The following is a 144179-nucleotide window of genomic DNA, read 5'->3' as shown; positions in this document are numbered from 1 at the left end:
GGTTTCCTCTATCGGAACCATGACATTTTATTTTTATTTTTTTGCATTTAGAAAGGTGAGTGCTTCCTCCTCCTTTTCTATTGTATTGATTATAAACCTGATGTTTTTGATATTTTTCTTCAGAACATAACCTTTTTGATTGATATGTATTATATCTAAAACACATTTTGTTAGTCGTTCAACTAATATTGCTGTGAGAAATTGGTCTGCAACTGGCTTCTCCAGATCATTACTTTCTTTGTAAATTAAAGTTATCTAGGCTTCTTCCCATGTTGGTCGTGTTTCCATAGATTGGCTCTTTAATAGCATTCATTGCATTTGCCAATCGCTCCAACTATTCCCCCTCAAGCTTTTTTAATATTGAACTGTCAGAACACCTGGGCCTGTGGCTTCCAACTTTAGTTTATCGCCTTTTTTGTTTCTTATGTACTTATAAGTTTACATAATATCTGTCTAAGTTGATCATTCCTTAAGGACAGACTTTTCAATATTTTTATTTGTGGCCTTTTCATCAACTTTACTGGTGGAATATAATTTATGTAAAAAGCTGCCAATTGTTATATAATTTCCTATCTTGTATATAACTATTAAGTACTTCTTTATTGCTGATATTATTGAAAAGTCTCTGGAAATGATGAAGAAAAACCAACCTGGAATATATATAGAAAAACACCCCAAAAATGAACTTGCCAAAGCAAAGGTAAGAGATCTTATATGAACCTGCACCACAGCAACAATGATAGCATTATTAGTGTAAGAGGTGCTTCTGCTTTTCTATCAGCCATTGTTATCCAGATGTCCTGTTTAAGATTACTCAGACTCCTCCTGGGAAGGACAAGCAGAATCAGCTACAACCCTGGCCTCTAATGTTTTTGCATAATACTTTGCTTCTCAAATTCATGAGATTTAGATGCCTTGTGGACAGGTTCTGAAGTGATGACTGGGGCAGTATGTCATCTGGGATTCCTTTTGATTTGTGAACTCTCCAGCATGAGTTCTGCTATCTGCAGTCACACAACCTCAGGGTGAATGGGAGATGCAGCAGAGATCCAACAGTGTCTGGGAAGTATCACAATCTAGATGAGGGAAAAAAAGCTTAATTTCAACCTAAATAATAATAAGAAACCTACTTACTTCAAGATTGCAATTTCTGTGATGCTGGCTGTGTGTCTCCCCCCCACCTCCCGGCCGCAAAGAGCAGGCCAAAATCTGGGCATACTCCAGGTTTTACCAACTTGAGCTTGAGAACTGTGTAAAAACTGTTGCTAGGAGAAATTCTACCCAAATTGTGGTTTTATTTGAATCATAATGCACAGATGGTGCTTGCTCATGCCCTTGTCATCTTATGATTAGATTACTGTAAATTACTCGACCAAATACGGTACTCTCTTGAAGATAACCCAGAAATGTCAGCTGGTCCAGAATGCAATAGACTAGATTTTTGCTGGTCAGTGACAGTACTGCATAAATAAATAAATAAATTCATGGGGCCACCTTTGAAGATTTTGATGCAAAAGGCAACTGACTGGGGAGATTTGGTTTAGCCATACTAAAGTAGTGCTGCTCTGCACCAGTTATCACTAAATTTCCAAGTAGAATTCAAGGAATTGTTTATGACCTACATGGCTAAAAAATCTTATGATTTGAATTCCAAGTACCTTTAGGACCACCAGCTCCAGATAGAGCCATTCAGCATAGGAAACATACTAAAAATGAGAGATGTGAGATCAGTGGACCCACAGAGAGACCTTCTTGGTTATGACCTCCACTTCATCAAATAGCTTTTTCCTCGGGGTTCAACTGATGCACTTTAAAATCATTCTGCAAAACAGTAAAAACAAAGCTGTTCTATGTGACCTTTGGCACTTGGGGCTACTAAAGTTGTATATTTAGGCACTATACTGTTTTAACTGATTTTTTTTATGGATGATCACAGTATTGCACACACACACACCCCAAAACTGTTATGATTCTAGCAGTATAGAAATCCAATAAATAAGCAAATAAATAAATAGGACTCCTACCCCCACCCCTTGGCATACCAATTAGACAATGAGTTACCCTCTATGTGAAGGTTGCAGACTTAATGCTCCAGGTAGACAGACTGTTAAGTAGTGCTTGGGAAGAGCCAGCATAAATGAAGGAAGGAAAGTAGTAGTGGCCCCAGAAACCAAATTTTACTTGTGGAGTAGGAGGTTAAAATCTAGAGTCATAAAGGTAACTTTCTAAGACTACCACTTCTACATGCAGCTCCATTTAGACAGGCAAAGCAGAATAACCAGACCAATGTGCCTGAAGGTCTCCTCAAAGCCCTCAGAATTTATGCAACTTTGCTCCACTTTTTGCCTTGATGTACCAGCTTGGTATTTTCTCTGCTACTATCTGTCTTCAGTGGACCATCTCATTTAGGGATCCTTCCCTAAAGTCTGTATGAAAAAGAAATAGTGAGCCCATAATCTATGTGCCATAGTGTCAAGTAAGAAGAAGAAAAATAAAATGAGAAAAAAGAATATATTTTGTAGTATCATGTCTTGGCTCTGTAGTATCAACTGTAGAGAATAGGGAGGATGACCTTGATAACCTCCAGTATGCAGACTACAACTGTTCATTTAATGATGGTTTGAAGCTATGATAACCTCAAAAATGTGATTTATGGCCCATCCTCAAAGTTACGATTAACACAATACACCTCAGTCATATGATCACAATTTGAGTGCCTGGCAACTGGCCCATACTTATGATGGCTGTAGTGTCTTGTGATCACATGATCACTATATTCAACCTTTCTGGCCAGATAGATGGTGTAGTTTCAATTATATAAGTTAATTACAAGAGATTTTTGTACCATTTGTTCTTATAATAAAAGTCCTTCAAACAGGAATACCCTGCAACTTTAAACCTACTTTAAACCTTTAAACCTTTTAACTTTAAACCAACTTTAAACCTTTAAACCTTTTTCCAGGGGAATTCTTTCTGATAGTCAAAATAACTTGAAAAGATTATCATCAGTACCTCATGCTGACCTTCCTTACTATTTCCTAACATTTTGTTTAGGCCAGAGAAAAGCTTCTGTGATCAATTTAAGCTCCAAGATTCCCCCCTCCCCCTTCATGCACTGCTCAAACCCAACCAGTGTGACCCTCTGGTCAGTCTGCCTAGTTTCCTTTTAAAATAATCCATGTTGGCTGTGCTTACTGCAACTACTGGTAGCAAATTCCAGTTTAACTGTCCACCATGTAAAAAATGTTTCCTTCTGTTGGTTCTGATTCTGCCTGCATTTAATTAAAACAGACATCAATATTTGAACACTATTTCTGCATTACATCACATGTGATTTTATATACCTCGATCATGTCTTTTCTGTGTCAGTTCTATTAAAACTTTAAATTGTATTAGTTATTAATTCTATTCATTGAATTAATAATTGATTGCTTTGGAGAAAACCTTAACTGTGCATTCAGTAAGAATTGATATTGACTTGATGACAAATAATCATCAATCATCAGCTAATCATTACAACAATATTGTAGTGTTTTATAAGGCAGTCTGATAATATGCAAGATAATGGGATATTTAGAATAAATCATTAATAATTCCTAATTCTGAAGTCAGTTTTCTGCTTCCTGAATCATAGGCAGTGTGCTATAAATACTGGATAATGGAAGGTGACAGTAGAAGATGTACACTGCTGTGTAAACTGAGCCACTATGGTTAATGTATGGTTCTGTGTGTAGTGCAAACAAATTCAATTGGGTTACAACAGTAATTCATGTTTTTAAAGTATGGCTTGACATGCTGTAAGAATATAGCCTACAAAGAAATTGAGGAGTAAGGATCAGTTTATTATCTTGATATGATTTACTGGGCCAGAAATTTCTGTTTTGCTTCTAAAAGCTTCTTGAAATTTCACATCAAACTAATACCTTTTCATTGTGTAAGATGTAATTGTTTAAGGGCTGTCACAGAGAAGAAAGAGGCAATTTATTCACCATAGTACCTGAGGGCAGGACTAAAAGCAATGGGTGGCAATCCATCAAAGGGAGATCCAGCCCAGAACTAAGGAAAAACTTTCTGACAGTGAGAACAATTTATCAATGGAACAGCTTGCCTTCCAGAGTTATGGGTGCTCCATTGCTGGAGGTTCAAATAAAGGTTGAGCAGCCATTTGCCCAGAATGGTATAAGATTCCTGCCTTGGACAGTAGGATGGACTAGAAGACCTCCAAGGTCCCAGCTCTATGACTCTAAGGTTTATGTTTTAGTTAGATATTGGAGATTCTTATCCAGAAGACCATACCTTAAAATGAAAAGAGTTTGTCCCAGGTTCATTACACTTGTAAGAAAGGTTTTTTATTTTATTTTTTTATTTAACCTTAAAATAGAGAAGCAGCCATGATAACCACAGAAGGGAAGGGAAAATCAGAAATCCACATTAAGATAATACACTGCCTTCAACTCAGTGTTGACTCCTGGCAACTGCCAGAACATATCTGTTATGTATTGGGCATGTGGTGTTACACCACGTGCATTGCTGGAGCAGCTAATGGCTCTCCAGCAACCTAGACTAGCTGTCTCCGGTCCTGCAATTGGTTAGCCCCAGGTGGCAAGAGTGGGTTCAAATCTATTGGCTGCCGCCTAGGGGCTGGACTATATATTGTGGCTGGTTGCAGCCCAAGTTCCAATACAGTTCTAGCAAGAATAAAGAATGTGTTATCTTGTACTCAGCCTCGTGTCTTCCTTCCTGTACCCAAAAGCCCAAGACTTAACAGTGGCGACAAGGATGGGATCCTGCTTCACTGATTAACAGATGAAGTCAACGAGGGGTCGACAGCACACTCCGGAGGGAAGAGGCATTTCCCCCCCTTCTCTAGGCCAGCTAGTAAGCCACACTAGCAGCCTCGTGCTCAGCGGACACATTCCCTGAGCCTAGAAGCAGGATCCAAAGATCGCAGGAATCTGAAGGAAGAATGCCGAAGGTCGGCAAATTAAGAGAGTTTGACGTGAAGCATCCAGAAGAATGGCCATCTTACCTTTCGCAAGTAGAAAACTATCTGAGAGCAAATCAAATTGTGGAGGAAGGCCTGAAGGCCACCACGTTGCTTTGCGTGTGCGGCCCAGCAACTTTCGACCTAGCAGAGAATCTTTTCGCGCCGATGCCCATCGAAGCAGTCTCATACGTAGACCTTAAGAAGAAGCTAACCGGGCACTTCCAGCCCAAGATGTCGGAGATGGCGTGGCGATTCAAATTCGACCAAAGAGTGCAGCTACCCAGGGAGACAGCTTCGGAGTTCATTGTGGGCCTAAGACAGGCTGCATGCCTTTGCAAGTTCTCAAACTTAGAAGAACAACTAAGAGACCGGCTTGTCTGTGGCCTTTGGGACAGAACGCTTCAGCAAAGACTGTTTGCTAGACCCAACTTAATGTTTTCCAAGGCACAGGATGAGGTGATGGCTGACGAAGCCGCCGGGGGCACAGTGCAGACTGTTCAGCCTACCAAACCTTCAAAAGTCAAAGAATCAGTCCATCTAGAGGTTGCCAAATGTGCCGGAGAATCGTCAGAAGAAGAAGAACCCAAGATCAACAGACTTCAAAGGCAATCCAATGCACAAAACCGCAACAACCAACAGTGAGAGGATGTTTACAAGGCAGTTCTCTTACCAAGATGTAAGGGGTGCGGAGGCAACCATCTTCGCACCAATTGCAGATTTCGTTCAGCCACGTGTAGAGCTTGCGGAAGAACAGGCCACATCGTTTGCAGAGCCCACCAGAGAGACCGGCCACCCAAACACCAGTCAGAAGAACCGAGTAGGAGAGGTACTGGGGCCCAGGATCCAGTTAGTGTGAGATTCTGCATAAGCCGTAGAAGCGTATGCCACACCGGGGCTCGACGCCCCCTCAAACCCAAACTTAAGCTCTTGGTAGAGCTACAAGGAGTTCCATGTAAGATGGAATTGGACTCCAGCTCTGCAGTCTCAATCATTTTGCAAGACACATTTGACTTCATGTGTAGGCACAGTAACAATTGGGCTAAACTAAGACCCTCAGATATCATTTTAATGGATTTTAAGAACGCTCACATTAAAGTTAAGGGTGAAGCCACATTATTGGTAAAATTTAAAGGGTTTTTGGGGCACCTGGATGTAATAGTAGTAGGGGGCCGAAGAACAAGTCTTATTGGACTTGATTGGTTTGATGCCTTAGGTATTCAGATTACTGGCATAAACCGGACACAAACTACAGACCTCATGTCAGTATGTGAAGAATACGTGGATGTTTTTGATTCAACCCTAGGGACATACACTGGCCCGCCTATTTCTTTTAAGTTAGATCCTAATGTTGTTCCAATTAGGGTTAAACCTCACAGGGTCCCCTTTGCCTTAAAGCACAAAATTGATTCCAAAATCGATAAGCTTGTAGGACAGGGCATGTTACAGCCTGTTGATGGGGGGGGGAGTGGGAAACTCCTATTGTCACCCCACTGAAGTCCAACGGGGAAGTTCTCATTTGCACTGATTATAAATGCACATTAAATAAGGCCCTCAAGCAACATGCTTACCCGGTTCCTATAGTCAACCATATTTTAGCCTCTTTGCAAGGGGGAACCATTTTTGCTAAACTCGATTTAGCACAGGCCTATCAGCAATTGCCAGTTGATGAGGCCACAGCCGTGGCTCAAATGATTGTGACTCACAAAGGAACGTTCAAAGTTAAACGCTTACAGTTCGGAGTCAGTGTTGCACTGGGTATTTTCCAAGGAATTATGGAATGTACACTTAAGGGCATCCAGGGCATCTGCCCTTATTTTGATGATGTTCTTATTGCAGGGGAATCCCCAGAAGTGTTGGCCAGAAGGCTCAGGGCTGTTTTGCAGAGGCTTCGCAAAGCAGGCCTCAAATTAAAAAAGAACAAGTGTAGTATTGGGGTTTCATCAACAGAATTCTTGGGGTTCTGAATTGATGCTAACGGCATTCACCCCGCTGATTCTAAAGTGAAAGCCATTAAGATGGCTCCTAGGCTAAAATCTAAAGGAGAGCTTCAAGCATTTTTGGGTCTCCTAAATTTTTATCACACATTCCTACCGCATAAGAACAATAGCAGAGCCCCTCCACAGGCTACTTGACAAAAAAGCTCCTTGGAAAACATGAAAAATGTTTCCAGGACTTGAAAGCACTACTGTCTGAAAAGTCCATGGTAACTCATTACATAGAGTCTAAACCTGTATGTCTTGTATGTCTTGCATGTGATGCATCTTCTTATGGGGTGGGGGCAGTCTTAAGCCACTTAGAGAAAAATGGGAAACAGGTTCCTATAGCATTTTACTCAAGGACTTTGTCCTCTGCTGAATGCAACTATGCCCAGATTGACAAAGAGGCCCTGGCCATAGTTGCTGGAATTTAAAAAATTCATGATTACTTATATGGCAGAGATTTCACTGTCTACACTGACCACAAACCTCTGTTGAGACTGTTCACAACAGACAAACAAACCCCCCACATACTATCTCCAAGAATGTTGAGATGGTCTATTTTTCTGTCTGCATATAATTTTAAACTAATTCACAAACCAGGGAAGGAAATGGGCCATGCTGATGGCCTCAGCAGACTACCATTGCCACTAATGGATCCAGATCCAGCTCCTGCTGCTAGAATACTGTCCATACAGGACATACCTGAGTTTCCCCTCCATGCAGGGGACATTGCTGCTGAAACTGCCACAGATAAAATACTTAGTAGAGTGTTGTCATGGGTATACACAGGCTGGTTGGAAAAAAGTCCAGGCTCTGAGTTTCAAAGTTTTTTTGTCAGGAGACATGAGTTGTCTGCACATAAAGGGTGCATTTTATGGGGGGGACAGAGTCATAATTACCAGTTCCCTAAGAGACAGGGTCTTACACTCCTTACATGAAGGCCATCCAGGCATTGTCAGAATGAAAGCCTTAGCTAGAAGCTATCTTTGGTGGCCTGGCCTTGATAAGGCCATCGAGGGTCAGGTCCATGGTTGTTATACATGCCAGCAATCAAGGCCTGAAATGCCACAGGCCCCAGTTCACAGGTGGGAGGAAACGCACACTCTCTGGTCTAGGATTCACATAGACCAGGGGTGTCAAACTCAATTTCATTGAGGGCCACATCAGCGTTATGGTTGCCCTCGGGGGGGTGGGGGGCGTGACCAGGTGGGCGTGACCAAGTGGGCGTGACCGGGTGGGCGTGGCCAGCTCAATGCTGCTCACTCAGCGCAGCTTACTCGAAATGAGGGGGTCAGGAGAGAACAAGTTGCATCAGCTAATTTGATGTGGGGACATCTCATTGCCCCACAAGCTCTTCACCTCCCCAAACATCTGCAGCCAAGCATGTGCAGAGGATGGAAAGGGCCTTCTTCCCAAGCCCAAGCATGATTGGTAGTTTGTTAGCTCAGATGTAGATAGCCTTCTAGTCTCCAAGCTTGGAGTGTGTGTGTGTGTGTGTGTGTGTGTGTGTGTGTGTGTGTGTGTTCCTTCTTCTGCCTTGACAGATCTCTGGAGAGCAAGAGGAGGCAGGGAGCAGCACTTCCCAGTCCTGCATGAGGGAGGCTGGCCCTTCTTGAAAGGGAATCCCCATTTCCACTTATGCGTGGTAAGGATGCTGGCTTGTTGGAGCAGCCTTCCCTCATGCAGCTTCCCTGCCACCTTATGCTCCTCTCCAGAGATCTTCCCTCAGCAGCAGCCGGCCAAGTAGCTCGCACGCGAAACAAGCCCGGCAGAGGAGCCGGAGCGGCGAGCAAAGGTGCCCGGCCTGGATCCTTCAAGGCCCCAGCCGAGACGCGCCCCCAGCAGCGGAGCCGCTCCGGTTCCTCTGCCGGGCTTGTTTCGCGTGTGAGCTACTTTGCCGGGTGCTGCTGAGGGTGAGCAGAAGCGCCCGGCCCGGATCCTGCAAGGCCCGGCCGAGACGCGCCCCCAGCAGCGGAGCTGCTCCAGCTCCTCTGCCGGGATTGTTTTGCATGCGAGCTACTTTACCTGACGCGGCTGGGGGTGCGTCTCAGCTGGGGCCTTGCAGGATCTGGGCCGGGCGCCTCTGCTTGCCCTCAGCAGCGGCCAGCAAAGTAGCTCACACGCGAAAGAAGCTCGGCAGAGGAGCCGGAGCAGCTCCGCTGCTGGGGGCGCGTCTCTGCCGGGCCTTGCAGGATCCGGGCAGGGCGCCTCTTCTCGCCCTCAGCAGCGCCCAGCAAAGCAGCTCACATGCGAAACAAGCCCGGCAGAGGAACCGGAGCGGCTCCACTGCTGGGGGCACGTCTCGGCCGGGGCCTTGCAGGATCCGGGCCGGGCGCCTCTGCTCGCCGCTCCGGCTCCTCTGCCGGGCTTGTTTCATGTGCGAGCTACTTTGCCGGGCACTGCTGAGGGCGAGCAGAGGCGCCCGGCCTGGATCCTGGAACGCCCCGGCCGAGACGCGCCCCTAGCAGCATCAGGCAAAGTAGCTCGCACATGAAACAGGCCCGGCAGAGGAGCCCGTGCATGAAAGACGCCCGGCAGAGGAGCTGGAGCAGCTCCGCTGCTGGGGGCGCGTCTCGGCCGGGCCTTGCAGGATCTGGGCTGGGCGCCTCTGCTTGCCCTCAGCAGCACTCAGCAAAGGAGCCATCTGTGGCTCTTTCTCTGGCCGCCTCAAGTCTGCCTTCCTGCCTGGGTACCTCTCCCCCTCACCGGCTGGGTGTTGCTCGTCCTCCCCCCAGCGTCCCACCTCACTCCCTCCTACCTCCTCCTCCTCCACTTTTTTTTTGAGCCACAGGAGACTAATGAGCTGCAAATGGTGCTGGGCTCCACCAGCCCACGTGCACTTGCCTCCTACTGAGCAAGTGCTCACCCGGGCCGGTGCCAAGGTGGTTGGGGCCGGACCTTTGTAATTTCTGGGAGAGTTGTGCGGGCCGGATTCAATCATGTGGCGGGCCGTTTGTGGCCCGCAGGCCTTGTGTTTGACATGTCTGACATAGACTATGCTGGGCCTTTTCAGGGGCTTTTCCTGATAGTAGTGGATAGCCACTCAAAATGGCTGGAAGTAATTCCAGTTCCTAACATGACTACTGCTAGGACCAACCAGGTGCTGAGAAAACTCTTTGTAACACATTTATTTATTTATTTATTTATTTATTTATTTATTTATTTATTTATTTATTTATTTAATTCGATTTATATACCGCCCTTTTCCCGAAGGACTCAGGGCACTTTACAGGGCAGATAAAAACAATACAATATATACAAGTTAAAATAAAATTTAAATTAGATAGCCCCCAAAACTAAAAAATAAAACCTTAAAAACCTTAAAAACCCTCAGTCCAGGCTGGCAAGCTCGAATAGCCAAGTCTTTAGGTCCCGGCGAAACGAGCAAAGGTCGGGGGCCATCCGGAGTTCCACCGGCAGCTGATTCCAAAGGGCAGGCACGCCCACTGAGAATGTTCTCCCCCTGGGTGCAGCCTGATGTCTTAGTTTCTGACAATGGGGCCCAATTCACTGCTACTGAATTTCAGGGTTTCTTTAGAGCTAATCTCATCAGACATGCAACGTCTGCACCCTTTCATCTACCCTCTAATAGTCAAGCTGAACGCATGGTGATGACAATGAAGGAGGCACTCAAGCTCATTGTCACAGGTGACTGGCATCACAGATCGGCAGATTTTTTACTCTGCCAGCATTCTACACCCTGCACGGCCACAGGTAAAAGTCCTGCAGAACTACGTTGGGGGAGGCGTTTAATTACTAAACTGGACAGGTTGCATCCAGACAGAGTGGCAGCAGAAGCCTCTTGACCAAAGCCTCCAAGGGGGCTGCACATGGGTGATTGGGTTTGGGCCAGGAACTATGGTCAAGGGAATTTATGGGTTCCTGGTCAAATAACCAAGGCATCCAGATCCCTATCTTATGAAGTGGGGTTGTAGGGAGGGCGAGTTGTCAGAAGGCATATTGATCAACTTAGGAAAAGGTTTCCAGAATGGCCACTTAGTGAGGACTGCATCATAAGTCCCTCCCAAGGTCCTCAAACGTGCGGCAAAGCCAGCCCTCACTGGAACCACCAGGGTTTTTCCTTCTCAGCGAAGATGGAATCTGAGGAAGAACCGGGGAGCACGGTAGTGCAACTTGGAACCCCTGACCAAGCGAGCCAGCTGAACCTCAGCAACCGCTGTGCCTACTGTGCAGAACAGACTGACTCTGGGGTGGGCCAACCTGGTGAGGCCAGCCAGAGTGTTTCGATTTCCCTTGACACTGGAGCACAAAGGAACATGGGTCTACCCAGCCCACTGGGTAAGCTGGTAGACCACAAAGTGATGGGAACTCCAAGATGTTCCTCTACACCACACAAGCCTCCTGCGTACCTCACAGATTACATTGTAAAATAAAGTGATGTATAGTGTTGTAAAACTTGTACCACTAACTACAGAAACTTGTGCATTGTGAAACTGCCATTACTGCAATGTAAGCCTGTTCATTAGACGTTGTTTAATCTCATTGTAGCCACAGTGAATTTATTATTATTATTTATTATTTTTATTATTATCACTACAGTTGTATGTGAGTTGATTAATAAGTCTTGACAGCTGTCAAGACTAAATCGCGGTTGTCATAGTCTGAACTAAGGGGGGAGGGGTGTTATGTATTGGGCTTGTGGTGTTATACCATGTGTGTTGCTGGAGCAGCTAACGGCTCTCCAGCAACCTAGACTAGCTGTCTCCAGTCCTGCAATTGGTTAGCCCCAGGCGGCAAGAGTCGGTTCAAACCTACTGGCTGCCGCCTAGGGGCTGGACTATATATTATGGCTGGTTGCAGCCCAAGTTCCAGTACAGTTCTAGCAAGAATAAAGAATGTGTTATCTTGTACTCAGCCTCGTGTCTTCCTTCCTGCACCCAAGAGCCCACGACTTAACAATATCCTTGCAGGTTTTCTGTCCTGGGTCCAGGTGGGCCCCTCTAGGAATCTTGCTGTTTGTCGGTATGTCCCAACCCCCGCTTCCCTGGGGTTGGGGTGTCTTTGTCTTTCCTAAGCTCACATTTGCATGTCTATAGAACTGGTTTTCTGCTTCGGGGTGGGGGGAAGGAGACCTGAGACTATTAAGAAACCTGGGCATGCTTTCCTGGTTCAATTTCTTTTTAGGAAATATATTTTCCTGCCCTTTTAATATTTCCTTCTCTGGGGAGCTGACTTCCCTCAATAGGAATGCTGCCAGATCCAAATAGACCAATGGCACCTTATAGAATAACCGTTAAAGTATTCACAGGGTAATATAAAACATAAACCTCCATCACATAACTTAAAATACAAAATACTATATATTTGTTCATACCTCCCTTACTTTTGCTGTTTAAGAGGCTCCATCCCACATTATATTAATATTGTTTTTAAAAGAAACACATTGGAATCTGGCATTTGTAAAGCAACCTATCAAAAAATACATGTAATTGAATATGTTTCATTGATATTTAAGAGAATAAAAATGACGTATGCCTCTGCCTCTAAGCTTGATTTGGAACAGTCCCATCTGTTCCCAACGAAGACCGATAAAGGGATAGCAAGGATCTGAGCTGCAACCTCACCAATTTATCATACAGAAAATGGTGTTGTGTGAATGTTGTGCCCCATGGTATACTTTTTGTAAGGATGCCCTCAGTGTGTTCTCAAAAGTCCAAATGTGCCCATTAATCCTATCCACTTCTCAAAATTCCCTGTTTCTGGTTCAGAAGCACCCACTTCCCTGTAATTTTTGATTTACACGATACAAATATGCATATTTGTTTTACTCTTTCAGTTAGTTATAACAGGAATAAATCCTAAGCTATTTTCTTAAATAGAATCCATATGATCCATAATTTATACAGGTGAAACTAAAAAAATTAGAATATCGTGCAAAAGTTCATTTATTTCAGTAATGCAACTTAAAAGGGGAAACTAATATATGAGATAGACTCATTACATGCAAAGCAAGATAGTTTAAGCCGTGATTTGTCATAATTGTGATGATTATGGCTTACAGCTCATGAAAACCCCAAATCCACAATCTCAGAAAATTAGAATATTACATGCAATCAATAAAACAAGGAGTGTACATAGAATAATATCGGACCTCTGAAAAGTATAAGCATGCATATGTACTCAGTACTTGGTTTGGGCCCCTTTTGCAGCAATTAATGCGGTGTGCCATGGAAGCTATCAGCCTGTGGCACTGCTGAGGTGTTATGGAAGACCAGGATGCTTCAATAGCGGCCTTCAGCTCTTCTGCATTGTTCGGTCTCATGTCTCATCTTTCTCTTGGCAATGCCCCATAGATTCTCTTTGGGGTTCAGGTCAGGCGAGTTTGCTGGCCAATCAAGCACAGTAATCCCACGGTCATTGAACCAGGTTTTGGTGCTTTTGACAGTGTGGGCAGGTGCCAAGTCCTGCTGGAAAATGAAGTCAGCATCCCCATAAAGCTCGTCTGTGGAAGGAAGCATGAAGTGCTCCAAAATCTCCTGGTAGACGGCTGCGTTGACCCTGGACTTAATGAAGCACAGTGGACCAACACCAGCAGATGACATGGCTTCCCAAATCAACACAGACTGTGGAAACTTCACACTGGACTTCAAGCATCTTGCAGTGTGTGCTTCTCCATTCTTCCTCCAGACTCTGGGTCCTTGGTTTCCAAATGAGATGCAAAAGTTTCTCTCATCAGAAAAGAGGACTTTGGACCACTGAGCAACAGACCAGGTCTGTTTTTCTTTAGCCCAGGTAAGACGCTTCTGACATTGTTTGTTGTACAGGAGCGGCTTGACAAGAGGAATACGACATTTGAATCCCATGTCCAGGATCCGTCTGTGTGTGGTGGCTCTTGATGCACTGACTCCAGCCTCGGTCCATTCCTTGTGAAAGTCCCCAACACTTTTGAATGGCCTTTTCCTGACAATCCTCTCCAGGCTGCGGTCATCCCTGCTGCTTGTGCACCTTTTTCTTCCACACTTTTCCCTTCCACATAACTTTCTGTTAATGTGCTTTGATACAGCACTTTGGGAACATCCAACTTCTTTTGCAATTATCTTTTGAGGCTTTCCCTACTTATGGAGCGTGTCAATGATGGTTTTCTGCACAACTGTCAGGTCAGCAGTCTTCCCCATGATTGTGATTCCTACTGAACCAGACAGAGAGACCATTTAAAGGCTCAGGAACCCTTTGCAGGTGTTATGGCTTAATTAGCTGATTAGAGTGGGACACTTTGAGCCTAGAATATTGCACCTTTTCACAATATTCTAATTCACTAAGATTGTGGATTTGGGGTTTTCATGAGCTGTAAGCCATAATCATCACAATTATGACAAATCACAGCTTGAAATACCTTGCTTTGCATGTAATGAGTCTATCTCATATATTAGTTTCCCCTTTTAAGTTGCATTACTGAAATAAATGAACTTTTGCACGATATTCTAATTTTTCGAGTTTCACCTGTATATATAAAAGATTTTTGAGCTGTTTAATACAGGGTTTCTCCAACCCATTCGGAACCAGGCCACAGAAACAGTGGGGGAACATGGGCTCAGAGCTGCACTTTCACGAGCACTTGTGTGAGCAGGGGGCAAGCATGTATGCGCATGAAGCTTCATTTGTGTGAGCAGTGGGTGCATGTGCTCGTCACTTGTACAAATGGAGCTGCATGCATGGACATGCTCGCCTACTGCTTGTGTGGAACCATCCCCTCCCGCCCCAGACCCCAAAGCCGAAAGGTTTGGGGAAAGCTAGTTTAATAGCATGATCAAGAATTCAAAATGATAAAACTAGGCAGCTACCATTTAGAATAGATAGATCTTTTCATAGAAATCATTTGTTATAACCAAAAATACAATTAAAGCTCAAAATTAGAGGCCAAGGAAGATTCAATATTCAAAATTTCCTTTCATTTTTAAAGCATCCTGAAAGTTCCATAGGAGGACAAAACAGCGTGAACAGCAGACCTCTCTACCTTAGCTCAAGAAAGCAAAATCATTTTTTAAACAAACTTTTCTGTATTATTTTATGTTGGTTGGTCAAGCTTTGATTCTTTGCCTGCTGATGCAAAGTTTTCAGACTGGGCTTAAAAATGCAAAGTAAACTTTTGGTTATGTTGATTGGCAAATTGTTGGTATGAATGTGTTTTTTTTGCCATGTTGATGTTCAGGTCAAGGTACATTTTAGAAACTACAAATGATTATATGCATTGGTTTGGCTGTTGATTGGTGCTTAGGGCATTGGTTCTAGGAATCCTGTTGGGTAAATGCATTACACATTGGGTTCAGTGCTTCAGGGTAAAGACAGAGTTTGTGACCTGCTCCCTCCCCCCCCCCTTGCAACAGAATGCAGAGCTAATGTGAGGTTTGTTCTGTAGTCTCTCTCTATGTGTCTCTAGTAGAACATTCTAAATGGAGCTGATCTATTTTGAGGTAGAAACAGAATACACATCCCTACACATTGTGCACATCCCTAAGAATTAGTACCATTTCAGAATAACCTTTCAGAAGGTGGCGACAAGGAAAATGTGTCATTGTTCTAGATACCCCACAAATACCTAAGGATTTTTTTTCTCTTTGGCCTACAGGAAAATGGGGGAACAAGTAACAAAATGTGCATTTTCAACATTGTGACACAATCTCTATTTTCTACATTACTATAAGTGACATCATAAAATAAGTTTTAAAAAGCTGGAGTTTCTTTCATGACATTACAACACACATCTCATTGTTTTGACACTATAGTAGACAGAAAGAAATGTTTGTGTTTCAGAAGGTGTGGTGGCTTAGAGGTATAGATGCCTGCCTCCCACACAGAAGATTAAGAGTTCAATCCTCAGGGCACAAAGAGAAAATATCTGCTGCAAATTCCATATAGGCAATAAACGGCTCCATTCAGACACCCCCCCAACACTCTACCCCAATTAAGGGATTAGAGGGTCATAAAAAGAAAAAAAAGTAGATAGAAAGAAATGTTTGTGTTTCAGAAGGTCTGTAGAAGAATGAACTGATACTAGTGACAAAATTCACTGTGCTTTATATATGAAGACGAACAATGGTTTTTGCTACACATAACAAGCAGTTGTTTGCTGCTTGTTTATTCCATTCCATCCTCTTACTTAGTATTGAAACTTAATTAATAAATAATTTGATAAGATGCAAAACTCAATCCAAAAACTTCTTAGAGGATATATGATGAAATCCAGTCTTTAACTGGGTTCCTGAAACAGTGGAGATGCTGTTAAAAATCCATGTTTACCTCAGCTTTAAGATGGTACCTGTCTGTAGTAACAGTTCTGGTCTTTGTAGGGAAATTTTTGCAGGCTGGAGCCATTAGAATAAGCGCAGCTGAAACAATTGTTTTTCAGTCTCCTGAAGATGAGCCATAATGAAACCACCTGTTCACCACAAGGTCAATCAGTTAATTGTTAGCTATTAAAATGCAGCTGACATAACCAAGCCAGGTGAATATCATGCAGGTTCAGAGCCAATGGAAAAGTAGGATTTTTTGTTGTACACGAGCTCAATCCAATGAGTGAATTTCCTTGTAAATAAAAGGGAGCTTTGGACATTGCTCTGGGCTCTCATCCCAAGGAAGGAAAGACTCTGTCTTATTTTCATGGGAGACCACCACATGTGGTGACCCCGCCGTGATTCTTTGAGACCCTCAGACTTACGCCTGGCATAGGCACAGTGCACTTCATCGGATCTTGCAGGATGGGACCGAATATTCGTAAGTATGGAGAATGATTTTTTCAGCGTCACAAAGACTCCATGCGAAGGAGTTACGCCAGATCTTAAAGAATACATTTTCTGCTTCTTGTCAAGTAGGTTTAGGAGACATAGAAAACTTACTCAGAGTTATTACAGCTCAATGTCCCTGGTATCCTGAACAAGGTACTTTAGAAGTTCAGGATTGGAAAAGGATAGGGAAAATTTTACATGAGGAACCAAGAGCCTCAATTAATCATTTACTTCTTTGGGAAAAAATTTTGGAAGTTTTAATGGCACATTCTAATCCTTTGTTTCTTTCACCGGAACTTTCCGCTCCGCCACCTTATGTGTTAACTCCGATGCCTCGTTTAGTAACCCCAAAGGCTCCGGAGGAGATTAAGTTAATATCCAAGTCGTATACATCATTACCTGAAATTAACAATTTGGAGGGTTCCAAAAAAGTTGATGAAGCAAGTACAAAAATTTTAAAGTGTCAAGGGGCAGTTGGGGTAGTTAGAGCAGGATTTGACAAAGCTCAAGGGAAAGGGTTATTGTCACCGGAGGAATTGGTAGAAGGTTTGGAGGCTTTTCCCGTAACAGTGGATATAGATGGTCAAGGAAATAGGCAATATCGTTGGCAGCCGTTGCCTTTTTCTATTTTGAGAGATATTAGGAAAAGTATAACTGAGACAGGATTGCATTCCTCCTTTGTGCAAGGAACCATAGAAGGGATATTTACAGGATATAATATGGTACCACAAGATTGGAAGGATTTGTGGAGAATGCTTTTAACACCAGCACAGTATGTAGTTTGGGATTCTGAATATCAGCGTAATGCTATTGTAGCTGGAAACAACTCTGGAGGAGCTTACACTCCAGATCAAGTTTATGGTTCTGGTCGATTTGCCACTGTTCTACAACAAGTAGAAGGAATTCCTGATGCCGCTTATCCTGTACTTGGCCGTTGTGTGATAAGTGCGTATAAAAAGGTACCTCAGTCAGGCAAACCCACTAAGTCTTTTACTAATGTCCGACAGGGGCCAACTGAGCCTTATCCAGAATTCATTGATAAATTGAAAGAGGCTATTGAGAAACAAATTGATAATGCAGAAGCAGTTCAAGAACTTTTGATGAAATTGGCTTATGAAGCTGCAAACGCAGACTGTAAAAAAGCTCTAACTAATATAGTGAGTCAACCAACTTATGGAATAGCAGATATGTTAAAAGCATGTTCCTCTGTAGGAACAGGGGTGTGGAATATGGGTGCTTTAGCTAACACTTTGCAAAAAGGAAAATTTGGTCAACAAACGGGTAATTGTTTCAACTGTGGGAAACCTGGTCATTTTAAGGCACAATGTCAAGCTCCAGGAGGAGGGAATAGTGTTGGAAGTAGACAGGGAAATAATAAATCTGGAGTTCGCCCGAAACAGCCTTGTCCAAAATGCAAGAAGGGATTTCATTGGGCAAACCAATGTAGAAATGTTAAGACTTCGGGAAACTGGAATGCGGGCTAGCAGGCTAGCCCAGGAAGTAAAGCTGCTTGTTGCCAAAAGGAACAAAGTTATAAGGGCAACATTGCACCTATTTGTGAAAAATTGTCTGTTCAGAACGTTCCCACAGCCACCAAGGGTAGTGCAGGTATAAATTTGATTAATCAGCAAGATATTATTTGGATTTTCCTGACGTTGTGACTTGTATGCCAACTCAACTTTGGGGACCATTGCCTAAAGGAACAGTAGGTTTAATCCTTCCTCGTTCCTCAGCAGCGAAAAAAGGGTTTCACATAATTCCTGGAGTAATTGATTTGGACTATTTAGGACAGATTATGATTCAAATAATGGTGAAAGTTCCTCAATTGGCAAGTAAAGGGGACTCCGTGGCTCAATTAATACTGCTTTCTTATGTAACACCTGGAGGGAATTCTGATCGGATTCGAGGAACTGGAGGGTTTGGCTCTACAGATACTGTGGATCCTCAAATCTTAGCTATTATAAAAAAATTACAAAAGGAGAAACCTAGGCAAATTTGTTTTATTAACAGGAGGCCTTTTTCTGGAATTTTAGATTCTGGAGCTGATGTGTCAGTCATAGCTTCATCTGACTGGCCCCCGGAGTGGCCAACCATTTCTGCACCGTCTGTGTGGGGTATGGGTGGCTCTCAAGTTGCTCGCCAAAGTCAACATTGGTTGCAAGTGACAACGGAAAGAGGAAACAGAACAGCTAAATTAAGACCAGTGATTTTGCCAATTCATGTTAATTTATGGGGAAGAGATTTGTTAGAACAGTTTGATGCAGTTATAAAATTACAAGATTAAAATGATTTGGGTTGACCGATGTCAAGATAATATTCCTTTGTCTTTAATTATTTTAAATACCTGTAAATTGCCTACTGGGATTTTATGCCAAGTTTCAGACTTCAATGACAAATTGTTTATTATAGAATGGATTCATTTGAGCAATTCTCAGCCAAAAACGATCAGTTCAATTAACACTTTATATGCTCAACTTATTGTTAGAGGAAGACATCGCAGTATGCAAATGTTAGGCTTAGACTTGGTGGTAATAGTAGTTCCTCATTCTTTGAAAGTTCCTCATTCTTTGAAAGTAGTTCCTCATTGTTTGGGGAAATAGTCTATCTTTTTCATCTGAATTACAATTAGCGCTGGCAGATTTTGTGGGTAAGTATCAATATCACATTCCAAAATATCTTTGTTACAACAAGAGCATTTTTCTCTTCTTTCCTTAATTTCAGTGTGGCCTCTTTCTGATGCTCTTACGGTATTTACTGATGGAGGTAAACAGTGGGGTGCTGTAGCCTGGCAGGAAAAAGGCCAATGGAAAACGAAAATTACCCCTCCTCAGAAGTCTGCGCAAAGGGCAGAGTTAGCCGCAGTAATTTTGACTTTGCAATTGTTTAAAGATCAAGCATTTAATTTAATTACTGATAGTTTGTATGTTGCTAATGTTATTCAGAATCTTTCTCATGCTTATGTTTCTCCCAGTGTGGAGGACAATTTATTTCCTCTTTTTCTTACACTGCAGCAGTTATTAGCTAGCCGAAGATATTATTTACATGTGTCTCATATTAGAAGTCATCAACCATTTCCTGGATGGCTTTCAGAATGCAATGCAGTGGCAGATGCGGCTACAGCAGGGGTTGTTTTGGCGGCCACGATTACACCATGGGAGAGTCATTCTTATTTTCATCAAAATGCGAAAGCCTTGTGTAAGCAATTTGGAATCTCTATGTCAGAAGCCACAGCCATCATTAAGCAGTGTACATCCTGTGGTCAGAATGTTTTCGGTCCTTCTATGGGTGTCAATCCCAGAGGATTGAAAACCAATTAAATTTGGCAAATGGATGTTACTCAATATCCTCCTTTTGCTCCTTGGAAATATTTACATGTTTCTATTGATACATGTTCTGGGTATATTTTTGTTTCTCCTCAAAGAGGAGAAAACGTGAAACATGTGATCAATCATTGTATTAGAAGTTTTTCAATAATGGGAAAATCTGTACAAATTAAAACGGACAATGGATCTGCATATTGCAGTGCGGCTTTTGCGGAATTTTGTGATAAATGGGATATTTTGCATAAATTTGGTATTCCTTACAATTCTCAAGGTCAAGCAATAGTAGAAAGAGCAAATAGGACATTAAAGGAGGCTCTTGACAAACATAAAAACAAAAAAGGAGGAACTGTGACTAATTTACCAGTGTTGCAGGAATGGTTATCTTTAACTTTATTTACTTTAAATCATTTAAATATATAGAAAATTAGATTCAGTTTTGGACTCCACAGCTGTGGAACGACATTTTGGTCAACAGTTAGAGGTGCAAAAGGCTAAAGTTTGGTATAGAACTCCACCTGATCCCATTTGGCATGGTCCTGTGCCTTTGTTAACATGGGGGCGAGGATATGCTGCTGTGCTTGCTCCAACAGGTCCAGTCTGGATTCCAGCCAGGTGTGTGAGACCATATCATGAACCCATGGCATCAAGGGTTATACGATCCTATTCCGGATTTCCAAAAGAATCAAAGGATAACAATCAAAATGCCAAAGGAAATTCCACCTCAGGATGAACAATCTGTATCGCATAAGGAGAAAACTCTTGGAAACGATGTGGAGAAGGAAATTATACATTCAGCTAAAATTGAAATGTTTGTTAATTTTATATGTATAATATTTGGGATTTGTTTAGGTATGTTGTGTAATGAAGTCAATGTCTATTCAGTTCAATTGGGGAAAAGGGAAACCGGAGCAAGGAGCCTGGGGAAATAATGTATATGTGTTGCACCTTCAATCTACATAACGAATGAGTTGCCATTTGGTTGTTTAAGAAACAGAAGAAACATGAACTTTGGTCAAAGTCCAATAAGCTGAAGGATTGAAACGCAAATGGCGAGAGGACTTATACCACCATTGGGAGTTGCCATGAATTATAGAGATTTGCATATATTTGAATCATTGGATTGTAGCTATGTTTAATCAAACTATCAAGACTTTAAATTGTTAGAACAAGAAGTTTCAGACATTAGAGACGTTGTATTGCGGAATCGCATGGCTTTAGATATTATGTTAGCCGCAAAAGGAGGGGTGTGTGCTTTAATTCATAGTCACTGTTGTGTTTATATTTCTGATTTTCATGCTAATATTACTCATACAATTGATGTTATGGAAAAGATGGTTAAAGAAAAATTCCTTAGTTTATACTGGCTCTGCAGTGACAAATCCATGGGATTGGTTATGGTCTTAGCTACCTGACTTTGGATGGGTGCGACAAATTGTCCCCATCATAATTGGAGTTATATGTTTGCTGATTGGTTTATGCTGTTGTGTGCAATGCTTACCAAACTTATGGTTTATGTTTAGGCAGTTATACGCCTACAAACTATTGAAACAACATAAAGATCTGTATGGCAGTTAAACAAAAAAGGAGGAGATGTAGGGAAATTATTGCAGGCTGCAGCCATTAGAATAAGCGCAGCTGAAACAATTGTTTTTCAGTCTCCTGAAGATGAGCCATAATGAAACCACCTGTTCAGCACAAGGTCAATCAGTTAATTGTTAGCTATTAAAATGCAGCTGACATAACCAAGCCAGGGGAATATCATGCAGGTTCAGAGCCAATGGAAAAGTAGGATTTTTTGTTGTACACGAGCTCAATCCAATGAGTGAATTTCCTTGTAAATAAAAGGGAGCTTTGGACATTGCTCTGGGCTCTCATCCCGAGTAAGGAAAGACTCTGTCTTATTTTCATGAGAGACCACCACAGTCTTGAAAAGATCCACCTTGCGGGAAGAAAAAAAACCTAATTAGTGTTATATGAACATTTTTCTCAGTTCTATTCAGGTTTTCATAATTAAATAGAATTTTTAATAACGAAAGCTGGATTTTAACTGTGGAATATTTATGTTCACATATGCCATCTCATATTATAAAAGCATAAAAAACAACAAGCTGATCAGTTCTCATAAAAGATGGAGGCCAGCTATCATGAGATGTATAGGAGAAAATGAATACAAAAGGCTAAGAAACATCAATAGTGAAGAGTTCTCTTTAAGGAAAGTAGATCTGGTTCCACAGTTCTGTTATAAATTAGCATTCCTCCATGTAATCAGTTGTTCCTTCTCATTTCACAAGATGTGCAAAACTCTCTTTCAAGCTATTGTGAGATGTGTGCAGTGGGGAATCAGAAGAAAGGCAGTAGCAAAAAGAGGAAAGTGAGGAAAGGAGTGGATGCCAGTGTTGAAACATATGATGAATGAATGAAAGTGGAAGCAATTCCATTCTTTATTAATGTGTAATAAGTACCAAAATAAAATCATTGCATATTTACTGATAGTGATATCTTCAATATTTCCCATTATCTATGTTGGCTAAGGGACACGGTGGCTCAGTGGGTTAGGACGCTGAGCTTGTCGATCAGAAGGTCGGCAGTTTGGCAGGTCGAATCCCGAGTGCCGTGTAACAGAGTGAGTGCCTGTTACTTGTCCCAGCTTCTGCCAACCTAGCAGTTTGAAAGCACGTAAAAATGCAAGTAGAAAAATAGGGACCACTACGGTGGGAAGGTAACAGCGTTCCATGCACCTTTGGCGTCTAGTCATGCCGGCCACATGACCACAGAGTCGTCCTCGGACAAGTGCTGGCTCTTCGGCTTTGAAATGGAGATGAGCACTGGCCCCTAGAGTCAGAAACGACTAGCACGCATGTGTGGGGGAACCTTTACCTTTACCTTTTTATGTTGGCTAAATGTAATTTCTACTATAAATATTTGTAAATCAAAGGAGAGAAGAAAATATTTTAGATGGTGATTAGAATATTATAGATTTTCTAATTATCTACCTATCATTTTTAACAGAAATGTGATCAAGAAAAACATTTCAGTGACCTGTTTAATTTATCTAGATTTTTATCCATAACTAGGTGAAATGTTGTGTTGAAGGAAAAGTCTTCATCAGGGTCCAGTTCAAGTTGGGAATAAACAACATGGCAACTGCTTTAGAAAGAAGGTTGTAGTTTATTGAAGATAAGATCCAGGCAGAAAGATGGCACTGGAAGAAAAGAGAGAGAGCATATGTAGGGAGTGGGTTTTATACCTTCTTGAGCTTTTGTTTGGAGTTGTTCCTTTGACCTGCGTCTGAGTGTGCCTTTCTGGTATTCTGATGGTGGTGGGTTAATCCTATTATGTCCCAAAGATCATATCCTGCTTCTCTGGGGCTGTCGCTGATGACTGTTGGATTTTTGTTGTGAGAGATTGTTGATTCTGGGGATCTTCCTTTCTAATCTCAGCTTCCTGACTCCAGTCTTTCTGACAAGATTATGACATCTGCATTTCTGCAGACCTGGTTTCTGTTTGGGACAGAGAAACTTGGGGTGGGTGGAGGTTGGTTTCTGCCTTTAAAATCCTTTGGGAAAATATATTCTGCCTTTTTAATATTTCCCAAAATATTTCTTTCTCTGGATTCTTCCCACAGTTGCAAATGGAATCTCTATTAAAAATATATAAAATTGCCAGATTTTATAAATATAAAGGATAATTGTGTTAAAGCAGTTTAAATTATTTGATTATATTTGTCGCTTTTAAGGTCTCATCTTAATATACTGTATCTATACTTCCACTTTCCTCATTTGAAGGCTTAAATTCTATGAAAGCGCCAGAGAAATTCAGTTCTTCATGAATACAGTAAATTTAAGAAACTATAAAATCCCAATTTTTATTTAATATGCATAATGTACAGTAATGATTAAGTCAAAAAGTAACTTTTTAAAAATTGTGCTATTTAATGTTATATTAAAAGAAATTCTCTATTTTTTTCTGAAGTAATTTCTTTTGCAAGTTCTTCAAGAGCTGAACTTTTCAATGAAACATTCCATGGGAACATTTTGTTAATCATTATGTGAAATAATACCAATTCAAATTAAATCATTTTAAGGATAAAGGCCTCAGGGGATATTTTATAAGCACTAATTTCCCAAAGTGTCATTTAGATACAAAATATCTTTCTCATATTGTTAAAAAACAAGAAAGTATTAAAATTACTGCTAGTTGCTTTTTTCTTTTTCCTTAACAATATTTGAGAATATTGCCCTTTTAAAATGTATTATTTAAATTTTTAATAGCTGACTCCCCTAATTAATTACCACATGCCATGAATTTGCTCTTTTGAAGAAACAGACCTTTCAATTTTCCCCATATCTCACCTGTTTCATTTTTAATCTCTTTATACCTTAATAATAACATATTGCAACATAAAAATATAGCTGTGGTGGTGAACCTATGGCACGCAGAGCCCTCTCTGTGGGCACGCACACCATCGCCCCAGTCCTAGGCCTTCAGCTGGGTTTTATAAAACCTTTTCACTTTTGGCCTCCGCCACCATGTGCAAAAAAAAAAAAGGTTCAACCAATCACTTTCAACTTTTTGCGGGGGAAAAAAAATCTCGCAAAGTTGGAATTGATTGAACTTTTTAGTTCCACCCAGTCTGCTGTTACCACCACAGCCAGGCCCACCCAATGGGCCACACCCACCCAATGAGGCACACTCACCTGGCACCTAAGTGGGTTTGGGGTTGCAGTTTGGGCACTCGGTCTCTAAAAGGTTCACCATCACTGTATTACAGCATCCAATTTGCTTTGCCAAAATCTGACTATCAGCATAGTGACCTCTAGTGGCTGCAGTAATATAATGGAGTGGAGCACCAACAGTCGTAAGCGGAGATGGGAATAAAATTACTAGTGAAAATGAATTTAATGTAAAAATTAAGATATATAAGACATTGAAAATACAATGGGTTTGGGAAAGTGACTATGTGACTACAGGAGTGTTTGTCAACTTTAGCAACTTTAAGATGTGTGGGCTTCAATTCCCATGCTGGCTGGGGAATTCTGAGAATTTTAGTCCATTCTTCTTAAAATTACCAAGTTTGAGAAACATTGAACTAGACACATCTTCATAAAATATGTACTAAAAACATGTGTGTGAATGCTAGAAAATTATGTATTCTATTTCCTGCCCTTATTTTGTTGCCTCTGTAGCCAATCAGTGCCAGTTACCTCCAAGATTATAAGAGGACTAGTCGACTTTGGTATAGTCCACTTTGGAAAACAGACTCAAGATTCAGGGGGCTTGACAAACTTGAGCATTGGGCCCTATCCAAGAAGATAGAGTTCAATGGAAAGAAAAGTAAGTCCTGCATTTAGGCAGGAAAATCAGCTATACAGGGATTTGATAGGCAATAACTAATTCAACAGTACTGCTTATGAGCAGGATCTAGTTATCCCAGTGGACCAGCAATAAGTCAGCAGTGTGTTGCAGGTGCCAAAAAAGCCAATGCAGTCCCAGGCTATATCAACAAAAGGACAGCATCAAGACCAAGAGAAATGATAGAGTACTGTTCTACACTACACTGGTGAGACCACATTTGGAATACAGCATCCAGTTCTGGTCACCATAATACAAGCATGATGCTGAAGCTTTAGGAAGAATGCAGAGAACAGCAAATCTGATGATTAGGAGATTGGAGACTAAATCATACGATGAACAGCTAAAGCAATTGGGTATGTTTAGGTTAATGAACAGAAGATTCACGGGAGGTATGATAGCAGTCTTCCAATACTTGAATGGCTGACACAAGGAAGTTACATTGATTTATTCACCATTGTGTCTGAGGGTAGGTGTCAGACCCCTCTATTTTACCTGCTGGCATTTTATTACTGCTTTGATTGCTTGTTTCATCATTTTCTTGTTTAATCATTTTCGAGGTTTGCCATTCTGGTGGGAGTGGGGCTGCTTGCTGGGGGATGTATTCACTTTGATTGCTTTTTGAGTCGCCCTCCCTCCATGAGAAAGGAATGTGGCCTAAAGACATCTGCCTTATTTCCAGATAGCGGAGCCTGGGACCGTTGGGAAACAAAACTGAGAGAGACCTTGAGATGTGTGTTAAATTGCTAGGTTCTCAAAACTTCTTAGCACCTATGGATTGGCTGGAATTCAAGCTTACTGTTGGAAACCGGGGGGGGGGAGGAGTTTTCAATGGGCATTATGATATAACCTTTCACACATAAAATCTTTAGACCTTGCTTTGCTCTACTGCTATCACTAATTCTCAATAAAAGTTCCTTTGGAAACAATGCCTGTTTCAAGAGTTCTGCTTTCTTGGGAGACCTAGCTGAGGCAGATCCTTACACAAGAGGAAATGGGTGGAAGCTTATCAAAGGGAGATCCAATCTGGAAATAAGAAAAAAATTCCTGACACCGAGAATTATCAAGCAATAGAACAGCTTGTTTCCCGGAGTTGTGAATGCTCCATCATTGGAGGTTTTCACAAAAAGATTTGTCCAAGATGGTATGAAATCTCCTATCTTGTGCAAATGGTTTGAACTAGAGGTCCCTTATAATCCTCTGATTCTATATTATTGTTGGATAAATATTTCTGTCTGAGTTTTAATTGTTTTATGATTTACAGAATTTAGAAGATGGATGCATAGTGCATAGGAATGAGTTGGAACTATAACTTTATGAATGCCCAGATGGGAGACACCACTCAAGACTTATATAGGCCATCACACTGAAGAAGGATGGGAAACTGGAAATGCTTTGGGAGCCTCAGTTCATAATCATTTAAAACTCTTGAGTTCAGATTTCTTATATCTATCAAATGAACTAAATAGAGATAAACAGCAAATCCTTCTGTTAGGTAATGAAGCAAGTCTACTCTCTCAAATCTTTCTGCAGAAAAATATTCTGCATCCTGAAGAGATATCTGGAGTTGGATTCACCATTACAAAATCTGCCCCTTTTATTTCTGCTTTCTGATTTTCAAATAGTAAATACAGTAGCAGTGACAGTTCAGTTCATGTCAGTATAGAATGGACTATCAAACTTTTTATGTAGTGCCATTTTTCTGATAGCAGTCTCTTTTCTTCCCTATTTTCTTCCCACAGGCTGTGTTCACACAACATACTCCTCCACAGTTAACTTAATCTTAGCTTGCTAACTCAGTCCAAATGCTTGAATAGAATAGAGCTGGAAGGGACCTTGGATGTCTTCTATTCCAGCCCTCTGCTCAAGCAGGTGAACCTACACCATCTCAGATAAGTGACTGTCCAGTTTCTTCTTAAAAATCTCCAGTGATGGAATGCGCAAAATTTCTGAATGCAAACTGTTCCACTGATTAATTTTCCTCGCTGTTAGGAAGTTTCTCCTTAATTCCAGGTTGCTCCTCTCTTTGATCAATTTCCAACCATTGTTTCTTGTCCCACTCTCTGGTGCTTTGGAGAATAATTTGACCCCCTCTTCTTTGTGGCAGCCCCTCAAATACTGGAATACTGCTATCATGTCACCCCTATTTCTTATTTTCTTTAGACTAGCCAAAACCAAGTCCTGCAGCTGTTCTTCGTGTTTTAGTCTAAGGCCTTTGATCATCTTAATTACACATCTTAAACTAATGTGTCTGCCTACCATGCTGTCCCAAAGCCAACAATGGCCACCCCACTCGCCTGGAGAAAGCTATTTGGTCCCTTGCATTAACACATACAGGCATTGGTCAACATGGTCTTTGAAGCAAAGAATTGAAAAAAAATATGGAGGGAAAGGATTAAAATTACTACCAAAATTATGATGCCACTTCTGTATCATCTATAGACTCCTAAGGCTATATAGTTTCCTCCAATCAGATGGAGCTGTCTTACCTTCTCCAAACTCTGATGACTGGCTTTCAAAGCACTAATTGATCTCTTTACTGTTGGTGCCATTTAGGAAAAAGCAGCAATAATCATACACCATTAACCAACAATATGCCTAAAATGGAATCATCAGCTATCAGCATAATGCTAATTATTTCCTGCAATTAGCAAAGATTCACAAGATGTATTCTTCACATGAAAGCTGTTGATTTGTAAAATTATATCTAGATGCAGTCACCTTGTAATTGTAATTGTTCATATTTCTTCTTCATAGTTATAAATTATTCTGAAGTATTTATTAACAATGCATTTTCACTGGAGTTGTTACTGCTGTTTTTACTAATGAAAGAATATACCTATAAACTACCCTGCCAAGTAGCTGGTAATTAAAACTTGATGTCCAGGATTTTAGAATATTACTCTATAGAATCCATAAGAAGTCTTACATATTTAATATTTCAAGATTTCCCATGTTCATACGTTTACAGTTACACAATGTACTTTACTAGATATGTTTCATACTGCTCCACTTTTAAGACAGGTCTGCACATCTGTTTGAAAAGAAGGCAAAGGGGACGATATGCAGAAAAGGATTTCTTAACTGGTTTATACCTGACAGTCCAGCAGCTTAAGCTTGCAGCAAAGGATAGCCCAGAGTCATAGTTTCCTCAAGGTAGTGTTGCCTTGCATAGTGATGATCTGGGGTTCTCCTGAATGCGCAGAATTATTACTGAGTGAGCAGTAATGAGAAAGCTAAGAAGTTGACAAATAGATGTATGAATAGAGCACAGGTCCTCATGGGAACAAAAACAGAGAGTGTTTTTAATACAAAGCTGTCCATTTATTGCTTCCTATCTATTATGTTTACCTGGACAACACACATATGGCATCCCCTGAAAGAAAAAAAAGAGCATAAGGAGACTAGTTTACAGTGCTGGTCAAACATCTAAATAATATCCCTAGCATTTGTCTGAAGTAAACCACATTTAAATTTCTTAATTCAATATTCTTTCACTGACAAGAAGTCATCTTGGCAGCATCCTTCTGGAAGTTTGTGAGGAAGAAATTCAATTGTAACATTTTGTTTTGGAAAAGATAGATTGTATAGCTTTCAGCAACATACCCAAACTTGTGCACTTTGTATTATACTTTGCACTTTGCATGCTTAACGTATCTGTTCCTGTTTTAGCTTTAGTGGGGACGTAGTACCATTTGGGTTTTAAATTGTTTTGCAGAGTCTACTTTCTCCCTTCCTGACAAAAAAATCTGTTCATTCAGATAACATTTTGGGACACATCTATAACCATTTCCCCACTATGAACCAGGCTTTTATTTGATTAAGAGCAGGGATCATTGGTGGCATCTAAATCAGGCCATCTCACAACTGCCAAAGATAGCTGGTGGCTTAGTGGGAAGGCATTGACATCACTTGCAGAAAGTCCCACTTTTAGTTTAGCATGTTCATCTGAAACACCCTGAAACCTGATGAATTAATTATGCAGCATAGTGTTGTTCCAGGAACCATTGCAGCACGGAGAAAAATCAAGATGAGAATTGAGAGATGGAGAAAATAGAGAACAGCATGAAAAGTTTTAGGTAATTAAGGATTATAGGTTACAACTTAATCTGGAATCTGTCTTTAAAAAATCATCTAAGAAAAAGACACAGGTTAGCTAATTCTACATTTTGTTTTATTTTAAAAGCAAGGGACTTCTTAGTGGCTGAATAGACAGCTGTTTCAGTTTTTTTTAGTTTTTTTGTTTTGCCTTCCTGAGGATGAGCTTGCTTACTCAGTAAAAATCCATGTGGATACGGATTTTTAAGATTTTTCTTTGTAAAGCTTTAAAAAAGTACTGCATTTTTTTATACCGAAATCTGTTATAATCAGATTCCTGCATTTTCTTGTTGGTCATACAGGCAGTAGCAGCAGTACCTCTGAAAAGTGTAGCAAACATCCTGCAAATACTTTGTTTAGTGTTGACCCTAGTTTTTAATTTGATAGTCTTTTTAGAAAGTTTAGATTTTTAAAATATTTTTGTGTATTTTTGTAAGCAATTTAAATACATATAGACACAAATCGTACTAAAAAGGTTAATATAGTTGTCAATAGGGAAAATGATACTGTATGCTGGAAATTCACTCAAGGCCAAATTTTGGAATTCTTGTTTTATTCTCCACTACACCACTAGGGGGCAATACTATTCCAGTTACTATTCAGATATCACAAGACACGTTTAATTGTTGAGGCAGATAGCTTTGTACAACAAGAAAAATGTGTAGAAACAAAGTTATGAGTATTATATTCGTAGAAACCTCTGGAGAAAAAATGTTTTGGAAGTAACATTGGGATAAGAAAGCCTAAGTTATCTAGCCAACCTGTAGGTTAAAGGTAGCAAGACGTATCTGCAAAGAAAGTGGGCAGAGTGTATCAAGAAGAACCAGGGGCTGTAATTGGTGAGAATGTGAGATATCAATTGGAGGCATATTATATAAAAAAAATGTAAAGTAAGCATTCCTAGACAAAGAACAGATTCCCTTTTCTAATAATCTCTCCATCAATTGACCTAGATGGCCCATGAATCTGTGAATACAAGCTTGAATCTTGTAAGAGCCTTCTCTCGTTATAGCCACGTCACTGTTATCACTCAATATCTGGAAGTAGCTATGGCTTTTAAAGTTCCACATGGTTTGGAACTAGACAATTTTAAAATGTCTGTTCTCCCATACGAGCCTGTTTTAAGATCTTGGGGAAATCCCTTCTTGTCTTGCCACACCTTCAGAGGAAATGCAAGAGAGGCTTTCCAGACACAGGTCTCGGGCCCTGGAATGCCTTATGGTCAGGCTCTCAATTATCTTTCTGTTGTCAAAATCATTTTATCTGATGCTCTTGTTGCTTTGATATCTAGAATTAAGTTTTATGCTGGAGCACTGCTTGCAATATATAAATATTTTAGTAAGAAATAGATGAACCATTGCACTGAACAATATTTTTAATGGAAGTAATGCTGAGCTGTATTTCAATGTGGACATTGTCTTCATTGTCTCCTCTGGGAATCTATGCATTATATAATGCATAGCATATTAGATGCAAAAACAAAAGATAATTGAATACATCATACCAGCTATTTAAGAGCTCTTGATATACAGGCATCTTTTCTTCAACTATAGTTTGATTAAAGCAGTTTCACAAGCTTTTGAACTGGTACATTTTTCTGAAAAACCTGTTTGTTCAAAATGGATGACCAGTCTGGAGGGGGAAAAGATTTGATCATCAGAGGCAGTGGTTATTCTTAATAAGTTCCTGGAAAAAATCTTCCAGTCATCTTAAAAAAATTCTCTCCAATAAGTTTGAAACACATTTTCTGCAGTATTATTTTTTCTCCTGGACACAAAGCAGAGAACATTGAATGTTGCAAGAATCTATAACCAAAGCTTGACTGAATCCCATGTCCACTAAACACTACACAAAATAATTAAACAAACAATCCAGTCACTTTCTTTGTGGTTACTCGTTATCAGCAGTAATAGCCAGAATGTTTGTAGTAAAACAGTACCTATTTCTGCTATCAGAAATTCGTCTTTCAGAAAATCCACTCATGCTTTTCAATGTATTTAGCAAAGCTTAGTGCTGGTTGATGTCAATATTAAAACACAGCCAGAAAGGTAGATACTCGGCATTCCTGAAGCATAATTACAGAGTAAGACTTTGCCTCCCCTTGTCTTCCTGTTGGAACAGTCACATTTTTCTCCCTTCTAATAAAAGATTCTGTAATTACAGTCTGGAAATGTTTCCCTGTAAACTCACAAACAATTTATTTTTAAAGTCTAGAAAAACACTCTGTTAATTGACATGCCTTGCATCACAGAAGCTTCAGAATTTTATTCTATAAACCTGTACTTGAATATGCCTTTTGTTCGTGCACAAAATATCCAGTTGTTTCAAATTATTACATTTAAAATGAAAATATTCAAAGGAAAGCTTTAGAAGAAAAATGACTTTCAATGAAGATTTATTTATCACTATTTTAATTTAGAGGGGACGCAGTGGCTCAGTGGGTTAGGACGCTGAGCTTGTCGATCAGAAGGTTGGCAATTTGGCGGGTCGAATCCCGAGTGCCGCGTAACAGAGTGAGCGCCTGTTACTTGTCCCAGCTTCTGCCAACCTAGCAGTCCGAAAGCATGTAAAAATGCAAGTAGAAAAATAGGGACCACTACGGTGGGAAGGTAACAGCGTTCCGTGCATCTTTGGCATCTAGTCATGCCAGCCACATGACCATGGAGACATCTTCGGACAAGCGCTGGCTCTTCGGCTTTGAAACGGAGATGAGCACCGGCCCCTAGAGTTGGAAACGACTAGCACACATGTGTGGGGGAACCTTTACCTTTATTTTAATTCATGGTGGTGAACAGGAGACTAGAAACTTTAGGGGGAAAAATGGCATCACAAATGTGGGTGGGAAATATTTCGTAGGTAATAACTTCATTGAACATTTGCCTGATCTGTGACTTTAGAGCAATAGTCTCATGGCACTATAACATAACTGGTGCACTAAGTAATGCGCCAGAATTTCCTTCTCTTTCATTTTTGTAACTAGAATTCTCTAAATGAGCATCTCTTGAGATAAGAGTGCAGTGTTATCATCAAATTTCACAAAAAGAATTCCAGTGTCTCCCACAATACCGGTATTCCTCAACTTATGACCAGTTGCTTAACACCATTCAAAGTTATGGTATATCTCCCCCCAAAAAACTACTTATGACATAGTACCAAAGGTACAACCAATGCAGCACATTATGAAGGATTGCAGGGACACTAGTCTATCTCACCCCCATCTCCCCCCCACTAGGTTCCTGCAGGCCTTTCACTCCCTCATTGGGTTCCCCGCAGGTCTTTCCCACTCACACTGAGTCCCAATAGACCCTTCTTTCCCCCCCTCCCACTATGCCCACACAGGCATTAGGCCTGATTCTCACCCCACCAGGGCCCATACCTTCCTCACTTTTTGAAGAGCGGGCCTGCACTAGGCCTCCCAGGGTCTCTGCCATCCAAGGCATCCCTTGTTCCACTTAATGGCCCACACATTCATCTAATGGCCACATCAAGGAGAGCAGAAAGTAGAGATAGTTAAGCTAGGCCATTTCATTTAACAGCTGTCATGACACGTGACCGTAATGGTCAGGCTCCATTATGGTCATATGTCAAAAATTACCTGTATGGCTTGGTTGGTAATATTCTAGGGAGATGATCTGCCATTTGGTTAGTTAGCCATATGATGTCAGACAGGAAATGTTTAATGTACCTTTTTAACCTGCTCTCTCATACAAGGGTCAGCAGTACAAAGGACTGCCCAATCTCCCTGGATACCACCAGACATCTCTATTTCCCCTAGGTACAGAGATAAATGACCATTGGTCAAAAGACCACATATCTGAAAGTTTGTGATTACAACTGCCAGTGGCCATCTGCACCTGTTGAATTAAGTTTGAGCTGAGATGAATCTCACAACAAAAACCAGTGAGTAATGGAGTTTTAAATGGAATAGCCATTGCATAATCCCACTCTCTTGGCAGAAGAGACCTTAATTCAGTGGCATGAACAGATGTTACGGCTAGAGACCTCTTCTCCTGCAGTAGGTGTAGATGTCTAAGCATCTTGTGTTTTTAGCACTTCACAAAATCTGCTCAGCTTGCCTTCTTGATTATTGGACTGTGGACTGGTCTCTTCTGCTCAATCTATCAGGATAAATTTCACATTCTGGGATAGACAACCCCCCTACCTCACTAAGGGTGAAAGTCCTGTCAGCTGTCCTCACCTGGTTTGGCCTGTCTGCTGAGATGGTTTACTGGGGTGTGGCCACAGGTAAGAGCTGAACGGCAGATGTTGAAGAAGCAATACTAAAGATAGCAGTTGGAGATGGCAGGCCACTCCACCAGAGGCACTATCTTTCCCTGGACACACCATACACTCCAATATTCTACGAAACTATTATAAATAATGATTGTACTCCCAAAATATCAAATATAGTACAAGGAACCCCCAGGCCTTATACTGTATATTTAAATATTTAGCCATGAGGATTTCCCCCCCAAGAAAAGTCTTCAGAGTATCCATCCATCCACCCACATATAATATAGTACACATTTTTAAAGTATAATGAGTATTTTTTTAAAAAAAATGTACAATACAGTAATGAGGGAAGCATTAATAACATTAAAGCAAGGGCCAACTAATTAAGCTTATTAATCAAGAAAAACCTACAGCATGGATCTGTAAAGGTTCCCAGAGAAAGGGAACATCTCAATTGCTGCTTCTCAGAAGGACCTACTTTTGGCCAGGTACATGTTTGACAATGGCAGGACAACACAGACAAAGCTGGGGATGTCCTTACTGTTTCCTTTGTACCTGAGCTCCAGCCTTTTCATTTAGCTTGAAAAGCGAGCAAGGGAGAGATTATCTATTCATTTGGGGAAAATAAATGGTTCTTAATTTGTATTTAACAGACATAAAATCACTGGAGAATAAACATCTTATCCTCTCCTGATTCCAAACCAAACATGCTTCATTCAGTTGGTTTGGGGAGACCTCAGAAAAAGCTAGGACTGCCCTAGAACCAGTGAAACTGGTTTTTGCGGCCTTTATCTGCTAATCAAGTCATTATTTGATTTACTGATTGCTTTTCCTATGGCTGTATCCTCATGCTGGCATGGCTTTTCTACTGGTCTCATGATGAAATGGTTGTTTTTTCTTCACTGAAAGAGCTAGTCAACCGTGTGATGTTGCTGGTAAGATCTTGCTCAAGGCATCACGAGTTGCTCTGCATCTGCAACTTCATGACCACCTGAAGACTGTGAAGAGAAACACCTGGAGAGCCACGAGCTGGACCTACTGCTTCTCTGCTTATTCCTTGAGAAGTATATGGGAGAGAGAACAGTTTCATAGCTGCAAATATGGGTGGAAGGATAGGTGGATAAAGCCAAGAGAGTGAATTAGTGACGAAGAGAGCATGGCTGCCCTCTCTCTGCCCACCCCACAGCTCTCTTGATCCTTTGCAAATTGGAGAGTTCACCACTTGGGGGAAGAGTGCAATGACCAAGCTCATTTATGCATATTTAAATACCTAAATAATTGCCAATTTAACTGTAGAGAGAAATAGTGGGATCAGTGATACTCAGCAAACAAGGTGAGGATTAGAACAAAGACACCTTTTGCTAATTAAAAGGAAATAACTTTGCTAAAGGCACTCCAGAGATTTGGTTTAACCAGCATCCCTGTATATTTAGCCAGTGCCATGGTTTGTGCACCATGCTAAAGATGGTTTATGGATAGGATTTTCACACTAAACTGTAAATCATAGTTTACAATCCAAAATGACTGTCACAAAATATCTCTTTATGGCATGAACAAGGGTTCTGTATGTAATACATACTGGAGCATAAAAGAGTTAAATTTCACATTTTGAAAACTTACAGAAAATTTTTTTGATCTCTCACTTTCATCCAAATAAATATTATATGCAAATCCAACTTTTATTAAGTGAAAATGTGGGGGACATCAGAAATTATTCAGCTTGGCTTCCGGTTTGTGCGCACGGTGCTTCCGGATGTGCAGGAACAGTCCGCTTCCTGCCATCCTTCCTTTCTTTTTTGGAGGACCCTGAAAAGGGTCAAAAATTGCCCTGGAGGGGTGACTACCATGAGGAGGCCTTCCCTGTGATTGCAGAAGGGTGGCAGCCCTCCACTTGAATCCAGGACAGCTCCTTTGGCCCGAAGAAAAAGAGACCAGCCATAAAGATGGTCGATCATTAAGCCGCTCCCTGCCGAAAGCACTACCTAGCACTAAGAAGCAATCTGGAGGACCTGGGTGAGACTTTATCTTTCTTACTCCCTTAACTATTTTCCTGTGGGACTTTCCTGAAAATTTCTTTCCCCACTTTTTGAAAAAACGGTGAATATTTACTCTGGGAACAAATCTTAAAGCCTTAAAGAAAATCAAGTAATTCAGCAAAGAAATTAAGTAATGTTATCTGTATTTACTAAAAAGCTCCTATTTTTTGATGGGGATCTACTACCCTATTTCTTCTCTAAGCTGTGAATTAAGGAAAAAATTGGACTAAATAGCCTCCATGGAAGATTTAGCTACAAACAATGAAATGGATGAATATATCCCACCACTTGATTATAAACTGATACTGGACACGATTTTGGCAATGACAGAGCAAATTAAAGCCAAACTGCAAGAAAAATCTGACAACTTAAAGCCACCAAATCAAATTCTGACTTTAAATGAAATGATAATTCAAGAGCAAATAGAAGAAGTGGAAACTAACACTAAAATAGGAGATTTCAAAGAACAACAAATGCAACCTACAGAGAATCTTAAAGTCCAAATTTCAATGTCAACTACAAAACTTACAACTCAAAAAACAATAGCACCTGAAGAAAGCAATATTAAGAGTGAAGATACTAAAAGCCTTCAAATATACTATATCGAGAATTCAACTAATCAAATGACAACCATAACACCAGCTACTACTTTCTACCTAATCCTGATGGAATTGGAAGTAGAAAAAGACGTGACTGATCTAATGACAACTATATTATATCAATCATCAAAAACTGAATTATTAAAGCAAAACTTCAAAGGTTACAAAGGGGACATTTTCTTTGCAAAGCTGTTATTTGGATACTTCCCCTGGATTCATATAAGGGGTATAGGAAGAAAGGGAGAGACATTTGAGAATTGAAAGACGTCAAAAGGGAAGCCTGATTGGCACAAAAGGAAGGCAAGAGTTAGATTTAAAAAACTGAACTTATTTCTTTTTTGGGATTCCTAAAGATAGAGTATAAAAATATCTTTCAATGGATTAAGGGGAATCTCTAAAAATATATAACTGATTTTACATTTAGGTTTTAGATCTGTAAGGGAAAACAAAAGTAAGCTTTTAGAATATAATTCTGAACTATATTATAGAATGTGGAATGATATATCAAAGGATAATATTTTAACAATTGATGTACGGTTAAGACGACTTATAGAATATATTAGTTGTTACTTTTGTTAAACATTTATCTTTCTAATAATTGGTGATTTGTTAAGATGAAAACTAGACTTTAATGGTAAAACATAAGAATGTTTTGTAATGAACAATGTAAGTTTTGTAGACAAGAGAATTATTCTTTATTGAAATAGGGAATTGCGGGTAACCCAAAAATTAAGCTTTCTTTCGTATATTATAGGCTATTCTAGAATATTCTATTGCAATTAGATAAAATTTAAAAATAGGATATTGATATGTATTAGTGAAAATATATTGAAAATTTTGTTAATTGACTAGGTTACAACTAGAAGTGTATTAACTTGCCTATTTTGACTATGTGATAACTAAGGGAATCAGAGAGGGAATCCCTTTTGATGCAACCTGAACTATTCACTACTTGTTATTTGTTATTTTGACTACCCAACCACCGTACTGCTTCACAAAATCATGTTTATGTAAATATTAAAAAATCAATAAAACTTGTATATAAAAAAGAAATCATTCAGCTTGTTTCTTTGTAAAGAAGCCATCATTTGATGGCAATTCTGTAATATAAACCGTATGTATGTAATCATATAGCTCAAACAGTCTGAGCACAAGGATCGTCAATTTTAATATTCCAATAGTTTCTGGATCTGCATCTCCTTTTTAAAATCATTAACCTCATAAGATTTGCTGTAAAGGCAGCTCGCTGTCTGCTTTTCAGTCTCAGTTCCTCTATAGGTTGTTTTTAAAATTACAGAAAAGTCTGGCCTAATGCTTGGTTCTAGGATTATTAGAAAATAATTGGATCTCCTGAGCAAAATGAATGAAATCACCGTATCAATTTACAGTTTGGATTTAGTAAATATTCCTGTTCAGAATTTTCATTTGGGGGCAAATGGGGGGAGTCACAGTCCTAGGACGTTTTGGTCCCTACAGCAAAGGCCAAAGACTTCCTTATATTCAATTTAGAAAAGGTGCCTGGATTGGCAGATGCATTTCAGTTCAGCAGTAGGCCAAGCTTCTTTATTCCTCTTAGCTATCTTGAAGGGTTTAGAATAGAAGATCTGGTGTGCAGTTATACACTTTCTTCTTGAACGGCTGTCTGTCACTTCCTGCTGTAAGCTTGCTCCTGCCTCACTTTGTGTAATGATAGGCCCTACCTACTCTCCTTGTTAAGTCCTAAAATGGATGGCCTCGAAAATCACAAGCTGAAGAATGACAGAGTAGGCAGGGATCCTGTTATTTACCGTGCCTGCCCAAAACATTAACTTCCTGCGTCTATCCATCCACACACACTAAAGGCCCTCAGAAGAGGGTTATCCCATTTTGTCTACTAAGCAAGCTTAAGTGCTGTTTTCTAAGCAAGTAGGAGACAGCTGATAACAGGTCGGGAGTTTTAGTTCCAACCAGCCCACCCGGGTCTCCAGAGACACACTTCTTTCCCCTCGTGGGCTACATCTTCCCTTTTAACAGGAAGCCTCCCACGCACGTGGGGCTGTCTCATAAAACCCGTACGGGAGCTCCACGCTCTTTCCCCATGCGGACCGTTTCACCGGAGGACGCCTGTAGCCTCTCAAAAACATCCCTCGCACCAGGCTCCTTCTGCCCGATAGGGCTCCTCTTTATAAAGTTACGTTGAGCCTTAACGTGCTGAAAGGCCGGGTACAAAGTTGACCCCGGGCCCCCAGGATTAGCGGCGCTTCACCCTTGGGCGTCCGCTTCCCCGTCTTGTTTTCCCTGGAATACTGAAGAGATTCCAATGGAAAGGCCGGGACACGCGAAGCGCGCCAAGAACGGCCTCCCGTTGTCCCTCCTCGCGGAGGCGGCGCGGCTTCCCCAGTGCGGGAGGAGCAGCCGGCACCGCCCGCACCTGGCAACCGCAGGCAGCTGGCAGCGCTGCCCGGCGCTACGGGAGGGAAGGGAAGCGGGCCCGCCGAGGTCTCGCGGGATTTGTCGCCCCCAGGCCGGCCCCTATACCCGTGTCTGGCGGGCGGGCGGGACGCAAGGAAGAGGAAGCACGAGCAGACCCGGACCAGACCGCACGCGAGCGCTGAGGACGGCGCAGATTTGGCGGGCTGCTCCCGCCGCCGCCGCCGCCGCCACGGAGCGAGCCCGACTTCTCCTTTTCCCGAGTCGCGTGGTGGGAGCGCCGATGGGGAGCTGCGGAGTCCGGCCTGAGTTTGGCGGCTGCTAGAGCGTCAGGCCCGGAAGGCTAAGGAAGCAGCGGCGGCGGCGGCGGGGCTGCAGCCCAGCTGGGCTCGCACAGCATGGGTAAGGCGGGAGAGGAGGGAGCCTTCACCCCAATTGCTCCGATGGAATGACCTTTCCTTCCTGGCTTTTGGGGCGGGGGCCGCCCCAGGAGTCTGCTTCGTTTCCTGCTGGGAGCGGAGAACAAACGCCTCGCAAGACGGTTCGTCCCTCCGCAGCCCTCACTCGGGACTGGCGGCGGAGTGGGGGGGGGCAGGAACCCCTCCCGGCGCTCCCTAAAAATCTTAGGCTGGTCTCCCCCCCCTTCCTCCCCCGGTTGGGCATTCTTGGCTGGTTTCGCTCTTTTCCCCCGAGCCAGACCCAAATAAGATGGGGGAAAGTAGCTTTTTTTGCGGTTCACCCCTCCTCCGGCATCAAAGGTTGCAACTAGTCCTTGGGCGCTAACGCTGGCTCAGTCGCATATTTTCTCATCCTGGAAGACTCCAGAGCAGGGGTCTTCAAACTTGGCCCTTTTATGACTTGTGGACTTCAACTCCCAGAATTCCTCAGCCAGCTTTGCTGGCTGAGGAATTCTGGGAGTTGAAGTCCACAAGTCATAAAAGGGCCAAGTTTGAAGACCCCTGCTCCAGAGTATCCAATTAGTCAGAATTACGCGAACAGGTAGGATACCGGACAGGAAGCTTGAATGGGCTTCCTGCCAATTTAAGGCTGGAAAACGTCGCTGACTTACTGGTTCTTCTAAACTTTTTCCTGTATTTAGAAAATAGGTAGGAACTTTTGTATCCTACTGACTGCTGTCGACTTTTTTCTTTTTTTTTTTTTTACCTTGGAAAGTGATGGGAAAGGAAACTCATTTATTCAGGTGAAGGTGCAGTTAATGTTATGGCCTGCTTTTTTGTTTCATGTGGAAGCGTGTTTGGACTAGTGAAAATCTGCTGCTGTTTTGCAAGGCGCTATGATTGATTTTTGTTGGATTACATTTGAGACATTATGTACATTTGCCTTACTTCTGTGCTACGCGGATAAGTGTTATGATAGGTTGTATGGCTGATGTGCTTTTATGTATTGGTTTTTTGTGTCAGTTTCTTTAAAATAAAGTGAAAAGGGATTGCTATTTTTTTTCTGCAAGGCATATACAGCCTGAAAATATATATGCTTCTTTAGAAATACTGTACAATAAATCCAGTTTATCTAGTGTGACTATTCCTGAGTATTTGGTGTATTAGTTGTGGAGATAAATAAATCCATTGCCAGAAATATAGCACCTCCCCTCTCCATGCTGAGGAATATACACTATAGTTGCTAAGTAGTGCATGCATTTCACAGTTGATAAAAACAAAAATGATACATGTCTGAAACAAGAATATTGGATCTCTAGGAAGATCTGTAACGGATCAGATGGATTTGTAACTTGATTTTTATTTGTGGCAAGTAAAATTCTATGTAGATATTTTTACTTAATGAAGAATGGAAGATACAGTATATTTAAAGGAGAATCTGGATATTTTTTGAAAACAAAAGTACTTGATTTATTGCTATATAAAAAAACTGACAGTTGTAATTGAAGGAAGTGGTAGTGGTTGCTAAAACCTAAAACCTGCTTTTGTTATTAATTAGTAATTGCTTCAGGTCTACTTCAACAGTTGTTTTCTCTGGAAAAATTATGTAATGTTGCTTGATAATATTTCCTGAAGGGTTGTTTTATTCCCAGTTAGGAATGACATGTGGTTGCCTACAAATTTCACTTTAAATGTGACTGTTTATAAATTGGTATTGGTGAAGCAAAACCAATTTTTTAATGATAAATGCTATAAATATTTGTTTAGTGCAACAAATATAGTGTTAAATGTGTAAATGCTTAGTTATATGCTGTTTCTTGAAATTTTTTCTTTGCATGCAAATATATTCTCTAATAATGCACACATATTTTAGCTAGTTTCTCATATAATATTCAGTGTACTTCTTGATGCCTATTGTATGTATTACTTGCGAAGACAAGAGAAGTTCTAATCCAAAAGTATTCCCACATAGGGAATAGGCTGCCTGGTGTTACAGTCCGTTTATGGCTAAGATACCTGGTTCAGACAAGCCAAATCCTCCATCGTGATCATTCTTGTGATAATATTCTGTATAATTAGATGGAGTTCAATATATATGCTTGCCTACATGCAAAGGAAAACATTCTGTAAATATATACTGATGTGGAAATGCTTTCAAAAGGCATGTAAGCTTGTTTGGTCTGAAAATTAACTTATCCTGTCTTATTTGAAACTAAGTAACATCTTGCTATTACACTTTCTTCAGTATCTTAAACATGATCATTATTTTGATAGAACATAAAATGAAAAACACTGTTCATTTTACATAGACTATAATATTTTGAAAAGGCTCCTGCTTATTCTTAATAGCATGAATTGATAAATTTGATAAGAAAGTTATCAGTATACTTAACATAAAAGTTGAGGAAATAACTAGGTAAATCCTTTGCCCTCTGGGACAAAAGCTAGGATAGGTGGTGTGGGATAGTGGTGATCTTTCATCTTTCAAGTGTTATGTGAGTATACATTTTACAATTCTCTTGTTACTGGTTTTAAGGAAGCAAGATACATTTGCTCTATGTCACAGATCTTATGCAAAACCACTCCTAGAATATTAACCCTGGTGGGATACAGGGCTACTATTTTCATGAATTTTCACTGGAACCTTTCAGATGGCCATTTAGAATTTTTGATGAATGTGTTGGGCTTTTTAATGCCATGCCAATCCAATGGGCCCCCACCCAATGGGCCACGCCCACACAGCAGATGAGGATACATAAGTGTGTTTTGGGTTGCAGTTTGGGCACTTGGTCTCTAAAAGGCTCACCATCACTGACTTAGAACATTAAGAGAAAAAACACTGGATTTGCAAAATAGGTTAACCTCCTCTGTAAATATGCCAAAAGGAATGCCTGAAGGAAGGTATACAGGAGAATGTTCAAGAACTGTGGTATCACCACCAGTGTTTAGACTTGTTTCTTGCTATCTACACAGAGAATATCAAAATGGGTTCTGATCCCCAAAATACAGACAAGTGTATATAGACATTGGCTTAATAGGACATTATAGGCAATCCCAATGCAGTGTAGTCACTAAAATGTTAACTGCAGTTCCTGAACTATTTCTGTAATCAGTTTCATGTACAGGTAGTCCTTGACTTACAACCACAATTGAAGCCCAAATTTCTGTTAAGCGAGATAGTTCTTAAGTGACTTTTGCCCCATTCTACCAGTTTTTTTTGCCACAGTTGTTAAGTGAATCATTACAGTTGTTCAGTTAGTAACCTGGTTGTTCAGTGAATCTGCTTTTCCCATTTATTTTGCTTGTAAGAAGGTTGCAGAAGGTGATCACATGACCCCAGGACACTGCAAATGTCATAAATATGAATGCTAGGCATTTAAATTTTGATCATGTGACCATGGGGGTGCTGCAATAGTCATAAGTGTGAAAAGTGGTCATAAGTCACTTTTTCCAGTGCCATTGTCACTTCGGTCACTAAATGAACTGTTGTAAGTCAAGGACTACTTGTATCATCATTAGCATTGAACAATTCCAGTCCTTAAATATGAGTAATCATCAAGAGTTCTGGGATTATTTTTTTTAATCTAGCAAGTTCTGCAGCCATGTTGGCCATGTTTATATAAAGTTCTGGTGATAGAAAATTGTTTACATTTTAATTATTTATTTTGTTCCTAATTTTTCAGGTTCTCATGGAATCTTAGTATGTCATAGATAGAACACAGTGTGGGGAAAAATGTGTAAGGCCGTGCCAGTTTTAGATTTCAGAGATGCGCTTCTATTGGGTAACATCAGTCACCCGTTTCATATTCATTGGCAGTGAAATTTGAAACTTAACTTTATTATATCCAAATATAGTGTAAAACATATTTTAAAAAACTTCACATAATGAAGAATCCAGGGGGGAATCACGACCATAGCCAAAATTGCCATAATAGTTACTACAAACCAGAATAATAAAAAGTCTGTACTAGAAGAATATAAAATTCATATTGCTACTGTGCAGTTATTTTCCTTTCCTGTCTGGACAATATTTGATGTGGGGCATAAGTGAGATCCAGTTTCCACTGCCTCCATCAAGAGTGTGAACTATATTGCAGCTCAGAAACAGCAAAAGGATCAGAAGTAGATTTAAGAGCTTCAATATTTGGCCAATAATCAGATATCAGGATTTTTCCTATAGTCTAGGCTTGTTGTATCCCTGCCATCTTACAGTTGAGAGGGAAGTTTTTAAAACTGTTTTACATCTCTTCCCTATCTACATTTCATTTCCTGCTTTTCCTGTTTCTGTGCATGCTTTTATCTAATATGTTCCCTTGTTTCTTTAGCAGGGTTGAGAGCTCCTTTGCATTCAGCGGTGTGCTATCTTCATCAGGAAATGCAAAATATACATTAGTAACAGTCAGTGCTTTTTTTGTAAAAGAAAAAGGTGCCGGAACTCACACATGTCATACAACCCGCCTTGCCTACCCTACAATGTTCCATTCAAAAAAGGTGCCAGAACTCCATTCTGAGCATTCTATGACAAAAAAGCCCTGGTAATAGTGAAAATAAGACTAGAATAGTCAGATGCCAGAATTTTAGAACCTTATTTTAAATATTCTCTTTCAAAGTTTGAAGGTTTTAATTTAAAAAAAATAGTATCCCAAAAATAATATGAGAAATTATTCTTTATTTAGTTTCTGGAGTTTTAGACAGTTGACACAAAACCTTTAGGCGGTTGGTAATATTAACTGGTTTTAATAGAAATACATTTGCAAGTACTTAACTGTATTTTGTGCGGAGGAAATTAGTATAAAAATGAATGGATTCATTGATTTCAATAGAATAACAGAGGAAAGAGCAAAGTGTGTGAGTTGGATTTGGCCATATTTAGTATTAAAACCAGGCTTATCAAGGAGCTATCCTAATGGAAAATGATTGATTTGAAATGAGAACCTTTCTTAGCTTTATTAGAAAATCAGGGAAAAAATATTTCTGTTCCCACTCTTCATAGATGCTTAGATGTTTGTTATACAGGTAGTTCTTGACTTGTGGCCACAATTGAGCCTAAAATTTCTGTTGTTAAGTAAGACATTTGTTGTGAGTTTTGCCCCATTTTACGACCTTTCTTGCCATAGTTGTTAAGTGAATCACTGCAGTTGATAAGTTAGTAACCTGGTTGTTAAGTGAATCTGGCTTCCTCATTGACTTTGCTTGTCAGAAGGTTGCAAAAGGGGATCACGTGACCTTAGAGTACAGCAACAGTCATAAATATGAACCAGTTACCAAGCATCTGAATTTTGATCCCATGTTCATGGGGATGCTGCTAAGGTCGTAACTGTGAAAAATGGTCATAAGTCACTTTTTTCAGTGCTGTTGTAACTTTGAACGATCACTAAATGAATTATTGTATGTCAAGGACTACCTATATAAAAGTATAAAAATTCCATAAAATGGATGTAAATAAAGTCTGGACAATTTGTTTCTGGAAACATTAATATGGGCTGTGTCAGTCTTAGTCCTTGATACTTTCAAACAAATCAATAGAATATTAGGGTTAGATTGTCCAGGAATTACTACCACAATTATTCCTGTCTCTTTATGTGATGTAGCATAAAATAGATAGCATTTTTTTTTCAAGTCTAGATGTGGGTTTTATTTTAGGACAACTGTTGGATGCTAATGGTACCATTTTCTTTGTTAATGGAAAAATAACTTTCGTTGCAACCCAATGATAATACTCTACTGTATTTTAACATTGTATTGTAACATTTCAGTTTGGACCAGTGGCATTTAAAATTTTAAAGACATCTAATTTATTAGAAGTGATCACTAGATTCTCTTGACATAAAAAAGAGCAGAATTAATATTTGTTGTTTTTATTTATTGTTGTACACTGCCCAAAATAGTTTTTTAACTGACTGACTGACAGGCAATATACATAAATTTGATAAGCAAATTTTAAAGAATGGAATAGAATAGGAGATGCCATTTATTTTACACAGTAGGAGACTTAATATCATAACAAAACTTTCACATTTATTGGGCCATTATATTTATATAAAAGAAGAATGAGTAAATCATGTCTTTGGAGATGCAATGAGAATAATACTTTATTAAAACATAAGTTCTTGCTGTGCTCTAAAGTAATTTTGTTCTAAGGATATATATGCACAATAATATATGATATTGACAAGGTTAAATACTTACAGATGTCCAGATTTTTTTAACTATGTACCTGTTACATGACTGGATAATGGAAATGGATTCTGTGTTCTCTTCTTATTGTTAAGAAACTAGCTCTTCAAAATAGAAAATGTAGGGCTTTAATTAATGAATAGAATATAACAAGTTACTTGCCATTTATGTTACTTGCAAGGGTCAGCAATATAAAATCCTAGCTGGTATCCATGGCATTCCAACATTAAATATATGAACATTAATTTTTTTTAATGGCAGAAATCTCAGAAGAAGGCTATAGTTTTATATATAAGGATGAAGAAACCACAATATTTTCATACTCTTGCACAAGATCTCATGCTATTTCATTTTATTATTTATTTGCATACCTAAGAGGAGTGATTATGATGCACTGAAGTCCTCCTAGATTCTGTTGTATTTGAAGCATTGGGTGCACATTTTCAAGCACATCTTTGCTTCCCCAAGAGGTAGAATATTACAGTTCTCACATAAATTTTTGTACCCAAACAGAACAAATCATATACAGTCCTGTCTACAGTCAACTGACCATTGTTTCAAACTATAAACTACCGTATATTTGCTTTTCCAATACACTGCTAGGTCTTATATATTACTAAATCTCTTATTTATAATATTGATGTTTTTATGCAGTGATAAATCTTAAAAATGAAAAATTTGAAGCTGTGTTTTTTGAAATTACTAGTTTACTCCAGGAAAACTAAGTACAGTTTTGTACACTGGATGTAGCAGAAGTCATTTCCTCATCCTCCTAATATTGATATTTGAATTCATTCTTTTTCTGGAGAAATCTGACATGTTATATTGTAGGTAAGTTTTTGAAAAATTGGTGATAATTCTTCTTATAATGAATGCTGTTGTCATTCTAAGCAGGGACAGTCTCTCTGGCCAAAGATAGCCAAATTGTGTTATTGTCTGTCTGGGTGCTATAAATGTTGTCGTGTTGAAGTAGCAGGGAGCCTGGCATCATTTTGGGAGTAGTAGGTAAGCAAGCACATTCCAACCAGCAGTGTTACTTGGTTATCTTACAATGCGTATTTCAGGCTATTACCGGTAATACTTTCAACAAGCAAATTATATATACTTCAATTCATATTGTGGAAATTTACTAGCTAATTCAAAATTAAATAAACGTTTCAGCCTTGGGATACACATTAGAAATGTAAAAGGCTCACTTATTTTCTACAGGGCAGTTCGCGTAGGGAACAGTGGAAATTGCTTCTGACTAAATACAGATAGCATGCAGTGCAGTATTAACAGTAATTTTGGAATAGGGTGGAGGAGCTTGAAAAAAAATTACAGATTGTCAGGCACTTTGTCAAGTTTCTTGGGCAATATTATTTCATGTAATCTCAAGATGTGGCACTAACTCTATGGCAGAAATACTTTACATTACTGCCAGTGAATAAATAATTACTTCAATTAATGTAAGGGAGGAATTTTCATCCATCAAACTTTGTATACTATTTGTATATTTTTCTTTCTTTCAAGGATCGTGGATTGGTTCTGGCTCTTGGTTTTAAATGATTATTAATGTTATCACTTCACTTCTATACCCATGCTGCTGCTTCCTACCCATGATTTCCCAAACTTTGGTTTAATTCTAGATTGTTCCAATGGCATACTTTTATGAATAATTCAAATTCAGTGTAGAGGGATTTTAGCTCTGTTGATGGCTTTTCTATTAGATAACTCAAGTAGAGTTAGTTTTATTTTGACAACATTTTGCAAAATAGTATAACATAGTGCATATTAAATAAGCAGGAACACGTGAATACCAGTATTTCTGCTTGATCATCCTTATGCCAGATGTTGACTACTATAGGATTAGCATTCTGTATTACCATGCAAGTTTTAGGAATAAACTTTGGTTGTATTTTAAAATTGTGTTTCTGTTTTTTAAGTAGGAAAAATCCATATTTATATAAAATTCTTGGACACTTCCTTTTTTTCTTTTTAAACATTGCTTGTTACTTGAACAGGAAGCAGTGGCCTATGCATAAATGTTTGTGGCCTTTTATGTGGTAGAAAAAATGGCAGATGCTCAAAGACAACTAAAATTAACTCGTTGATTATTGACTTCCATAGACAGGAAATGTCTAGGGATATTCACAGTCATCAGTCATCCAGGTCATGGTGTCCCAAAGGTGATTTTTCAAGAGGCAACTGGACTTTCTTGTTTTTTTTAAAGACATTTTGCTTCTCATCCAAGAAGCTTCTTCAGCTCGGATGTGAAACATCTTTAAAGAAAAACAAGAAAGTCTAGTTGCCTCTTGAAAAAGCACCTTTGGAACATAGACAGGATAGTTCTAAGGATATGATTTGGAACAGAAGTAGCTACCAATGATAACTTTTATTTTACTGATATACAAATCTGTAGAATTGAGTAGTGAAGTCTCATGTTTATATGATAAGGAGTTGTAGCTTTCTTCTTAGGCGTTCTCTGCAAGCACTGTGATGGGCTCCAAACTTACACAGGGCAATATTTTCCTAGTGGCAAAAGTTATATCAGTCAATAAGCTTACACCAGTGCTGTGGTTTCTTCATTTCCTAAGAAATTATATCCAGTATAACTCATAACTGAAAAAGCAGTTTTTTTATGCACTGATCAATTTTGAGCACAATAGAAAAGCAGTACTAGAAACACGGAGATCAGCGGCTAGAATAGATAACTTTTAAGATCATTTGGATGTGTTAACAGCACAGGAGTTAACATAAAAGATGTTTTGTGATGTGATATTCAGCACCAGTATCATATAAAGGAAGTAGTCATAGCGTGACTCTCAGAACCTTTCCAACATTCAATATATGTCTTTTAAAATAATTTGGTAAATTCCATCTAGACATATTTTTAATGCAATTAAATATATTACGGTAGTACACGTAATATGAAGGAGAAGAAGGGATCAGTTTTGTACAATAATTTACACTTAACAGATTTCCATAAAGGTAGGAATGTGCAAAAATTATTAAGAACTAATTCTTCTTTTCCCTTGCGTGTTTTCTTCAATAGCAGATAGTGAGTGAGTGGAGAGTAGAGAGAGACGCTTGACTTTTCAAGTACTTGTTAATACTTGAGGGATTTTAGCAGGGATTAGCAAGCTTTTCAAACAGGTGACTTTGATAATTTTGAATAGGAGAAATAGCCCAAAATACTTTGTCTAAAATACTATTTTTTAAAAAATATTTTAGACAAAGAACTAATTTGGCTGAAATCTTAGAAGAATTCACACAACAGAAATATTGCAAAAATTTGGTACTTAAGAATCTGTTTTCAAAAATTAGGTTAAATGAGTATGTTGAAGGAAAAGTCTTCATCACGGACCAGTCCAAGCCGGGAATAAACAACATGGCGACTGCTTTAGAAAGAAGGTTGTAGTTTTTTGAAGAGGAGAAACAGACAGAAAGATGGCTCTGGAAGAAAAGAGAGTGCACATGTAGTAGGGAGTGGGTTTTATATCCTTTTGGGCTTTTGTTTGGAGTTTGAGACTTTGTATTTCCTGTGTCATGTACTTTGACCTGAGTCCGAGTGTGCCCCTTTGGCATCTGTGGGTTAATCCTATTATGTCCTGTCCTAGAGTTTGAGTGGGGTATGCAGATTTTAGGTGTCTTTGTATTTCTGAGCTTCTAGCTGGAGGGCTCCAACCTTCCTGAATGGATATTACATCTGCATTTCTACAGAGCTGGTTTCTGCTTGGGGGAGGGAAACTTGGGGCTATGAAGAAAAACTGGGCATGCTTTTCTGCCTCTTCAAGATCCTATGAGGAAATATAATATTTTGCCCTTTTAATATTTTCTTCTCTGGGGTGGGTGTGTGACTTCCCACAAGTACTAGTGCCATCTAGTGATATTTCTGGTGAATGTTTGTGGCTGTAAAAATAGAGTTACAAAATTTGCTCATAGAATTTGTGAATTCTAGCTAGTACTGGTTTGTTGATAAACTTGAAGCAGTTGAAATATAATTGCTGTTAGGGATGCCTAACTCAAAAGAGAACATTTGGACTTTTTCCATTGAGAGAAGAATTTTGGAAAGAAAGTTGGGAGAAAATATACAATTAAATTATTGTTCAAATTGGCATGTTCTGTTGTATAGGAGAAATACCGTATTTTCCGGCGTATAAGACGACTGGGCGTATAAGACGACCCCCCAACTTTTGAGATGATTTTCAAGATTTTTCATCTTATACGCCGGAAAATCAGCGAGCCCGGGAAGGCACGCCCTCCCCTCTCGCTGTGGAGGAAGCAGGGCAGGCTGGCGTCTGGCGGGAGCCGGCAGGGCAGTCCTGCGCACGCGCACGCTCCCCAGCTGTTAAGGAGCACTCCTTAGCAGCCGGGGAGTGCGCACGTGCGCAGGACTGCCCTGCCGGCTCCCGCCAGACGCCAGCCTGCCCTGCTTCCTCCACAGTGAGAGGGGAGGGCGTGCCTTCCTGGGCTCGCTGATTTTCCGGCGTATAAGACGACTGGGCGTATAAGACAACCCCCCAACTTTTGAGATGATTTTCATGGGTTAAAAAGTCATCTTATACGCCGTAAAATACGGTATTTTTTTCCTGTTCCCCTATTTATCTTCATTTAACAAGAAATTGCTTTCTCTGGATATTTGCAGGACAATGCTATTGCAGTGCTGGGATCTTAATTATGAAATGCTGTTGAAAGCATTTATCCTCCATCTTTCCTGTGCTATTATAATAACTTGCTATAAAAACCACATTAACCTTTTTTCGATTTTGGGATTTTTTTTTGTCTCCAGCCTTCATAGTATTTCTTGTGCCTTCCCTTCTTCCTCATGTTCTCTTTCATGTAAATTAAAAGTACCAAATCTGTTCCTTGTGTTGATCTTATGGTCTAACCCTTCTAAGTCAAATCTTTCTGGCATATTTACTTTTTCAATTTTCTAAGTTATCTGACACCAATAATTTGTGGTCTGTACTGCAATCTACACTGGACAACACCCTGGCTGACTTGATCACATTTTCCCATCTTCTGCTTCCAATTACATACTTGATCCAAGCTTGTCCATATAAGTAGTGTCCAGTTCCAAAATAACTAGAGCACCATATAAAAACACTGTTGTGGTATGAACAAAATCACAATCAGTTAATTGTAAAAAGTAGCTTTACTTGGAACAGCTTCCATCCTGCAATAATACCTTTAACACCATCAGGCAACAACATCTATCTACCTTGGGTCCTTGGGAAGGACTTGATAGGTGGGATAAAAATGCCGAATCCACCTGACTGACTGAGTGACAAACCATAACAATAATAATAACTTGTTCATGACAGCCAGAAAATATTTTCAGATTGTACCCTAACCTCAGTTGGTTTGCTAGCTAATTAACAAGCAATTTATATGGGGATACATTAAGGAATTAATACAGTAACATTTCTTTTTATATTTTTAATTTTAAAAAGCTATGATAGGGCTGAGATGAAAATTTTCAATCATCCCCCCAAAAAGTTGAAAGGACTTAGAATGACTGGAAAACGTCTTTTGCTTATACTGTATATGCTTCGTTGCAATCTTTGCAACAGTGATTATGTTGTCTCTTGATGCTTTTTTAAAATTTGAGATATCCAAGAAGAGAAGAATTACTGCCCTCATTCTGATTTAGTTTTATGATTGTGAAGTAAATCCCTTAGAACGGAAAAGATGGGTATGTGGCCTTTTCCTTTTGAATAGATTGAAGTTTCAAAAAGATGCAACTGAATGTGTGTTGTGTTGGGTAATTTATTTAGGAATAAGTTGTAGTCTGATTCTAACCAGGAAATCATACGTCTGTTTGTTTCTTAACAACTAAATTTACAGTTGCAACCATAATCTAAGATCAGGGTAATTTGTAAGAGGGATTTCGCAAAGTACATTAGCATAAATTAAACAATCCCATCTTGAAATGTTAGGGTAACCAAGTTCTTTGGGAAGTTTGCAGCTTTCCCCAGGTTGTTCTCTGTGTACACATAGTCACTTCATTTTATGGATGATCTTTATATCTGGTGCCTGTATATATATATATGCAGTTTTTGAAGCAGTCATTTAACTCCCAGAAGATAAGATTGCTTTAACTTCAAGGAGTGTTTTGCTTGCGCTAATATGCTGTGCAAAGCAACCTTATTGAATGTTCTGTATAAAAGCCCTGTGTTCATTTTCACCTTATAGCTTACATTTTTTTTAAAAAAATATTTTTGTCGGTTTTATTGAACCAAACTGACTCTTTTTCTTTTGTTATCCCAGTTGAATATGTTGTGGAATATAATTATGATGCTGTACATGATGATGAACTAACCATTCGAGCTGGTGAAATCATAAGGAATGTGAGAAAGCTTGAAGAAGAAGGCTGGTTAGAAGGAGAACTAAATGGGAAAAGGGGCATGTTCCCTGATAACTTTGTTAAGGTAAGCATTTGTTCTTCATTAAATTTGTTGGATAACTTTATTTATTATATCTATATTGGTGGGAGTTTAGCTTAGAGATCAGAAAGAATCAGAAAAGGGTATTTGAAGAATGATATGACGTAGCATATTTACGTAAGATATTTCAGTGTGCTTTTTATCCTGCCTTTATTATTTCTATAAATAACTCAAGGCTGAACATACCTAATACTCCTTTCTCCTCCTATTTTCCGTGGAGCAATAACCCTGTGAGGTAGGCTGGGCTGAGACTGAGTAACTAACCCAAAGTCACCTAGCTGGCTTTCATGCCTAAGGCGGGTGGCATTTCCTTTTGTTAATATTTCTGTAGTGAGTAATCACTTCATCCTTTTTATATGTAGATGCTAGTTGTGTGTTGAACTGCAAGTAGAATAATAGGTATTCAATTCATGTCAACTTGGTCATGATAAAAATATGTGCTTGCCTTCAGTGGCCTTCCTATCGCAAATAATAGAGTATAATAAAGTTAATAGGAAATTGTGACATCAGTATGCCCTGATAGGTATTAAAGAAAAGTAATATGTTTTACTAGTAGATATTATTTCACTGATAGGCAAACATCTTTTTAAAAATTGATTTTCTGGAATGATGATGATGATGTTGGAAGGGACCTTGGAGATCATCTAGTTCAGGCAGGAAACCCTATACCGTTTCAGACAAATGGCTGTCCGGTCTGTTCTTAAAAGTTTCCAGTGTTGGAGCATTCACAGCTTCTGGATGCAGGTTGTTCCACTGGTTAATTGTTCTAACTGTCAGGAAATTTCTCCTTAGTTCTAGGTTGCTTCTCTCCTTGATTAGTTTCCATCCGTTGCTTCTTGTCCTGCCTTTGGACGCTTTGGAGAATAGCTTGACTCCCTCTTCTTTGTGGCAGCCCCGGAGATATTGGAACACTGCTATCATGTCACCCCTCGTTCTTCTTTTCATTAAATTACCCAATTCCAGGGTATAATCATCTTTGTTGCTCTTCTCTGCACTCTTTCCAGAGTCTCAACATCTTTTTTATATTGTGACCAAAACTGGATGCAGTATTCCAAGTGTGGCCTTACCAAGGCATTGTAAAATAGTATTAACACTTCACATGATCTTGATTTTATTCCTCTGTTATGCAGCCTAGTACTGTGTTGGCTTTTTTGGCAGCTGCAGCACACTGCTGGCTCATATTTAAGTGATTGTCCATAAGGACTCCAAGATCCCTCTCACAGTTACTACCATTGAGTGAGGTGCTATCTATACTGTACCTGTGCATTTGGTTTTTCTTGCCTAAATGTAGAACCTTACTTTTTTCACCATTGAATTTCATTTTGTTATATAGTGCCCAGTGTTCGAGTCTGTCCAGATCCTCCTGTATCTTAAGCCTGTCTTCTGGAGTGTTGGGTATTCCTGCCAGCTTGGTGTTGTCTGCAAATTTGATGAGTTCCCCATCTATCCCCTCATCCAAATAATTGATGAAGATGTTGAAGAGCACTGGGCCCAGAACCAAGCCCAGGGTCACCCCACTACACACTTCCCTCCAAGTAGATGCAGTTCCAGAAATATATCTGGAAATATAACTCCAAATGTTATTTATCTTTTCATAAACATTCAAAAGTCTAGTGCTTCCACAGTTTTAAACTAGGAAACATGGCTTATGATTCAGGCTTAGTTGCACATGCAGCATTCAAAATATGGATACAGTTACCCTGTTCACCTAAATATTGGAAATATTGAAATGAGAGAAACCAGGAGCAAACTACTGCATAACAATGTAATTATTCATTGCATTACCTAAAAGTAATGTAATGAATAATTTAAAAATCAGTGGTATCACAGCAAGAAAAAACTCATGCAAAATAGTGATCGTTTATAGCTTTTGAAGAAAACCATGCCGTAATGGCCTTTCTAACTGCCAACAGGAGGAATGCTGTTGCATAGCAGAAAGATGGCAGCAGAAAAGGCCCTTGTTTTCCAGAGTGGGGGGGGGACCAAAACTCAGCCCTCAGTTCCTAATCTTATTAGATGGCCAGACACCACTAAGATCAGGTCATCCCAAAAATGTCCAGGCAGCTTTAAAAGTGATAAACAATACATTTAATGTACCCAGAAACCAACCAATAATAGTGCAGCTCTTGAGTTAGAGGTGTTAATTCACATCAAATAAATTCTTCGTATTACAATGTTAAGTTTCGCAAGCAAAACTATGCTTCTTCCCTGTAAAGTCCAGAATTTATCAATCTTATCTAGCCAAAGAATCCTCCCTGTCTTCCAAATTCCAATGATCTTTTGACAGGAAGAACCATACAATAAAACTGCATTTAAATTCAACATTCTGTTTTTATTACTGGATCTAAAATAAAATTAATTATTATTAATTACTAAATTAATAGTAATTATATCTTTTTCCCCAAAAGAATCCTCAGACTATTTTAATCTGGGAAACGTGGGGGAATCAAGAGCACATTATGAAAAATAATAATTTATTAAATGTATATGCCATCCAACTCCCAATGACTCTGGGTGGTTAGCAGCAATATAAAACAGGTGAATAATTCAGTATTCCAGTATTTTCCCCATGAAATATTCCATTATTAGATCAAATGATATTCATGGCCAGGACATAAACTTTTTAGCACAGGCCTGTCAAACTCGCAACATCACGTGATGCTGCGCGATGTATCGTGACTTTTTCCCCATTACCGGCAATGGGTTGGGCACGGTTTCAGTATGATGCATCCGGCCCGTGGGCCTGCAGTTTGACATGCCTGCTTTAGCTGATGATTTCTGCAGTCTCTCTTGGGTTTTGAAAGTTGTTTTGGACAAAGCATGAGCCTTGTCACTGTTTTGTATCTAATACATCCTTGATGAAACCAAGTAATTTAACCAAAATAGAGCATTGCAACTCCTTCCAAATTTCTATCTGTCCAAGTTGAAGTTAGCATGCATTTGTGAATCTGGATCTATGTTATTGCAGTGCAACCTCTATTAACTGAGGAGGCAGATCATCAGGGCTGCACAAAAACCGTTTTTTGTCCTTTTCCATCCTTGAGGCAATAGAGTGCATTTGTAGCACATAGCAAAACTTTGGAGCACTTGATCATGCTGTATAGGAAGGTGCCTTTAGCATACTCTGCAGGCCTCAACTTTGCCTGTGTTTGCATATAATGGAAGCCATGATTTAGCAACTGCAGTGACTGGGTCACACAGCACCCATAGGAAGGACAGCATATATAATTCCTTTTATACTAGTACAGGTTAAATAGCAGGACCAAAGAAATCTAGGCAAGCATTTTGGTTGAATTAACTTTTTTAAAAAAAATATGTTTAATAATCCTTTTATATTCACAGATCCTAAATTCACAGACATAAAAAGCAAGAAATACAAAGCATATCTTTGCATTACATGAAAAGAGATGGGAAAAGATCTGAGAAGTATAATTAGAAAGTTCCTGATGATCAAGATTATTAATTTTTACTTAAGGCTTTACTGGATAAATACAATTTTTATTTCGTTGTTGAACTTCTTACATGGCATTCCAACTACTGTAAAAGAAACTATGTAAAGAAGTATTTTGGGAAAAGGGTAATGGCCAGATCTTCTCTTAGAAGAACTGTACCACTGAATACAAACGGGTAATATAATAAGATGTATGTTCGTGTGGGGTGGAGAATTGTTGATCTTCCTTCACCGATATAAGTAGGTATTGCTACAAGCCTAGGCAAACCAGGAAACATTTGCTCTAGTTAATAGTTGAACTTTGGCCACTGCAACAAGTAGGTAAAAATTTCTGCAACACACACACCTGGGTGTGTTGAAGCAAATATGTCTTTACAGCCAGTAAGTTCTTTTACAAATTTTCCTTGCTAGAAGTTATTACCTAAACTGAGTTAAATTATTAAATCATTGTATTTTGATTTCTAAAATAATTTAAGTAATTATGTAATGTCATGGCATTGTCTGAAAGACTGCAAATAATATATTTTTTTCAGGCTCAGACAGCTGTTTATTTTTTTAAACTGTTTATTTCGATTTAGATAATTTAATTGGGATATGGATTTAGATATTGCTTCAGTTTTTATGGGCTTTAATGAATTTGGCAAGGTAAAATTAAGCTGCAGAATTGACTTATTGATTATACTGTGCATTTACTTCTGTTTTAGCCTTGCTGAAAGGAGAAAACAAAACAGAGCATGCCTATTTGCAGTTTTCTCAGCTCTTGTGCCCCTACAGAACTGTACTTACTGTACTGTATACTGGAGTAATCCCCCCCACCCATTTAAATTTTTAAAATTTGGTTTGAATTAAATGCAAAGGCAATTTTAAGGTGTTTTCAAATAAAAGCTCTTGAAAAAAGAACTGACCAGTTCTAACTGTTGTTGAACTTGGAACAAACGGAATGCTTTATTTTCTTTTGCATCCAGTTATTTAAATCAGCTTCCTTGCGGTATGCTGGGAAACTGTTATTTTTGGTAAGGAATTTATAATTGTATTGTTGGTAACTGAAACAATAATTAATGTTGCAATTTCTAAATTATTTTTATTCCTATATTAGAGATTTTTTTATTTCTTCCTGAGTTCTAATGGAGAAAGGCATTGATGATGGGTTTGCTGGTATTTAATAAAGTAATAAAATCTATACTGTGAATCAGCGACTTATGTAGGTGATATTGGCAAGTGTGATGCAGTCTATAGGTACCAATATTACTTTAAATAATACAGAGGAAGTGCTGAAACGTTCTCTGCTTACATGCTTGCACAGGATAACCTGCTGGTTGTTATTTGTTACATTGCTAATTTTAATAATCTGACTTAGATGTCATGTAACAATATAAATAATACACAGAAATGTGTGCACTGGACACAATTATTAGGTAAGTTGTATTTTGGAGGATTAATTTTCTTACTGAACAACTACAGTGCTCTCAGTCAATCCCTCAAACCTCAATATTTAAGAAAGTAAAAGTGAGGTTTTGGCTTTATTAGGAGAATATATGTGCACAATTATAGGGGAAACTATTAGTGTGCAGAATTATCATGCAACTAAATGAAAAATGAAAATTTGCCCACCTCACTCTTTTATTTGCAGACATGTAAAACTCGCAACGTCACATGACGTCATGCAATGTATCGGGACTGTTTTGCCATTGCCAGCAATGGGATGGGCGCAGCTTCCACATAATTTGTCCGGCCCGCAGGCCAGCAGTTCAACACCCCTGTGTTAAAGTGAAAATAATAACTCAAAATTACTTAACAAACATATCTGATATTTCAAAATAAATAAATAATCAGTGACAAATATGGCTACCCTTCTTTTCAATAACAGTTATAAGCCTTCCATTCACGGAGTGTGTCAATTTCTTGATCTGTTGACGATCAAAGTTTTGTGCAGCAACAACCACAGCATCCCAGACACTGTTCAAAGAGGTACACTGTTTTCCTTCACTGTAAATCTCTCATTTAAGAAGGACCTACAAGGCAACCTTGGCTCTTTTATGACTCGTGGACTTCAACTCCCAGAATTCCTGAGCCAGCCATGCTGAGGGGAAGGGAGAGGGTTCCATGCTGAGCCATGCTGGCTCAGGAATTCTGGGAGTTGAAGTCCACAAGTCATAAAAGAGCCAAGGTTGCCTACCCCTGGTTTAGGTCAAGTGAGGAAGGGGGCCATGTCATTATTCTTTCATCTTTAAGGCCTTTATATTTCAACTTATGTGTCTTATTCAGTGGTGGTCAGGTTTCAGCCTTCCTTACCTTGGCCATGTCTTTGAGCACTGAACACCTTGTGCTTCTGGGCACTCTAGGTAGGTTGCAGTTCTGGAATATACTGTAACAGCACTGGAGGATAAGAGGTTCCTGATAGCTTCATGTGTGATTCTTCTCAAATCACTGGCAGTTAATGTGCATCTTTTTTTCTCAAAATGTTTCTTGTGACCCTTTTGACTGTTTGCCACAAAATGTTTGATGGTTTTGTGATCACGCCCTAATGTCTTAGCAAGTTCAAGAGTGCTGCATCCTTCTGAAAGAATTTTACAATCTCTTTTTGGCCCATTTTGCCTGAGGAAAAGAAGCTGCTTAATAATTATGCACACCTTGATATAGTGTGTTGATCTCCTTAGGCCACACCGTCCCTCATTACACAAATACACATCACCTGATATGCTTATATCCACTAAGCATTAAAGTTTATACAGCTTGGAGATAGAAAATATACATAAAAATGATGATATGGTCAAAATACTCAGTTGCTTAATAATTGTGCATAATTTGAAATGGGAGGAAGCATTTCCTATCAGGAAACCCAGATTGTTTATGCAGTCAAAAGAGTAATGCAAAGAACTGAGCATGTTCAGTGACTAAGGAATATTGAATGAAGGGGCAAAAAAAATGGAAAATTAGTAGGAAGTAGAACAGAATACAATGGAAAGGAATGGAGTAGACTGGAATACAGTACCTGGAATTCTAAGAAGCACTCCAGAGGCTGCAGATTTCACTTTGTGTTCAGACAGGGATCATGTTGTTTTGCTGGAGTTAGGTTGTTATTGAACTGAAAAAAACTAATACTGTAAAAAAGAAATGAAAAGAGGAGAAGGTTTCTCTCCCCCCCTCTGATTTTACAGGTAATCCTCAACTTACAACCATTTGTTTAGTGACCATTCAGTGTCACAACAGTACTGAAAAAAGTGATGCTACACTTGATCTTAGCCAAAAAGATGAGAACCGATCACTCCTTCTTATTTATTACTGAAAGTTCTGGATTTTTAAAAACTAATAAAAGTAATTTGTATTTGAAAAAAGTGATTTATGATCATTTTTCAACTTATGACCATTGTAGCACCCCCATGGTCAATTCAGCTGCTTGGCAACTGGTTCATATTTCTAATGGCTTCAGTGTCCTAGATCATGTGATTTTTGCAACCTTCTGACAAGCAAGTCAATGGGGAATCCTTATTCACTTAAGAACCGTGTTATTAACTTAACACCTTCAGTGATTCATTTAACAATTGTGATAAAACAGGTCATAAAATGGGGCAAAAGTTACTGAACAACGTTCTTGCCTAAACAGCTGAAATTTTGAACTCAATTGTGGTTCTAAGTCAAGGACTACCTGTACACTCTGAATAGGCCTTTGAGGTTGCCATAAAATACATAGACATCACCACCAGATGGATTCGTGACTGGCTGACAAACCGCACGCAACGTGTAGTCCTTAGTGAAACTACATTTACGTGGAGAGAAATAAGCAGTGGGGTTCTCCAAGGTTTTGTCTTAGGCTCAGTATTCATCAATATCTTCATAAACAGTTTAGAGTTTGGAATAAATATAAAATAAGATTTTCTACAAGGATGCTTCTTTAGGTGTCCCCCTCCCCTCCCTCAAGGAAGCTTTCTTTAGAAAAGAAATGTTGGTGAAGCCAGACTGGTGGACTTATGGTAAAATAATATCTTTTAATTTTAATCCTATCCTCAAGTCTAAGGAAGAACTAGAATCAAAAGGACTTGTTTGCCACTGGTTTTCATGCTTTCGGCTGAAAGAAAGATTTAAATTAAACAAAAAGAGCCATAGGTTTGACTTTGTTAAAAATAAATTGGAAATCCTACTGTGTGGTAGTGATGAACATATCATTGCTAAGGTCTATAAAACATGTAAAGCATTGTATAATTCAGTGGGCAACTAACGTTGGATATAATATGAAGTTTGAACAATGGGAGAATATGTGGACAAAAGGTTTAAAATTTACATTAAATTACAATTTAAAAGAAATTTTTTATAAGATGATTTATTGTTGGTATTTAACACCAGATAAGTTATCAAGAACATATAAACGTATGTCAAATGAATGTTGGAAATGCAAATGTAAAGAAAGGACTTTTTAACTTTTATAGTGAATATGTGGTAAAGCAAAGAAATATTGGAATAGGATAGTATAAAGATAAAACCAGAAACTTCTTGTTGTGATTCCGTGCCAGCCTGTGATCCCAGCAGCTGAGTTTGGGGAATCAAGAGGAGGAGGGGCCTGGGGAGCCATCAGAGTCGGAGGAAGTCTCTGATGAGCTACAGGACTTACAAAGTGATGAAGAACCTGGCCCCTCCACTTGTGCTCAGGATGAGAACCAGCTGTGCTGGGAAGCTGAGTCAGACTTTGAGGACGCACAGCTGGAGAACATTGTAAACGCTCATAAACACAGACAGGTTACAATAGCAGGACAGAGGGAGGCAATGGGGCAACTCCAAGGGAAGAGGAGAAGGAATTGGAAAGGAATTGGAATTGGGGCTGCATAACAAAAAGGGAATGTGTGGGTGGTGCTGGTTGCTGAAGGCAATTGTTTGCAAAGGACTCCAGTTTCAAGAGATCATGTTTTGTTTGCTTTGCCGGTGAACTATTTCCTGTTTGACTCGTGCTCCGTGCTCCGTTTTGTTTTGAACAATTCTCCATTGGAAAACGTGTTCTGTTGCTTTTGCTTTTGGGACAATTTAGCAGGTCTGTAACTCAAAAGGGATTGGTTTTCCAGCCTACTTGATAAAAGAAGGGTTTGTCTTTGTGAAGTAGGCTGGGACAGAAGACTTTTCTTTTGGGTTTAATGGAAAAAGACTTGAGGGGAAAATCTGGAACTTTTATATATGTTGACAGCAGCAAGATTACTTCATACACAAAAATGGAAGAACGTTTCAATGAATGGTTGCAAAAGTTGATGGAGTTAGCAGAGATGACTAAATTGGCTGCTTTGATAAAATAAATACAAGTACTTTTGTTTCTACTTGGAAACCACTTCTGGACTTTGTGCTTGAGGTGGGGGAAAAATTAAACTTTGATTTTGGGTTTTACTGATTAGATAGATCTGTTGTTATAAAAATGGCTAGTTTATACTATTATGTAAAAGTAAAAAGTTGAGGTTCAATGTTACTTTGTTTCTACTGCACCAAAGGGAGTTGGAAGTCAATCCCCTTTCTCTCTTTTTCCCTTATTCTCTATACTTTTCTCTTCCTTTTTCCCTCCCCTGTTTTTCCTATTATTTGTTTTTGTATTTTTGTATTTTATATTCTAAACTAATAAAAAGAATTGACATGAAAAAAAATCTTCATAAACGATTTGGATGAGGGAACAGAAGGGGAACTCATCAAATTTGCAGATGAAACCAAGCTGGCAAGAATAGCCAATACTCCAGAAGATAAGCTCAACCAGAAGGATATTGACAGATTTGAACACTGGGCCTTATGTAACAAAATTAAATTCCATGATGAGAAAAGTAAGGTTTTACACTTAGGCAAGAAAAAACAAATGTACAGATATAGAATCGGTGGAACCTGGTTTAGTAGCATCATCTGTGAGAAGATCTAGTAGTCCTAGGAGACAGCCACTTAAATAAGAGCCGGTAGTATGCTACAACTCCCAAAAAAGCCATTGCTACAATACATTAACAGATGGATAGAATCAAGATCATATGAAGTGTTGTTGTTGTTAGTTGCGAAGTCGTGTCCGACCCATCGCGACCCTATGGACAATGTTCCTCCAGGCTTTCCTGTCCTCTACCATCTTCTGGAGTCCATTTAAACTCACGCCTACTGCTTCAGTGACTCCATCCAGCCACCTCATTCTCTGTCGTCCCCTTCTTCTATTGCTCTCAATCTTTCCCAGCATTAGGCTCTTCTCCAGTGACTCCTTCCTCCTCATTAGGTGGCCAAAGTATTTGAGTTTTAGCTTCAGGATCTGGCCTTCTAAAGAGCAGTCAGGGTTGATCTCCTCTAGGACTGACCGGTTTGATCGCCTTGCAGTCCAAGGGACTCGCAGGAGTCTTCTCCAGCACCAGAGTTCAAAGGCCTCAATTCTTTTGCGCTCAGCCTTTCTTATGGTCCAACTTTCACTGCCATACATTGCAACTGGGAAGACCATAGCCTTGACTATACGCACTTTTGTTGACAGGGTGATGTCTCTGCTTTTTAGTGTGCTGTCTAGATTTGCCATGGCTTTCCTCCCGAGGAGCAAGCATCTTTTAATTTCTTGACTACAGTCCCCATCTGCAGTGATCTTGGAGCCCAGGAAAATAAAATCTGTCACTACCTCCATTTCTTCCCCATCTATTTGCCAGGAATTGAGAGGGCCGGATGCCATGATCTTGGTTTTCTTAATGTTTAGTTTCAACCCAACTTTTGCACTCTCCATCTTCACTCGCAACAAGAGACTCTTCAGTTCCTCTTCACTTTCTGCCATTAGAGTGGTATCATCTGCATATCTTAGGTTGTTGATATTTCTTCCGGCAATCTTAATTCCAACTTTTGATTCATCTAGCCCTGCCTTTCTCATGATGTGTTCTGCATATAAGTTAAATAGGCAAGGCGACAGTATACAGCCTTGCCGGACTCCTTTCCCAATTTGGAACCAATCAGTGGTTCCGTGTCCAGTTCTCACTGTTGCTTCTTGGCCCGCATATAGGTTTCTCAAGAGACAAATAAGATGGTCTGGTACTCCCATCTCTTTAAGAACTTGCCACAGTTTGTTATGATCCACACAATCAAAGGCTTTAGCATAGTCAATGAAGCAGAAGTAGATGTTTTTCTGGAACTCTCTAGCTTTCTCCATGATCCAGCGTATGTTGGCTATTTGATCTCTAGTTCCTCTGCCTCTTCGAAATCCTGCCTGTACTTCTGGTAGTTCTCGATCGACATACTGCTGGAGTCTAGCTTGTAGGATTTTAAGCATAACTTTACTAGCATGAGAAATGAGTGCAATGGTGCGATAGTTTGAACATTCTTTGGCACTGCCTTTCTTTGGAATTGGAATATAAACTGATCTTTTCCAATCCTGTGGCCACTGTTGAGTTTTCCAAATTTGCTGGCAAATTGAGTGTAGCACTTTTACTGCATTGTCTTTTAAGATTTTGAATAGCTCAGCTGGAATACTGTCACCTCCACTAGCTTTGTTGTTGCTCAGCTTTTCTAAGGCCCACTTCACTTCACATTCTAGGATGTCTGGCTTGAGGTCAGTGACCACCTCATTATGATTATCAGGGACGTTAAGCTCATTCTTGTATAGTTCTTCTGTGTAATTTTGCCATCTCTTCTTAATCTCTTCTGCCTCTGTTAGGTCCCTGCCATTTTGATCCTTTATCATGCCCATTTTTGCATTGAACGTTCCCTTCATCTCTCCAATTTTCTTGAAAAGATCTCTGGTCCTCCCTATTCTATTGTTTTCTTCTATTTCTTTGCACTGTTCATTTAAGAAGGCATTCTTATCTCTTCTAGCTATTCTCTGGAATTCTGCATTCAATTGGGCGTATCTTTCTTTTTCTCCCTTGCCTTTTGCTTCCCTCCTTTCCTCAGCTATTTGCAAAGCTTCCTCAGACAGCCATTTTGCTTTCTTGCATTTCTTTTTCTTCGGGATGGTTTTGGTTGCTACCTCTTGTACAATGTTGCGAACCTCTGTCCATAGTTCTTCAGGCACTCTGTCTATCAGATCTAATTCCTTAAATCTATTTGCCACCTCTACTGTATATTCAATGGGGATATGATTTAATTCATACCTGACTGGCCTGGTGCTTTTCCCTACTTTCTTCAGTTTAAGCCTAAACTTTGCAACAAGAAGCTCATGGTCTGAGCCACAGTCAGCTCCTGGTCTTGTTTTTACTGACTGTATAGAGCTTCTCCATCTTTGGCTGCAGAGCATATAGTCAATCTGATTTCTGTGTTGACCGTCGGGTGATGTCCATGTGTAGAGCCGTCTCTTGGGTTGTTGGAAAAGAGTGTTTGCTATGACCATCGTATTCTCTTGACAAAATTCTATCAGCCTGTGCCCTGCTTCATTTTGTACTCCAAGGCCAAACTTGCCTGTTATTCCGGTTATCTTTTGGCTTCCTACTTTAGCATTCCAATCCCCCATGATGATAAGGACATCATTTTTTGGTGTTAGTTCTATAAGGTGCTGTAGGGCTTCATAGAACTGGTCAATTTCATCCTCTTCAGCACCGGTGGTTGGGGCATAGACTTGGACTACTGTGATATTGAATGGTTTGCCTTGGATTCGAACTGAGATCATTCTGTCATTTTGAGGATTGTATCCCAGTATTGCTTTTCCTACTCTTTTATTGACTATGAAGGCTACTCCATTTCTTCTGAGGGATTCTTGCCCGCAGTAGTATACCTGATGGTCATCTGAATTAAATTCACCCATTCCTGTCCATTTTAGTTCGCTGATACCTAAGATGTCGATGTTCAGTCTTGTCATCTCTTGTTTGACCACGTCCAGCTTGCCTTGATTCATGGATCTTACATTCCAGGTTCCTATGGAGAAAAAATCTTTACAGCATCGGACTTTCCTTTCACCACCAGACATATCCACAGCTGAGCGTCCTTTCGGCTTTGGCCCAATCGCTTCATTCTTTCTGGCGCTACTAGTACTAGCCCTCTGCTCTTCCCCAGTAGCATATTGGACACCTTCCGACCTGAGGGGCTCATCTTCCAGCGTCATATCGTTTTGCCTTTTGGTACTGTCCATAGGGTTTTCATGGCAAAGATACTGGAGTGGTTTGCCATTTCCTTCTCCAGTGGATCACGTTTTGTCAGAACTCTCTGCTATGACCTGTCCGTCTTGGGTGGCCCTGCACGGCATAGCTCATAGCTTCATTGAATTACGCAAGCCCCTTCGCCACGACAAGGCAGTAATCCATGAAGGGGTATGAAGTGTTAGTACTACTTTATAATTGCCTTGATAAGACCACACTTGGAATATGCATCCAGTTTTGGTCACAATATAAAAAAGATGTTGAAACTTTAGAAACAGTGCAGAGAAGAGCAACAAAGATGATTAGGAGCTGGAGGCTACAACATATGAAGATGGTTGCAGAAATTGGATATGTGTAGTTTAGTGAAAAGAAGGAGTAAGGGTGACATGATAGCAGTGTTGCAGTAGTTGAAGGGCTGCCACAAACAAGAGGGGGCCAGCTTATTTTCCAAAGCACCAGATGGCAGGACAAGAAAAATGGAAACTAACCAAGAAGAGAAGCAACCTAGAACTAAGGAGAAATTTCTTAACAGTGAGAACAATTGACCAGTGGAACTACTTGTCTTCAGAAGTTGTGAGTGCTCCATCAGTGGAGGTTTCTAAGAGGAGATTGGATAAACGTTGTCCAGAATGGTACAAGGTCTCCTGCTTGAGCAGAGGGTTGGACTACAAGACCTCCAAGATCCCTTGTAATTCTGTTAGTCTGTTATTTGTTATCTACACATTGTGGGTGAGAGCTTGAGCTTCCCTGGCTCAACTCACATCTCCCCACCCAGTGACGGGAGATAACTTGGCCTTACTCTTACTAAGAGACAATAGCATAAGGAAATTAAAAGAGTGCATTGTGATTTGTGCTTCAACAGTATTTCAACATATTTATCATAGTAGGCTGTTATTGCATAAAAGGTAAAGGTAAAGGTTCCCCCGCACATGCGTGTTAGTCGTTTCCAACTCTAGGGGCCGGTGCTCATCTCCGTTTCAAAGCCGAAGAGCCAGCGCTTGTCCGAGGATGTCTTCGTGGTCATGTGGCCAGCATGACTAAAGGCGCACGGAACGCTGTTACCTTCCCACCGTAGTGGTCCCTATTTTTCTACTTGCATTTTTATGTGCTTTCGAGCTGCTAGGTTGGCAGAAGCTGGGACGAGGAGCAGGCACTCACTCTGTTACGCGGCACTCGGGATTTGACCCGCCAAACTGCCGACCATCTGATCGACAAGCTCAGCGTCCTAACCATAGCTTTATATATGTACATGTGTGGTATTCTTTTTCTGTGGCAAGAATTGGCAACTCCTGATGGTATAGTCCTATGTATTGAAAGGTATTTCAAGACAGTCTTTGAAATAAAACCACAAGGATTACTTACCTACATTTGTTGGAGAATGGAAATGAGAGAAGTTCTAGGAATCTTTTTTTTCCCCTACTGGCATAGAAATTACTTTCTTCCAGAGGTCAAATGTTATTCAGCCTGCTGCAAGGTTTCCATATTTTGGGCAGAGTAAATTTTTTAGTCAAATAGAAATCAAGAACTCTGGATTATTTTCTTAATATGCTTAAATATAGTTAATGTGAAATTAATTAATTTTTAAGGGCGTAATATTTTACCTACTTTTTAATTAAACTATGATGATTATGTCAACTGAAGCAAAAAAGAACACTGCAGAAAAGCACATAAGCTACTATAGTCGCATGAGTACCAACCCCCACACCATCACCTTTTCTTTATATAGAGAGCTGAAACCAACGTTCACCTGGAAATTATTTCTCTGAGTTCCACTCTTTCCTGGAGCTATTGTAGAGTTTTTTTTTGAGGCCTTGCAATTTACCCATTATGCATGCAGAAGGGTATTGTGATGAAGACAAACAATTGGTACTGGGATACTTAAGATTCTAGGCTACACTCAATCATACTGACTTACATTAGCCCAGACTATCTCACAGGCTTGTAGCATAAAAATGGAAAAAGGAGCTCTGTATAAATTGTGGCATACCATACTGCTGCAGCATTTACCAGGATATTGGGATTGAAGAAGCTGTGGTTATCCTCCCAAACTCTGTTACCCTCTGCTCCTAACAGTTCTGTCCTCCCAAAGATGTGGCAAAGGTGACTGTTGTTCACCTTAGTATGTTTTCAAGACCTGTTGTATCCTGCCATAACACAGTGAAAGCAAACAAGACAGCCCTAAATGAAAAATGGAAATGAAATCATATTTTTTTTGTTCAGTTGCTCTCCACTGTTTCCTGAAGTTTTCCCACATAAATTTATCAGAATATAATTCAACAAATCATGTGCTAATATTATTTCTCAGTCAGTTTAATCAAAGTATTACACTGCTTCCTAAAAGCACTGCAATATAGCTCAATTTTTTAAATTATTTTAAAGAATTCATCAGAATATTATATTCCCATTTTTAAAGGTACACTGTTTTATAAGGCATTATATTCCTGAAGCCTGATTGGGCACAGAGGGAGGAGATCTCCCCTAGAAATGTGCTCTTTCAAGACAGTTACTTCCTTGCTTGGCAAGGAGTCTCATTGAGCATCTTTGCTCTGCCTCTACTTTACTTTGCAAATCTAGAGCTTGGAGACTGTACATCATCATCTGATCCAGCTGTTCTGATGGTGCCTGTATATGATCAGTCTCGGTGGCTTCTGGCTTGGAATCTGCTAAGGCTGACATTTCAAGGGTTTAGCTAGAGCAGAGTGAGTCATGGGCCATGATGGGTGTATCTTGTGGAAGTGATAAGGATATATCTTACTTTGATTATTTGGAAAGAGTTTGAGCCAGGGAATCCTGAGGAAGTAGACAGGGTCCTTGCTCTGCTAGTTAAGTTCTAGATCCGTGCACCTCCTGGCTGGTTAAGGTTTCCAAGAAGATGGCATGAGAATGGGTCCAGGGAGTAGTTAATGCCTCATGCTTGGATAAGGGTAATGGTGCACCCCTTTCTTAAGACACCATCCTAGAACCCAAGATCAATGGAAATCTTTGTCAAGTCTCCAGTGTTCCATTTTCTGGGAAACCAGTAGGAAGTTTCCTTGCCTAACAACTGGGATTCAAGTAGTGATGGCAGCAATGTGATCACATTTTATGATTGCATCACTTAATGATGGAAATTCCAGTGCCAATGTCTTAAGTTGAGGACTATCTGTAATTACAATTCAGGCCAAGTTAAGATAGTATTGTTGGTATGTGTAGATGACTTCTGGAAAGCTCAGGCTAGGGCTGGTACATCCATCCTGGCGTTGCTGGGTCATAAAAAGAAAAAATATATATAGCCTCTTTTTATACTTTATTGTTGTGAATTGCCTGGTGTTGTTGTGTAAAAGTTAAGCCATAATAGTGTTTTAAACAAATAAAATATATTCATAAACAAAATATTAATATCTTTTTTTGGGGGGAAATAATATTCTAAAGTCATGCAAAAACACTCCTTTCAAAGGGGATTGTCTGTATTATGTATCAGTATTATATAAGGGAATCCGAAACTGATTTTGGAGAGTAGAGGCATGTGAACTTAAAATCCTTGGCTAAATTGCTTCTGTTCAACCTGCTTTCTAAATATGTGTCTATTAAATGGGGTCATTTTTGCAATTTATATTTGTTTGGCAGGAAAGTTGTGCCTAGCTACTAACCATATTAGATATATTTTACTATGAACCCAATGGTTGTTAACATGGGCAATTAATTTCCCATTTTATATTTACCAGGAAGTTAAGAGAGAAACTGAATCTAAAGAAGATGGTTTGCCAGTCAAAAGGGAAAGGCATGGAAATGTGGCCACCCTTGTTCAGCGTATGAGTACTTATGGTTTTCCAACCGGAGCATTCCAGCCTCAGGGCAAAGGCTTCAGAAGAAGTATGTATGGTACTTTTTGTATGTATGTATGTATGTATGTATGTATGTATGTATGTACACAGACACAACATACACATTCCTAAAGTCACAAAGGAGTGGAGAGAGTTTTAATTTGATCTTTATTAGGTTAGAGAAAGTACTATAGTATTTTTGAATTGGTCTCTTTATTCATAAAGTAGGGAATTTGAAAGCTCTATTTACAGAAACCCTTTTAAGTATCCAGAAGTTGCAAAAACAAACAAGTCAGAGTGACCTATCTGTTTCTTTCAAGCCTTCTAACAAAAACAAAAAGGGATGTCCCTTCTTACAGGGTATTCTGAACTTGCATTATCCTTTGTTGAGGGTTCTGAGGTTCTGAGATAGCTATAGCAGTGTAATATTAAACATTCCAGTCTGCCAATCCATTGAAATGATCTTTTTTTCCAGATTATTCTAAGAAATGTGGAGTTGTTTGCTTGCAGAGTTTTTATTATCCAGCTAGGTAACATCATCAGTACGAGTGAGTGTGGAGTTTGCTCCCCTGTTAACTATAGTAGCTTGCCCAAGGCCCAAGCCCAAAGATTATGCAGTGAGATCCAGTTGAGTCTAAACTTTTATTTGCTTAGATCTAATGGGCAGAATCTTGCCAAACTAAAACTATAATCTTTTAATCTAGACATATCTTGAGAGAGATTCTAAGGTATGGCTACCCTATTCCCTTCCCCCCCTGCCCCATCCAGCATGGGACTGCACACCCTCTTAATCTGGGCCTCTCCCTGGGAAAGCTCTATTTACTAAAACTCTTTATCTACTGATTCTCTCCATCACACCTTGCCAGTTTTGGTGGGAGTAGGCCTTTCTTCTTGGTAGTTCCTTGCTTCAAGTATTGATTGTCTGTTGTTAATCCCTGCTTGTTTATCTGGGTGTTGGCTGCTGGAGAGGATATGTTCTGTTTTTTTTTCGTTTTGGGGGGTTTTCATTGCTCTTTTGAATAGTGTATAAATATGGTTTATCTCTACAGTAGTAGATTTCTATTGATGGCTCATTTATCTGAATGCCAAGCTTCCAGTAATTCCCTAGCATTTGGAGATTTGGCTTGGTCTAAGATGCCTGTAGTTTCTGAGTTGTGGTTGTGTCTGTCCATGTGTTGTGAGATTCAGGAGTTTTCATTGTGTCTTTTTTTTTTTTTTGCTACTTGGTATTCATGGAAGCACTCTGCCGTCTGTCTTTTCTACACAGAGTCCTTGATTTACTATTACAGTTGGGATCAGAATTTTGGTCATTAAACAATGCAATCATTAAGTGAGTCATTACATGACAAAACCCGATTTTATGACCAATTTTTACTACAGTTAAGCAAATCACCATGGTCATTAAGTGAATCATGTGGTCTTTAAATAAATCACATAGTTATGTGATTAGTTATGTGACTTCGGCTTTCTCATTTGACTTGTCTTGTTGGAAGCTGACTGGGAAGGTTGCAAATTGCAGTCATGTGACACCCCTTCAGACACTGCAACTGTCATAAATGCACACTAGTTGCCGTGCACCCAAATTGCAATCACATCATTTCAGGGGTGATGTAAGAATTGTAACTTTGAGGATGGGTTGCAAGTCACTTTTTCCAAAAGCTGTTATAACTCTTAACTATGTAAGGACTAATTATAGTAGCTCTTATTCCACTGTATGTTGTAGATGACTCCTGGTTTTTCTTCTTAGGCTACTTTCCAAGAAAGGAACACATATATAAAAGGAAAAACATTCCAAAATTCATTCCCTGAGTGGCAATTGGCAGCTCTCTTTAAGATATGAAAGAAAATTAGCTTTAATAATTCAAATTAATTAATCATGACCCTTTTCAAAATTTGTATTCATGTTGAATAATCCTAACATTGTTTTTTTAAAGAAGGAAACCCCATTTTCCAGAATTTATTTTCCAGCATGTAAAACTTTAGGTATTTGGCCTTCAAATTGTAGATTTCGATGAATCCCCTAGCCTAGGACCTAGGTGAAATGATGCTAACACAATTTTTGCATAATACAGTGTTAAGCATTTTTGAATGCATACAGACCTTTTGTGTGAGGTTGTTTATAGATGAAAAATAAGAAAGTGGTGACTTGCAGCAAGTTGGTCATCCTTCCAGCTGATTCAATGTTGCTGAAGTAAATTGTCCAAATTCTCTCCATCCATTTCTAATTGACTAGCTGATATCTCTGGTGGGATTTCAAAAAGGGAAAGCCATTCCCTAAAGTACTACTCTACTTCAGTCTTTTTTCCTTGCAGAAAAAAAAGGAATTCTTTCCATGTACATGAGGTTGTTCCTCCCTTCATTATGTATATTGTGCCTTTCTCCATGTCTGAATATTTGGGAGTGATAAGCTCCTGAATATATCCTGCATGGAGTTAACTTCTCTGAAGGAAAAGGAAACAATCACCCACAACTCTTTCAACACAACACAGAGCATGGTGTTGGGGAGTATTGAAAGAAAAATCTTCATCAGGGTCCAGTCCAAGGCGGGAATAATCAAAATGGAGACTGCTTTAGAAAGGTTGTAGTTTATTGAAGAGGAGAGCCGGACAGAAAGATGGCTCTGGAAAAAACTGACCACATGGGGCAGAGTGGTGGGATTTATACCTTCTGGAGCTCTTGAAGATGTTTCCTGTTTCTGTTTGAGGCTTTGTATTTCCTGTGTCATGTACTTTGACCTGAGTCTGAGTGTGCCCTTTTGGTATTGTTGGGTTAATCCTATTATGTCCTATCTGAAGAGTTTGGGTGGGGTGTGTAGATTTTAAGGGTCTTTGTCTTCCTAATTTGGAAGGCTCCAATCTTGCTGAAAGGATTATTGAATTTGCATTTCTAAAAGTTGGCTTCTGGCTAGGGGCTGGGCTGATTTCTGGGGGCTGGTTTCTGTCTTTTTTTTAAAGATCTTCTCCATTATCCCTTTGGGGAAATATATTCTGCCTTTTTAATATTTCCCAAAATATTTCTTTCTCTGGATTCTTCCCACAGGAGAGAGGGTGATACCTCTTTAGGCCAGGAGCAGAAGCCTTTTTACAGTACTTCGTACCCAGCTTGCTTCCAAAGATTCTAAATTCCTGTGTTCACTCTGGGAGGATAGCGTGCTACAAATTTTATGCCAAAATAAATGTATAATTTTAAAGGAATTACAGATCAGTTTACTTCTTTTATACAGCAGTGAACGTTCTACATCTACTCTTTATCATTTAAGTATCTTTCATAACAATATAATCTTGATGCTTTAATGAAACTTTATTTTGAATAAGTTTTCTTATTATCAACAGGGTCAAAAAAGCGACCGTGTAAAGTTCTATTTGAATATACGCCTCAGAATGAGGATGAGTTAGAACTGAAAGTAGGTGACATTGTAGACATGAATGAAGAGGTAAGGTATTTTAAAGAATGTTTGTGAAAAATTAAATCTGAAAGTCATAATTGAATTGAACACTAGAAACTTCTGTTTTGCTATTACAGTTCCAAACTATCAAAAAGACAATGACTGAAGATTTCTATCTTACAATTAACTAGACAGTTATTATAGTTCTTGTTTATGATATATGCTTGAAGGACTTTGAAAAATTGAAATAGGAAAGTTAGATCTGATAATGTTATTATACAGAGATTTACTGTAGTAATTAAAATACTAGAAATGAGAAGCTCATCAAAAGTTTTAAATAAAAATATGTTAGTCTCAAAAGTTGCTAATCACACTTAGGATTTTTGTCTGCCGTTGACTAATATAGTTCTCCTTCTACAATGTCTATTAAGACTAGGGAGACCCAAATATCTATCCTGACCTAAAAGTATCTCCCAGTTTAATTAACCTTGCAGGTCTGTTCTAAGAAGAAAACTGAGGGCAAATAAGAACCATATGAAACCAATTCAAGTTCATGCATTAGTATAAATGGAATAGAAAATTGTTTTAGATATTTTCATTTCTGTGTTGTTTTCACTGTGAAAAAGATAAAAGACTACAATTCACTCTATATAAATATCTTTACCAACTGCCTTGTGTGACTTCAAAGTTACAATGGTGCTGAAAAAATAACTTTGTGACCAAGGCATGCACTGACGGTCTTCAACATGTTTGTCTTGGTCACATGTTTGCCATTATAGTAAGTACACATTGTCCTGTGTCTGACCCATTTTTTTTCCTTCCCCTCTGACAGAGTGAAGAGATTGCTTAAACAAGTGATCTCTTCCTGAGCTGTTTTTTTTTCTGCAGTGCTTCTCCAAAAGGTTCTAACTGCAAGTTAACAAGCTCAGTTCTGTTATCTTAATTATCTTGCTCCCAGCTGCTGCCTACAACTGACAATACATTTTCACACCTTGGGCTTTTGTTTGCCTCCTAACCATGCGTACTTGGAGCCACAGATGCATTAGGCAGACAGCTGCTGCTAGCACATTCCTTTCCATGTGTATTCCCCATTGTGTGCCTGTTTACCCTCTTGTAATCCCTCCCTCTCCAGTGAATGTAAATACCAACATTAAATCTCATCTTGGTAATTACTCCAGTGCTGGTTTGAGCATTCCAAAGGGCAGGGAAGTAATGCTAAAGCCATACTGAAGTAAAATTGTAAGCATAGAAGCAGTCACGTAATTTTCTTCTTAATGACCGTAATACTTAGCCACTGAGTTGCCAGTGCCAATTATGTTCACTAAATGAGGAGTACTTGTATTGCATATTTTTCAAAAGCACCTCAGGAAAAAGAAATATGCTACCAATCTTACAAGCCATTGAAACAATTCTTTTCTCAGCCTTCTTAGAGTCTTCATCAAGCTTACCTTCTAAACTTCCTGCTTACGGTAGTTTTTAAACTCCTTAGAACTTACAGTCAGTGACTAAGGGAAAAGAAAACTAAAGGTGGTTCTTTTTTCCTCCAATTTATGCTGCCATCGTATTTTCTCTCTCCATAAAAAACTGGTTGCAAGACATTGGCCCAGAATGTCTTTGCTTTGTTATTTGTAAGAAAGGATCTTGGTCATGTTTTATGTTCAGTATAAAGTTGAATAGAGCGGTATTACCCACTGCTCTGTTTTCTTAGTATCATACGGTTATGTAGAGCAATTTCTATGCATTTGTGAGTGATTTATCCCTTGTCCAACATCACTATTCCTTGCCTCACGTGCTCTAACCCATGGGTGTCAAGCTCACTGTGTCACGTGATGTGTCACAATGTATTGTGACTTTTTCCACATTGCTGGAGCCTGGGGTGGGCGCGGCCTCTGCATGATGCAACTGGCCTGCGGGCTGGCAGTTTGGCACCCCAGCTCTAACTGTTTAAGTATATGTACTAGTTCTGCATATTCAATGTACTCCTGCATATCTCTGATGGTTTTTTTGCTCTGATGGTAAGAACAGTGAGCATCTTTTCTTTTCAGGTTAGAGGTAATCCAGCCTCATTTTTCTCCACAGGTGGAAGAAGGCTGGTGGAGTGGGACTTTAAATGGCAAGACAGGCCTTTTTCCTTCTAACTTTGTAAAAGAACTAGAGATAACAGATGATGGAGAAATACAAGAAAACTTAGAAGACACAGGTAATAAATGCAGGCAATCAGAAGATGGACTAATTATCTGGATTTTTTTCTGTCGGTTTTAGGCTGGGATTCAAAACAAAGACAACATTGGTCATGCTTGCTGATGATTTGGTGGAGCCAGGATGGAGTGTTGTATGCATCTTTGCTCTCTTTGTTCTGTTAGTATCTTTTGATACTGTTGATCATGGTGTCCTTCTGGACCAACTGTAGGGCTTAGAAGGCGAAGGCTCTGTAATGTGGTGATTCTCCACCTTTTCTCAGCAGTCAGTTCCAGGTGGCATTGACTGGAATCATAGAATCATAGGGCTGAAAGGGACCTTGGTGGCTTTCTAGTCCAACCAAGATTGTGCCCTCTGCCCCTCAACTGTGGGATTCCTTAAGAATCGATGCTTTCTCCTTCTGTTTACCATTTACATGAAGCTGCAGGAGATGTCATTCATCAATTTTGGAGTCTGGTATGTGTAATACTTTACTGGTTAGCTAATAGGCCATTAGGCAGTACAAGATACAGAGTAGTAATAAGATCATGTGTTTAAAAAATAGAGTAAAAGACATAAATTTATTTATTTATTTATTTTATTTAATCCCATTTATATCCCACCCTTCTCCGAAGACTCAGGGCGGCTTACAATCTAAGCACAAATCAATAAAATGGATTACTGCAATGTGTTTCTGCCCTTGAAGATCACTCAAAAATTGCAATTCTTACTGGTTAAGATTTTCTCAGGGTTAATTACATTTAAGTATTTAAATCTATTTTCCTTGTACAGGCCATCCCAACACTTTTACATTTCTCAGGTCTTAAAAAGTTTTTAAAAAAAGACAAAAAAAAGAAAGAGAGAAAAGAATAGGAAAATAATATACTACTTAAAATACATATCCCTCTTAAAGTAATATACATTTATCTCCAAAAAATTTCTGTTCATTTTATGATCGGGTTGACCACTGTCTCCCTGTGGTCCACGGGACTTCCTTCTTTGCCGCCTCTTCAGGGTGAAGAGGCCCATTTAGGGTCCCCTAACAGGCAGAAAATCAGCCGTAGGGTGTGGAGCCCTGCGATCCATCAGCTGCTGCACTACTGCGCAAAACTGGAAGCCTGGTTAAGGTTATTATTTTTGTTTGACCATTTTTTGGACTTATGGTTATATTTTATGATTATGGGATTTTATTGCTGTTGTGAGCTGCCCAGATTTGTTTAAGATGGACAGCCATACAAATCCTTTATATAAATAAAATGCAAATCATTTTTCTGTGCACCCCTACAATTTACCCCAATCACATCCATCATCAATATGTGAATGATATTTAGGTGTACATTTCTAGCCAGCCAAGTGATGCTTCAGTGTCCCGTGTCTGTGTCTGTGTCTGAATTACTTACGCAGGTCTGGATGGAGAGGAAGACATCCAGGCTCACTTATGTCAAGACTGAGTAGTTGTGCATTTTTTTATTTTCCCAAACCTGGAGACTTTCCTTCCTAGTCTTAAATAGACTTGCACTAGAGAACAATTTGGGGTTGTCTTGGACTCACATCTTTTGCCCAAAGAGCCAAGAGGCTAGCAATCATCTGTATCTCCATGGTATATTTGAGAGGCTACCTATCTTCCATAGTTTTCTTTGCCTGGTTGCCTTCTGAAATGCTGTTCCCCCAGTGATCCACATTTGGATGATGTTCTGGATGTCTTTAAAAGCATGGCCTTGGAGCAGGGTGTTTGTGGAGCTCCTGCTAGTTTTATTTCATGGTTATAGAATATGGTTTGTTCAGAAACATATAATTTTAAAAATTGTTTTCTATTTTTAAGTGTGTGCTTCACAGAGTCATTCTGAAGTTGACAGTTCTAAATTGCTATTACTCTAAATTAGTAATAGTATCACTTCTATGGAGTGCAATTAAAGATTAGTTTTAGTTAATTGTATGTGGTGTTTAACCTCAAGCAGTCTATTTAGAGATACCATTTGCTCAAAGCTAAATGTGTGGAAGTATTTGAAGAATTTGAATTGATATGAGGTTCCTCATTACACGTTACTGTATAGTTTTAGTGAGATCCAAATTTGTTTTGACCAGCAGCCCAGTCATGACAGTGTGATTGTCATTAAGTATTGCTACATTTGACTACATATGCCAAGGATACACTCATTTGTGATTAGCCTATACCTGAATTGTCTTCAAGCCACATTCCTGAATAGGTTAATTCCAGTTATTAATACTTGCTTCTTCCATGTCACGTACAGCCTTGGGAAGGGAGGAGAATCACACTTGGAGAAGTAAATCACATTGAAGTTATGGCTATCACTTCATTCAGTTTGGGCTCTGGCTGTACCCACATATAAAAGCATGGTCTGCCACCAGATTTAACCACGATAATGAAATTTTAATTAAATTATATCTCTCTGATTAAGTGGCCCTAATGAAATGTATATGCATGATGTATTACATATACTGTCAAATAAGTATTTTTATGTCTTGTAAAATTTTGAATGTTAAGAATTTACATATACATTTATGGAAATAATTTTAATGCTTCCACATCTTTAATCTTACAATATTTGAATTGTATCCCTAATTTTGTCTTAATAGATGTAAACTATTAATACTCAGATTGAAAGCATGTTCAACCAAAGAGTAGAAAAATACAAGTTATGGTGAAGTTTTCTCTTCCTGTCATCATTATCTGTTCACCTCATTTTAGTGTTTCATTTCTTTACACAAGTAATAGGGAGAATGGTTCCTGTTGATAACAATTTTATGGATTTATACTGTGATTTTTAAAATAAATTAAAAACTTATTTTTTAAGTTTTCTCAATTTCTTCCTTCTTTCCTTCCTTCCTCCCTTGCTCTGGGGTAACAGCCATAAAAACACCATGTAATGGAACCTGAACGTTAGATCTGAGACAGAGTTGAGATCAAGAACATCCTTGTGAAAACATCCCTGATTGTTTCAGAATAGATAGTTTTTCATATTTATGCCTTGTGGAAGTTTTGGCTTCAAACTTCTGGAGGCTGCTTCCCCTGGGAGGTTCAATAATGTTACAATAGTCTGGGAGCCTGGCAGAAAACAAGAGATGTTTCCTAAAGCACATTTTATCCACATGACCCAATGTTTATTTGGGTCAGTGACCAGCCAAATTTAAAAATCCAGGCAGTCTGCACTTACTGATCACTTGTTCAGTGACCATTTGAAATTGCAATGAAGCTGAATGAGTGTTACTTACAACCAGTGCTTTTTTTGTAAAAGAAAAAGGTGCCAGAACTCACACGTCATACAACCTGCCTTGCCTACAGTACCCTACAAGGTTCCATCCAAAAAAGGTGCCGGAACTCCGTTCTGAGCATTCTATGAGAAAAAAAGCCCTGCTTACAACTGTTCCTTGAAGTTCTAGCCATTGCACCACCTACCGGCCATTACACCACCTACCAACTCGCTTCCCACAAGCAAAGTCAATGGGACAGCTGGTAGAGAAGGTCACATGTCATTCTGGTAGGTTCCCCTGGCCCCTGTGCTCTCACCAATCATCCTGCTTCCCCCAGCCTCCCTGTATTTTTCCCAGCCTCCCTACACTCGCATGGTGGCACGCCCTGCTTTCTTTGGCCTCCCTGCATTTGCACAGTGCTGCACTTTCTTACCTCCCTGTGATTGTGCATGGCCTGCACTGGGTCTTCCTTGCCTCCATACCTGCTCCCCATTTAACAACCTGCACTTCTTGGGGTTACAATGACAACTGGCACTGCCAGGATTGCCACTAAGTGATGCTGTCACCTGATGTGCTTTACAACCACATCATTTAACAAAACAACCCCAGTCCCTATTGCCATCGTAACTTGAGGACTGCTGTATACAACACAAATGGTTGAGCTAAAACATCAACATAACAAAGAGTCTCTATAATAAAGTATAACATAAACTACCAAAATGAGACCAATAGTGGTTAATGCTCTGGGCTAGAAACTGGGAGACTTTGAGTTCTAGTCCTGTTTTTGGCATGAAGCGCTCTGGATGACCTTGGGCCAGTCACTAACTTTTGAGCCCTAGGAAGCAGACAATGGCAAACCCTTCTGAAAACCTTGCCAAGAAAACTGCAGGGAAATGTCCAGGTAGTCATCAGGAGTTAAAACTCACTTGAAGGGACCAAAAATAAGTAATGAAAGGTTTTGAATCTTCTAGAAGATTATTTGCATAGAACTAAGGAGAAACTTCCTGACAGAACAATTAACCAGTGGAACAACCTGCCTCCAGAAGCTGTGAATGCTCCAACACTGGAAGTTTTTAAGAAGAGACTGGGCAGCCATTTGTCTGAAATGGTATAGGGTTTCTTGCCTGAGCAGGGGGTTGGACTAGATGACCTCCAAGGTCACTTCCAACTTTATTATTATGATTAAATCCTCTGACTCTTTTGGGAATGTACATATTATTAAGGACAGTGTAAATGGAACTAATATTCCTATAGAATTTACAAAGATCCTGCATTGAAAATCCCAGTGCTAACACATACTTAGGGGGGTCCAGTTTAAATTAAGTGCTAACCTAGTTTTTCCATTTTTAGAATCTGTTTTTCATGGACCACAGTCTCCTGCAACCTCACCAGGGAATGGTAGCGAATCTCCACAAATAGCACAACCAAAGAAAATCAGAGGAGTTGGGTTTGGAGATATTTTCAAAGAAGGCTCAGTAAAACTTAAGCCGAGATTGTCTAGTAATGATTCAGAAGAAAAAAAGCAAGATAAGGTAATGGGCCTAAATGATACATGTTTCAAAATGGAGCAATTATATATGTTGTGATAAAAAGCTTGGTACCTTGTGCACTTGTAAAAACAAAGTTGTTTTGTTTTTTGATGAAGTTTATTCTGCCTCTTCTTAAGTTTCACAGTAACATTCTGCAGTAATGGGTGCAATGCACCATCTCATTGATACCTTTTTACATTAAGCAGTTTACTGTATTCTCCAGATCTTTAAAATTCTATTCTTAGGTATAATTTGGGAAAATTTGAGAGCCAGTATGGTCTGTTTGACCAGGAGTGGGAAAACATGTTCTAGTCCATCCTTAGCCACAAAAGCTCACTAACTTTGTCACAATCACTCTTAGCCCAAACCGCCTTTTAAGTTGCTAAGGAATAAAGTGAGAGATTGCTGTATGCCTACTTTTCCCTCTTAGTTAAAGGTGAGCTACAGTAAAAAAATCCTGCATAAATTATCATTTGAAAACTATCATACTTGAAAAGAGATTATGGGGTTTCAAGAGTAGGGCAAGCTGCAGCAAAGAACTCATTGGGAGTCAGGCAAATTGGATGGATAAGTCATTAAAAAGCAAAAGCTTCCAAATGCCTTTTCATGTCTATACCAGTAAAATAGTACATGAGCATGGCAGTAGAAATGGCAGGGGATGGGTGGGAATCTTCCATAGGATGACTAGATTTTTCAAAATTTGAAGGAGAAATGTGAAAGCACTCGCTTAGTCTGACTATTTGTTGGGTACATCAAGCAGTACAGATTGCTGTTCTGTAAATGATGGACTTAATTGCATCATTGGGTCAGCTGATAATAAAAGTATGTAAAGGCTTTTTGCTTCTACATCCCTTGTGTAGTTGTGCTTCCATTGCTCAAAATCCGTTTGGGGAAAGGTTATGTTGTAGTTGTAACTTTTATCACAAGCCAAGCTAATTTTTAAAGGATACTTGAACTTTTTAAACATTATGGCCAACCATGTATAGACATATCTACCATTTGATCTATACTTTCTTCTTATATGTAATCTCTTTATTTTTTAAAATATGTTACGTCTTTGTGTGTATTATTGGGATTTATTATATATAAACACTTTACACCTACCTGTTTGTATATATATTTTGGCAGGAGTAATTGTAGTTTCTAATATAAAAATATTTGCAAAACAGACTTTAGAAATCTTTTGCAGGTAGTAGAGTTTTGTTTTATTGCTGTGTGTAATTTCCTTCCAGTTATTCAAAGGTTTGTCCTGCCTTGTCTGTTTTGTATGATTTCTTATATTTAATGTTGCCATCTGTCATTAGATGAAGCTATTGTTATTCCAGTAGTGTTGAAACTTTAATACCCATTAATAACATCTAATGACAAAACATGGAATGCTAATAAAGATGAAACACGTTAATGTGCTAAATTTGGAGAAGATGAGCTGATATCCACAGAAATCTGAAGGCTGGCTCAGAAAATAGATTATATCTAAATAAAATATAAGGGACGCGGTGGCTCAGTGGGTTAGGATGCTGAGCTTGTCTATCGGAAGGTCGGCAGTTTGGCGGGTCGAATCCCGAGTGCCACGTAACAGAGTGAGCGCCTGTTACTCATCCCAGCTTCTGCCAACCTAGCAGTTCAAAAGCACGTAAACATGCAAGTAGAAAAATACAGACCACTACGGTGGGAAGGTAACAGTGTTCCGTGCGCCTTTGGTGTCTAGTCATGCCGGCCACATGACCACGGAGACGTCCTCGGACAAGTGCTGGCTCTTCGGCTTTGAAACAGAGATGAGCACCGGCCCCTAGAGTTGGAAACGACTAGCACGCATGTGTGGGGGAACCTTTACCTTTACCTAAATAAAATATACTTTGACTTGCAGCCTATTATTAGTCTTTCTAATAGATTGATAATATTTTCATTTAGAAGCAGTATATATTTCATTGCATTTAAATGCATTGAAAATAAATCTTTTATTCTTGTTCTGTAAGATTTATAACTTACAATTTATTCTTCTGAGCTGATTCAGAGATCACAAATTAAAATACATTTGGCAATTGCCTAATTCTTGTTTTTATCTCCATGTTCTTCTGTAGCCATTACCTAATCTTCCATCTGGACCAAAAGTAACCTCACTACCTGGCACAACAAAATCAGAAATGGCAACAGAAATAGCAAAAATAGAAACGGAAAGCAAACAAAAACGTATGATTTTATATCTACTTTATTTTAATTTTAAAATCTTTAAATATAAACTATTTGATTAAAAAAAGCTATTTGTCAAAAGGCAGATAATTTATTCCTGGCTTTTTGAAGAAAATATTCTCACAACCTGGGCGAGGAATATATATCCTAATAGTAATTTCCATTTGACTTCACTGAGTTTGAGTAGTGTAATCCTGCCACACTGCTAGAATCCTACCTTCACAGCTAGAATACCTTAAGCATGACAAGGCATCAAAGCAACTTGTCAGATAGTTCATGTAGTAAAAACGTAATCATAATTTTCCATTATAAATCTTGGTTTATCTAGTAGAATGTTAGATTTTCCCTTTTCTGAACTGAGGACTTCAGTCAATCATTTCAATAACTTAGATGCTATTATTCCTCAGCCAATTCCTTGTCTTATTTCAATTGCTCATAACAAGGGTAAGGTCAAATACATACTCTTCCTGTCCCATCCTAATGATTTTGTGGAGTGATTCTGTATCCTTTACTAGCATAGCTTTTAAATTATTAATAGCAATGTGCCATATGTCATGGTAAAGCAATACAGATAAAATACATAAACTATAGTAAACCTTGGACTGAAGTAATCTTGGTTTAGTGGACTGTGAATACAATGAGCAGAATCTTTCTGTGATTCATATCTGTATATGTATTACCATAATCCTATAAGTGATTTTGTGCATGTGTAAAATATGCATGCATAAAATCCATAAAATACATATGCACAACATTCAATTCACATATGCATGTGCAAGATCCCATTCAGATTTAATAAACATTCCACTTTAAGTGACACCTGATCTCCCCATTAATTACTTATTATAAAATTTAGATGTTTGTATTCAAGCAACAACCATTGGAATGTGCTCAGTATTCACAAATTTCATTCCTTCCTTTAAGCTAAAGAATACTGCAAAACCTTGTTTGCCTATGAAGGTACTAATGAGGATGAACTTAATTTTAAGGAAGGGGATATTATCCAAATAATAAATAAGGTAAGTTATTTATATTTAAATATCTGTCCTTGACTTACAACCTCAGTTGGGTCCAGAATTTCTCTTGTAAGTCATGGTGGTCATAAATATGAGTTATGACATGATTGGATCCAATTTTATGTCCATGTTTACCATGGTCATTAAGTGAATTCAGCTTCCCTAATGGACTTTTGCTGTTTTTTGCCAGAAACTAGCAAAAAAAGGTTGCAGATCATGATCACATGACTGCATGATGTTGCAACTGGTCGTAAGTGCCAGCATTGTGATCACGTGACCATAGAAGTAGTGCAATGGTTGTAATTTTGAGTACAGGTCATAAAGCATATTTTCTGTGGCCAGAACCTATCTAGAGGGCTGTAGCCTAGATATATTAACACTTATATCATAAAAAAGAAGCAAGGAAAATCCCAAGAATTAGTGACCAATCAGCCTTTTAAATATTCCTGTTAAATTTTATGTCAAGACAGTATTAGACAAACTGGAAGACGGGGTGGAGATTAACAAGATTATTTATAATGAACAAGTAGATTTCAGGAAGGGTCAGAACATGTTTGACAATTGTCAGGTTTTCTTTTTATCTTCTACGTATGAGAGCAGTACTACAAAACCTTTGAATGTAGCAATTACAAATTTGTCTGCATATTTGACTCAATAGAAGTAGGTTATTGATGAAATTAGTTAACTAGCATAGATAACAATCTGCTGTATCTTTTGCAGCAATTCTCTTCGGTTATATTTACCTGAATGAAATAGATTTATGTAGATTGCTCACTGAAGCAACATCAACAAAATCAGGAGTAAAGCAAGGCTGAATCCTCACACCAATATTGTTTATTACTTACACACATTTCATTCCCTCTCATATGTCAGCTTCTCTAGAAAGTTTCCACTATATCCCACACTGGTAATATAGTTACACTCAATAACAAGAGTTGAGCTGAAAGAATGTTTGAAAAGCTAAGGCATTACAGGTAATGCTTGTTTAGTAATCACAACTGGGACTGACAACGCAGTTAAGCAAAGCAGTCACTAAGTGAAAGTGCACTTTCCTTTGCTTTACAGACCTGCAGCGGTCATAAATGTGAACATTAATAGCTTTTCATTGCTGTCATAACTGTGGACAGTTCTTAAACAAGGGCTATCTATGTGTGCATATAAACGTACGTAGTTATACAGCATGCGTACACATATTACCTCATGAAGTGGTATGATATGTTCAGTGGAGTCTTCATACAGGCTGGATAGCCATCTCTCCAAACTGTTTTAGCAGTTCTATGCTGAGCAGGAGATTTGACTACATGACCTTTGAGATCTCTTCTAACTCATGATTCTACACATATTGAAAGAGTTCCAACACGATCCTTTACTGAATTAGAAATGGTTATCAAAGGAAATTTTTGGTCAGCCGTTTCGTTTTAACATTTGAGAAGGAAAAGATCAAGTAACAGAAAGTTACTTAACAGAATAAAGCATTGGCTTGGCATTAATTATCACGAGATACCTTCCAACATAATATTTACCACATCTATGATGAACATTTTATAGCTAAGCATACCAATAAAAAGAGGGTAGTTTTAAATCATGGTTTTTGACCAAGCCATGTTGGATTCATACATCACTCAAGTCAAAAGCAAAGAAACCAACACGTATCAGGCCTTAGATTTGTAGGCAGGCAAAACTGTTCATTGTGTACTTCACCTATTCCTTGTTTATCTCTTCATTCTATGCATAAGTTTTAGATTGTATTTCTGCAAGGATATGCTTATGGCAAAAAAAAATGAAACCAGGAAGTACAAAGTATGCATAATCATTTGCACTTCTTGCAAAGTAACATTTGCAGCCAATAAGCTAACATCAAACCATGTTCCAAGCTGGTTTATGGTCCAAGAGCAAATTCTTGTTTATTCAGTGATCATGTGCATGACCCATATTAAGTCTTGAAAACTAGCACACGTGTAATGGCTTACTGCAATATGTGACTCAATTTCTAAAAAAACTGCAACTTAATGTAAACTGGGTGGGCAGATGATGAAGTCTGAAAATTTATATGTTGTGTAAAATGAATATACATTTAGTAATTTTGTTTTAGGACACTGGGGAGGAAGGATGGTGGAGAGGCTTTCTTAATGGTAAAGAAGGAGTTTTTCCAGATAACTTTGCAGTTCAGATTTATGAATCTGATAAAGATTTCCCTGTAAGTACTTATTGCAGTTTTTAAAAAGTTATAGTTCTTCTTTAAAAAGCTGATTTAATAACCAAGTAGTTTGTTTTATAGATCCATAAATAGGCTGTCCCAGATTTTTTTTTCCATAATTCAACATTCCATTTTCCTCATTTAATTTTTTTGGCCTTGCAATTGTTCTGTTAATATAACATTGCCATAAAAATGGAGCTCTTTGGAGAAATCTTATTTGGGTGACATTGGTCCAGTCATTATCATGTGGCCTAACCTTTCTCATAGATCTGTTATGAAGAGCAATGAAGTGATCTTGGAAAATGGGATTGAGACAAACACTTACTAGAACTGTTCAGCACTTCAAGTTCAATCTCCAAAAAGTGCTTCAAAATATACAGGGCCATGGATGCAACCTCTCCCTTCAGCATCTTAAAACAAAGGCTCTGCACTGCTTTAAGGTCATGCAGACAAATGCCTCATTTGCACTCCCATCACTCTGAAGCTTCTTTTGGAAATGTGAACCCAAAGTGATGCATGTAATGTATGTAATGTAATGTTAGTATTTTCATTTTTGGCTCTGAAATATTTTTAATTCAAAAAAAGATCCTGGCTTGGATCTTTAAAATCCTTAAAACCCTCAGCAAAATTAAACTCATAATAATTTAATTTTTCTTCCTGGCTATGTGTTACTCTTGAACTGTGTGTTTGGGTTATCAGAAGGTGTGGTGACGGGATTACGGAAATCTTTCTAAAGCATACAGAATAATGTACATATGTAAAAAACAAGTAGTGACGAGGAGCATTTGGGAAAGGTGTTACAATACACATTGTATACTTGGAATTCTATAAATGACTTTAACAAACTTACAGAACAGATCCCTGAGCAAATTTTGACAGGTACCCCAGAGACAGGTGGTAGAGTAGGAATAAGGAATAAATGAAAAATAATCAAATCAGAGAAGTTCAGGGTAATCTCATCCAGGATCTGGTATCAAGTATAATACTAGTTAAGGGTTTAAAAGCAATTTGAAGTTAGAGGTGAAATGGCCTTGATAATGTCAGACTGTAGATTAAAAAAAAAAGAAGAATCGCTAAGGGCAAAATGTTGTCTTCAAATTCTTGCTCTTTTGATCAGTCTAACTTGCTCAATTTCTTAATTGTATTTCACCAGCAAATTGTAGACAAGGCCCAGGAAATGTTCTGAATGTTGTGTTAGAAGTTTTGTTTTGTTTTTTAAATTCAGTCATGTCTCTAGTTGTTATTGTAGATACAATTCAGTGAACCTGAAAAATTGGGTTCATTGTTGTTTTGTTCCTGGATGCCTACAATTTTTTTCAATTAACCTTCCATGTCAGTTGCACCTTTTTCTGGAGAAGTGTAGCTAACAGTAGTCACCTGTACATTAATCTTACCTTCACAGATACTCTCTTATTTCTAAGTGGTTAGTAATAAAACTTCTGCTTATGTAGAATGAGAGATTTCTGAGAAAGAAGAGTCTCCTTTGGCAAGATGGATGGCATACAATTTTGATAGATAAGCAAATAAAATAGAGGAGAAAGAGAACTAGTTGTTTATTCTCTGCCTCCTCTGCTTTCCCAGCAATCATTTTCCTGATCATTTTCAAAAACTTTGGACTGCCTAAAGATCTATTTGTAACCCTATAGACAGTACAATGGAGTCATTGAGAATACCTGTGGTCTTCTGGGTCTTAATTCAGGAAAATACTTGGAATGAATATTAGTTATTTATATGTTGTCCTCTTTGCAGAAGCCAAAGAAACCACCACCTCCTGCAAAAGGTCAAGGTATGTCTGATAGGCTTTTATTATTTATTTGATTTATTTATTTATTTATTTGATTTATATACCGCCCTTCTCCCGAAGGACTCAGGGCGGTGTACAGGGCAATAAAAATAAGAATACAGGATACAAGATTTAAAGTTAAATGATTGTGACCAATGTAGTAAGTTAGTTAAAAACAATGTTAAAACCCCAAACCCATCAGACCAGGCCGGCTTGTTCGCATAGATAAGTTTTTAGATCACGCCGGAAGGAGCGAAGGTCGGGGGCCATCCATATTTCAGCTGGTAAGCGGTTCCAAAGGACTGGAATTAGACCATCATTGCAAAAGAGAGTGTAGTTGATTGGAAATTATTAATATATTCTGAGTGAAAAAAATAATCTCAATCAGAATTATTGCTTTCTAACATGTTGCCTATCAGATGAAATCCATTCGTACCCAAAGTGTCTTGAAACATAGACAGTTTTTATTATTGGAAACAATGATGTGGCATCTTGTGAGCCATCATTTTCTGCTATACATACAGATACTTAGGTCTCGATTAGTGCAGTTAACAAAGCCCATGAAATGGGATTCCACTACAGTATTCAAAGTAATAGTTGCATGGAAAATAAGGTAATTGGTTCCAGTTCAACAGAAATTGACAATTAAAAATTCTAAATATATTTTTATGTTTATTAATGAAATACCATATAACCGTAAAAGAGGATAAACCCGTTCCCAAAGTATACATGATATCTGTTGTATTCTGCTGTAGTTCTTCAAAATGAGCGTTTTCTGAGTAGAAAACTTCCTCTTCTCTATTTTTCACACACAAAGATTCACATCTGTAATCTCAGTGGTAGCAGCTCACGTGCTAGTCACAACTGTAGGTGCACTAGCCTTGTACTAGCTAATTTTGGTTCACACTAAATGCAGCCTAGTATCATTTTATAAATCACAATCAAATTGTGCACTGTTCAGACTCATTAATTATGACCTATTTATACAATTATTTATTTATAAATTCATGACTTCTATAAATAGAAATGAGACAATACTGAACATATGGTACTTCCTTGTAATAGTGTGTAACTTTTTCCCCCTATATCTTTTAATGATAAGTTGTGTAAGTTTTAAAAAGCTACGCCATGAAACAATTCTTGTTTTTAAAGACTAACATTCCTATGCTGGTCAGCACTTCTAAATAGATTTCTATTTCTGCCACATATTTGATAGATGTAAAATACATTTTAGTTATTAATTATACAGTAATTTCTCTACTAAAGCAGTGTGATTTTTAAATATTGGCTCTATCTGCAGGTTCTAAGGCTGATCTACTACCTGTGGAGAAGAAGTTTCCTCATCTCAGGAACGAAGAAAAAGGTAAGATGATACTAAAAACATAAATTTTCAGGACTGTAGTTTAAAACAAAGCAACTTTAGTATGAATATATGCATATGATTCAGGTGATTAGAAAAGAGCTAAATAATATTTGTAGAATTTTACAAATTCTACAATGTGTATCCCTGAAGTAGCAAGCACTAACTATAAATACCATTCAGTGTAATATTACAGGCATATGTAGATTAAAAATAGCTAGCTTTTGTGAAGCAGACAAGAGATGTAGATGCTATGTAAAATTCATGTTGTTGGCAGTAAAATGAAATTTAAACTCCATCCAAAATAGATTTGTTAGAGTTTTTCCCCCCTATTTTTATTATTTTTATAAATAGCTGAAGATGGTGAATATACCTAATATTCCCTGCTCCTCCTATTCTCCCCCATAACAAGCCTATGATGTTGGTTGAGCTGGGAGAGAGTGACTGGCCCAAAGCCACTCAGCCAGCTTTCATGCCAAAGATAGGATTAGAATTCACATCTTCCTGGTGCCTTAACCATTAGATCAGACTGGCTCTCATACATTCTAAAGAATATAAATTCATGCTTTTCTGCAAAAAAACTTTGCTCATGAATCCTGTGGCCCAGGGAATTCAACATTTTACAGAGTTTATGAATAACATGCTGGATTCCACTTGTATCCGTTTAAAAAGAGTCCGTTGCAAATGTATGAACCTGAGAAACTAAACTAAAGGAAGGAAGGAAGATTTCTTGGTTTTGATTCAACTGTGCGCTGTTTTTGTCTTAGTCTTATTTGAAATTGCTTCCAGAATGCAAATTGGGGTATTTGTCCAGAACTGCCTATGTCCATGCAAGAAACTTTTATAAATTATTTCTGCATTTTTTAATGGTAAATGTTATTCACTCGCTCTGCTTCAGATGAAAAACCAGTGTTGGATCAGAAGACATCTAAACCAGTGGCTCCCCGAGTACCACCAAAAAAGCCTGTCCCTCCAAACAAGACTAACAGCCTATTAAAAGCTGGGGTGTTGCTTTCAAAATGGCCAGATAAGACAGTTTTGCAACCACCAGTTTCTAAGTAAGTATCTTATTTTATTTTAATATTTTTTAATATTTTAATTCTATTTATATCCCACCCTTCTCCGAAGACTCAGGGCGGCTTAAAAGCTTAGCAGTAGCCTTCATTCTATGTATATGCCTGCTTGTTAGGGCTTTCACACACACCCCCAAGCGGCATTATTACAAAGTCAGCTTAATTGCCCCCAACAATCTGGGTCCTCATTTTACCTACCTCGGAAGGATGGAAGGCTGAGTCAACCTTGAGCCTGGTGGGATGCGAACCTGCACTAATTGCAGGCAGCTGGTGTTACTTAAGGAGGCATTAGCCCACTGCTCCACCAAGGCTCTTAAATTTTGTGCTTGAAATTCTTTGTAACTATATTGCAAAGTATTATGACATCCTTATTTACCTTTTATAACCCTGTCCTTCCAAAGGATGCTTTTGAGATTGGGAGAACATGCTGTAGGTTTTTACATTCACACTTGTTTCTCCCATCTCAATTTGTTTTCCTTATTATTATTTGCTCGGACACGTGGAGTAGTGAAAGATAATGTCCTTACTTCAATTCCCAAGTGTATGTTGAAACTATGGATTGCTGAGTGTGCAAATCATGAGTTGTAGTAACAGATAAAAGAGAACTGAAGGAGGGAACCTGCATTTAAGAAGGGAGCAAAAATTCTGTGCATCTCTGCCTATATCTCAGCCCACAATTTGAGGGAACTGGATTCTTGAAGAACGCATGTAATTTTTGTAAAAGTATATGTAGTTTTTGTTATGTTTTATTTTACCTTAATTGCTGATAAAATCACTTAACTTTTGAACATAGGATAAATGGGGAAATTGCATCCTGGAGGCCAAAGTCTGAAATTGAGCCAGCCGTGAAACCAAAGATAGACTCTGAACAGTTACCATTGAAATCAAAATCAGTAGAGGTAGACTCAGCTGCACTACGGAACTTGAAAGAAATAGGTAAGTTTGAAATGTGTACATAATGAATCTCAATTTTCTGCTTCACAGTATTAGAATAAGCCACAACAAAGAATAAACAACATCTTCAGCTAGGAATACTTTATTATCGGTGGATTCTGTTGTAGGAAAGCTCTGTGGTAAGGCTTGGTAGCAGAGGACCTATAGGTATCAGTTATCTGAAACTACTTTCCTTAATGGCCCTCAGAATTCCTTCATACTTTTTTCTCTACTTTTAGTGGGAAATTTAAAGAGGAAGCTGTCTTGCAGCAAAGCAGAGTACTTACCTTTAGCATTATTCTTTAATCCTAAGAATGCTTGTGAGTACCTTTAAGGATCCTTTAGGCATTGTTAGAAAATGGAAATAATGGATGGTTGCATCACGGTGCATTACCTGGAGACATACTCTCTTGCTTTGAAAAGAGTACCCTGAAGTTTGCCTTCTGATAAATGAAATCTTCTATCCGCCATTGCTTCCATTCTTGATGGCAGATATTTCTGACCATTCAAAATTCTAGATGTGTCCACCAACTCCAAATGTGGTCTATGTCTTGCTTATGGCATAATAAATATTAATTTTTAAAAATACTGGAAGATTTTCCCTACCTCAGATTTCTGGAACTATTTAAAAATAGACTCTACAGGTTTCTGGAATGTGTTTGTTTATTAATTTATTTATTTATTCCAATACTTGGAAAGCTGAAATGAGGTGCACTGTATATTGTTGAGAATGCTTATGCCCGTTACAAGTTTCAAACTGATAATGGAAAAAATAATGTTTACATTATGCATTTTTTTAAAAAAAGAGAATCCTTAGCATAAGCTCTTTCACATTATAGAACTCATTCTCCTGTTATTTTATTATGCTTCAAAAGAAGGTATCAAGCATCTATTTTGTTAAAGTTCAATACATATAAAATTTATCAGGAATAATTTACAATATCTTATGGTTTTTTAAAATAATTCACAGGTTTTGTATTACAATAATTTGTGCTAATATCAGGGTCTGCAGAAATGAGCAGAATAAATTGGTATCTGAGAAACAAACAGAAGCAAAGCAAAATCAGAATACCGAAGCAAATCACGAAGCTTCTTTCATAGTTACTATATACTAGCGTAAGCCTGGTTTCTTTTTACAATCACTGTTGTAGATTCTTTTTCACTTGGGGCCTTTTGATATTTTCATTTGTCTGTTATATCTGAGGAAATAGCTTTTGAGCCTTAGTGATCAGGATGAGGGATGTATGTTCTTTAATTACAATTAACATGTCTTATTTTTAAAGATAATTTCCGTTATACTTCAGCATTTTATCTGTAATTGTAAATCAGGCAGGTCTCAGAAACACTTGGTGTGATCATTAGACAATCAAGCAACATACTGATTTTTCTGCAAGAACAGAATGTACCCAAATTTGGTCAAGGAGGTCACACAAGTACATCACACACAAATATACTCTCCCCCCCCTTTTGAGTTATATTCTTGCATATTAATAGGAAGAGCTTTTAGAATTCTGGCATGCACAACTGGAAAGACCATATACAATTCCTTTTCAAATTCTGGAGACTCTTGCGTCACCATGGGCCAGTAGAAAAGGGTTTTTGGTTTCAGATGTTCTCCCTTCAAACAGTCAGAAATAGCGTAACCCATTTTAATGTAGAGGTTCCATATTTCATGTCCAATTACAGGTGGCCTTTGAATTACAGTTAGTCTTCGAACCTGCCCATCATGGTTGTAACTTTGGGGTGGTTGTAAAGCAGATTGGTCATATAATCAACCCAATTTTATGACCTTTTTTGTGGCAGTTGTAAAGTGAATGTTGCAGTTGTAAAGCAAATAATGTCATTAAATGAACCAATGGTTTGCTTTGGGCACAGTTTTGCTGAAAACTGGAAGTAAATACCAGGTTTTAGCTATGACTGTGAAGGGCCCCCAAACATCAGAATTTCAAATCCGGGCCACGAGTACCCCTCCCAATAGGGACATTAGAACTTTGAAAGGTCACTAAATGACTAGTCATAAGTTGAGGACTATCTGTAAGTTCATAAAATAGGACAGGAAGAAATGAGCTCTTTCAGAGGCCTTTACTTATTTGAACATAACAAATGACTCTAAAGGTTGGAGGGACATTCACAGCTATTCATCAATCATAAATTCCATCAGAGTTTATGCCTTAAACGAAATAAAGAAAAATGTAAGTATTTATAGCAACTTAATCAAATAGAAAAGCATTATTACTCTTGTTTGATATAGGATGCTATTATTCAAAGTGCAGTAAATTTCAATACCATATAAAAATAAAAATATGTTGTAGCACTGAGCCTGAAGCAATAAAAAGATGATTTTTATACAGCCATCTAAGATTGTGGTATTTTAATAGTTGAAATTTTAAAATTACAAAAGGGAACTGTCCAGTATAAAAAAAGATAAATTTGTTATTTGGGCATGCAAATGTTCTTGATGTATCAAAGCTAGCTATCCCTTTTATGCTTGGTTGGGTAAAGAACGGGGACTAAAAATCTCCTAACTTCCAGAGCATAGAGTATTTCATGTAGGGTTGAAATTATGGGATATTTCTGACCATTGCAGTTTAAATGACTGACAGCCTGGTTGAGGATGCTTGTGTAGAGAGGGCACCTGAATCTCCCAGAGCGATCCAGGGAGATGTAAGCAACAGTGTTGTCTTTGTATATCGTTGGATTCAAAAAACCCTATTCGCCTGGACAAGCTTAAAAAGGGTTTGTAGAGAATCATGCGAACAACTTCTTTCATCACTTTATGAGACAGAGCTTCCAGTAAATGAATAAATAAATAAATAAATCATCTGTTGTCTTAAAGAGATGTGGTACATAGTATATCTTTCTATATCTGTGCATTTATATTTCTAAATGGGTATAGGGATATAGATTTTTTTGCTCAGTTTTTAAACATTGCTTTTCCAACCTCCTTTCCCCCTCTCCCTCCCCCATGTACTGCATATATAGTTTGTCCTAGTGAAACAATTTTTGTACAAGACAATCCTATAAAACTTCCATTTAGATTACTAGAATATCATTTTAAAGGATTTGCTGCTATGTGCATGCATTCTGTAGGGTCAGTGGCACACATCCTTTGCTACTTTAGCAATAGTGCTGATACCTTTTGATTTGTACATATTTGCAGTATACTTTTAATCTGATTTAATATTTGGAAAAAACGAATAATTTTGGTATATATACCAATTTTTATATTATATTTTATATTTGGTATATTTATATTGATATATGCATATATTAATTGAATTTGAATATGTACAAAGGACATGATAGAGCAGTAGTGTAAATATTAATTTTTTCCACTAAATATTTCTGGTTTCTGACTTTCTCTACACCCGACTGGATTGCTCTCTTCCGTTCTGAACCCCAATAATGTCCTTTCCAACTGAGCTTAAGGTGAAATGTACAGGTAGTCCTCAACTTGTAACAGTTGATTTAGTGATCATTCAAAGTTACAATAGCACTGAAAGAAGTGACTTATGACCGTTTTTCACACTTATGATCATTGCAGCATCTTCATGGTCACGCAATCGGAATTAAAATGCTTGGCAACTGACTCGTATTTATGATGGTTGCAGCGTCCCTGGGTCACGTGATCATCTTTTGTGACCTTCTGACAAACAATGTCAATGGGGGAACCAGATTCAGTTAACAACCATGTTACTAACTTAACAACTGCAGTGATTCACTTAACAAGTGTAAAGAAGGGTCGTAAAGTGGTACAAATATGCTTAGTAACATAAATTTTGGGCTCAATCATGGCCATGAGTCGAGGACTCCCTGTAGATGTGCCACGGCACCTGTGGTAGGCATGTTTTTTGGAGAAAGATTCCTGTTTCAGAGGAATAGAGCAACAGGCCTCATTCCCATACAACATTTATATATAAAGAATACTAGACAACCCATGATCCATTGGGTCAGTCTTTCCACATACAATATAGGCTTGCACAGTTTCCCTTTACCTCACAACCCTGAGGAGAGCTCCGGTTAAGCCTCCTCTTCCTCCTCAGCTGATCCAATGAATTGCCTGCCACTGCTGAGGGGAGGGGAAGCCAAGAAAGTCGCAGACCACAAGATAAACTGAACCCTAACCCCTGCTCCCCATTCTGGTGTGTGCCCAAGGATCCCCTCCCTACAGGGAGGAAGAGGGCTCATAAATCAATGCCAGTGCCCCCCCCACCAGCCAGTCCTACCTTACCAGCAGGCACATCAGTTCCTCCCTCATCCTTCCTCTTTCCAGAATATAGGCTTGAGGAAATCTCCAGCTGGTCCTACCTTGTCAGCAGCTATTCAAGAGTCAATCCCTCGTCCTTCCCTTTCTGCCACCGCTGTTAAGAGATTTCAAATTTTGGCCTTATTTTTAACATAGCCAAACAGCCACTTACTCGTTGGGCCTTCCTACCAGCCAACTGGGCATAGGGGGCAGAGGAACACAGGGTTGAAATACAGTCTTTCCTTGTGCCACACAACTTATGGGTTTCTGGGGAACTGTCGTTGGTATTATGGCACTGAAGCGGCCACAACTTTCCCAGATTTCATTTCCATAGGAGTTACGGCTCTCAGCATTCTGTAAGTTAGACCATGTCAGTTCCTTGGTTCAATAATTGTTGCCGTATATTCTCCAATTTCATCCAATTGAAGGTTACAAAGTTGCAAACAGACATGAGAATGTTGGTAGTATATAGATTCCACATTTAAATACTTTAATTATTCTCAGGGTAGAGGTATCAGTACTTGGGTCATGCAATAGAATAGTTTTTAATAATTGATTGCTATCAAATGTCATTCAGTCATTTCTTTCCTGCTATTTTCCCATTGCATATTACAATATGCTATTTCCTTTTCATTCTTAAACTGTTATATAACCTTGCTCTGTAGTCTACAATATATCTTTGTAACTTTTGTAAACGTTTTGTTGGTATTGTTAATATTGTTTATGATCCCTACTAATTCAGTCTTCAAGGCATTCCAATTAATAAATTATAAATGAGCCATGCTAGAGTACTGTTGCATTCATTTTAGTTAAGTCCAACTTTTTAAAGTTGAGATAAATGTAAAAAATACTTACACTTGAGTTCTTCATTTCTGTAAACTTTTGATGTGTATATGCATGGAGATCTGTTCAGTACTATGGGACAGGACTTCAGTTTGCCTAATGAAATTTTCTGTTTGTGAGGAATCAAGAATCCATATGCTAGCAGAAAAGCTTTGATATGCTTTTAGAAGATGTATGTAATACTTTGATAAGTAGAAATCAAGAAACCCTGTCATCTAACTCTTTATTCAGAGATAACTGAATCAATACTTCTGAAAAAAAGAGTGTCATGGATCCAGACAGCTATTGTGGTTAGAAATGCACCCAGAACCAATTTGGCATATTTTAAAAGATAGCATAGATTCTTCCCCTGAATGAAATTGAATGGATGTTGCTAAAATAAAAATGTCCTGATTATGTATTGAAGATAATGCTGCCATATTTTTCCTGCAAGATACTTTTTTTTGTTCAAAATCTTTTCTAGATATACGTCTCCTTGACTTTTCTTTCCAGATTTATTTCCTATCCTGTTTGCCATGTTTCCCTTCTTACGTGTCAGGAAATTACCCTCCCTTTCTCCATTTTGGTAAGAAACTTTCTATATAGCAATCCACACCTTTTGTTCCATATTAATTCTTGAACCTAAATTTCTATTCTTGGATATTATTAATTTTTTAAAAAAATGTGTTTATGTTTTCAAAAATTTACACTGAACTGTATCAAGTGAAAAATGTTATATTTGGATGGTTTTATAACATTGTATAAAAAGTAAATTTTGGTAATAGTAGAATCCCTCTCTTTTCCTGTTTTGAGTTGCTTTGCATGGTTAAGGCCAAAGAGGGCCATTGTGAGTAAGGCATTCGTTAGCTGTCCAGCGTATGGTTACTTGGTATAGTTGCTAGGCAATTACTTCATTAAAGTGCAAAATAAGATATGTAAGTGCTCTGATTTTGAACATGGGTAACTGGCAAAGGACCACAAGATCGAGCAGGAAGAGGAGATTGTACTGTTACTGGGGCAAATTCATAGAGTAAGTTTGTGAACATCTGCCTACTGTGTAAATTGCTATTAATGGTTCAGTTTTTTGCATCTGTTATTTTGTAACGTAACTTGCCCCACTAAATAAATTTGTATTGTGTCAAGGTAAGAGTAAAGATAGTTGTTGACTTATAACTAGTTTTTCAATGACTGTTCACAGTCACAATAGCCTTGGAACAAATGCTTTACAGACACAAAGCATTTTTTGACGGTTGTAAAATGTCTTGCCATGTGCACCCCTCACAGTCACATGACCGCATTTTGGGTATTTGCAGCCTGTTTGCATTTATGGCCAGTTACCAAATGCCTGGTGATCATGTGATCGCCATTTGAAACCACCTCTGCCAGTTTTCTCAGAAAGCCATTGGGGAAGAAAGTCCAGAAAATCAATGCAAACAGAAGGGACTTTGGATTTGAGATCTATTCCCCCAGAATGCTTAGGTATTTCCCCTCCCCTCCACACAGGAAGAGGAAATCCTCACATGTGCTAGAGGGTAAAAGGTAAAGGTAAAGGTTCCCCTGCACATGTGTGCTAGTCGTTTCCAACTCTAGGGGCTGGTGCTCATCTCCGTTTCAAAGCCGAAGAGCCAGCGCTTGTCCGAGGACATCTCTGTGGTCATGTGGCCGGCATGACTAGACGCCAAAGGCGCACGGAATGCTGTTACCTTCCCACCGTAGTGGTCCCTATTTTTCTACTTGCATTTTTATGTGCTTTCGAACTGCTAGGTTGGCAGAAGCTGGGACGAGTAACAGGCACTCACTCTGCTATGTGGCACTCGGGATTCGACCCACCAAACTGCCGATCTTCTGATCGACATGCTCAGCGTCCTAACCCACTGAGCCACCGTGTCCCTTGTGCTAGAGGAACAGACCTCAAATCTGGTGAAAAACTGTCAATCGCAAGCATTCTGAGCCTTTCAGAATGCTTGCTTTCGCTTGCGTTTTCTCCTCTGGAAGGGACATCATTATTTCTGCTCCTCCAGAAGGGAAAAAGTTAGAAAATACCAGTGTTTCCACCCCTCTGGAGGGGAAAATACTAGTGAGTATGTTAGCTTTTGCTAGTGTTTTCACCTCTGGAAGGGAAAATGCTAGTGAATGCCAATGCCAAGCACCTGCGGCCGGCGTCAACTTCCCTCCGCCCAGTACGCTCCCACAGAGAGGGCCTCCTCAGGGTGCCACCGGTCAAAGAATGCCAACTGGTGGCCCCCAGGGGGAGGGCGTTCTCTGTGGGCGTGCCAGATTTATGGAACCATCTTCCGGTCGAGCTCCGGATGGCGCCTGATCTCCGCTCCTTCCGGCGCGATCTCAAAACCTACCTTTTTGAACAAGCTGGCCTGGCCTGATGGGATGGGGTTGGGTTTTATAAATCGGTCTTAACTTTTTAATGTGTACTAATTTATTTACAGGCATTGCTGTTTAATTACTTTTTAATTTTTGTATCTTGTTTTTTATTATGTATTGCCCTGTTCACCGCCCTGAGTCCTTCGGGAGAAGGGCGGTATACAAATTAAATTAATAAATAATAAATAAAATAAATAAAATGTTTCCGCCCTTACAGAAGGGAAATACTATCAGACGAATACTATTTTGAGCCTTTCAGAATACTGACATTTTCTAGTGTTTTACCAGATTTGAGTTCCATTCTTCTAGCATGCTGAGGAATTTCCCATCGAGAGAGGAAATCCCTTGGCATGCTGGAAGAATGGACCACAGTTTAATCTGGCAAAAATGCTAACAAATGCCAGCTTTCTTGTTATTTATCTCCCTGATAGGGCAGGGAGAGAGCCTGGGCCTCCAGGGCATAGTGGGAGGCCTGTGCACTCTGCCTGGGCACTCCATTTAACAATCCACTTGGTCACTTAACTACCATAACTGGGAGAGCTGGGATCGTGGTAGTTCAGTGAACTACTTCGCCCAATGACCAAGATTTCAGTTGAATTTATTGTGCAACTATTCATGTGGTTGTGTGATAAATAAGAAATATATAAATGATGAGTGTGTGACTAAAGCTAGATGGCAGAAAACAGCGAAGCCCAAGCTAAAGAAAATAATATATGATTCAGTTGCTTCCCAAGGCCATCAAGATCCATTAACTTGGAAAAGCAACAAGAAAAAGGCCTAGGATTTAAATTATGGAACGTCGACATAGTTAAGGCTTTGATGATTTTACCCTATAGTAGACAAATAAACTGTTGTATTACTTTATCTTTCTCTAGTAGTAATAGTATATTTTAATAGTATAGATTAAGTAATAGTATAATCTAATCGTATTTGACAGTCTTCAATCAGTTAATGCCAAATCTTGTTCCTGTAACCTTTTACTAAGCAAAATGGTGCATTTTTGAACCAAGATACCTCAAATGAGTTAACTTACAGAATGTGTCCAAATTCCTGGACCCATAACTCCCATGGGATTGATATTCAAAAAATTTTATAAAACAACTTTTGACATAAAACTATCATAAAACAGTTTATGACATAATATAAAATGTCAGAAAACATTTCCTGTGCGGATGTTTGACAATGGGCGATGTTCAAGGCAGATGGATCTCTGAAAGTATGTGTCTTGGAAGGCAGTATATTAGGAGTTCTGTCATTGTTGAAGGCATTAAGGAATCTGATAAAAAAAATTCTCTGAAAGGATCACCCAAAGGAACATGGGTTGTCTAATAAGGGACTAAAATGACTGGAAAGCTGAAATATACTACTGAATGCTGGTTTGAAGCCTGGTACCTGAGTTGATTTGAATGTATTTATTTATTTTATTAAACAAATTTATATAGCTGCCCAGCTCACACAGTGACTCCAGGTGGCATAAAGCATTAAAAACACAGTTGTAAAATCTACAGTTTAAACCCCACCCATTCTACCCCAGGTTGGAAATTCAGCTTTTGTCACAATCTGATTTGATTTTCTGGCTTCCAGATTCAAAGACAACTGAATTCAACCTAATTCTAGATTCTGTTTTAAAGGCGTTTTTTATTAGGCTATATTTTGAAGATATTAAAATGGCAGAATGAGATGAAACTAGCAGAGATAATCTTAAAATGACAGCTCACTCAGACTCAAGAGTTCCACTGCAATATATATTTTTAACGTTCTTCTTGTGTTCGCTTTAAGACACAGGTAGTGAAGATATGGAAAGGATAGCTCAGCGGCCTTGAGTCTTTGTGGTCATAAGCTTATACAAGATTGTGCTGAAAAAAATTTCTATTTTAAATATAAAAACTTTCTGGGCAGATGGGATGTGTGTGTGTGTGTGTGTATGTTTTAGCAGAATTCATTATCCTTGATAAATGGCATTTTGCAAGTTTGTGCATGTTGTAACTTCCAGGTTTCCTTTACCATCAGGCATGGGGTGCCTTCTTTAGACTTGGCAAGTATACTAATTTTGAGGAATGATGTAGGAAGGTCAATAATCTTAGTGTGACACTAATTCCAGCTGTAACTTTCTGTCAGTACGCTATGCTAGAGATTAGACCAGTGATTGGGCTTGGCTTGTCAAAAATTCTAAAAATGCCCAACTTGACTGCTGGTGTATCACGCACACACACATCGAAACAAAAGAGAAATAATTCTTTACACATTCATTTATTTTTTTAAAAAATACAGTCCAGTCATGTGTGTGATTCACAGTATCTGCCACACACAACTGACCTTGAGGCAATGTTCATTTTTTCTTGAGAGGCCCTGCAGGCTACCCAAGATAGCTTAGGTCACACAAGCTGTTTGTTCTTGAAGCGGCTTTGAAGAATGTTCTTCCATGCAATCTCTGAAACTGTGTGAAAGCACGCCCCATTCTTGCACAACTTTCAAAGGCTCTGGAGGCCATGTAACTTTTGGAGGCCAAATGAAAGCACATCCCATTCTCGTGCAACCTCCAAAAATCATGCAGGAATGGGGCGGTGCTTTTGAGAATAGTTGTTTTCAGGTGTTGATAAAAAGTGGCATCTCACTCAAAATGTTGTGGCATGTCACAGATTTACTATCACTGGATGAGATGGATTGCCTTTTGAAGATGGCTTAATCCTACCTAACTTTATTATAGCGAGAGATCAGAATTGCTGACAAAATGGTTAGTGTGTGATTTCAGAAGCTCTCAGAGTTGAGTGACTACAACAGATGGAGGAGGCAGGCTTTGGAAGAGCAGGCTGGTATACCCAGGAGCAAAACACACAGCCTTTTATTGCACCATTGTAGGTAATCTAGTTGGGTCATCTGAAGTATAAAAAAGACTGCCCAAGTAGTGCATCATTCGGTGTCAGAGTGACAGGCCTTGGCACTAGAGTAGCACAGAAGCAGGCTGACATCAGGAGAAAGGGGCTCTCAGAGTTAAATGGCTGTTTTAGTAGAAGAAGCAGATGCCGATGATGGTAGGCTAGCAGGTGTAGTCCTGTAGTAATCGCAGTTAAGTGATTAAACCAGGCAGAGAAAATTGGTTTGATGGCAGGCTTATATTATTACAGAACTGTTCAAGTGAAGCAGTTGTACAGTAGACTGACGTGCAGAGGAGGAACTGTAAATGATCCATATATATGCATTATTAGATAGTAAGTAAAACTCATCTGGGTGGCAGACCTGTAAAATTTATAAGCTAAAGCCCTTTCTTAACTTAAAGACAATAAATGTTTATTAACATTTGTTAAACTGGTAGCCTTGCTGTTCTTAAAAGTCATAACACATGGGGGCTAGCTCTGTTCTTAGCTTTGTGCCTGTTTGTGATTGTGCCTATGGTGATTAAAACACACTCCAAGCAAAAATAACAGAAAAAAACTATACTGTTGAACTTTGAGTTCATATTCAGAGGGCAGAAAGTGTTGAACTGGCCAGAAAGAATAGCATTGGCACAAAACTGCTTAATTAGGTTAAATGTTATATCCAAATTAAGTTGAATGAAGTTGAAGCATGCTCAATGCCAATCACAGTCTGCACAAAATATTGTCTTACATGTCCAGTTTTTTAAAAAAAATTTTTTAAGAGTAATTCCTGAACCAATTTTGGTGCCAATATGTGATAGGTTGTTGAATATTAATTGTCCTCCTGAATACCATCTCAACAGATGTTCCCAGGCAACCATAGCCAGATCCTTCTACCTCTCGCTTAGACTGCCTAGTACTCCAAAAAATAAGAGTAAGGGGTTTTACCTAGCACTCCAAAGGGTTTCACTTCCTGACATAGAGTACTTAATATCCTCCCAACATCTCCATATCCTCAATAAATTAAGTAGCAATGGAACTTGATTTGGTGCCTTGAATCCCAACCCGTCTTGAAGATAGATGACTATTGCTGATTACTGTGGTCCTTGCCTCCCTTTTCTACTGCTGTTGATGGGTATATTAGCTGAAGAGCATTAGATATCAGGACTGTGTTTATCAGCTAAACATAATCTTCCAACTCTAGCCATGCCTTAATTATCCACACTTTTGTAAACTTTTGTTTAGATTTTTGTAGAATGTTGAACATGGGGCTCCATTTAACAATATTCTTGAAATTATTGTAGAATACAAATGCAAAATTAACCTGAATAGTTTTCTGGGAATATCTCTCCTGTATTTAAAAGAAGATTGTGGCTGGCTGTCAGTTTATTTCTGTCCCTGCAGTAGCCTGAATTTGCTTGAACTATAAACTCTTTGTTTTAAGCCTTCTTTCAAACATTCCTGTGGATGAAAATTTCTGATGGATGTTATTTAAGGAGGAGGTGCTGATGCTTTGCTTTGCTTGTGGAATTTCCTTACTGGAGCAACCAGCCTGTCAGTCTTGTTAAATACATTTTTCTGGTCCTTTTAAGATTCTAGAACTCATTTCCTACTTTGTTCTGGTAGTCTTGATATGAGATCTATATTAATCTATCCTGGGGTTTTGTTTTATATGGTTAATGATCTTAGTAAATAGCCTTCATTATATTTATGCAAAGAAAGATTATCTTTTAGCAGGAGTTTCATTTCCTTTTCCATAATTATGAGGATCCTCATTTCAATTAATGAAAAGCACTTTTGATAAATCAAGTATCATGAAATGAGAATTTAGCTGGAGCCATCTTAGCCATTTGTACAACTGTGAAATAGAAATTTAAAGAAATAATCAGTACAGGAAGTACTCACTTAGTGCCTGCCCTGGACAGTGACTATTTGCAGTTAAAGTGGTGCTAAAGAAATAATTTACAATCAATACCTGCATTTCTGACCTTTACAACTTCTCTCTTTCCATCATCTGTTTGCCATTCCAGTCAGTTAGTATGCATTGTCCTGTACAAAATTGTAAGTACAGTTGTGGTCACATGATTTTTCACTTAGTAACATTTTGCTTAACAACTGAGTTATTTAACCCAGTTGCTAAATGAGGATTATCTGTACTCCAGGATATCTCTACTGTCTTCGTGCTGCTGCTAGAAAAGAACGTATGAGGGAAGTAGTACTATGAAAAATCTGTTAGATTGGACAAGTATCTATACTGCTCAAAAAAATAAAGGGAACACTTAAACAACACAATGTACTGTATTTAATAGTAGGATGTCTTATTTTCTGTTCCCTTTATTTTTTTGAGCAGTATATAAATTCTGTATGAAAGTATACTCTCTGTGAGTAAGGAGATATTGTAGATGGTACTTAGGTTACATCCATTCATTCAGCAAGAGTTCACAAGGTGCTGAACAAGGGGAACTTATTACCAGCAGTTCCCCTATGGTCACATGATTGTGATCTGGGTGCTCCACCTGCCTCGTGATTGTTGAAGCAAGCTGCAGTCACATAATCACAATTTCCAAAGTTCTCTGCCAGCTACCCACAAACAAATTCAGTGGAGAAGCCAGCAGAAAGTCAGAAATAGCAATCATGTGAGATCTTCACTTAATTAGACCAACCAAGATTGCTGGAACTGCCACTGCGAAGTGACACAGTCATGTGACTTCACACTTTGCAGTACAACTGCATTGCTTAGCAATGGCAGTTTTGGCTCAATTGCTGTCATAAGCCGAAGATTACCTGTAATGTGAAATAAAGGATGTGTATAATTGGCTTGGGTGGGCGTAATTTTGATATGCTTGATAGGGATGTATAAACAGAGTAAAAGTATTATAAATGAAGAGGTGTGCATGAGATGAATTGGCATAAAAACGATATTTCAGGATCACGTCTTGTGGGAGACGTGTCACAAACCTGGAGTGTGGAAGCTGGCTCAGTAACTTCTCCATTTGAATGGCATGCTGTTTTAGCATTTTAAGAAAGATCTATCCTTGCAATAGAAATTTGTGAGTTTCTCTCCTATGCCTTGCCTCTTCAATATTTTAAAGATGGAATATTTTTTAACCCATTAATACTCTCTCCCATTTCTTTTTCATGCTAGAATGTAGATTATTCTTGGTAGCAACATCTCAAAGTAGATATGCGATGTTGAAATCTCCTAATTTTTCATTATGTTCTCTGCTTTTAATTTTTTCTAGAACTTTTAAGTTTTGATGATCTAACACCTACCTCAGATAATTTATCACATCCCACTGCAAATAGACCAAAGATGCCCGGCAGAAGACTTCCTACTCGCTTCAATGGCAATAATCCTGTGAGTACATGAATCACTTATATGTAATTTATCCATCATAATGATTAAACTAACCATAAAACAAGTCCCTGCACGCTTTGGGGCCCAAGCCCAGCCCAAAGCTAGCAGCATTGGGATCATTCTGATCTCCAAGAGAGAATGTTCTAGAAGGTGAGTGCTATGGCAGAAACTGGCATTCCTTAGTCGACAGGCCCCATTTTGCCTGACTGGATTGGACCGGTAAAAAACTTTTTGGCAGAGAAGGCTAGGTATTGAACTGGCAACTTAAAATAAAAAATATCAGAGTGGTATTTCTGTTTGCACTGACTATCATTTTCGTGTAAAGATCAAACATATTGACCAGTGGCAATTTAAAATATAATACCTTGGAACTCTGGCAGGTTGTTTGATATTCATGTACTGTCAATTCATTATCTTTCTTAAAAATATATATTGATTTTTCACAATTCAGCTGGTTTTAATGTTGTACTGTTCAGTTGTTTCATCAGTTGCGATTTATTTTACCTCTCACAATAACCTAACAGTGCAGAAAATGAAATCATAGGCCATGGGTAGTCCTAAATAAAGACTTTTTCCACTGATTATTGCTTACATACTTGTTCCTGTTTGAAGATGTTTTATAATAGTGTCCCTAAGAGACCTAATAATAGCGATAGGTTTGCTTCTGAATGCATCTTTTGGTCTGTATCTAAGGAATGGCACCCCCTAATGGAATAAGAAAATACAAGTTGCAACCTTCAGTTGTTAAACCAATTGATAGATATGCAACTTATACTAAAATGATTTAAATTACTCAATAGCTACTTAAGACATTAACAAATAAAAATTCTATAAGTAAAGTGTTCAGAGGTCATGTAAATAGATAGGCAGAGAAACAGTCATCTATATACAAGTTTTCCTTGTGAAACTTAAGTCAGTTTGCAATAAATATCCAAAACATGTTCTGCCCACATGTGAAAATCCTCCCTCCCCTAATCATTGCATCAAATCAAATCCAGTGAAAAGAGCGAATATTATCCACCAAATGCCTGCTGAAATAAGATAGTGTCTTCTGCCTTCCAAAACACTAATGGGTTGTGGACTTCATTCACCACATTCCAGAACACAATGCCTAGTAGTTTTCACTTGGGTAAAACTGTAATAGCATAAATTTTAGTGATCATTGAAGATTGTGGAGTTCCCTGAAGCAGCAACCCTCATTTGATCTCAGATCATGAATCCCAAGATGAAAAAGGTGGTTACTAAAGCATAGCTAGACATTTTGTAAAGAAACAGTTGCTAACCAACATCTTGAATTTTATTTAGGAATAAAATAAAATGTACTAGATGATTTTATAAATGGGTATACTAAAAAGCTTTTAGAGTAAATACACAAAAAAGCCTGATTTCTGTTTTATATTTCCTTTCTTGGTTGAAGCCTGCTCAGACTCAAAACATAGAAAAAAATGTGAAGGTGCATAAAGAGGAAGAAGAAAGTGCCAAATTAAAATTATCTGAGGGTAAAAAGGTATGTTGACATTGCTTGTTTTTATATGTACTAAGAAATCAAAATGAGTATCTTAATCATTTAGAAAAATATACTAATGCTGTGGTTCTCAACCTTTTCTTCACCGCGGATCCCTTTTAAATACCTTGGGTGGCCACAGAACATGGCCACGGATCACCAAGACTTAACTCAAGATTTAAGTCATAACATTTCTTTCTTTTTTAAAAAGATTTTATTAGATTTTATAGGGTTAATAACATTTTATAAGGCAATGTGGTAATTGGGTTAAACAATAGATCAGTAATACAATCATTAGTGAGTATTTCTTCTCAGTTTCCCTTGACATTTGCTATTTCATATTTATGCTAATAAATTTCTAATTATATCAAAATTCAGTAAAAATTTCATTATCACATTTATAAATACATTTTTTCTTTTTGCTTATACATATCTTAATAGATCTCGATAGACAATCAATGTCCTATTATAAAATTTTACCAATTTTAATTTTTAATTACAGTATTTGAATTTAACCTTTAATATCCATAGAATTTAACTTTCAGGTAATCCAAATTTCCTTTATCTTATTTCATAAAAATTGAAATATCTAAAATACACCTATTAAAACTTAAATATGTTCTTATTCTATTCCATAAACATTTTCTACTTCCCATCCTAATAGATCACCACCTTAATAATAGAGTATCTTTTATTTGTTCAGATCCATCATCTATATACACTGGGCTAATCAGTAATTCAAACCTATTTTCTTATAGTTAATTTAAATTTCCCGTGTTAATCTAAACCTTCAATAGTCAACCAATGTTTTTTACTATTTTCTGACTATTTTAAATCTAGTACTCAAATTTCCTTTGATTTCAAAATCTCCCTTTAGTCCACTAACTGACAGTTTAGGATCCTCTTTAATAAATCGGGGGGGGGGGGAGTTTTTTCAACCTAATTCTACCTTTCTTCTTTTTTCAGCCAGGTTTCCATATCAATGCTTTTAAATCATCACATAGTTCTCTCTTCCTTCTTGTGTATATTAAAATCATAACATTTCTTCAAGCCTTCGCAGCCCCCCTGTGATAACATCACGCCCCCCCCAGGGGTCTGCAGACACTGGTTGAGAATCACTGTTCTAATGCATTGGTACAGATTTAGCTTGAGTAATTATGGGATGGGAGATTAAAGTTAGATATTTTTTATGTCAGCCTGATGAAACAAAAATGCACAAATTTTGTCACTGAATAAATAAAATATTATCTACTATCTAGTTCAGTTGTGGGTAATATTGGAACAACCACTTTTTGATTATGTGATAATGATGTTACTAAAATTTAGGAGTGAATGATGCAAAACTAGTACAGTTTCATGCCATTTGAGGAGAAAGAATTGAAAGAAGAAAATGAGAACAGCTTTCCTCAAATTTCACATCTTTATCAAAGTTATGAAAAATACATTGCACAAATTTTGCTGCTAAATTTCGGGATATGGTCTCAGGATTCTGGGCAGTATAAATGAGGTACTCAGGTACTCTTTGAGATACACAGCCCACAGATTGCCATGTGCCGCTCTTCTGATTATAATATATCACTTTTTCTAGAATAAAAGAGCCCACATTTTTATTAGAATCCTTTATTCATGCAGCATATTGCAAAATAATTTTGGCTTCCTCTGATAGTCTATCCCTAGTCATCAAAGTACCAGTCAAGCACCACCAGCTAATGTTTTAAGCCATTATTCTTTGTAAGAATATTGACTTTGCGCCTATGCATAGCGCAGCAGTTGAGGGTTTCGGGACTCTGTGCCCTCCAGCTGAGTTTCTTCTTGTTAGGGGACCTTAAATGGGCCAGAAGCCTCCCCAGAGAGGTGGCAATGAAGGAACAAAGTTCCGGGGACCGTGGAGAGACGGCAGTCAACCTGATTGGTCCAGGAGAAACCTTCCAGAAACCAACAGGAGATAGGCTAGTTTAATTTCAGAGTCTAGCCCAAGCTTCAAGCAACTGAAGTCAAAAGCACTATTTTAAGCTGATTGTAAACAGTGTGCTTGAATCTGGGTAAGAACATTGATTTTCTCTATCCTACCTATTAATTTTCCTGAAGGGGAGGGGGGAAAAACCTCCCAAGAAGCAAAAAACCTCCAAAGTGAAGGGGGGGGGTGCCCTACCCTTTTGGTAAGGGAAGCGGCGAATTGAACCTTTTATGGAGGACTAGAATTTGAAAAATGAACCAATGCTGACACCTATTGGTGGATGAGGATTATGAGAACTATAGTTGGCTTGTAAGAGTTGGTAAAATCTGGAAAAAAAACCTAATCTCTACTTGTGACCTTCAAAGCTTTAACAACAGAGAACAGCTGTGATAAAATATATTCTGGGCTGTAGATAAAGTGAGACTTACAAACACTAGGGAATAAAAAAAAGAATTTTTCTTTTAACTCTCTGGATTACAAGTATTTATTTCACTCTGACTTCAAAGCTATTACCAAAGGGGAAAAAAATCTGGGTTCCTGGTCATCATGGAAAATCAGAGATTTATAGAAAGAACTCATCAAGAAAAAGTAAATACTTTTCAAGAGGAGACATATGATATGTTGCAACTAATTCAAATAACAATGATTTCAAACCACAAAGAAATCCAAAATAACTTTGAAAATATAAACCAACTCATCTCCAATTCAATTTTATTCCCAAAAATATCCCAGGAAAATACAATAAAGAATGAACAGATAAAACAGATAATTTAATATAAATTTGAGGATAGAGACTTAAAGATGGAATTTTACAAAACGAAGTATGATTTAATCCAAGTGGGGAAAAATTTACAAGAAACACTGGACTTGGAAAAGACAACCTATATTTCAACACTACAAAATAAACTTGAGGATAAGAAAAAAGATTGGTCTGCAGAGATGCCACTAGAACTGGAGAGACAAAAAATGACAAGAGAAGCAGAGAGAAAAAGAAGGAAAAAGATTTCCAATAAAAATGAGTGAGCAAATGCCTCTAATAAAGATACTGCATTTGACTTACCTTTTACATCTACAGTAACATTTATAAGACTATGGAAAGATTCTTTGATCCAGCAGAACGTATTGATTAAGAAAGGCACTGGGCAAAAGAAAAAGGCTAAAGTGAAAATTAAGAAAATAGATGATGGGGACTATCAGAGAGAATATTTAAAGAAGAAACACTTATTTGAAAATGGTTAAAGAAATAGAAAAAAAATGGATTTGAATTCGACTTTTAAGAGGGAGGACCCCCTCAAGTAACGTCGTGCTTTCTTTTTCTTTCTACTTTTATTTTATTGTTGGATATGAGCAAAATAAAAGAGTTGGAATGGCCTATATAAAGGAAATGTTTTAGATATCTAAAGGTGAGACTTTAAGAAAATTATAAATGGATTAAAAATGTTTTGATTAAGAGTTAAAAGATTAGAGGATTAGGTTTATTAAAGGGAATATTTTAAGATTACATTTTCAATTAGGGTAAAAAAAGAATGAAAAATTCTTGGAAATATGTGTTAGCCTATAGGAAATAATAATAATAATAATAATAATAATAATAATAATAATAATAATAATAATAATAATAATAATAAAGCTGGGAGGGACCTTGGAGGTCATCTAGTCCAAGCCCCTGCTCAGGCAGGAAACCTTATACCATTTCAGGCAAATGGCTGTCCAGTCTCTTCTTAAAAACCTCCAGTGTTGGAGCATTCACCACCTCTGGAGGCAGGTTGTTCCACTGGTTAATTGTTCTAACTGTCAGGAAGTTTCTCCTTAGTTCTAGGTTGCTTCTCTCCTTGACTAGTTTCCATCCATTGCTTCTTGTCCTGCTTTCAGGTGCTTTGGAGAATAGCTTGACTCCCTCTTCTTTGTGGTAGCTCCTGAGATATTGGAACACTGCTATCATGTCACCCCTCACCCTTCTCTTCATTAACCTACACATACCCAACTCCAGCAACCGTTCCCTATATGTTTTAGCCTTCAGCCCCCTAATCATCTTTGTTGCTCTTCTCTGTACCCTTTCTAGAGTCTCGACATTTTTTTTACATCGTGGTGACCAAAACTGGATGCAGTATTCCAGGTGTGGCCTTACCAAAGCATTGTAAAGTGGTATTAGTACTTCACTTGATCTTGATTCTATCCCTCTGTTAATGCAGCCTAGCACTGTGTTGGCTTTTTTGGCAGCTGCAGCACACTGCTGGCTCATATTGAAGTGATTGTCTACTACGACTCCGAGATCCCTGTCACAGTTACTACTATTGAGCAACGTACCACCTATACTATACCTATGCATTTGATTTTTCCTGCCTAAATGTAGAACCTTACTTTTTTCACCATTGAATTTCATTTTGTTAGATAGTGCCCAGTGTTCGAGTCTGTCCAGATCCTTCTGTATCTTAAGCCTATCTTCTGGAGTATTGGGTATTCCTGCCAGCTTGGTGTCATCTGCAAATTTGATGAGTTCCCCATCTATCCCCTCATCCAAATCGTTAATGAAGATATTGAAGAGCACTGGGCCCAGAACAGAGCCCTGGGGCACCCCACTACACACTTCCTTCCATGTAGATGCAGTTCCATTGAGGACCACACGCTGAGTACCGCCTGTCAGCCAGCTACGAATCCATCTGGCGGTGATGCTATCTAACCCACATTTTTCTATCTTATCAAGTAGTAGGTTGTGATCTACTTTATCAAATGCCTTACTGAACTCCAAGTAAATTATATCTACAGCATTCCTCTGGTCCACTAGTTTTGTCACTTGGTCAAAGAATGTAATAAGATTTGTCTGGCATGTTCTGTTTTTGACAAACCCATGTTGACTTTTAGTGATGACTTTGTTTGCATCAAGGTGTTCGCTGATTTGTTGTTTGATTATCTTTTCCAGAATCTTCCCAGGTATTGAGGTCAGGCTGATAGGTCTGTAGTTACCTGGATCTATTTTTTTTTCTTTTTTGAAGATGGGAACTACATCAGCTCTCTTCCAGTCCTCTGGTAGTTCCCCAGTGCTCCAGGATCTTTGAAAAATATAGTTCAGTGGTTCTGAGATCACGTCTGCCAGTTCCTTGAGAACCTTGGGGTGTAATCCATCTGGTCCTGGTGATTTGAACTCGTCTAGGCTGGACAGGTGCTCACTTACCATTTTCTTGCCTATCTTAACTTGTGTTTCTATTCTGTTTTTTATGGCACTGGTTTGGGTAGGTTGGACTGTTTTTTCCCTTTATGTAAAGACAGATGCAAAAAACGAATTAAATAGTTCTGCTTTCTCCCTATTGCTTGTCACCTTCTTGCCACTTTCACCCACTAATGGACCAATCATTTCCTTAACTTTTTTCTTGTTTTTTATATGTTGAAAGAAGCATTTTTTGTTATTTTTGACTTTGGTCGCAAGCCTTAATTCATTTTGAGCCTTAGCTTTCCTCACTTCATCTTTGCAGGCACGGGCTATTTGCTGATATTCTGACTTAGTTATGTGCCCCTCTTTCCAATTCTTACACTTGTCCTTTTTATCTTTCAATTTATCAGAGAGTTCTTTATGCAGCCATGCTGGTTTCTTTTGAGAGCTGTTATTTTTCTTCTTTGTTGGTATTGTACTAGACTGGGCCTTTATTATCTCACTTTTCAAAATTTCCCAAGCTTCTTGAGTTGTTTTCCCCTTTAGGATTCTCATTCATGGAATTCTTCCCATGGTCTCTCTAAGTTTATTGAAATTAGCTCTTTTAAAGTCCAAGACTCTAGTTTGGCTGTGTTCTATTGCTTGTGCCTCCAGAATGTTGAATTCCAATATTGCATGATCACTTCCCCCCAAGGTTCCTGTGGCTTCGACACCTTCTATCATTTCATCTCTGTTTGTGAGAATTAAATCCAATATGGCTAATCCCCTAGTTCCCTTCTCTACTTTTTGGGAGAGAAAGTTGTCTGCTAGGTTTGACAGGAATCTGTTTGATCTTCCACTTGGTGCAGAGTTTGTCTCCCAGTTGATATCAGGGTAATTAAAGTCCCCCATTACTATTGTGATGTGCTTCTTACATACCTTAGTTAGCTGACTAGCAAAAAGTTCATCTATTTCCTCTGCTTGGTTGGGCGGCCTATAGTATACACCTATGGTAATGTCATTTTTTTCCCCCTTTTATATTGACCCAAATGCATTCACGTTTACAGTTTTCGTCATTGTTGTGCTCTATTTCTGTAGAGATAAAGTTATTTCTTATATAGAGAGCAACTCCACCTCCTCTTTTGTTTAGTCTGTTTCTTTTAAATAGTTTAAATCCCTCTAGCTGTGTGTTCCATTTGTAGGTTTCGTCCCACCATGTTTCCGTAATGGCAACAATATCATATCTGCCCTCATTTACCTGAATTTCTAGTTCACCCTGCTTACTGTTCATACTCTGTGCATTGGTGTATAGACATTTGACTCCTTTATGACTGACCCTGTGTTTACTTGCTGCATGACTTGTGTGGTGCCTGGCTTCCCCTATTTTCTTAGATTGCCGGGGACAGTGATGTTCTGTATCAATTAACTCACTATCCCCATTATTTAGTTTAAATGTTCCTCCAAAAAAGCTGTGATTTTATTGCCAAGTAACTCAGTCCCTTTCTTGGATGGATGCAGACCATCTCTTTTATACATTTTTTAATTGGACCAGCTACAGACATCATGACTAATATAGGGATTTTAAGTAGTATATTATCTTTTCATTTTATTCTTTTTCTTATTCTCATTCTTCTTCTTTCTCTTTTTAGTTTTAATTATTCCTTAAGAAAGGTAAAAGTATTGGGTTGGTTTACATGAGAAAAATAGATTTAAATATTTAAATGTAATTAACTCTGAGAAAATCTTATCCAGTAAACATGTTTAGAACACTATGGGAAAAACAAATGTAAACAAGAACTATAAACCGGATATATGATGAGAGAACCAGAATGACTAGATAGAAAAGGAATACTACCGTATTTTCCGACGTATAAGATGACTTTTTAACCCATGAAAATCTTCACAAAAGTTGGGGGGTCGTCTTATACGTCCAGTCGTCTTATACGCCGGAAAATAATACATAAATCAATCGAGCGTCCCTGTTCGTGCAAAGCAACTTCAAGCCTCCTTAGTCCAGTACCCCCTCCAACATGACTCTCCCTTCCCACCCCCAACAGCCTCTAAGCCCCTTCCCCTCCCCCTTGCAAATGCCAGACCCCGGGAGTGGCAGGAAGCCCCTCACCCAAGCGGCATCTGAGCATAAGCAGAGCGCGCCCTGCTACCCGCTATCTCTCCCTGCAGGAGGACCCTGGGTAGAGGGGGCGGCATGTCAGGCCCGACATTCAGCGGGGCCTCGAGACCACTCACCGGCGATCTGGCAGACGCCCGCATCCGGCCTCACAACCAGCCACAGAAGCCCACGCCCGGCTTTCCTTCCCCCCACCCGCACCCGGCTACTGGTTCCTGGGCCCCGACCCCAGTCGCGGGCCAGCTCGCAAGCGACCAGGCCGACGGACTCCCGGCCGCCAGACACTGCGCTTTGGGAGATGCTCCCCGGCAGGTCGAGGAGGGAGCGCCCACCTGCCGCCAGCCCGTTCCAGGAACGTCCGGGGACTTCCGGCGGGCCTGGCACCCCTCTCTCCCACAGACCACACAGCGGCCCTCGCCAGCCGGCCTCGGCATGGCCTTCCCAAGCCCAGCTCTCCAGCGCATCTTCCGAGCCCACCTGGCTGACTGCCTCCTGGGCGGGGCTTGGCTCCAGACGCGCGGCTGCTCCGTCTGCAAATGTGCTCTCAAATGGGTGGGTGGAAGGAAAAGCCCCTTTGGGCTTCAAAAGGGAGGCTTTGCACCATCTGCATCAGACGGGGCTGAATCGGGCTTGTGTCGGACACTTGGCAACTGACATGTAAGTATTTTCCAGCGTATAAGATGAAAAATCTTGAAAATCTTCTCAAAAGTCGGGGGTTGTCTTATACGCTGAGTCGTCTTATACGCCGGAAAATACGGTATATTGCTGTGATTATTTTTAGAAATTTTAGAAAACTTTTATACTTAATTATCATTTATTAAAATAATAAGAATTGTATTAATTTAAGGTTCATAAAAGAGAACATTATGGGGAAAAGAGGAAATCATGTAAAGTTATCATGTGGATTATAGATTATAAAATTTAATTGTTAGTGAATGTTTGTTAAATATAAAGTTTACCGAATATCAAGGTGATTATGTGGAGCAATTTTAAATGTAAGTGCTATTACTGTTGCTTCAGTGAATAGATTTGACTATATTCTTGCCATCCTCATTTAGACCGGTGTTCTTCTGTTTCAGCCATCAAAACTTACTTCGCCAGTTCTGACTTCATTACCACGACCAAGTTCTATTGTAATAAATGCTGGAGAAGTGAAGCTCAGCCAGGAAACAGATGAAGGGGAAAAACATTCACTGGAAGAGCTAAGGTCTCAGATCTTTGATCTCCTGTTGGTTGTAGAAAACTTGAAAAAAGAGCATGGGTAAGAGCTTTTCATTTTTTTTTCACAACAGCTTTTTAAAGTGATTTAGGCATCATGAAGTTCTTGTGGTATTGTTGTACTATAGTTCCCATCATCACATACCACTGGTCTTGTTGGGTAGGGTTGACAGGAATTCAATAGTTGGAGAATCATGTATTACAATTCCTACTATATAGATAGATAGAAAAAACCTACTATATTTGTCATACAGTATTGATTCAGTGTTTTTATACATTTCCAGGGTTAGTTCCGGAGTACTTTCTAATGTGTTTCTTGATAAAGGGCTATCTGAATCAACTTTACTTTGTTCATAAATGAAAACTATGTATATAAGTACTGCAACAGGAATAGCTGAGACTTTATTTTTGATTGCTAGTTTCATGTTTTAATGGTAATATATGAGTACATGCCAGAATTCGATAAGATACTCAGATAAATATGGTCCTTCTGTTCATAGAAGAAGTTTAAGGTGGTTGACACTTGCTCATACTTCTGCTTTCAATATAGATGATTCATATTCTATTTGGAAGCTGCTTATCCTTTAAATCAAAATCTAGTTAGTATATTGCACAAGCTACGCAAGGATGTTTTTTCACTGCATTTTTTGTGTGTGCAAATTTTAAAGGAAACAACTGGAAAAACTGAAAAAAGACTTGGAAGAAGAAAAGCAGATGCGAAGCAACCTAGAGGTAAAATATTTAAATAGAAGCCCAAGGAAGCTTTATTTTCTATAGTTCCCATTACTTTCAGTAAAGTAATGCAAATTCTTAGCAAGAACATAACAAAACAGTCATAGTCAAGTACTGCATTTTGACTTCTTTAGGCATCTAATTGCAGGGAAAGGATGTATTTTTGCTAATTTTCCTCCTATTCCCTGAGATTTTCTGGGGAGATTTTAGCCATGGGGTGGGAGGTCCTCTGAAGTATTATGAAAAGTAGTTGGTGAGAAAATGTAAACACAAAATCAGAGGAACAGTGAACCGCTGTATTGTCTGAATGGCTCTGTGAAACAATGATTCTTGATCTACAGGTAGTGTAAGGACCTCCCTCTTCCCAAGAAAGGAGAACTCCTGGAACAGCTTCATTCCAAAAGGAACTTTTATTAGGAAAAGTTGACAGCAGGCATAGAAGGCAGGATCTGAAGGCTTCCCACGCAAATCAATAGGTTAAAAGACTAGCTAGCAAATCCTACCCCAATAGTCCATCCAGCCGGTTCAAACATCCCAGTCCCCAGGTGTGAAGCCACTTTGGGAATGGGGTTAAGGTGCCATTCCCACAGCTGTTAGGCTGTTAGGTCTTCGTGCCTCTTCTTCCACATTTAGAGATAAGGCAGATGGCCGGAGACACATTGCATTCTCACCCCAGGCTGACATCAAGGGAAATAGATCAAAGAGTAGGCAGATAGAGGAAAGCGGAGAGGATACATTGTAGCACCCATCACTTCCCCCCTTCCCCCCAGGAGTATGGCAGAACCCGCAGAAGCAGAGAATAAAGACCCCCCCAACAGCCGGGTTCTGACAGGTAGCCCTTCGCTTATCATCCTAATTGAGCTGAGAAATATGGTCATAAGTCATGTCACTCATTAAGCTAGTCATGTGGCCAACCTAATTTTACAACACTTTTGCAGCTGTTGTAAAGAGAACACAACAGTCATCAAGCAAACTCATTGTTCTCAATGGCATATTTTGCTGGAAACCAAAAGTAATCACCAATTTCCAACAAAAGACATAAATTGTGTTCAGATGACCATGGGATGTTGCAAGTCATTGTACATTTCCAAGCACACAAAATGTGATGATATGTATGGGGGGGAGGGGCAGATGTTGGAACTTTGAATGGTCAATAAGTGACCACTTATTGAGCAAAGACTACCTGTACTTTATTTGAATTTTGCCATTCAGCTGTTCTTCTACTGAAGCCTCAAATTCAGACTACTTGGTACATATTTGAATTTCACTTTCATATTTGTGGCAAGATATTTGTGCTCGGCTGAGCTCCGCGAGGAGTTTCAGCAACTCGGCGACCCTGGGAGTCCCACAGAAGTGTTTATGTCCTCTGTTTTGGGGCTTGGGTCGGGTAGATGAAAGGCTGTTGGTGGCTGTTTTTGGCAGCTGCACAATTCTCCGTTTCAGGAATTAGCTCCGTGAGCTCCGGGACCTTCAGAGGGGCCTCGGCAGAGTCCAGTGGAACCTGTGAGAATCTAGAAGGCCCGGAAAAGCCACGCTCTGTGCGGCACCGACCAGCTGATTGTCGGTGCCGTTGGAGCCCAGCGGAGCCCGGGAGAACTTGGTAGTCATCCAGAAAGTTTGGAGGAGCCGCGCTCTGTAAGGTGCCGATCAGCTGATGGTCGGAACCAATGGAGCTGCCGCTTGGAACAGCGTTAGAATGGCGGAATTGGTGGAAGCATTATAGTGGCGTCTGGAGCGGCTGGCAGCGAGGTGAGTTGGAGCGCTGCGGCCGCTCCGACGTGGAGACCATGGCCCAGTGGTGGAGTGCAGACGCTTCGTGCTTTGGACGGTTGGGAGGCACAAACCAGCTTTACGCCGCTAGAAGCCAGCTAGACCAAGTTTGCGGCCCAGCGGAAGTTCTGCGGGTTTCTTGGTTTCCTCCCCTATTTGATTACTTATCGCCTGACCCTCTCCTGACGTGGAGAAGAACATTGCAGCTAGGATTTTTTGCCATTTTACAACTCTACAGGCTTTTATGCCTTGGATCAATAGCTGCTGACTCTTTTGCCTGCCGCCCCCTCCCCAAAGGTTTCAGAAGGACCCGGGCACAAAGCCACTGTGGGAGAGTGGCCTAGACTTGCCATCTGCTACCCCCCCCTAGAGGTGAGAGCTCTAGGTGGTATGCCTTATCCCAGCCGTGCGTTCCAGGCTGCTCCCCGGATCTGACCATCGTGAGAGGACGGGGGTTGACCTGTTCCGGAGGTTCACCCAGGTCAAGTGGCAGTGGAGCTGGGTAGGCAGACTGGATACTCACTTACCTTTTGACTTAAGATCCTCCTGATCGATCAAGGGATTGCCTTTTTGCTGGACCTATTCTGATAATCATGACTTCCTGGGTGTGACCTGCCTCTCTTTCCATTCCTCCTCTTGATGAAGGGCCCAATTGCTGGGACCCTGAGAGATGGCTGGGCAGGGACAGGAGCCTCCGGTACAAATTTAATAAGAGGCCCCTGGTTAATTTTTAGCTAATTTTTTGTGGGGTTAGGGAGGGAGGTGGGATTTCATGGTTGGTTGGAAACTGGGGGGAGTCCACCACCTGTTGTTCAGGCCAGGTCCGGGATTGATCACGCTGGGGCGGAGCTAGGGTTGGTTGCCTCCGGGGCTCCGGAGCGGGTCGTGGGATTACCTATTCCCACGACGTTAGGGAATGGCAGCAGGTGTATGAACAGAGGGCCGTATCAACATCTGGGAGTGCATCTCCGCTATCTTCAAGCGGTGAGGTGCTCCGACCCTCTGGTTTTGTCCCAAGGCCCCGGGAGCGAGGATGAGCAGCCACCTGAGCTCTGGCTGGTGTATTTGAATGCCAGGTCCGTAGTCAATAAGGCTCCTCTCATCTGGGATCTGGTTGGGGGTGAGCATGCGGACCTGGCTTGCATTACGGAGACCTGGTTGGGCCCAGAGGGTGGTGTCCCTCTGGTTGATCTTTGCCCACCAGGTTTCCGGGTGCTACACTGGCCTCGGGCTCAGGGTAGGGGTGGGGGAGTGGCGGTAGTTATGAGGGAGACCCTTTGTCCGCAGGAGGCCACCATTGTCCAAATAGCCGGGTGTGAATCCCTCCTCCTGAGATGTGGCCCTAGGACTCAGTTGGGCTTGCTGCTGGTGTACCTTTCGCCTAGTCGCGCAGCAGCAGCCCTGCCTGAGCTTCTCAATATCCTCTCGGGGCTGGTGATTGAGTTCCCCAAATTTATGGTTTTGGGTGACTTTAATCTACCATCCCTGGGAGGATCATCTGAGTTAGCTCAGGAGTTCATGGCTTCCATGACGGCCATGGACCTGACGCAAGTAATTCAGGGCCCGACTCATCTTTCCAAGATGGCGGACGTGCAGGCGGACGTGTTGGGCTGAGCTCTGCAAGTCCCAGAAATTAGGCGTCCTAGGAGCCCCTCAGGGGTGCTTTATGCCCTCTGTGTTGGGGTGATAGTGATGGGCAATAAGTTAGGCAGCTGGACAATGCTGTCTGCTGCCTGCTAACCTTATCGTTGGCGTTCCTCTGGTCTGCTGGTGTGCTGGGCGTTCGCGGCGTCCTCCTGCTGCTTCGGGCGTCCTTCAGGCCGTTCCTGGCGGTTTTCGGCGCGCGGCGGCGGGGCCGGCGGCGTTTTCAGCGGCAGCGGAGACGGCGTCTTCGGATGGTTCCTGACTGTTGGTGGTGTCGACGGAGGCGTCTGCGGGCCGCTTCGGGCCGTTTTGTTGGTCGTCTCGATCTGCTTTCCGCTGTGACGGCGACAGCACTTTCGGCCCATTTTGATGGCGGCGGCGACGTTGCTCCCGGGCCGTTCTAGGCCACCTTTGTCATCGACCGCTGCTTTTCGGGCCGCTCTTTTCGGGTCGCTTTCGCCGCTGCCGCCTGGGCCTTTTCAGCCCGTTTTCCATCGGTGGCGGTGGCGGCGTTTTCTAGATCATTCTCGGCTCTGGCGGCGTTCCGGTAACAACAACAGTGTCCGCAGCGGCGTTCCGGCAACAGTAGCAGCCTCGGTAGCTCGGCGGTGGCTTTGCTGTCAACCTGTTCTGTCTTCTGTTTGCTCTACTTATTCCAGATGGCCTGGCACCTTCAGTGTTTCTGGTTCCCCCGAAGGTTCCTGGGTTAGCCGGTTAACCCCGGTGGAGCCCAGTGGAGCCCAGCGGACCCTGGTTGTCCCAGAGGAGCCTGATAAACCCATGCTCCTTCCGGCACCTATTGTGATCTGGTCGGTGCCGTTGGATTCTAACGGGGCTTGGGGGAAATTAGTAGGCCTGGAGGAGTTAGACTCTGTAGACCACACTCTGGAAGGTCCCAATGACTGTAGAACTGGGGGCCCATGGAGTTGTGGCCAGGAACAATCTCCTGGAATGGCGGAGCAGCGGAGGACTTGGCTGTTAGCAGAGCAGACTATTATGGCTTACTAATCTATTACACTCTTGCCTTCACGAACTATTGCTTATTGTCTTCTACACATCATCCCCAAAGGACTCAGAGGACTCTGGGTATTAGCCACCGTGAGAGGGTGGCTTGAACTTACACCTGCTGCCCCTAGAGGTGAGAGCTCTATGGGGCATGCTATACCCAGAGTGTGTGTTTCAGACCACCCCCCCGGGAATAGGCTTTGCGACCGTCGTGAGAGGACGGTGGTCAGCCTGCCCTGGGGGTTCACCCAGCTGAGTGGCAGTAGCTGGGTGGAGGGTCGGGACACCCATTTAACCTCTGTTTGGATCCTCCTTATTACCTACGGACTGCCTTTTACCTGGATTTGCTCCTTATGCCTTGTTTCAAGTATTCGTTCACGGACTTGTTCGCCCTCAGGGGTGCTCCCCCTTCCTGGGTGCGACCCGCCTTTCTAGCTGTTTATAATCTCGATGAAGGGCCCGCTTACTGGGACCCTGAGAGATGGCTGGGCATGGGCAGGGGCCTCTGACATAAATCCAATAAGAGGCCCCTGGTTAGTTTTTTGTCTAAATTTTTTTGGGGGTTAGGGAGGGGGGAGGGTACTTCTTTTGGTTGTTTGGACAAGGGGGGCAGTCCAACAACCTCGGTTCAGGCCAGTTCCGGTGTGGATCGCGGGGGGGAGGAGCGGGGGTCGGTTGCCTCCGGGGCTCCAGGGCTGGTCGTGGGATTACCCATTCCCACGACGTTAGGGAATGGCAGCAGTTGTAGGAACAGAGGGCCGTATCGATCTCAGGGAAGGCCTCTCCGCTGCTTGCAAGCGGTGAGGCACTCCGACCCTCTGGTTCCGCCCCGAGGTCCCGGGAGCGAGGATGTGCAGCCCCCTGAGCTCCGGCTGGTGTACTTGAATGCCAGGTCTGTTGCTAATAAAGCTCCTCTCGTCCGCGACTTGGTCGAGGGTGAGCAGGCGGACCTGGCTTGCATCACGGAGACTTGGTTGGGCCCAGAGGGCGGTATTCCTCTGGTTGATCTTTGCCCACCAGGTTTCCGGGTGCTACACTGGCCTCGGGCTCAGGGTAGGGGTGGGGGAGTGGCTGTTGTTATGAGGGAGACCTTGTGTCCGCGGGAGGCCACTGTTCCCCAGATAGTTGGCTGTGAGTCTCTCTTCCTGAGATGCGGCCCTGGTGCGCAGTTGGGCTTGCTGCTGGTGTACCTTTCGCCTAGTCACGCAGCAGCAGCCCTGCCTGAGCTTCTCGATGTCCTCTCTGGGTTGGTGATTGAATTCCCGAAACTTATAGTTTTGGGGGACTTCAATCTACCATCTCTGGGAGGATCATCTGAGTTAGCTCGGGAGTTCATGGCTTCCATGACGGCCATGGACCTGACGCAAGTAATTTCGGGACCGACTCATGTGGGAGGCCACACCCTTGACCTGATTTTCTTATCTGGACGGTGGTTAGATGATCTTGGTGGGGGCTCCCCAATTGTTATGCCCCTGTCATGGACCGATCATCATCTCCTGCGGCTGGTCTTCCGTTTTGCCACTCGCCGCCGTGGGTGTGAGGAACCAATTAGATGGTACCGCCCCAGACGCTTAATGGATCCTGAGAGGTTCCAGGCAGCGCTGGGGTCCCCATCTGCCTCCTTCGCTCACAGCTCGGCAGATGCCTTAGTGGAAGCCTGGGAAAGGGCAGCCACTGAGGCTCTTGACCGAGTTGTACCCTTGCGGCCCCTGACCCGGTGCAGATCCTAGTGGGCTCCATGGTTCTCCGTGGAGCTTCAGGAGATGAAGCGTCGGAGACAGGGCCTAGAAAGCTGTTGGAGATCCAGCCGGTCTGAATCCGACCGATCGCGACTAAGGTCCTTTACAAGGTCTTATCTCGCGGTGATGAGGATGGCAAGGTCCAACTACTTTGCTACCCTCATCGCGTCCGCAGATAACCGCCCGGCCGCCCTGTTTAGGGTGGCCCGCTCCCTCCTTAATCAGGAGGTGAGGGAGGAGCCCTTGCAGGGTCATGCCGAGGAGTTTAGCCAACATCTGTCGGACAAAATCGCTCGGATTTAGACCGGTTTGGACTCCGACTGGGCAAAGTCTGATGATCAGGACATGGGCGGTCTTGTCGATGTTATCTGGGAGGAGTTCGATCCTGTGACTCTGGAGGATGTGGACAGGATCATGGGGAAGCTGAGCTCCACCAAGTGTTTATTGGACCCATGCCCCTCCTGGCTGGTTTATGCGGCTCGGGAGGGGACACAAGGCTGGCTCCAGGCGGTGATAACTGCTTCCTTGAGTGAGGGTAGTTTCCCCGCCACCTTGAAGGAGGCAGTGGTGAGACCTCTCCTCAAGAAGCCTGCCTTGGACCCAGCTGTATTAAACAATTTCCGTCCGGTCTCCAATCTTCACTTTCTTGCGAAGGTTGTTGAGAGCGTGGTGGCGCATCAGCTCCCTTTGTTCCTGGAGGAAGCTGACTATCTGGACCTGTATCAATCGGGTTTCAGGCCTGGGCACTGCACGGAGACGGCATTGGTCGCTCTGGTGAATGATCTCTGGAGGGCTCGGGACAGGGGTTGTTCCTCTGTCCTAGTCCTATTAGACCTGTCAGCGGCTTTTGATACCATCGACCATGGTATCTCAGGGGATTGGGAGTGGGAGGCACGGTCCTTCAGTGGTTCACCTCCTGGGACGCTCGCAGTCGGTGTTGGCAGGGGAACAGAGGTCGACCTTGAGGCCTCTCGGTTGTGGAGTTCCTCAGGGGTCAGTCCTCTCACCTCTCCTGTTCAACATCTATATGAAGCCTCTGGGTGAGATCATTCGTGGTTTTGGAGTTGGGTATCATCAGTATGCTGATGATACCCAGCTTTTCATTTTGACCCCAAACCACCCCAGTGATGCCCTCGACGTGATGTCCCGTTGCCTGGAGGCAGTCTGGGTCTGGATGGGGAGGAACAGGCTTCAGCTCAACCCGGACAAGACTGAGTGGCTGTGTGTGCCGGCATCTTGGGAAACTCAGATCATTCCATCTCTTACTATGGGTGAGTTTTTACCCCCCGTAGATAGCGCTCACAACTTGGGAGTCCTCCTAGATTCACAGCTTTCTTTGGATGATCATATAGTAACTGTGACTAGGGGGGCCTTCGCCCAGGTTTGCCTGGTGCGCCAGTTGCGGCCCTATCTAGACCGGGATGCCTTGCGTACAGTCACTCATGCGCTCGTGGCCTCTCGGTTAGACTACTGCAACGCTCTCTACATGGGGCTGCCCTTGAGGACCACTCGGAGGCTCCAACTTCTCCAACTTGTGCAGAATGCAGCCGCGTGAGTTGTATTGGGGGTCTCCCGATACTCCCATGTAACACCTCTACTCCGCGAGCTGCATTGGCTTCCAGTTGCCTTCCGGGTGAGATTCAAGGTGCTGGTAATGACCTATAAAGCCCTACATGGCATGGGTCCGGAGTACCTAAGGGAGCACCTGCGGCCGGCGTCAACTTCCCTCCGCCCGGTGCGCTCCCACAGAAAGGGCCTCGTCAGGGTGCCTCCGGTCAGAGAATGCCGACTGATGGCCCCCAGGGGGAGGGCGTTCTCTGTGGGCACGCCTGACCTTTGGAACCGTTTACCGGTTGAGCTCCGAATGGCTCCCGACCTGCGCTCCTTCCGACGTGACCTAAAAACCTATTTATTTGAACAAGCCGGCCTGGTCTGATGGGTTTGGGGTTTTAATTACTGTTTCTAAGTAATTTATTTATTGTATTTGGGCACTGTGGTTTAATCTGTTTTTAATTTTTGTATTCTGTATTTGGTATTTATTGCCCTGTACACCACCCTGAGTCCTTCGGGAAAAGGGCGGTATACAAATTAAATTAAATAAATACATAAATTGCAGTTTTGGAGAAAATATTTTTAAAGAGAGAATTGTAAAAGACTAGATAGATGTTAATGTTGTTTCCAACTTTACAAATGACATTCAATTTTAATGTATGTATTCTCCATTTTGTAAACTTACTTTTATATATTGATAGAAAATATAATTAGTGTTATGTAGACAGTGATTGATCTTTTCTTGGCTTAGAACGTAAGTTGAATTGAGTCTAATTAGTACTTGGATACAAGATGACATAGAACTACAGTATCGAGGGTACAGCTAAACAGAAACTGAAAAACATTTCTGCATGTCTCCATAGTCACTTGGAGTTAAATCTTGAAGAAATCAAGAGGTTTCAAAGATTCTAGGCAATGCACTCATAGTTCCCATCAAAACCACAGTCTTACAAGTTTGCAAGAGGAAAAATCCTCTCCTGTAAAATCTGGTATTGAAATTGAGGGTAAGCTTAATCTTCTATACAACTGCAATAGTCAAGCCCACAATTGAAAACTAGGAATAGGGAATAAAATAGCTACTTTAGACTTAGGATTTTTTTCTAAGATTGTGTCTTTAATTGATATGTATTCCAGGCTATAGTTTTTCCAAAGAACAAATATTATACTGTACTATAGAAGATTGTGATGTTAACTGAAAATTCTCTGTGATTCAAATTTATTTGGTTATTTTCATGCCTTTCTAAGATAACCAATTCAAATATTGGGCAGACATTGAACTCAAAAAATGGGCATCCCTAGGCAGCATAGAACAAAAGTAAACAATAAAAATTAGGAGGAAAGTGTATTAGTATATTATGTGTGTTCATCACCTTGAGTTATTTCTAAAAATAACAAAGATGGAATAAAATAAGTCAATAAATAAAAACCAACAACAAAAATATATAATGTTAAAGAAAAACACTGTAAAATGGTAACCAGATGAGATAATTAGTAATTCAACTGTACCCAAACACCTGGAGGAAAAAAAAAGTCTTACCAACTTTTTTAAAGGCAAGTAGAGTTAGAGCCCATCATATATTGGAAGGGATTATTTCAGAGCACAAGAAAGATGTACCTTCCTAGGTCCCGTAAGAGTGCAGTGTTTAAGCAAGGGAACCTGGAGTTTGTCCTGCAGACTGATGTTTTGGGGAACACATAGTTCTGCAGATATTCTGGTCCTAACCCAAATATGGTTTGAAAAATCCTAATCAGCACCTTGATTAAGCCTGCTGAGTGTCAGTAGAGCTAACAATGTGGTGGTAACACATGGGCATAATGAGCTCCACCATAACTTTCTGGGCTATACCATTTGGACTAAATTAAGACTTCAGATAGTCTTCAGAGGTATTCTCATTGCAGTTAAGAGATTACTAAGGCATCAGTGACCATAAGCAAAGCCTGCTGATGCAGGAACAGGTGCAACCGCTGCACATTATGCAGTTGAGTATACAAGAACATACACCTGAGTATGATCACTTATTGATACTTTATTCTGTACCAATGTATAATCTCACCCCAGTGGCTTCATATAGATATTAAAAAGGGGAGGGAGAGAGTAGAGCCATGAGGCACTTTGCAAAACACTCATTAGTAGCAAAGCCTTGAATCACTGAATTCAAGCCTTCAGAACCATACAAACTGGGATTCAGTTTCTTGAAATTCCTTGAATGTATTTGTTCTTGGTATTCATTTTTGCTTGTTTTCTGTTGTGTTTTATTTATTTCATCCTTTTATTGTATTTATGCTTTTATTGCATTAACTGGCCAGAGTTGCTTTATGTGAGATGGGCAGCCGTATAAATCTAAATAAATAATTTAAATGGTAGAAGCTGTCGTGTGTTGATGCTGCATGAGACTGTCATGGCAGAGAATGACTTATCCCAGTGACAGATTTCTAGAATATAGTAGAATGAAGAGTAGTCCTAAATTTAAAATATATTTGATGGCTTGTAAATGTGTATGAAATATGAAACTCCCTATTTGACTAATGTTTACTATTATATCATTCACAGATGGAAATAGAAAAGCTCAAGAAAGCTGTCATAACTACATGAAAGACACGTGTTGTTGATCCTTAATGTGCCAGGATTTCAGAATCAGAAATGAAATTGACTTTTTTAAACCTCAAGCCAACGGATGATAGCATTCCATTAAAATTTTTTGAATATAATCTTATTTATATTTTGTGAGCTATGAGAAAAAAAAATGGATAGCTTTTTCATTTGTTTCTTGCCAATATAGGAGAGGCCTTATTTCTTACCATGCAGTGTGGCAGGGTTTGCTTGAGAATACTACTGAATCTGTATAAAAGAGGGGTTCTTAGTATATTTTTATTGAATATACCCTAATTTTAAGAGATCTATAAAAAAGGCAATATAACTTTGAAAATAAACTGTAAAATATATAGTATAAGAGAGAGGAAAATAGTATAGTTTTGTACGGTTACTACTCTTTTCACCATGCTAAAGGGATTATGGTGTTAATCATATGCTGTTTTATTGTTCAGGTCTTTTTGAGTTTGTTCTCACTATGAAGCAGAAGGATTACCAAACCCTAGCACTATGATATTGTAATATTTCCTTACCTGAGAATTCAGAGTACAGTACTGTGATTCTTGCACTATAGAATTTATGGAAACAATCTATAATTAGGACACATGGACACATACAAACACATGGATACTTAAAATAGAAAAATCAAGGCATAAAATTGAGACAATCCTACAGTATGACATTTTTTTCTAATTACAGAATGTGACATGTTAAATATTCTCTTTGAGTGTTAAATTTCTTTTTACAAATTATAATCTAACACTACAATTTTATCAGCTTTAAAATGCTTTGCACTAATAATTGTAACATTTTAAAAATCTATAACCTAAAACATATAACAAAATGTTTAAAGCTGCCAGTTTTTAAATGCAGTCTTAAAATAAGGGTATAGCATCTAGATAGTTGTTAAAGTATTCAGTAAATCAGTAATAAGTTTTTAAATAAATATTTGGCTTATGCTTTGGAATTCAAATTGAATTACTGTATATGTTGAACAATGTTTCTTTGAGTCATCTTGTTTTAAGTTATTTCTACAGCCTAAAATCCAGGTTTTTTTTCTGTAAAGAAAAAGTGAACTTCTTCAGTGCTTTGTTCAAGCCAAAGATAAAAATATAATTCAGCCTTTTTTTTCTTCTAGCATTGCTATCCTAAAATTTTATGATTTTATGTTTTAATTTTATGTTTCATGAATGATTTTAGGCTTGTTTTAAGAGAGTAGAAAGTTTTGATGCCTATGTCCTGTTTTATAAGGCATTAATAATTTGTCTTATTTGGATGTGAGCAAATCATGTTGGTGTTCTTAACATAAAAGAATAAGATTTCTAATTCCAAATATAAATCAGTGGATGAAAATTGGAAATGAAAACATAGGTGCATAAAATCATGCTGACTGTTTGCTTACTATATGGATACAGAGCTAATAACATATATCTAATATATCACTTAATGATCATTCTCTGTTGCCAGCTTTCCTTAATAATCGTAGTAATAAATAATGTTCTCAGATTATTAACTTCTAGCTCAAGATTCATTTTATACTAATTTATAAAGAGATTAATCATTCTTGGCTTACTAGACAAAATATTCATTTGTGTGTTTATTGAGCTCCTCATTTTGCAGAGAATTCTGAGCTGGGAGGGATGTTTTGTCTTGGAACAGATCTTTTGCAAGCAATCCCCTGTAAAGCTCAGTTGGGAGAAAAAGAAAACAAGCCACCTTCTTCAACAAGCATGGTGGACTGACAGACAAAAAAGTTGCCCATCCTCCAAGGTACCTAAAGTACCATTGTATTTTGTTGCTGCTGTCCTGTCTTAAAAAGTAGTCAGAAAAGCTTCCCCCCCTTTTTCTTGGTCATAGGAAAAACAAGTTTTTTTTAATTTCCTTGAATAGCAGCAGTTACACGTTCTAGGTGTCCTTTCAAAACCACAATTTTGCAGAATAGAAGATTAGAAGCCATCTGCCTTTTCTCTCCCAATGCTCATTTAAAGTATTATTTTTTTCAGTACATGGTAGCTTTTTGAAAGCAGCTTCAGCCCTGACTTTCTATCGTCTTTAACCTCCACCCCTCACTTCACATTACAAAATTGGGAAAGCATGGGGAATTTTTAAAACGTGAATTTGGGTTTTACCCCCCCCCCCCAAAAAAAAACCCAACAACAAACAACAAACAAGCACCAGCAATGAGAGAGAGTTCATACTTTCTTGGGAACATTCCAGCATAGAGCAAAGCCATCTTTTCTTTATTCCATACCTCCACAGAAGGAAAATATTTTTTTTTCCTCCTGCAAGGGGATTTTTTTTTAAAGCTGCAAGGATTTTTTTTTCCACCAAAGATCCACCTCTTCCTTCTGATAACAACTTGAAGGAAAAAATACTTGCTTTCCTCTTCCCTTCATATTTTTGCAGAAGCAGAAATAATAAGTAGAAATGGTGCCTTAAAAAGAAAAGCCTTACTTGCACTAGTCAAAACACATTTCTGTTCCTCCCTAGAGCTGTATTGTATTGTTCCACAAGTCGAGGTTTTGGTGCAGTACCGAAACTGGGCAGAGTGGAACGGCACACTCAATAAGAGGAGATAGATGTATGTACTGATCTCTCTTAATTGATCAGGTCCATCCCAAATTAAACAATGACCTTGAGTGTTGAAATTTGAGAGGGTTTTCTTTTTTGCTGATTCCAATTCCTTTACAATCTTCAGTGATTATGCAAACAAGAATTGGTTTTAATTAAAGAAAAGTCATTTATATGCTCCTTATTGAGATCCTGAATGTGAGGCAGAATAGGTTGCTGTAAAACAGTTTTTTTTCTATCTTGAAGCCTATAGCAGATAAATAGGACAATCATGGAACTCAGAAGTGTTGATTATTAAATTGTCTTTTTTCCTGTAGCAATAAAGAAACAAGTGCAATGATGACTGATATAATAACAAATCCTAGAGATTGCCACTATGAAGGTTTTTTTTTAATGATGGCTCTTCTCTCTAATGTCTGTCTTTATGCTCTGTTAATGGGAAATGGGACTGGATGCAAACATTCCAAAGAATAAAATTTATTTCAAGCAGGAATATTTACTGACTTGTTTACAGGTGCTGCAAAATTATGTATACTATTAAAATGCCACAAATAAAATTATATGCTGTTAATATGAAACATATTTTTGTTCAGAAGCATTCAAACATGATTTATGTGATTCATTTGTATTTGTGTATAGAGAAAAGGACTTTTGTGTGATTACAAAAAATAATTCAACTTACATGTGAGAGGTGAGAAAAAAAATTCTTGTCACCACTGATTTTCAGTATTTACTTTTTAAGATGCCAGTACAATATAGTACAATCATTTTTATTGGGTGGAATAAGGTAACGTTATTTAATGATGCCATGTTCTTGAATTAAAAACCATCTTTGGGGAGATGAATGGAAATATTAGGGAAATCAGGAAATCTGATTCATATATAATTGATGAGACAAAAGGTAAATACTTGGATGTTCTTGTTCATTGTGAAACAAAATAGGAATTAGACAACTTGATAGATGGAATTATTTCCTTCCAAAACACTAAATGATCCAGTTAATGAAAGCACTTCCTCTCCAGAACCAAGTGGAACAGGAGTGAGCAGCCTGTACCCAAAACAGTGCTTGGGCCTTTTTTTCTTTCTTCAATGGAATATGTAAAGTTTTAAGAAAAAACTTTGTTAATTATAGTAAACAAGTCCTCAATATTAAAGTATACTAACAAAACAATAGAAGGGTGATACTGAAAGTATATTAACTGATACTACTTTAAATCAGTTTAGCCTGATCAACATACAGTGAGGTACTAAGCAAACTAATTCTCTTAGCCTTGAGAGTTTGGCTAAGTCTCTCTGATCAAACTTAAAATCCAATTAAGAATAATTAAAAGTTATGACAAAAATGTTTCAGAATTGCTAATAATTCACAATGCCTTTCTTGTTGCCCTTATTTTCACTTAAAAGATAACATCAATCTGAAGGAGCCATCAAAATTCGCAATTACATTCATTTTCAGTTCTGTTAACTCTACACCAAATAAATATCCTGGTTACTCTGATCAGTTTTATTTAAAACATATTCAAACAATTCTGTATCCTTAAGTGTGGCTAAATTTCACCATGTAAGATGCCAGCGTTCTACCTAATGAACTAATCAGCGTTAACCACACATGTAATATATTTTGTGGGCTGGTCATTGACCACAATTGAAAAAGCAAATTTGTGGTTAGTATATCCCCAATCCCAAATTAGGCAAATACAATTTCTTGGTTTCCCTTTAGGGACTGCTTTTTGCAAGGAAAAATATCAAACCTGTTATTCTGTTTATTATATTTGCAAACAGCGTAATATGAACAGATCACAGGATATCTGCTTGCGGAGAACATTGCTTGGTTTTCTCCCATTATCTCCTAAACCTTTTTCTGAATGAAGATAGTAAATGAAGAAATAGTACTACAATAGTAAAAGGTAATACAAACTAAAAAAGAAAAGAAAAAATAGAGCAACTCTTTTAAGAAAGCAACTTCCCATTCTCATAAGTGTAAACAGTTACTCTCTCTTTTCACCTCTTAACACATACAAAACTCTTCATCCCATAATTGAACTATAATTCAGGAAATATCTTTTCCAATCCAGCTGAAAGCAAAAAATCCAAACAGATCTCTAAAATAATATTACCTAACGAATCTAAAGCAATCATCATTCTATATCTCAACTCTTAACTAAGAATAACCACATTTAAAAGGTATAAAGTAGTCCCAACCTCCAACCAAAGGCTGAAACTGAACATGACAAGGGGGACAATATCTCCTTTAAAGAGAGCAACCTCATAAAATTCTCTTAATTTAAATAAAAAACAAGCCAATGTAGATGCTGTCAGGTTAGGATACGTAACATGAACATGTTTAAAGGCTTAAACATTTTTTCCCATTTCCATTCAATTGTGCCTAATTTTCGGAGCCTGCTTGAACAATTTAACTGCAATTTTAGGGGCAGTTTTTCAGAATTTCACAATTGCCCAGCTGGCTTTGTGCAGGACTACAGCTCATGACCTCCCTGTTTCTAGCCTAATGCCTTAACCACCACACAAAACTGGCTCTCCCAAGTACCATATTAACCATAAGCAAATCCAATACCCAACACATTTCCAGTTCAGATGTCAGCAAGTCCCAAAAGAACCACCCAAAATAATATGCCCCAATTTTAACCCTGATTGAATAAATTAACACTGTGTTTCTTACTTTTTGCATAAAACAATCTTGCTCTTTAATCCATTCAGATGATAGTTGTTTCTTGTCTCAAATTTCTTCAAAAATTTAAAAAGCCTCTTTTCTAAGTTCAGCAAAAAATATACCAATTTCTCAGATTGGCATTCTTATTTCCTTTTTTTTAAGCCTCTGATTTTTTTTTATGTCTAATGACAAATTCTTGTTCACATTCTCAGATAGATTATGTTGCAAATCCTTTTCTGTAAACTGTTTCATCTGGGAATAGAATGTTCCTAAGAACAAACAACACAGCTGACATCAATGATTCAGGGTCCCAGTGCAATTCCTAAAAAATGTCTCTGAACACCAAGTTGCTTATCTTGTTACTTCTCTTGTAGTGTCTCAATATTGAAAATAGCTTTCCTTTTCCACAAAAATACAATTATTCTTTAGAATTTATTTCAGAATATTAATATTCAAAATCAAATATTCCAACTTTTCAGAACTCTTGATATGTTTAAAACTTTCTAAACATCTTGTTTTTTGCTATTTATATTCTTAAAGCTTTTAAAGTAATTTAAGAAATATTAAGGAATGAAAGAATTCATTTGGTCTTTCCAGCCTTGTTATTTTGAAGGTGTTTAACCTTTTTAAAGGTTAGGACGCTGAGCTTGTCAATCAGAAGGTCGGCAGTTTGGCGGGTCGAATCCCAAGTGCCGCGTAACAGAGTGAGCGCCTATTACTTGTCCCAGCTTCTGCCAATCTAGCAGTTTGAAAGCACGTAAAAATGCAAGTAGAAAAATAGGGACCACTACGGTGGGAAGGTAACAGCGTTCTGTGCGCCTTTGGCGTCTAGTCATGCCGGTCACATGACCACGGAGACGTCCTTGGACAAGCGCTGGCTCTTCGGCTTTGAAACGGAGATGAGCACCGCCCCCTAGAGTTGGAAACGACTAGCACGCATGTGCGGGGGAACCTTTACCTTTACCTAACCTTTTTAAAGTAGCTAATAACCAATTTTTAATAGGCAGAGGAAGTGTCAGTTTATATTCCCTTGTTTCCTGTTTGCTGCCTTGAAGTTTTATGAATAGGCACTATGGGAACACAGCTTGTGTGAACCTGCATCCTCTCTTGCCCAGAGTGGGTTGAAGAATGCGAACTGTTCATTCACCTGCCTGTTTTTAGTTGCAATTGTCAATTCCACTTACATGGATCTGTCCTCCCTTCTTCAGAAGTCATCTAGCCACTATGTTTCTGATGTCACACCCAAATTTCACAAGGCACAATTTCTTTGGATTTTCATTGACTGTTGATTACATCCTATGATCTACCAGATCACATTTCCTCCAAGCAAGACTTTCAGACTTATTTAAATAATATTTTATACAAACTATGGCTCTAAGCAATTTTGCCTACATTTAAATTTAGAGAATTCAGGCTTCATTTGATTCCGGTTTTCATCTTCTATTATATCTGATCCTTCTTTCTTCTTGGTTCATTTGATCTAGACCACAGGTCGGCAACCTGCGGCTCCGGAGCCGCATGCGGCTCTTTGAGCCGTCTCTTGCGGCTCCCAGCCGCCCGGTGCGCGCGCACCTCTTCCAACGGGCAGTGGTGCGCGCGCACCTCTCCAAATGGAGAGTGGCACCGCCCGTTTGGAGAGGTGCACGCGCACCTCCCCGAATGGGCGGAGGTGCGCGCGCACCTCCCCAAACCTTTGGAGAGGTGCGCGCGTACCTCCGCGCGAATGGGCAGCGGTGCCGCTCTTTCAGGAAGCCCGCCGCGGCCCGTCTGTGAAGCTGCCGAAAGCGGCAGCTTAGCAGACGGGCCGCGGCAGCTTCCGCAAAGAGCGGCGCCCCTGCCCATTCCGAGAGGTGCGCGCGCACCTCTCCGAACGACCGGAGTTGCGCGCGCACCTCCCCAAACCTTTGGGGAGGTGCGCGCGTACCTCCGCGCGAACGGGCAGCGGTGCCGCTCTTTCAGGAAGCTGCCGCTTTCGGCAGCTTCCTGAAAGAGCGGCGCCGCTGCCCCTTCGCTTTCGCAGCTTCCTGAAAGAGCGGCGCTGCTGCCCCTTCGCACGGAGGTACGCGCGCACCTCCCCAAAGGTTTGGGGAGGTGCGCGCGCAACTCCGGTCGTTCGGAGAACGGGCAGCGGTGCCGCTCTTTCAGGAAGCTGCCGCTTTCGGCAGCTTCCTGAAAGAGCGGTGCCGCTGACCCTTCGCTTTCGGCAGCTTCCTGAAAGAGCGGCGCCGCTGCCCCTTCGCTTTCGCAGCTTCCTGAAAGAGCGGCGCTGCTGCCCCTTCGCACGGAGGTACGCGCGCACCTCCCCAAAGGTTTGGGGAGGTGCGCGCGCAACTCCGGTCGTTCGGAGAACGGGCAGCGGTGCCGCTCTTTCAGGAAGCTGCCGCTTTCGGCAGCTTCCTGAAAGAGCGGCGCCGCTGACCCTTCGCTTTCGGCAGCTTCCTGAAAGAGCGGCGCTGCTGCCCCTTCGCACGGAGGTACGCGCGCACCTCCCCAAAGGTTTGGGGAGGTGCGCGCGCAACTCCGGTCGTTCGGAGAGGTGCGCGCGCACCTCTCGGAATGGGCAGGGGCGCCGCTCTTTGCGGAAGCTGCCGCGGCCCGTTTGCTAAGCTGCCGCTTTCGGCAGCTTCACAGACGGGCCGCGGCGGGCTTCCTGAAAGAGCGGCACCGCTGCCCATTCGCGCGGAGGTACGCGCGCACCTCCGTTCGTTCGGAGAGGTGCGCGCGCACCTCTCGGAATGGGCAGGGGCGCCGCTCTTTGCGGAAGCTGCCACGGCCCGTCTGCAAAGCTGCCGAAAGCGGCAGCTTTGCAGACGGGCCGTCGCCATCGGGCAACCGGGAACCGGTTCCATCTCATTTTTTTAAAAATGGCAGCCGCGTGCGTCCGCGCATGCGCAAAAAACCTTTTTGCGCATGCGCGTGCATGGACACACGCACGCGGCTCCCTCTTTTTTTAATTTGTGATGGAACCGGTTCCCAGTGGCTCTTTTTCTTTTTTAGGTTGCCGACCCCTGATCTAGACTTTAATCTAGATTCTATCACTGTCCCACATTTCTTCTTCCGAGCATCAAAAACCAACCTGTCTAGCTTATGGAACTTTAATGTATAGAACATTTAAAAAAAGATTTCTAGATTTATTTTTTACCCAATTCAGTTGACTTCATAATGTAATCTTACATAAGAATACAATAATTCTGTTTCTATATGGATATTAAGTAATGCAATGCAAATAAAATTGTGAATGTTTTCTACAAATCAATAATCAATGGGAAATTGGGTCCTGTGCTACAAACTGGATGAATGGAGTCTCAGTATTACTTGCTTAGAACAGACCAATTACATCTTTCCTTTATCTGTTTTTAGGAAATTGAAATCAATCTTCAGCCTTATTCTGATGTTCTTTAGTCAAGCACTGGAAACTTACCCCAAATCATAATCTTAAATAAATCTGTCAGTTATCTATTTTTGGGAATAGCAACTTTCACATAAGTCCTCTTTGCAATCCTCCTTTATCATTTGAAGTTGATTAAGATTGGCCCTCTGGGGACAAAAGCAGAAAGGATGTTATCTCTTCCATAAAAAGTTACCATAATTTCAGCTAGCTGTGAAGATCCTCAGGCATCAATACATCCAATTGAATAAGCACATCATAAAGCAAGAGTCTAATTTAACTATGAAGAGTGCTGATAAGAAAAAATATCTCTAATTAATATTCTGCAATTTTCTTAGCACTTCCAAAATGCGGCCCTTAAGGCATAAACATAACTTTACTAATTTTGTCTATTTAACTTCTAGCTTTGCACAAAAAGTACACGTTATGGGTGTCTAATCATGTCAAATCTGGTTGAAAGCCAGAACACCAGGATGTTATGATGAATTTCCCTAAATCACTGGAGTGCTTTTCAAGTGCAAATACATATTACATTTTAAGCATGCTCAATTAAGAATCACATCTCACTCTGTGTATGTGTGCGTGTGTGTGTATTGCATAAATGTTTTGGATTGCTAACAAAGAATTAAAGGGAGACTGATATAGCCATTTCAAACTTATTTGTTCTCATCAGTCAGCCACACCCTTCTGAGATTCGAACCTGGGCTGATTGCACATTAGGCAGTTGTTTTAACCTCTAGGCCACAGGCTCTTTCTCACTTTGTCAGCTGCATCAGGGAGGGAAGAGGCAGGGGAGATATGTCTTGAGTGTTTTGAACACCTTGCTGGCCCAAATACGGGCCAAATCTTTTTGTGCCTTTATCAGCCCAAACTCAGGCCGTCCACAGGCGGTAGTCGCAACTGTGACAATCATTATTTTGCATAAATGTTTTAGATTGCTAACAAAGAATTAAAGGGAGACTTTAATATATATATATATATATATATAGTTCCCAATATATCAAATACTGGGGACAGAGAATATACTAGCCACCACCATCATTTCCATTCCTTGTCTGTTAGTTGATGGTGGGCATTTTCAAAAATGCCTCTGAGTTCCAAATGGTCCCCACAGAAAATAATGATGGGGTGCTGTAGCCTAGTCCTGGACATGGGGTTTACCTGCCCAGAAAATGAACAAAGGTAAGTAGGGGTAGTAGGAAGCAGAGGAGCTGTAGGGGCTGTAGGGGCAGCAGAGGAGCTAAAGGAATGGGAGAAGCCATTCTGGTATTGTTCCTACATCTTCTACCTTTTGCTGCATCTAATTGCAAAGTGTAAAGTTTTCTATTATTATTGCAAATTAATTAGCAGAATATCAGGTCATTATAATGGAGGTCTAGAAGATCTCCAAGGTCCCTTCCAACTCTGTTATTCTGATATTATTTCATTCCATCTGACAGTAATTTGTGCACTGCATGAAGCCAAGGTTTGTTTTATCTAGGTTCTGTTGAATAAACTAGAATGGTTGGGTTTTACAATAATTTTGAATCATATACCAGGTTTATAGTCTATAGTTGCTGAGTCCACGTAGTAGTATAAGCTAAATCAAACAAATTCCAATAGTGCTTAATGCTGGAGTCCTCAGTATGATGTCACTGGGACCAATGTATCCCTTGGCACCCTCCAACTGCTATACCCCATTTGATATTTTGCTTTGTGATATGTCTCCCCAGCAAAATAGTTTGAGATTCCTGAAATACAGTAATCTGTGATATGCATCAGCCTTAGCAACTATGGGGCAGAATCCAGGAACAGATCTGACCTCATGGAGGCCTGAACATACCACCTATGTTCATGATCTAGACTTGACCCTTGGCCAACTTTGGCAAAACCACTGCTACTTAATTCCAGATATTTTTTGTGATTTTTCACTACAAGTACTTTTTGACTTTGTCACAATTGTTTAGTGAATTGCTGCAGATGTTAAATGAAGCACACAGTTGCTAAGCAAATTCAGCTTCCCCATTGACTTTGCTTGGCAGAAACTGACTGGGAAGGTTGCAAATGGTTTCATGTGATCCGGGGATGCTGTAACAATTGTAAATGCTGGCTGCCGTGCTCCCAACTTCTGATCACATGAGCATGCAGCTGCTGCAATGGTTATAAATGCGAGGACTGGTCATAAGTCACATTTTTCAAGGCCAATTTAACTTCAAATGGTCACTAAAAGTATGGTTGTTAAATTGAGGATTATCTATAGTGAGATATTTAGAGATACAAACTGGTCTCTCAAGATACCATTTAAAATGTGACTGTTATAATAGTCTTCTCCGATTCAGCTAAAAAAAGAATTATTATTTTTCTTCCCTGCAACAAAACCCAACAGTTATACATGGGGGAGAGTCTAGTAAAATGATCACATATGTCATTTAGGCAGGAAAAATCAAAGGTGCAAGTACAGATTGGGCAAGACCTGGCTCAAAAACAGTAGCTGTGAGAGGGACCTTGGAGTCCTAGTAGAGCCAGCAGTGTGCAGCAGCAACCAAAAAAGCTATACAGTCCTTGGTTGTATAAAAAGAGGTATAGAATCGAGATCACGTGAAATATTAGTACCGCTTTATAAAACCCTAGTGAGACCATACCTGGAATACTGCAGCCAATTTTGGTCACCACAACACAAAAAAGATGTTGACAGTTTGGAAAAAAATCCAGAGAACAGCAACTAAGATGATCTAAGGCCTGGAGACCAAAGCATACGAAGAACAGCTGCAAGACTTGGGTTTCCTAGTCAAAAGAAGAAATAGGGGAGACATGATAGCAATATTCCAGTATCTGAGGGGCTGCCACAAGGCAGAGGGGGTCACGTTCACCAGAGCACCAGAGGGAAGGACGAGAAACAATAGTTGGAAACCGATCAAAGAGAGAAGCAACCTGGAATTAAGGAGAAACTTCTTGACAGTGAGGACAATCAACCAGTGGAACAGCTTGCCTTCAGAAATTGTGAGTGCTCCATCACTGGAGATTTTTAAGAAGAGACTAGTCAGTCACCTGTCTGAGATGGTATAGGTTCTCCTGCTTGAGCAGGGGGCTGGACTAGAAGGCCTCCAAGATCCCTTCCATATTCTAGTCTAGTCTAGTCTAGTCTAGTCTAGTCTAGTCTAGTCTAGTCTAGTCTAATTCCTATTCTATTCTAAATATCTATATATACCATATACCACTTTCCAGGCAATATTAGGAACATGTTATGCAGCATCGTACAAATCTCAAGATCCCATCAGTCAGGAAGCTGGAGATAATTTTAACAAAAGGAATGGGTTTTAAATTGTAAAATGCTCAAAACATTATTAATACATTATGAATGCTTTTTAGTCTATCATATTCCCTAACAGCACCCAGAAACATTGTCCTTGCGTCCCTTTCCATTTAATCTGGATGTTACTAATGCAATAAACGCCACAGTACATTATTGTTTTCATACATTTGCTCAAACCAAAAATTGCTATTAAATCAAATTATATAAGAATAATTATGAGATGTTATGGTCAAAAGTACAAAAGGATTTAAATAATTGGAAAAAACTACAATTATCTTTGTTGGGAAAAATTGCAGCTGTTAAAATGAATGTTTTACCAAAGTTTCTCTTTGTGTTTCAAATGATACCTATTTTGAAAAAAGATGCTAATTTGGATGAATGGCAGAAGGGTATTAATAAATTTATCTGGGCGGGGAAAAAACCGAGAATTAAACTTAAGATTTTACAAGACGCTTGGGAAAGAGGAGGACTTAAGGTGCCTAATTTGAAATTATATTATGATGCAGTGGTTTTAACACTGGTTAGTGATTGGCTTAATTTGACCAATAAAAGTATACTTTATATTGAGGGATGGGATTTATTATATGGGTGGCATGCATATTTGATTTATGATAAAAAAGTTGATAAGGCCTTTAAATCTCACATTTTAAGAAGTGCTTTATTGCGTGTTTGGGAAAAGTATTATTATAAGTTAAATTATAAAATACCAATTTGGGGGATTCATGGACACGCAATACAGGGGGTATCTATGGGTGTGAATTTGGATATGATTTCTTATAAGCAATTACTTAGATTGGAAGGGAGTGACTGGCAATTAAGGTCGCTAGCCGAGCTAAAACAAGAAAATATTGTACAGTCTTGGTTTCAGTATACTCAATTGCAAGTTAGGTGGAAGTTAGACCAGAAGGTTGGTTTGACGCTGATGGATGAAAATTTGGTAAAACAGATCAAAGATCAAACTCGAGCGCATATAAAGAGAATTTATAATGCTTTAATAGAATTGGACTCGGAAACGGAATTGGTGAAAGATTGTATGGTAAAGTGGGCTCAAAATATTCAAGAACCGATTCCATTGGATGTGTGGGAGGTAATTTGGGTTAGAAATGTAAAATTTACTCAAGCTCAACACTTAAGAGAAAATTTTTATAAAATGTTTTATAGATGGCATTTGGATCCTAAAAAGCTGTCTTGTATGTATTCTAATTTACAGCCCAAATGTTGGAGATGTGGTAGTTTGGATGCTACTTATTTTCATATTTGGTGGACTTGTAGAAATATAAAAGCTTTTTGGATTAAAATTTGGTGGAACATTCAAAAAATTTTTAAGAGAAAGATAAAATTTACTCCACAATTATTTTTATTGGGTGTTATTACAGACTGTGACACTACAGAAATTAATTTGATGTTGAATTTGATAACAGCTGCGAGGTTATTGGTAGGGCAATATTGGAAGAAGGATTGTCTGCCTACTATAGAGGAGTGGATGCTTAAAATGTCAAATCTAGCAGAAATGGCTAAGATTTCTGCTTATTTGAAGGATCATTCACAAGAGAGATACATTTCGGTTTGGAGAAGATGGATAGATTATATTCAGAAAAAATATGGGACTAAAAAGTTCCATTTAGCTTATGAGTAAATTTTAGATTGTTATTGTTATAATTTAAAAATTTTTCTAGAAGTTGGGTATTTTAGAGTGTGGGAATTATGTTAAAGGCGGGTTAAAGTGTATTATGTATTTGGTTTTTTATATAGTTGATTAGCAGTGGGCTAATGCCTCCTTAAGTAACACCAGCTGCCTGCAATTAGTGCAGGTTCGCATCCCACCAGGCTCAAGGTTGACTCAGCCTTCCATCCTTCCGAGGTAGGTAAAATGAGGACCTAGATTGTTGGGGGCAATTAAGCTGACTTTGTAATAATGCCGCTTGGGGGGGGTGTGAAAGCCCTAATAAGCAGGCATATACATAGAATGAAGGCTACTGCTAAGTTTGTAAAGCCGCCCTGAGTCTTCGGAGAAGGGCGGGATATAAATGGAATTTAAAAAAAATGTTAGTTAGATTATGATTATTATATATTTGTAACCCTGTAATCAGCTTTGGGAAGGGGGGAGGGGGGTGGGGGGGTTTGGGAAGGGGATAAAAAAAGTCTGACTACAGGCAATGTAGTCAGGAACAATGACCACTCTTTTGAAGAGGATCCTAGTGACTACGGAGGTTCCCCTAGCACACGGGTGTCAAACCCAATCGTGTCACGTGATGCATCATGACATATCACGATAGGTTTTTTGCCATTGCAGAACCGGGGTGGGCATGGCCTGCACGTGATGCATCCGGCTCATGGGCCTCCAGTTTGATACCTCTGCCCTAACGTAAAGGGCCTTTACCACTTCCCAAATTGGCCAACTACATACGGTATTTATCTGCATGCGGGGAATCAGCTGGGTTGAGTAAAATGATTAAATTGCTCCTGAAAAGCTACAGGCTGTGATTTTTTGATGTCTCTTAAAGATCACATATTTTAATTGTAAAGTTCCAAACCACCTGCGGCTAGGATAGTTGAAAAACTACCTTTTCTCATTTGGAGTCCCCCATAATTTCCTGTCTTACTCAGAAGCTTGAAGTGGATGTCATGCCTGCCCCAAAGGGATCAAGTTGGGGGGGGGGGGAAGAATAGGAAATTGAAGTTCATGGAAGCCTTCCTCTATCTTGATAGAGTTTTAAGCAAAATAATACACTTGTTCTTTATCTTCCTGATGTTATTCATGCAGACATTATAATTCCTCCAAGTGCCATACACCTCATCTCAGGGATACAGTTACCACGTCCATCAATTTTAGAGCCCAGGAAGATGAAGTCCTTTACTATTTCTCATTGTCCAGCTGCACTCTGACCTGTGTGTTCTCTGCAGCAGTCATTATCTTTGTTTTCTTGATGTTAAGGTGCAGTCCAATTTTTTCACTTTCATCTTTGACTCTTGGGATTAGCCATTCCAGATCTTCCTTGCTTTCTGCAAGCAATGTTGTATCATCTGCATCTCAGAGATTGTTGTATAAAATGTATAAAACACACATGCACATTGACATTTTATGCATGCATATTAACATATTTAGATTTAACAGACCTTTGGGACTAATGGCTTTATTCTCATGAATCCTGCCTCTCTTCCAGGTGATTTCTGTTTCTCATGGGCCATCTAGTAAGAAAAAGAATATCTCATCCCTAATTGTGGATTTATTACAGTGTTTATTTTTCTCCTTAGACAGGACGTGCAGGTACACAAGAGGTACAACAGGAACTATACAGTAAGGTATTCGAGGGGCAGCCTGGGGAACACTCAACTTTCCAGCCCACTCTCCAAATGGGCTCTCCTAGCTTCTGCTATAGCTTCCTGGAGCTGCTCCTTGGCTGCAGGGCTTCTGTCAGCTTCTGTCTCTGATCTCAAGAGCTTCCTCTCCAAACTGCTGCCCAGCATCTCCTCCCAGCCCTTCCCACCAAGAGGAAGCGACTGCCTATCCTCGCCCTGCTTTTCCTTGGCCAAAACTTCCCACCGGGCCTCCTTCGTTGTTGTCCCAGAGCAGCTTTTATGCTGCACAATGCAGGAAAGGTGGCTTAGTTGCAAACACTCTTCTTTCTCTCCTGTCTCAACTCTCTCTCCGGACTCTGCCCCACCCAGAATCAGGTTCTTTTACATGTTTCCGAGATAGGGCGAGCTCTCTCTGCCTTCTTCCAAATTGGTTCTCCTTCCACCATCTATCCCATTGCCTGGCCTGTGGGGGTTAATTAATCCTAACCCGCAGCCATCTTTTGCAGGAAATCTTGTTGTCTTTTTCTCTCTCCAAGCTCTGCACCTCTGCTTGCTTACGAGGATGCTGCAGCTGTAGACCTAGGCATTTATCCAGCATACCTTTGCCATTGTGGCCTTTTCCTTCTCCCCTCAAAGCAAGGAGTTGCACGAGCTACACTCACCCCCCTCCCTCGTCCCCTTCCCACACAAACTGCAAAAGAAGAAAAAAGGAGGAGGTGGGTTAACCTAAACAGAAGAGAGGAATGAAGCAAGGATGAGATGAGGAGGAAAATGTTAAGGGGAAAAAAGAGAAGTTGCTTTCCTCGGAGGAGAGACCGATGGTCTATAATGGGGTAGGACAGGGGTAGGCAACCTTGGCCCTTTTATGACTCGTGGACTTCAACTCCCAGAATTCCTGAGCCAGCATGGCTGGCTCAGGAATTCTGGGAGTTGAAGTCCACGAGTCATAAAAGGGCCAAGGTTGCCTACCCCTGGGGTAGGAGAAGCAGAGAGCAGCTGCTATTATGCTTCTCAGAACTAGTCTACAATTGAACAGTGCAGAAATTCTTAGAAATAAGAAAAATAAAATTAGCCTTTCTAACAGTAAAGAATTTAAAAATGTTTGAAGAAGCATAATTTAATACATAGGTTCTAAAGATTTTTCTCCTTTCCACAATAAAGCAATGTTTCAATAGCTGCTCTTTTAAAACAGTGTTTCATTTTGCAAATCTAAAGCAATCCCATCCATATGCCTTAGAGATGACTCAGGAACAATTTTCTCCTGTAAACACAGCATAGGGCTTATGATGTACTTCAAGGTTTCTCTGTATGTTAAGGAGCACATTTATTCATCAGGGATTCAATTGTATGGGTCTATATTCCCAGTCAGCAGTTTTAATAATCAAATACATTATCTAAGCTGTTGCATGTTAGCAGTTTTTGAGAATTAAGCAACAAGAATCAGAATTACAGAAGAGAAGGAGGGATGGGCTAATTAGAGGGAGGGTTAAATGATTAATACGGTTCTTCACAGATTTTTTTCTTGTGTAAATTTAGTTTGCACTTTACCAATGCGAGTAATAGGTGTTAAAATGTGAAGTGTCTCAGTATACAAAGACAGTTCTCTTAAAGCTAAAAATATGAACAAGTGTTTCTCTTTTAAGTACTGTACAGCGAAAATACATGCAAAATTAATGGTTCTCAGTTAAAAGTTTGAGTTGCACTCTGACCTTGATAAAGCAGTTGGAAAGTCAACAGTCTCTTTGCAGTCTCACATTCTTTATTTATTCCAGATTGCTTTGGAAGGTGCAAATGTAATGCAAACTGTCGTTTCACTTCAGCGCGTTTTTTCCTCTCATGACAGTATGAATTGGCCCCAGAGAATTTGAAAACCCGACTGGAGGATTTTGTGTGAAGTACTTTTTGTTTTGCAAGAGGCAATAGGAAAATATGCATCCTTTCTAACTGATATCTTTGGGTTAGAAAATGCTTTCTAGTTAGAAAATATAATACCAGTTGAACAGAAAATCCTATCCTTGCATATTGTACATTTTAAAAAACTGTAATTCTCAGTTTGCAGATAAGAAAAAAAAAGTTCCCATTTTTTTACTATAACTTTCCTAAATTTCATTTGTCACATGCCTTAACTTTTAAAAAAGAAATAGAACTCTAAGAGAAAGAGAAAAGGAGAATTCAGTGTCTACTGGATAGATTAAAAATGTCTATAAATTTGGTCTTAATTTATTACTAACTGTTCTTCTATGATGATAATCTTATTGATAATCTTATTTCATGATTAATTCATTGCCTTAATAAGCATGTAAAAATTAATATCTTGCTCTTAACATTACTGAAATTGTGGTATTGTGCTTTAATCATAAAAATCAAGTCATTAACGAAATAATGAAGAGCTTAAAGATTTTAAGTGTGCTTCTGATAATCTTAAAATGAGACTAATCCAGCCGAAAATGGTTTCATGTTTACCAAATGCCTAGAGAATGTTTTAAAAATGTTAGTTGTGTTCATTATGATGAAAATATAAAATGATAGTGTTGGAAGTCAGCACCCCCACCCCCACCCCAAGTCTCTCTGCCCCAAGCAGAAATGCAGATTTGGTGATTTATTCAGGAAGACTGGGGCCAGGAAGCTTGGAGTTGATGGGATTAGAAAGACAAAGACCCCTAAACTCTATATCCTCCACCCAAAATCTAAAGACTTGACTTTTAGGACACAATGGGATTAACCCATCATCATTTGAATACCAAAAGGGCACACTCAAGTTCAGGTCAAAATGCCACAGGAACAGGAAGAACCTCAAATACAAAGCCCAAAGAAGGTATAAAAATCCAGCACTCCCAGCTCCATTTTGTCAGTTTTCTTAGAACCATATGCTGTTGGTTATGTTCTTCAATAAACAGAACCTTCTTTCCTTAGCAGTCTCCATTTTGTTTATTCCTGCTTGGACGCGACCTGAAGAATTTTCTTTCCACAATAGAGAGGACATAATATGGCTTGCCTTGTTACTATCACATTTTTGTTTAATATGCATAAATAGCTTTAATATTTCAGTGAGAAGAATTATAATATTTGAAGTTTACACGTAATTTTGAACAATTTTTTAAACACTTGAGCTTATATTTGAAGAACTATAAAGAAATGAACAATAGAGAAATCTTTTTAAAGCATTCAATTATTCCTTCTGCCCTTCTTTCTGTTGAGTAATTATTGTCTTAAAACTTTTCTCAAACCTTTTCGTATCTAATTCACAAATCCCAAAATCATCCATTTGTTTTTTCTTCTTTCAACAAAAAGTACTTATAGGTTTTCCAGCCTTTCAAAAAAAAATCTGTCATTTTTTTCTCTGCTGAAACTTGTCAGCTCCAGCATTTCTGCAAATCTAGTTAATTTTATAATCCAATCTTCTACTGTAGGCATTTCATTCCTTTTTCAACTTTTTTGCATACAGTAATCTTGTCATCATTACCATATACAATAAGAAATTTCCAATATTTCTTTTCTAATTCCCTGTCCATAAAACATAGTAGGAATAATTCTGGTTTTGTCATGATGTTACTCCATCTATTTTGCATCACTATATGGATTTGTACCCTTCCCCCCCTTTTTTCAGACATGCAAACTGTTCTCCATACCACAAAACAATAATGTCTATGGCAAAACACAGAGAAAAGCTACCACATCACCCACTTGGGTTTGTTCGTGTCGGTTAGGTGTGACAGGGATGTTACAATTTGACTTTACTTGAGCACAAACCTCTGGGAGTAACTGGATAATCCCCCCAAAATGGCACATGTTGGTTGTTGGGTTTTTTTTTTAATAGAAATGGGGCATTCCTGGGTAGCCTACACTTTGGCTTCCAGAGATAAAATACACCCCCCTCCTCTCTGGCTCAGCCTGTGTCCCAGCTAAACTATTTGATTTAGGCCAGTTTGTCATTTCCTGGTCTTAATCATGAGTTTGGTTTCCCTAATGCATTGGAACACCAGCATTAAGTGTTCCAGATACTGTTCTCTGATGGTTGAAAAGATAATCATACTGTATTAACATGCTATAGAAAAGTCATTAAAATCCATTTGCCAGTCTTTTAAAGTTCTGAGAACATTCTGAAGATGAAGGCAACTTGTGATGCATGACAGAAGCTGATTTCTTATTCTTTTTCTATCAAGAGCCCTTTCCGTTACATTTTTGTGGAGTCCAGGTGGAAATACAATATCTGGCTATTTTAGCTGCTCCATTGTCAAGGTTCAGATGTGATGGAACCAAATAAATCAGAAATCCAAGGCACAAGATTTCCTCAAAGAACATGTTTATTGGATACATGGCATGGTCAAATGTGAAACCAAATCTAAAATTCTTCTCCCCCAAGATTCAGAGTAATTCAGTGTAATAGTTCCCACCCTTCTACTTAGCTATAAATCACATTCTCCAATAGAACTACCTGGCAGGCTTTCTAACAGAACGTCCCTTCTTCTCCACCACATTGTGGGAATGACCTTGGTTCCCACAGGATCCATTCGTGTTTAGTAGAAATACCTCATTCCCCCCTCCCTTTCTTGTGGCAACCAAGAACAACAAAAATGGCAACAGCCCAGTTCATTGTAGAGTTGACATCCATCATATCAGCAGTGGGAGGAATAAACAGCTAGCCTGGCTCTGTTTTCCTAGATTCTCAGTAGACCATGCAGAAAACTATTCTGTTCCATTTGTCCAGCATAGTAACCAAGGTGCCTGGGTAGACCCATGCATTCCTAGAGGGTCAGTACATCTCCTCAGGTTTTTTTTAAAAAAAACCAAAAACAAACAAACAACAACACTTGTGTAGCTCTGGGGCTGCTGAGTAATCTTCCATGTCTATCATGGTGACGGCCAGGTTTATTTATTTCTTAGGCATACAGGCCACTTCAGTTGTAGCTGATGCTGAGAACTCCACTTTTATAATAGTGGTTAAAAACACCTAAGAACAGTTTTAATAAACCCATTTGAATGTACATGAAAGTAATCTCACATAGAAACTGCTTGCTAGATGATCATTTCCACTTCAATCTCTGGACAGGCAGAGATATTTCTGGGAGCCAGCAGTCTCAATGATAGCCAGATCCTAAGACAAGATTAATATGTTCTGTGAATAGCTTAACATACTTGCACAACTGCTAGGTACCTTCCTTCTGTTTGAGCATCAAGGCAAGAACCAATGACATGTTTTCTATTCCAACCGATGGCAAAATCCCCAACGGGTGGTCTACTGCTGATATTAAGCACTACAGAATACTAGGGCTTCAGGGTATTCACAAGCCAGATTTCAGTCTGGATCCTTGGAACTCTATGTCATAATTCAGTTGTTCTACCTTTTCTTTAACAACACTTCCATACTGCTTGACCTTGATAATCTGCATTGGTCTGAGGAGCAACATTTGATTTCCTGGCTCA

At 39.5% G+C, this 144179-nt stretch overlaps 1 protein-coding gene across 2 annotated transcripts; it reads left to right on the top strand.

Moving 5' to 3' along the window:
- Positions 1-38766: 38766 nt before the first annotated feature.
- Positions 38767-127239, top strand: CD2AP (CD2 associated protein). 2 transcript variants are annotated; one of them, XM_083357336.1, is made up of 18 exons: positions 38768-39161; positions 51587-51747; positions 67953-68100; positions 71384-71484; positions 73516-73636; positions 78178-78359; positions 80438-80546; positions 81471-81565; positions 83655-83759; positions 85509-85545; positions 86843-86905; positions 87801-87960; positions 88769-88911; positions 102453-102568; positions 103986-104075; positions 112364-112545; positions 113171-113234; positions 123495-127239. In XM_083357336.1, exons 1-18 carry the CDS (start codon positions 39158-39160, stop codon positions 123534-123536), a joined length of 1923 nt encoding a protein of 640 aa, XP_083213462.1. In that variant the 5' UTR covers positions 38768-39157; the 3' UTR covers positions 123537-127239. The 2 variants fall into 2 exon arrangements, with proteins under 2 accessions (XP_083213463.1, XP_083213462.1); XM_083357337.1 differs by lacking the exons at positions 112364-112545; positions 113171-113234; positions 123495-127239 and adding an exon at positions 108950-109166 and having other exon boundaries at positions 38767-39161.
- The last annotated feature ends 16940 nt before the right edge of the window (positions 127240-144179 follow it).

Source organism: Vipera ursinii (assembly GCF_947247035.1).
Source record: "Vipera ursinii genome assembly, chromosome: 1".
NCBI lineage: Eukaryota > Metazoa > Chordata > Lepidosauria > Squamata > Viperidae > Vipera > Vipera ursinii.
The sequence above is the reverse complement of the archived record's forward strand: the minus strand, read 5'-3'. Positions and strand labels throughout refer to the sequence as shown.

Bases quoted from the DNA above. Each gene is read 5' to 3' on its own strand.
- CD2AP (XM_083357336.1), top strand. The intron at 80,547-81,470 runs GTATGATTTTAT...CCTTCCTTTAAG, and splicing joins AACGGAAAGCAAACAAAAAC to CTAAAGAATACTGCAAAACC. The intron at 87,961-88,768 runs GTAAGTATCTTA...TTTTGAACATAG, and splicing joins TTGCAACCACCAGTTTCTAA to GATAAATGGGGAAATTGCAT.